We start from the raw sequence: 113,313 nt of genomic DNA, 5'->3' as shown, positions 1-113,313 counted from the left end.
CACGTTGTCAAAACAGTTCTCTTTTGCGGTGTCCCGCAAGTATCAAGAGAATTGTTTTACCCTTCTTTTCAGAAGTGTTTTACATCCAAAATTGCATAGGAAATCTGCTGCAAAAGAAGGTGTAAAACACTTCTGAAAAGAAGAGCGATCAGGTCTCAAGAGAATTCTTTTACATCAAAATGACGCCAAAATTTCTCGTTGGGATCGTTTCCACACGTAAACTGATTTTCAAGATCACCAGAATTACTTACAGCGATAAACCTCACGGAAATGTGGAGTATGTTTTTATTGCAGAAAAAGCGAGTTATCAGTTCTGATTTGATTTAGATTCAGTTTAGGATAAACGATTTCCAGACCTTCATTGATTGGTTTACATCGCCTCGTAATTGTTTGATGGATTAGGATTCGGATTTGAGGATTCGTTTTACCCACCACTAGAACGAAGCTGCAGCGCGCCAAGCATCAACAAGCTTCAAAAACCTTGGTCGTGGCTGTACCTACGCCTCAACTGAGAATTACGAAACAGTCTTTGTCGTACAGAGTTATCTGTCTTCAAAAGACCTCTCGTTTGAGGGGTCTGGTGCTTAAATTGGCCAAGCCACTAAAAAGTTATTAACAAATTAGCTACTTCGGCCATTATTCCTGACCAAGGGTCATTGAAGCATTGTCAAAAGTAACCTTGGAGCAACGCTTGAGCTTGAAGGTTGAAATATTTCAGATAGTTTCAGTTTGAAAGAGGTCATGCCGACCCCTTAATGGACAATAGACCAACAAGGCCGTTACGCCAAGAAGAAAAAATGGTAAAAGAGTAAATGAGGCCCCGGCCGCCATGTTTTCGATCGTGGCTACACCTCTTGTGGACGTTTAAACTGAATGTATGCAATTGGTGATACATTAATTCGTTAAATTCAACCTACGAGTATTTGAACCGTAGTGTGTACCGTTAATTTCGGCTACGCAATCAACCTAGGGGTGCGGTATGAGGGGGGCCCACGGGCCCCCCTTATTTCTCAAAACTATAACAAACTCTCTTTTTCGGTAGACCTAGCGCAGTCCGCTCGCTGCGCTCGCTGCGGGCGCGCCGCCGTTTCCAAATCATTTCTGCGGCTTAACTCATTGTTTCATGCTGTCCATCATGTGTGGTATAGTTTAGTTACTAGTAACTTACAGTAACTTAACATGTAAAAGTATATTAACCCGCATTCAACCTCCACTGCGTGATTAGTTTAAACCGTTATGGTCTTTAAAGCGAACCGTTAGCGATCAAATATTTGAAAAGTATGCATGCGTCGCGCTTTGCATAGCTTCAGGCGCTTAATGTGAACCAGCAGGAAGAGGAGAATCTAGCCCGGGGCCTCATTTACTCTTTTACCGAAAAAATAAAATGTATCATTTTCTCTGCCTTGTTTATTCCACGATGGAAGTTTGCAATATTTCATTTTCCAACCAGGTTCGTCTATCAAAGCTTAATTTAAGCAATTAGCTTAGTCAAAGTAACCGTAGCTCGTTGACAGTTTTGTTCTAGTGGTAGGTAAACCGAATCCCCAAATCCGAGTCCCAGTCCAAGAAACAGTCGTAAAACGATGTGTAAACCAATGCCGGTCTGGAAATCATTTATCCTAATTGGAATCTCCATCAAATCACAACGATGTGAGCTTCACCGTTGCAAGTAGTTCCATTAGGCTGGTGTCATTGCTTTACCGCACGATGTTTTGTCGCACGAACGATGATAAGTGGTGTCATTGCTCGTCCGATTTGCGTCCGATGTTTTTGACAGTTCAAGGTAAACAAACAACTAAAAAAATCCGGTGTAAAATAAATAATAACAATAATAAACAAATTTTGCTGGTAAATTTGTTTGGAGTAGAAAGGTCACAGATTACGGTCTAGCCCATTTATTTTAATTAAATTTCTGCGTTCAATTTTTTTCAATTCTTTCTGCGTTATTTCCTTTTTATTCATCTTAAGTAAAAATCAGGTAAGTTTATAGTTGAGTATATACTAAAATTCAAAAGAGCTACTTAAATCTAGGTTGGATTTCATTTTGTTCATTATACACATTTGTTCACATACATTCCTTTAATTCCTTAATAAGTATTAACTTCTACCGGTTAAAATATCATAGTAAATTGTAAAACCATCTTTGCAACACCTTTTGTTCCAGTTTTCTGGTTATTCACATTTGTCGAAATTGGTTTTCTGCTCTTCTGACAGCTTTTCAATCTGGCCTATTTCCTCTGCTGCTTCGGAAGAGAAATAATTTAAATAAATTTAAAATATTTGTAGCATGGATTCGGATTCTGAGACAGAGCTTCTCCTTGGAACAAGCTTCTCTTTGCGCTATACGTTGCTAAAGAAACAGCGCAAAGACACTAACGAGATATGGAAACATCGAGAGCAAAACGGAGAATACTTCACTCTTTTTCCGAAGCTGTTGGAGCAAGAAGGCAAATTTTTTGAATATATGAGGATGTCCAAGGAAACATTCTTCTTCATATTGAAAAAGATAGAGCACCTCATCTTTAAGTTGCCAACACACACACCAGCCATTTTTCCAGAAGAACGACTGATGGTAACTCTCAGGTAATCAAGACCACTTCACTAAATTGATTTATTTGTACATACTTCCATGCTTTACTTTAAACTACTATGCTAATGCTAATAACTACACTATACTACGATTTATTAACCGCCACCCGTTAAACCATAGTTACCTACGAGAACGTTCAACCGTCCTACCCGTAATTTCTACATCTACATTCTACCCGACATCTACATGAAAACATATTTGGTGTGAAGTACAGAAAAACGAAATATCCCATACAAAATGTATGGACTACCCAGGTAGGCCTGTTGATCGATTATGGAGTAACAACCGAAAAATGCGAATATTTAAATTCCTTTGAAAACTAAAAGTTTCATGCCGATACGACAATCCATTAAAAAGTTATTTGAAAACAAAACTCCAAATCTACCCGGGTAGCCGGCTGAACGGGTGCACCCGTTAATAAGTTCATTTTATTTCATTTAACCATTCCAAAATATTGAATTTTTCTTACATACTACTATATTTACACTACTATGTTTATTACTACGAATATACTACTATACTACTAACTTACTATATTTACAACTATGAAACTATATTAGTTCGTTTTGCTTTTTTTCTCTTACAATTCTATTAGTAAATGATAAAATTTCCTCCCGTGCATCCATCTGATCTTCTTCACTTAAGCTATCCAGAAGAGGAACTAAACTTAACATGAAATAATAGTTAGCGCTCTTTTCTTGCTTATTTTTTATAATTTCGTGACGCTCTTTTTCAAGCGCCACAAGTTCTTCCAAAATTACAGCGTCACTCCTTTTTTTTTGTGTGGGGATGGTTTTATGCGGGGTTTTAATGGGTTGCGGCGCTTCCTCTTCAACTATTTCTTCAAGACTCTCGTCTAAGTACTCTATTGGATACTCTGTAGAAAAAACATAAGAAATATTTTAATTCTGAAAATACCAAAATCAAAGTAACTTGTATTAATACCTTCCACTACTTCTAAGTTTCCCGTTCTGGGCCGAGAAACGAGGTTGTCAGCTAAAAACCTCATTTGATCCTTATATTTATATCGGATCGATATTGATCCCGACCCAGATGGTTGATTTTCTTTCTCAAGATTACGTTTATATGCGTCTCGCATGTTGCGCCATTTATTCCGTGCGACGATCCCTGAAACAAAATAATTTTCTTTAAAATCACGTAATATTTTCGACTTAAATATTAAAAAGGTTTTAAATTAAATACTTAGGCTAACCTACTATGTTATTTGTTTCTATATCTTTATTTTTAGGTTCTTATCAACTGGAATAACTTTTAAGTCACTATCGTTCTCATTTTGTATGGCCCATAACACAATAAGCGCCATTGTATATGAAACTTGCGAAGCCATTTGGAACGTTTTAAACGAGGAATTTATGCCTTTTCCTACAATTTCCGCATTCAAAAAAATCGAAAAGGAATTCTTTGAGAAATGGAATTTCCCAAATTGCATTGGAGCCATTGACGGGAAACATGTTAGAATGAAAGCACCGGCAAGCTCCGGTAGTCAATATTTTAACTACAAAAAATTTCATTCTTTGCATCTGCAAGCTGTAGCAGATGCAAAATGTAAGTTCATTACGATTGATGTTGGCGAGTATGGAAGCCGTAGCGATAGTGGTGTTTTCAATTCATCAACATTGCTAAACCTGATTAGTTCAAACCGCCTGAACATCCCGGACCCAAAACCTCTTCCAGGTTTTTCACAAAACATGCCCCACGTGTTTCTGGGGGACCAGGGATACCCATTGAAAACATTTCTTCTTCGGCCCTATCCAGAGAGTGAAGATGCATCTAAAATACTATTCAACAGTTCTTTGAGTAGGGCAAGAAGGTGCGTAGAATGCGCATTCGGTTTGCTTGTGGCCAAATGGCGATGCCTGAAAACCGAGCTTCAAGTAACTCCGGAGCATGTGTCTTTAATAGTGAAGTCAGTTTGCTTATTACACAATATTTGTATTGATTTGAAAGATACAATCCCAAATCCGGAAATAGTAATAGCAAACTGCAACGCAAACTCTAATAGGGCAAACCATTCCTCGCGTCAGGCCGTAGAAATTAGGGATTTTTTTAAAAACTATTTTTCTGGTTAGATAATACAATGGTTAGGTAATGTAATGAATTCAAGATTTGATAAATGAATTATGTATAGTTTATAATTTGTAGATATAGCAGTAGAGTATTTCATTGTGTAGTTGTAATTTTTGTAAATATATTACCGTAGGTTTAGAATGAATTCATTTATACAAGTAGTCTTTACATACCTGACAGATCCCATCTTCCATATTTTGCCATTGATGTTTTTCTATCAGTTTCTTAAATTTTAATATTTTCTTTCAAATGCATCAAATTATTCATCAACCATTTATACCTTTTTTTACATATGTTATATTTTCACTTTCTGCATTCATATGAACTATGTATATACAACAAAGTTATTGTTTGGAAACCCTCTCCAAAACTAACCATCATCCCAACACCGGCCACCTTTATCTGCCACCGCACCATGTGAAATGCTTTCTTAAACGCTTTTAACATAGTTAACCAATATGAAACAACTAATGCCTTAATAAAAAATCAACCTGAATCGTCCTGGTTTAATATATCAAAAACTGTGTCCAGCTGCAGCCCCATCATCCCTACACCGACCTCCTTTATCTGCCACCAAGCGACCTGAAATACTGCATCTGCAACTGAAATGCTTTCTTAAACGCATTGAACATAATAACTTATAACAATATGAAATAACTAATGCTTCAATACAAAAAATAAACTGAATCGTCCTGGTTTAACATATAAAACAACTGTGTCCGGCTAGATCGACGGTACGGAGTAGCCTCGTTGTTGGGATCACGGTATTAGTGATGATCGAATAATACATACCATGCACTTTCAGCTCAGCTCCAATCGCGTTCCATGCTTTAGATGTCACGTATTTATTCTTATAATTAGAATCTTTGTTATCCCACAGATGCCGGCGCTCTTGCACCAATAAAATTAATTTTTCCTCATCAATGCGGACGTCCACCATGGTTGCTGCTTATTCGTTGTATACAAACAACTATTTTCTGTTGTGTGGTCGAGAAAAAAGCCGCAAATTCAAGTTTATACAACCAAGTTCAGTTTGACAGATAAAATCGCACGACAAAATCAAATGATTTTGATTTTATCGTACGATTAAATCGTGCGAAGCCTGCAGCTGTCAAATCCCATACATTTTCGTCCGACAAAACATCGTGCGGTAAAGCAATGACACCAGCCTTACACGGTAATCTAATTTGAATCGATTCAAATCTTTAGAATCCGTCAAGTTGGGATTCGAATCCTTGTAATCCGTGTAGGGATCGAGTCTTCGGATCTTCCGAATCCCGATTCTGCGATGAAAACATAGCTAATTTCTTTGAGGTGCCCCAAAAGGTTAAAAAGTATCAAATTCACCAGAATTTTCCGTTGTGTTATTATAACATGCTAAACGGCGAATGCAATCCTCACCATCTCTTCTGCGATGTCGAATCACTATGAAATTCCATCCTGGTAAGGGTGTTGTCCCATCAGTGTTGTTATTTCCCATCTTGCAGCACTTCATACAAAATGCTTTTCATCCTAGGGCCGGAAAACCGCCTACTGGCTTACATCTCGATGTAATGAAGGAGGACAAACTGATCCAAAAACTGATGATCGACGAAAAACGTTGCTATCTATTTGGACGCAATCCCCAGATGAATGATTTCTGCATAGACCATGCTTCCTGTTCGCGCGTCCATTCAGCATTTGTATATCACAAACATCTTCATATTGCTTATTTAGTTGATCTAGGCAGCAGTAAGTAGTTGGCAGCAAGCTGGGGATATCCAACTTCTACCCGAAGTGTTTCTGAGTGTTTTCGTCATATTACATTGTAGCACACGGAACATTCATTGGCTCTGTCCGACTAGAGGCCAACAAGCCAACCCAGCTACAGATCAACAGCCAGTTCAGTTTCGGCGCCTCGACACGCCACTACATTCTTCGTGAACGGCCAACTGTCGGGTCGCGAACCAACATTATGGAAGATATTCCTATGATGGACACCAGCGACGGTACATTTCTGGGACTTCCAGAAAGTCAAACCGAACTGGATGTAAGTAAAAGCCATTTTTTTCCGACCATGTACAATAACTAGCCATTGTTTTATCGTTTTAGAACCTTACTGAATATAACACAGCACACAACCGCCGTATTTCAATGTTAGGAATATCCGACGATACAAGCACTGGTGCTAGTGCAGGTGGCGGTGGTGGACCTGTCGGAAACAGCGGCAGCAACTACAAGAAAAACAAACGCAACAAGCGTAAAGGAGTTGCTTTTAATGAGGACGAAATAATCATAAATCCCGAGGACATTGATCCTTCAATCGGACGCTTCCGCAATCTTATTCAATCGACCATCGTTCCTGTGTCGGTACCAAAGCGTGCCAAAATGGAAGTACAAAACAGTATGGGCATCGTCACCTCGCCGTCCGGTGGTTTGAAAACGGCCGTCTTCCACCACATGACAGCGCACGGCCAGCACGGACAGTCGAATAGTCTTGTAGCGCAGAGTCTTTATCACGGTATCGATCCGGCGGATGGCGGTGGTGGTGGACATGGCTCGTCCACAGATGCTCGGCACTTCGGAAGCTTCGACATGGACACGACGCCAAGTGGTCTAACGACAAAGCTCGGAATATTGTTGCCCAACCCAGCGCCGGATGTAAATCCAACCCCGGTAGCTGTGCGAGACACACTAGCACCTGTTTTTGCCGTTCCGGGCTCATCAACTTCTGGCGCCGGCAAAAGTGGTACGTTGGTCTTTGCGCTCGTTTTATTTTACTTCAATCTTTAGAATTTTTCTCGATTTTCTATTTCTACAGTGAAAATAAGCGAGAAAGTGCCAGAAGCGCCGGACGAACCAAAAAAGAAAAAATACGCCAAGGAACAGTGGCCCGGACGGAAGCCGCTCGGACTGGGTAGCTTTTAAAATAAGTTTTAAACAATATTTGACGCTTTGAAATGAACTATCCTCAAGTCTCTACGTCCATCAACAAGGCGTGGCAGAAATAAATCAGTGTGTGCACAATGCAATGATAAACGTTGTGTGAGTATTAATTATTTCTCTTCATTCGACAATGAATCGTAAATCTTTTTTCAAAGCTGGACAGATAAATAATTTCAAAATAAATGGATTTATTTCCACAACTAAATATAATTGTCCGCAATAGCTATCGCCTACCCGATTGCTACCGCGGGGAAATACTTTTTATTCATTTTTGCTTTTGCTTTTTCACTAGAGTACAATCAAATATTTTTTTCACTTTTATCTACCGCCGTTCTACAATCTGTAGTCAAACATTTCGTGGAAAGTAAGTTCTATCGAACAGTCCTGTTAATGTGCATACTTTTCCAAATATCCTTTGCTGTCCTTTCCTACCACCCATAACATCATATCGGCCCTTCGGCGTTAGTTACCCCGAAAGGTTTCTTATGCTGTATCATTCCATGCTTTTAAAATATAAATATATATAATAATAGATACAAAGTTTTATAAATTTTCTCTTTCTAATTCATTCTTCAACCTGCTCGTCCTTCCGATTCCGTTCCTGTACCGATGCCATGAGCTAATTCTTTTCCTATTCGTTACTTTAAAGATGTAGACGATTACAATTGCATTTTAACGTACGAACCCCCTCCTTGCACATTATTAGTTATCATTGACCATTAAATTATCTATCAATAGAAACGCACTTAATGCCGCAGATTTGTCCACGCTAGACATACTTTAGAATACGTTCCTATGTATTAACTGTAGTGATTAAAACAAAAAACACTGAACGTCGTTTCCATCTGTCGGCTGCTTTTATAGTTCGCGTTCTAACATGTTTATGTGCACTTACAATCTATATAGTTTTGTTTTTCTTATACGTTTTCCTGTTTTGTTTACCACCTACCTGTTCTCTCGTTAGTTTCTTCCATTGCACCGTTTCTTTATAGTTTGCAACCATTGCAATAGAACAACAGATTCAGACTTTGTCCAGTCGGATTGAATAAACTCAAAAAGAATAAGGTTGATACCATCCCTCCTTTCTCTGGACACCAGTGGACACCGAAGTAGAGACGCGACGAGTGAATATTATGTATCGTTGCTTCGATTTCTTTTGCTAAATAAGTAATTGCCCTATATCTGATATCCGCGCTTAATAGTTTGTTTGCCATATGCTACAATATATGGAGAATTTCGTCATTAAACTGCTGGCCGGCTGGTTTTAAGTCAATCGGCCAAAATCCAGCCCCTGATTCGGGATACGCTTTGGCCGATTTCCGATGTTTCCGATGACACATAGAGACACACTGCCCCGCTCACTCTATTGCCACACGTCGCGCAAATTCATGTTACCGAATTGATTGCTTAGTTTGTCACTGGTCGCTGCTGGTTGCTGCTGCTGCGGGACGGGTTTGGAAAAGTTGGCAAAGGCAGCCGGTACACCAGTTACTCCGCCAAGCATCGCCGGCTGTTGCATACTAGCCATGGGCGGGAAACCCATCCCTAGCGGCGGTTGTTGCTGTTGCTGAGGGTTTTGTTGCTGCAGGAGAGGATTTGTCACGTACTGGGGTGGCATTCCGGCATACTGTGGTGGCACCATCCCGAGAGGTTGCGGAGGTTGCGATTGAGGATTGAACATGGGAGCATTGCTGTACATCATCGTATGCCCCGGAGGCACACCTGAAACGGCGCCTCCTGCCATCAGCGGGAATGCGACCGGCACTTGGCCAGCAGCACCGGTCGAAGCTCCATTCATTCCGGGGAACGTCTGGAATGCACCGAATGAATTGGCCGATGCCGGAACATTTGTAGCCGCAGGGAATGTGCTGCCAGCTTGTTGAAACCCACCGAATCCTCCACCTGCTGCGCCGAAACCGCCGCCTATAGCTGGTCCAACTGTAGCTGGGCCCGAACCATATAGTGCCATAATTTTATCTTTTGTCAACTTTCCACTCATATCCGCGCCTCCGCCGGAACCCGATTGATTGAAAAAGTCCGCTTCTGCCTTGGCAAGATCGTCCGTTTCCGTGTTTTTTCGCTCCAGCAAGTCCAGCCCGTTGTTCTGTTCCACGGTTGAAGCACTTGTTGCTTGTGGACCGTTTGGCATTTTACCACTGCTACTGCTGGTGCTACCCTCGCCAAGCGAAAGTCCCAGCAAATCAGCTCCGGCACTTGCGTTCGACCCTACTGTTGTCCCTGCACCACCGTTACTCGGGAGGTTTGGTGTGTGAGACGAAGTTCCATCCGAGGCGGGAATACTTATGCCGGAATTCCGGCTCGACTGCTTCGTGCTACTGGCCGGTGCCTTCAACTTTGGCACCGAGGCCGCACCAGCCGATGCCATCGACGAGCCCGTACCGCCCGACGAATGCGAACTCGAGGCGGTGTTCTTCTTCTCGGCAACGGCGCCGAGGGGAGATGACAGTGATAATCCCACGCCACCCGATACGCTACCAGCCGATGAACTGGACTTCTTTTTACGCTTCTGCCTTTCGATCTCCTCGTCGATCTCTCGATCCCAGTCCACTTTGGGCGGTGGCGGAGGAACCCATTCGCGCGCGAGATACTTTTTGTGCTCATACTTCGCCCGGATGAAGCTCTCGAGTGCGGAGTCAGTCTGCGGTCGACGAAACCCGTCCGGTATCATAGCCTCGTATACAGCGCGAGCTCTCGAATTACCCATCTGTTCTAGTGAGACCTACAAATGGAGCAAGGTTAAACAAATAGATAGTTAGGCATTAAAAAACAGCGTCCAATAACATATGGGTCGTTTTAACAAAAAAAATCCGACTTGGTTGAGTTTGCATGTAATTTTATGACTATGGTTTAATGGTATTTGGTTTCACAATTCCATGATACAATATGTAGCAACCATTTTCAACAAAAATCGATCGATCAAAACGAGATTTGGAAAAATTAATGTTCTTACTTAACGCGAAAAAAAAAACATTAGAAAATTAGTATGTTTCCAAACTACCCCCACCTTTCTCGTAGGGGGGGTAACGTAATTAATTAAACTATGCCGGCTTCGTATCACGACAGTATAGGTACGGCGCATGGGCACCTATTTCTCTATTTTTTTAAGGGTTTCCTTCGTTATCCTTCGACATTGACGATGATGTCACGTGTTTATACCCAAAATCGGCTCTCTCGCTCACTTTTTACGGTTCTTTTCCCTTCCGTTTGGTACGGCCGATTGACAAACTTTTGAGTACAAACCATTCCACTAATCGATCACTTACCACCTGCTCCGGAGTCCAGCTGTCCAAATTAACCGACTTCACCCGACTGATGTGTACGCCCAGATTACGGTGGATGCCGGCGCACCGGATGCACAGGAAAACGCCCAAATTCCAGGAAGCCCAGCGGGGCCCTTTGGCATCACAGTCGACGCAGTACTTGTTGTCATCGTCCCGCAGCATCTTGGTCAGCAGCATCTGACACTTTTCCTGTATCTGCTTCTGCCGCTCCGTCTCATTTTTCCTGCTCATTTTACTTCTGCCCGGTACTTCTCCTTCCCAACGTTTTTCTAACGCTTATTGTCACTAGGCCACAAGAAGCTTTAGCCGTTCGCTTTCAGTTCAGTGACGTCCGGCCTTTCCCGTTCTTATCTTCCGTTTCTTATCGTTGCGTATGAGTTCGCTCCGCTCGAGTCTGCCGTTGCGGTCAACCAACGGGCCACCGTTGATAGTAAAGAATGAAACAAAAAGAATGTCATTAGATAAATCATTACTGTACTGTTCGGAGAAAGCGCATCGAGGCGATTGATTCAATTAAAAACGACCACTTTTAAAGGCTAAGGGGCATTGGGTTTGATGAAGGTAAAAGTTAATTAATAATTCATTTTTCATTTTGCGCTATTCCCCAAATTCGCCATATCCCCCATGGCAATGCGGGCGTCTGCGTGTCACTGCACAATGTCCGCTATGGTTCTTCAGTTCGATTGAAAAAAAAAACGAATTAATTCGCACGCGTGGTGTTAATTTACTAAGATGAATGTTTGATAAGTCGTGATTTTATAACTTTTGTTTTTACTTCAGGCATTCCTTGGCTTAGGGTAGCAGTGCACGACAGTATTACAAGCAAGTTAGATACACATGCGAAAGCTAACGATTGTTATCGGAAATCGTTACAGAAACTAACTAACAAGTGCAGCGAATCCTAACATTGCTCACTCATTGCTTATTTAGGTTTGACGAATTTGTGTTCACGTCACATCAACGTACGTAATACTTTTGCCGTTTACACAATAAATGTAGCGCAATGTAGGAACACAAGACTTCTTGTTGAGCGATGCCACCGCGAACTAGTCGATCTTCAGAGAAACTTTTCGTTATTAACATACATGGAAAGATAAACTCAATTTCATTTGCTAGGCATAATCAATGGGGCAATGGTTTAATTAATTACTCATCAATTACACTGCGTATTTGGCTAACACCGAATGCATTTCCACTATACACTCGAGGGGCGGAACACTTATCCTGGTAGCGGTTTTGTTATCAAGCCATTGCCTACGTACCTCCGGTGATGAATGCCAACTATTTACCAACAAACGCCCACCCACAAGTAGGCAGAAAACGATCAGCACTATTGGGACAATTTCCTTTAAGAAATCGCCCTGCGAAACTTTGTTTGCTCAGCAGGTGGGTTAGATGAGTTTCCTTGCTGTTCGTTGTCCAAAAAGCGCTGCTAGCAATTCGCAAACTTTTCTTTTTGCTGGTTGACATGAACAAGTCATCGATGGCACAATTGTAGCGATGGGAATGTCATTTAAACGTCACATCTACAATCAAAAATAGCTGCTATTCTACACTTCGTAGCGAATTGAACATATCAATGAAGCCTGCGTTATAATTAATTACATTGAAAAAAATTAAGTAAGCTAACTTTTTGTTGTTTAACAAATGGTTTTGTTCAATCGTTCCTTAAACAAGAACTAGTTGGAACGCTGGGTAGTTCTTTTTAAGTAGAACCGGTTCGTGGACTACTCTGATGTCAAACCGGTTACCAAGCCTTTTTCGACAGCTGTCATATCAACCGGTCTGAAACGGTTTTGTGCGGCTCACAAAAACAAAGTTCCTTCGAGCGCCATGTGCTACCTCTTACCATCTCGCTCTAGCGAATAGCTACTTGGTAAGCATGGTTCTGTTCTTTCATTTTCTAACCTCCAAAAGTAGTCGAGTTGATTGTCAACTTACCCGGGATCTCGTGTGGTCGAAGTGAAACGCGTGGTCGTCGAGGATACAAGCACTTGCTGCGCTCTGCATTCATTTTACGGATATTTCCGAATTTTATCGTATATTGCATTTTAACTTGTAGTTTCTACTCATCATGGAAGTCGGTAAGTGTGTGGAAAAATACTAATGTTGGCGGAATTGTGTGGTTTCAACTTTTAATGGTGTCGAATCAATTGTAACATTCGTGTTATATTCCAGACTTTCCTGTATCGCCTATTAAGAAGGATAAAAAGAAGAAGAAGGTCAAGCAGGAACCGGGAGCGGAAGAGATTGCAAATTTGGGCGAACTGCAGCGTACTGGCGATTTTCAGCTCAAACCTTCGGAAGCGATCGCCCGCCTGGACACTTCCAAATGGCCTTTGTTGCTGAAGAACTTTGATCGGTTGAACGTGCGGACCAATCACTACACTCCTCTTCCGTTCGGAGCATCCCCGTTAAACCGGAAGATTAAGGATTATGTTACGGGCGGCTTCATCAATCTTGATAAACCATCGAATCCTAGCTCGCACGAGGTTGTAGCGTGGATTAAGAAGATTCTGAAGGTGGACAAAACGGGCCACTCTGGCACCCTCGATCCCAAGGTAACGGGATGCCTGATCGTATGCATCGATCGTGCCACTCGACTGGTAAAGAGTCAGCAAAGCGCTGGCAAGGAGTATGTGGCGGTTTTCAAGCTTCACTCGGGTGTGGAGAAGGTGGCGAAGGTCACCCAGGGTTTGGAGAAGCTCCGCGGCGCCTTGTTCCAGCGGCCGCCGCTGATTTCGGCTGTCAAGCGTCAGCTTCGTGTGCGAACCGTATACGACTCGAAACTGCTGGATTACGACGACAAGCGCAACATGGGAGTGTTTTGGGTGAGCTGCGAAGCTGGCTCCTACATCCGTACGATGTGCGTCCATCTCGGATTGGTGCTTGGTGTGGGCGGGCAGATGTTAGAGCTTCGCCGCGTCCGCTCCGGCATACAGTCGGAGAAGGATGGTATGGTCACGATGCATGACGTCCTTGACGCGCAGTATCTGTACGAAAACCATAAGGATGAGACGATGCTACGCCGTGTGGTTAAACCCTTGGAGGGGCTGCTCGTTGGCCACAAGCGCATCATGATGAAGGACAGTTCGGTGAATGCCGTGTGCTATGGGGCAAAGATTTTACTGCCCGGCGTGCTACGCTATGAGGATGGTATCGAGCTCGATCAAGAGATCGTGATCGTAACCACCAAGGGTGAAGCTATTGCACTGGCGATCGCTCTCATGACCACGGCCACGATGGCTGGTTGCGATCATGGAGTCGTAGCCAAAATCAAGCGCGTCATCATGGAGCGCGACACTTACCCACGCAAGTGGGGTCTTGGGCCAAAGGCTTCGATGAAGAAGCAGTTGATTGCTGCCGGCAAGCTCGACAAATATGGTAAGCCGAACGAAAACACCCCGAAAGATTGGTTAACTAGCTACACGGACTTCAACCGTGGTGCGGCCAACGGAAATGGAGCTGCCTCCGAGGATGTTGGTGGTGGTAAGCGGAAGCTAAGTGTTGGCGAGACAACGATGGACACTTCTGCAGCCGTGGAAGCCGGTAATGGAGAAGAGCAAAAAAAGAAGAAAAAGAAGAAGGACAAGAAGGACTACGAAGCTGGCGCTGAGACGATGGATCAGTCGGTACCAGCGGAAGAGGGCGAAGCAGGAGCAGCGGATGAATCGAAAAAGGAGAAGAAAAAGAAGAAGAAAGTCGCTGAGTAGAGCGAGAATTAATCATTTTTGGGTGATTATACTTTTTGCCGAGTGCGAACAGATACTATCAATCATATGATTTATTTGATAGAGTACAGTGGTAACTATTGCATTACATGAATCAACCAATAACTCCTAAACCAGCGCAGTCTACAATTTCAAGTTCAGTTTAGATATAATCGATGATTCGTACTTTGTTGAAGTGTACAAACAATCTTTCCGGAACCGATTATGAGCAGTCAGGAGTCATTCAAGTTCATTAGAACTAATTAGAAATGAAGTAAGTGCGACCAGCTTCACAATTTCTTCCTTCTTTTATAATATGAAGATTAATGTTCAGATGTAACATTTACATTTTTAAGTTTCCTTTGCCTGTTACTTCAGGCAGGAACTTATGTTTAATTTCGAACTTTTATCAGGCATGATAATGAATTGCTATTTTAGTGTTAACAAATAAAAGATGAACTTTATGTAAGTACCAAAAAACAAATAGACGTGTTTTAATGATTGAAGTCCTATTTCAAATGTTTTGATTAGTTGGCTACTTTTCCCATGTTCGTACATGACGACTATCTGAACAAACAAAAGACAAAATCTTATACACTCCTAATGTAGAAGAAGACTCCTTTATTGTATTGAGCGATCTTGATCTTAACACTTTCTTGACGGGCATGTACGGGCTAGCTTGGCTTGATGGAGCCGAGGCTGATCGCGGTGATTGCAGCATGTTTTCTGCAGAAAGCACCCGTTTACAATGTTTTAAGAAACTGTATCCAAAACCGTTTATTACCGAGTCCTCACCTGACTCAACTCTCCTTCCTTATTTTGGGAAGGGTTTGAAGTGGTTGTCTGAACCAACTAACATGATCTGTTCAATCAATACTTTATTGTTTCTGGTGCATTCTCATTAGAGAAGTTACTTTAGTCATTCTAATTCTATGAGTTGCATGAGCTAAAATAGCTGGGATTCTCATAAAGTAACCTGATAGGGTATTTTTCTGGACAATGATATTGAATTTCATCCTTATGCAAAAAGCGAGGAAATATGTCTATGCTAACGGCATTTTTAAATATTACCCAAGATCGTTTCTACTAAGCTATAAGTTAGGCCACATCAAGTAACCTCATTATGCACATGTCATTGGAAATCCGAAAAATAAAACCGGTTTTAACGGTTATTGTGGGATACATTGGAAATAAACACTCGCAGAAACAAACTTGCATGGTAAAGTATTCATGTAAAAGTCAGAAAACATGGTTAAAACGTGACTTGCCGTGCATATTGCTTTCTCCATCGGTCTATTGTTGTTTTAAACGAAAGGCAAAAACTGTTCGCAAATGTCCAGCGGGTTCAGAGTTCCTTTGTTCGATGGGTAGGTGCGCACTTCCTGCGTACAGCTCCTTCCCTGAATAGAATAGCGAACCTTCTTGCATTTGATTCCACAAGTAAAACACAAATATCATTGCTAACGTCGTCGAGAAACGAAAATCTTTCTATTAGTAGAATTTCTATGTAAAATGATTGTTATTGTTTCTACGTCTCAGTTTTGGAACTGGGTGTGTCATTCCAGTACCAGGAACGGTGCGAACCTAGTTTCGCGACGAAGTGTCAGGTCCGAACGCGACGTTTAGTTCGTTAAGAGCAGCGGTCGTGGAAGGACGTTCACGCACGGCGTTGCTGAGTGTTTTTCTCTTGATGGGCTGGTCGTTCGCAACGTACAGCAGCGTTTTGTTGATTTTGGTTTATGTCAAACCATCAGTGTGAGAGAGAAAGAGAGAGGGCAAGCAGCTAAATTGTGACAGCTCGCTTTTTATGTACGGGCATTTTGAAGTGAAAAAAAGTTCATCATTTAGACATTACTAAACTGCGAAGTTAAAGAAGAACACTGTGAAAAAAACGAATAAACAACAAACGGTTCTAAGCCATCTATCCACAACACAAAGGATTTGAGTCCTGTTTAACGGAAGGAGTAGTGTGTTTTGGAAAGTTTTCTTCAACAGTGTACGTTGTGTGTATCGAAAAAGGTTAGTGATTAAGTTATACCAGAGAATTGTAGATCATGCAAATATTGACGGTATTAGTTTAGTGACACTGCAGTACGAACAACGGAAGAAAATGTTATTCCGGTTTCGTTACTTAAACAGTTGAAAAGCATGTGAATTTACTGCACTAGTACCCTCCCTTTCGGTCAACCTGGCGAGGGGGGGAACATCTTTAATTCTGATACTCTCCTTCTCTTTCCCTCTCTCGCTCTGTTTGTCGTGTTGAAAATGAGCGGCATCTGTTTCGCATTGGTGTATCAAACAAGCGAGAAGGAATGAGCGAGATGCAAAAATGAGTGCAAACTATTTTCGGTAGTGATGGGAGTTGGTGAAATGGTAGAACGGGAAAGCAGGCGAGAAAGATAGAGATAGAAAGAGCGTATCGCGTGAGAAGGGTGCATATTAGCGATGAGCGGGTCGACCTGAACCAATCGGGTCGGAGCCATCCGTAAACGATCCGGAGCGGTTCGGGTCGTAGTGGCAATTCCAATGAGTCCGGATCGACCCGTCCCTGGAACACGAACGTGGAGCTCATACAAATCATAGCAAATTCTTGCCAAATCCGCATACAAATAGTTTAAGAGATTTGCTTCCGAAAGCTGTATCAAAATCAGTAAAACTGAAAAAGAAAACCCCTGTTGGAATCCTCTCTATCTGTTCTTCCTTCTACACTCTCATGTCTCGAGCTGCCACAGCGGGTCTCGAACCGCGCCTCTGCTAATCCCAGTCTCCCCCTCTTGATTGAGAATGGCGCGCTAAAGGTATATATATGTCTTGTAGTACGCGTTTGTAGGACGGGTGCTTGTCGCTATTCCCCCCAGCGTATTGTAGGTTGCTTTGCCGCCGCAGAGCTGCTTAACCGAAGCGGGGCATTTAAGCATCTCGGTTGTCGCGGCAGCAGAAGGGGCGCGATGGGGAAAAATTTATGGCGGTGGTGGGAGTATAACATTTTTGCGTTGGTGTACAAGAGACAAGGCTATTATCATCTCGAACTAGCATATGCTTCGCTGCACCTACCAGTCGACCCGGAATCGCTTCTTCTAGGGACGAACTCGATTCCGGGTCGATCCGTGAAAAGAATCGTAAGACTCATCACTAGTGCATATATTGAATATTCTTTTTTGTGACTAAAACACCTCATCCCCCCTGTAGGCGGGGGGTTGTGCATTTAGGATGCGGCTTGCAGATTTATATCGTACGCGGCAATGTGACACGTTCCTCATCACCAAGGTGGACTTACTTGATTTCGTACCTCCGTCGTTTGTATGATTTTGTTCCGCTTTTGGCAATACATTTTCATTGCGCGCATCTTCTACGGAAAGGTTAGAGTTAGTCTCATGCTAAAAGCATAAAACCAGAGGTTCCAAAACAGAGATGGAACCTACGTTTGCACTGGCGCAGGACAGAGATGGGGCACAATTGGTGGTAAAAAAATCTGGACACATTTGGTGGAAAAAAGTGGAACCAGTCAACAGAGAGTGTACAGCATTCAGCGAGCCACATGAAAGGGGGAACAGCAGTCCACTTGCATAGTGCCGTTTCTTTTCCACGTTTTATTCCTTCGATCACTCTGGCGTGCGGACTTGTTTTGATAGCAATACATAAACGGTGGAGCATTAGCTGGCAATGCTTTATTTAGCATCCGGTTTTTTCGAATCGTCTTGCCAAATTTTGTGCAGATGGAAAAATGGGCTTGTTTGCGCATTGCGTGGCGTATTTTGCTTACCCTTGTAGTGTGCACATCATGCATCAACGGACACTTTTCCGTTACAACTGGAAATTTGAAAACGCATTCGCATTGTTTATGGATTTCTTGTGAGGACTCTTTTAAATTAACCTCTTGGGCCTGGTAGGCCCTTGCAACGTTCGACGTAAAACGTGCATTCGGTGCATCTATAAATAATGAATGTCAACGCTGAGTACAATGCGTGTGCATCAATATTCTCGATATCGACGTGGAGGGGCTAATCCCTCCTGAATCGCTTAAGCGCTTTTGGTAGGCATTAGCAGGATGATTTCTGCAATGGGTTCGAATCAAATATAATCTTTGTTAGTCTTTTCAAGGAACGAAATTATCCACAAGATTAAGTGTGGAGGGTGCCAATTGGATTTAGTGATCCTTGTATTTTCATTTTAAATAAGCTGATCGTCGGGTATAGTTGATATTTGAACATCAACGAATTAGATCACGTCTATAATAGCTCACGTGGATGACAAATGAATCTTTCTAAAATAACATGGTATTGCTTTGGGTTTTTGCAGATCAATCGTTCGGTTCGTCGATAAATTTGTCCCCCAGCCAGGACTACGATGGAAGGGCTTACAGTGGCTTCGGCGGATGACGATTCCGCTGCGGATGGTGGCGGTGGGGGAGGCGCAGCAGGGAGCGATGTAAGCAACGAAGAAACCCGAAGATGCAATGCCCATCGAGCTGCCAGACCACCCATAGGCTGTGGAGGACCCAAAACTAGCAACACGTTGACGACGGGAATGGCGGGAACAATGATGGTCGGTTGTGGTGGCGGTGGTGGAGGCGGAGGAGGAGTTCACAACCGGAAGAAAAAGCAACAACAACGACAGCAGCAGCAGCTACTGTTGTTGCATCAACACCAACAGCAGCAACAACTACAGCTGCATGGAGGAGGTAAAAAGCAGAAGAAGCAACAGAAGTGGAAAGCTAACAAGTACCGCGGGGGAAGGGGAGGCGGCCTAGATCGGAAAGCCGGTACGGCGAGAGGACGAAATGAGGATATGCCTTCGAACAATGGTATCTTGGCCAGTGAAGATGATCCAGGAGTAGCTGGCGTTGTTGGTGGAACGTTACCGGCCTCTGGTGATACCCAAAATCAACCGCAATCTGAGCAACCCGGATCTTTTCATCAACTTCATCAGGGCGTCGGCAAGAGCAATGCACAATCTACTCTGCAGTCGAGCAGCATAGCGCAACAGGGGTCCCACCCACACCAACAAACATCTTCCGTCGGTTCCCAACAGCAGCAAGGTCATGGCGGTCCACAGCCGCTAGCTGCCGTACAATCACAGAAGGGCAAACATTCAAAGCAGCAGAACCTCAGCCCGATGGGCCTGCGGAACAAGCGGCTCCAGTCCGTGTCGAAGTTTTTTCTCCCCGATAAGCGCCCGCGCAAAGACTGCATCGTACCACCGACAAAGTTCCTGCTCGGTGGCAACATCTCCGATCCGCTCAATCTCAACAGCCTCCAGAACGAGTCCGAGAATGCCGTCACACCGAAATCGTCCCCCATACCGACACCGCCGCACTATAAGGCGAAGATCGAGGTGATCATTCCGCCGAACATTAACGATCCGCTGCATTTGCTCGATCCGGTCGATTCGGTTGAGTACGAGATGCAACTGTGTTCACCAATGAAACGGAAGCAGCGACCGCGCAACAAACGTAAGCGCAAATCACGTACCGCTACGGACAGACATTTGGACGGACCGCCTCTGCTGGCAGCGGATCAGCTTCCTCCACCAACGGGCGCGGTGGTGGAAGGCAGGGAGGGTGTAGGGCAGGGACTGGAAGAGGCGGCCACCGCAGAAGAGGCGTCATTCACTGGCATCGGACAGAAGTTTGGCGAGTCCACTAGTGGTGATTCACGAAATCCGCTGGCGACGGATGGATTTCCCTTTCCGGACACGGGTGCCTCGCATCATCATCATCATCATCATCAATATCTAGCCCAGCAGCACCAGCAGAGTGGTCTTCTAGTTCAGCAAAGTAATTACACTGCTGGTCCTGGCGCTGGAGGATCTTCTTTAGCAGGGTTTGGCAGTAGTGTGCACGTTGGTGCCAGTGGAAGCACTGCGACCGGAAACGTCACACAACCGGACCAGCTGGATCGCGAGCGGGAAAAAGCGATGCGAAACCTCAAGCTCGATCTCGAAAGTGCTGGTGGGCGGAAGCGGCGCACCAGCGAGAGTACAAACAGCACCAAGAACAAGCTCCGGCGAATGGACTCGATGGACAAGATCGTGAGTCCCGTGATTCCACAGCCGGGCGGTTGGAAACGGGCGCACTGGCCAGCGAACGCAGGTGGTAGCGGAGCGGCAGGCAGTGCCGGTCGCAATCGGACACGCACCTTTTCCACTGCCTCGAACACCGAAGAGCAACATGGCGACGGGGAGGGGGGTACTGCAAACGATGCTCCACAAATTGTTCTAGACACAAATCGTCATCAATCGGTCGAAAGGTCAAACTCACTTTCGGCTAGTGGTGGGGCGGTTGGTGTTGGGCTGCCAACGGATGTTGCACGGGGCCCAGAAGAGTTGGCAACTCAGCAGGTTAAACCGGCAGGCTCGACTGATGAAGAGCACCAAGGGGGAGGGGAGCGTACCGGTGGCACGGTCAGTATCATTCCTCGTCCGCTGACGGCTCTTGCAGCCTCGAGTAGATATCACTATGGAAACTACGATCGTTACTATGGCTACCATAGCTTGAACGAGTTTATAGACGTGCGGTTGAAGGTGTTTTTGCGCAACCCGTACCTGTTTCGCGATAAGGATATCCTGGATATTGGCTGCAACGTTGGCCTGATGACAATCGCAGTAGCAAAGATGCTGCACACGAAAACAATCACCGGCATCGACGTGGATGGCAAGTTGATTGCGAAAGCACGTAAAAATCTGGCCAACTACGTGCGGCTACCGAAGAAGACCATGTCTGCAATGGCCGGACGGAGAGCGATATCAACAGCAAGTGCCACCGTCACCTCCGATAGGCAGCAAAAGCACGAGCACGAACTAAAGGATGAAGATCTACCGACACCAAACATTAGTGCGGCCACGGCACCGTTAGCGACACCCATGCACGTACCGGAACTACCAGCAGGAGACAGGATAGAGAGTTGCACTGACGACGGAGCAACAGGTGGTACCGATGAGATGCTTGAAGGGCTGATCAAGTCTTCCGATTCTGTATCGGTTGCGACCGATCCTGACGAAAGCGTTGCAAATGTTGCGAAAATCGAAACGGAGCAACCGGCTACTACCACCTTGGGGGAAGCGGCTGGGCAGGACGAACCACAGCTATTAGCCGAAGATCCGGAGCAAGCTAAACAGTTTGAGTTAAAGCATTCCGCTTTGGTGCAGCGCTTAAGGCAGAAACGTCACCGGAAGCAGTTCGGTGGGAAACATCAGAAGAAGAATCAACATCACCACCAGCATCACTTACGCCACGGTAGTAGCGCTAACCAAGCGACCGCCGGTGGCCGGGGGAAAACAGAATACGCACACTACTTTCCCATCTCGTTTCCGCTTACGATGGGAAATCTGAGCGGAAAGGAATATCAGATGGACATCGGAAGGCCGGAAAATAAATTCCCCCATAATGTTCGGTTTAAAACGGTAAGAGAATGGTACCCACGGCTTAACTTTCAACACATAAACGCGAATGAATTATGGATGTTTTTAAAGAAAATGCTTGTAGGACGTTTATGAGTTTGAAGACAGAAAGTCGTTCAATGGTTTTATGTAATAACGGCTTCAATTTCTTATCAAATGCAATCAACAGATGAACTACGTTGTCAAAGATGAGTCGTTCATCAACAACGACACCCAACAGTACGATCTGATACTGTGCCTTTCCGTGACCAAATGGATTCACCTCAACTACGGGGATGCGGGTCTCAAAATAGCTTTCAAAAGGATGTTTAACCATCTCCGGCCAGGTGGTAAACTCATCCTGGAAGCCCAAAACTGGGCCAGTTATAAGAAGAAGAAAAAACTAACGGTATGTCACCTCGGCGTGTTGGTTACAACATTTTAGATTTTATCGTTAACTATCTGCTTCCGCTCTATTCGCAGGAAACTATTTTCGAAAACTATAAGAACATTGAGTTCTTTCCTAATCGCTTCCACGATTACTTGCTCAGTCCCGAGGTTGGATTTAGTCACAGCTATCCGCTGGGGATACCGCGCCATTTAAGCAAAGGTTTTCGAAGGCCTATACAGGTAAGGGAACGAAACCTAAGCAGAGCAAATAAAGAGAATTAGTCTAATGAAATTATGTTTCCTACCCACAGCTTTACATAAAAGGTGATTTCACGCCGTCCCAGGCAAAATGGAGTGATACGTATCATCCGGGAACACCGTACGAAAACCATCGCGGTATTTACACGGACATTGTGACCGCTTCGCAAACGGCTGGCAACTGCATTTGGGGTGCAATGACCCCGTACGCACCGAGTTACAGCTATCGGCAGCCATCAACCCCCTCACACGTTGGCGGTAGTGGTGGAAGTGGTGGTGGTGGTGGTGGCGGCGGCGGTAGTGGCAGTGGTGGTGGTAGTGGGGGATTCGCCTGTACCTCTCCGTACTACAATCCGCGTCAAACGGACAGCTATCTGCCGAGTTACGATAATATTGGCAACAATCATCGCCCGGGAAGCTACTGCTTCGCGTCGCCACTCTACTACTCGACCACCTGGTCGCCTCCTTCGGAGATGATGGCAACGAGTGGTGGTGGCGGTGGATCGTATCGCCGGTCCGCTTCAAACACGCCCAACTCGGCCAGTATCAGAAGCACGGATAACGATGAACATTATTATGCCGGTGCGGCAGGAGGTGGTGGCAGCCAGCGACGTCATCACGTGTATCCACCGATCGATGTGTTTTCGCCAATGCTCGGGCACGAGCATATGCGGTCCTCGGGCAGTTTCCGCAATGGTGGTGGAGGTGCTATGACCGATTCAGACTCGGAACCCTCGTCGAATTCGGCTTCGCAAACTCCCACACGGCAGCAGCAGTTCCTGACGGACGATCAATCTAATTCGCCAAGTGGCCATTCTCAGCCTGATAAGTAAAATGTATGCCGCCGCGAGGATACATTTGCCCCTGTGATCGTTTTTTTTTTAAAACAAACTATCAAATCAGCCACATTCGAAGAAAATGAGTGCTCTGAAAACAGTAAAACAGGAGGACTTTTGTAGATTCAGGGACGAGACGTAGTCACACAAGCACAAAACACCATGGTATTTGTGCGTGCCAACGTGATAAAGATTTCAGACGACAGTGTTTCTTTAAGATTCAACAACGGAACCAAAAACAAAAGAAAAGAGAAGCGAACTTTACATCTTTATCTCGTATTTGCAACTTTGCACCAACTGACTAAAGCACAATTCTTTACTACAAATAATATGCATAGTGTCGCTTTCGAAAGTGGCAATGTTTGGCTAAGTGTTTCCAAGTTGAGTGATTGATCGAAGGTATTTTACTTATTTGTTTTTGTTAGTTTCCTTCTCCGGCCAGTTGCGAATGACGGGTGGGGCTAGGATAAGGCTTTCTCTAATTTTAATCGTTCTTTTCTGCGTAACACTAACAGCGATTTACAGGTGGACAGTTAGTACACCTGTGAGTTGACAACTGTAAATTGAAGGTTGTTTATTCGATCGTAATTTGTAATATACACAAATTAACCTGCGGTAGTCGGCGATGATAATAAATACTGTAATTTAACATTCGCACGATCTTGTGTTTAAGCTAAATTTATCCGAAAGTTTGCTGAGTGAAAGTATTATCGGGCGTCACCGCTTCAAGGAACCATCAATGTTAATTAGTTCGGTGTGGTATCAAAAGAACGGATTTCGTAGAAAATAACATTTGAACAATTCTCGCGGAAGCACGTTTACTAGCTTCGTAAACGTATAGTATGCCAACAGAGAGTCAACATGTATTAACTTGAATTAACTTGAATAGACCATTCGTTTGAGGGGCCATTAGTGGAAATCGGTTAAGAAACTAACAATTCTTATAACTTGAGTTATTTTTTAAGCGGAATTCAAATCAAGGTTGCTTTACCTTTTCGCCCGAAGGGCGAACCCATTCCCACACATGTGTTTTTCTTAAAAACAAGAAATGATGGTAACATTTTAGGTGGGACAAACTTGCGTGTATTGAAAGCCCTTTCATTTAAGGTTAAAAGAATCAAACGTTGTTAATAAATTGGCAACATTTTAACTAATTTAGTAATCGAGGTTTATGTACCTTGTTCATTCTCAAAAACTAGACAAGATGGAAAGACCTTTTGTTACACAAAGTTGCGTGCCTTGAAAAGACTTTGCATTTGGGGGGTATTTTGCCAACATAGATCCAGGTAATAAAAAGTTATTAACAAATTAACTATTTCGGCAGTATTTCAAGTTATGGCCAAGGTTTTCGAAGCATGTTGATACTTGGCGCGCTGTAGCTTCATTCTAGTGGTGGGTAAATCGAATCCCCGAATCCTAATCCTAACCCATCAAACAATTGTGAGACCCCCATCAATTCACAACCGATAACTCACTTTCTCCGAAATAAAAACATGCCATATACGTGACTAATTCGATTCACCTCGTGTCTGGAGCGAGTCCCAAAGAAATCAAATCTTTTTTAAGTCCCAATCTAATCAAATCTTTAGAATCCGTCAAATGGGATTCGAATCTTTTTGGAATCCGTCTAGGGATCGTATCTTCGAATCTTCCGAATCCCAATTTTGCCAACACTACCCAGTGGGTTGGAGTCGCTTCATTTTTTAGAGAGGTCCTGGACGCTCGTTGCTGCAAACTAGTCCCTTCGGTCGTGCTGATATGGTGTGTCCTGTTTCCGAATCCTGGCTGCCAGAGTTTCAGTGTTCGGTGCGCTGAATATGTGTGCATGTATGCCTGTGCGTAGCTAAACCAGTAAACCAATAGTTGGCAATGCAGTTAGCAGCAGCGTATTGTGCGTTGAGCCCACTTCGTCGTGTGTTGTACCGCCACAGAGCAAAGTGCTCTGTGGTGCAGGACGGGCGTGTACAAGTACAAAGACCGAGCGGAGACAGCATCGTTGAGCAGGAAAAGAAAAAAATCCCCGAGAACCCTTGATGGTGGCAACCACGGTGCTTCGACCAACTTTTGCGACGGGTGTAGGAGCATTGCTGTTGTCGCCCCACAATTTGTGCATTGTGTAGCCCTTTCGCGTACGGCACGGATTTTTCTGATTCCAAAGTTTCATTTTTTGTAGCTGTCACGCCAAAACACCCACACATACAAGACACACACACACACACACTCGATTGCATACATACACAAACACACATACACACCCACAGACACGCACACACAAACGCTGAGAGAAATGTTGGTTTAAGGAAGAAAAAAGGGTGGTGGTGAGTGTTGTTGTTGCTTTATTGTTATTTTGTGTGTCTTCCTTTGCAGAAGGTCCTGGCGTGTGGTTTTTTTTCCCATCGTTACAATGTGATGCAAAGGATGCACAGTGGTAGTGTTCATTGCAATCCGTGAAGCAACAAAAAGTACTTCCATTTTGCGTAGTGAAACCCCCGTGAAAAAAACGTAATCGGGTTGAGGTCAGGCCCCGCTCGAAACCCGTGAAAGTTTCATTTGTTGTGCGTCCGTGCTTGGAACGTCTATGCATCACTGCTGGAAGGATCACTGTTGGACCAGCATGAAGTAGGAGGCCATGCAAAAAGTGTTCCCTTGGATCGGCGCAGGAAGCAGCCCTAGCAGTGTGTCGTTTGTGTGTGTGTGTAACTGTTTGGCTGTGTGTAGGGGTCTGTGCATAGAGGTGCGATTGGGGGGTTGTCCGTGCGATAACGCGTGAGGGTTTAATTAAACAGCATACCCAGGAGGTGCCCAGGGGCAACGAGGAAGGGCCATACATTAGTGTTAAGTGATATCAACAGAAGTGCTAGCATCGGTGCCCTTCTTTTGTTAATCGTGAAGGTGTTTCGGTGACAGTTGGATTACGCCACCCCCGGGGATAGAGCGAAGGAAGGAAGGTTGGGACCGTGCGTGAGGATCTTCCCGTGCATGTGCTGCTGAACCCCGTCCCCCTGGACCTGCTGTTGTTCCGAAACGCAACTGAATGTAACGCTCCCCATGTACGTCTTCGTCCCGGAAACGGAAAACCGCAGCAGGAAACCTGTGTTGCCTGCTTGCAGGATCGCATCTCAGACGGCAACGATCGCCCCAAACGGTGGATATTGGTGCGGTGTGGGTGTGTGTGGTGAGGGAGGGCCACCACCGAGGAGTGGGGCAGCAGTGTGAAGCAAACGGAAGCTGCTAACGCAAAGTGACAACTTGCGCAGCTACATCCTCCAGCATCGTTGCCGCCGCCGCCGCCGTCGCCGCCGCCACTGTCGTCGTCGTCGTCGTCGTCGATCGTCGTCGCTCGGTTTGGAGCCCATGTGCAGTTACAAAAATGGTGAAAACAGTGTTGAGACCGCAAAATATTAGTATATTCGAGATTTCTAACCATGACCGAGGCATATGAAGAGTAAGTGTCTGTCGCCCAACGCCCCCAACCACCTGCTTTCGGCAGGCCATAAGCATACTTTAGTAGATACAACCTTCTAGCCCTTTTGCCAAATGATTGTTTTCTCTAGTTTCCATGGTAGATATAGACGTCCATTTTCCCCAAGCCGTGGTGAACAACGAAACTGAAAGTTTGTTGGTTCCCAGTGGTAACTGCCCATCGTTTTAATTTTTCTGTTTTTGGAAACTTCTACTTAATGTCATCGTTGTTACCCTCTCTGTTACATCCTTTTAGCTCGCTCTCTTGTTATCCTGAAACGCCTGGCGTTTTATCGCACTCCGAAAGCGGAGTGTTTATCTCTTCCTCGATCTACACTCCCACATTCTCTCCCTGTTTGCCATTCGCTTCCTTTCTCTCTCACTCTCTCTCTCGTCGTGTTGCACAAAAGTGGGATATCCTTTTTTGAGACTCACCGAAAATAAAGAAATATGGTCACCAACATCCATCCACCCATACAGAGAGCTGTAGCTTATCTGAGGTGAAGCAATAGCATAGAAACAATGGCATATGAACGTTACTAGATGGATGAATTATTGCAGCTAAAACAGCTTAGTACAAACACATTAGAAAAACGTGCTACATCTTTACTGAAATACAAAGCGATAAATCATTGTAAGAACGGTGTATTTCCGACCACCATTTACCAGCCCCACCTAGTCCCTCACGAAGGGTTGCATGTTTGCTGTACATTTAACCGAACAGAGTGAGAATGTGCACAGAAGGTGGCCTTAACTAGTGAGGATCGATTACTTCTCGGGGCTTACGAAATGAATGGAAAGTCAAGCATCAACGGGCAAAAGTGGAACAAAGTAGTCCTTGATTCCATTGAGCAACGGAAAAGGACTACCTACCACTACCACCACCATCATCACCGCGGCCCAACGACAGATCAATGGAACCAATGGTGGTGTATGTGTTTCTCAGCCTTCTAGCCGGGTTGGCCACCAACACACACTAACCACTAGATTCAAGAGCTACCCAGAGCATGATGTTGTTGGCAACTACAACATAGCGCCACCATCAATGCGAGCTCCACAATCGAGGAATCCTTGCTGTGCATGTCTGATAGGGGAGACAGAGAGACCAGGAGCGAACGGTAGCGACGAGAGACCAGGAGCGAAAGAGAACTTGGAAAACTAAAGGGCCATTTTCCGAGAGAACGGAAAAATCATTCATCGTTTCGTGCATTGGGTGCCGTGTTTATTCACGGTGCGTGATTCACAAACAGCGATATATTTATTGGTTCCCTTGGTGTGCTTCAACGGGGATGTGGGATTGTTTGTGCGTGTATGTGGGTGCACGCGCGCGCGCGCCCGTCGGACGCAACTCGGAACGTCGGACGCCCTAAAACACCTGACCCCGTGTGTTGTCACAATGATGCTCGACCATCATGCTTGGTATGCATGTTTTATAACGTTCCTAGGAGATCATCAAAACCCTTTTCAGCATAAAATATGTCCTCTAGCATTGTTTACAATCGTTGCTAATATTATAATCACCATTGGAAGTTAGTGGGAGCGTGTTGTACAAGCGTGTACAAGAATCCTATATTGTGTTACGTACAGAAGAGCAGATGAATTTTATACTGAAATTTACTGTAAAACAGCGTTCTAAATTCCTAAGAAAAAACCTGACCCAGTTTCAGACTTTCAGTTTTCCCACCAATCAAGGTGGCTGGAAAATGTATGCGTTGAAGTGGGTTGATCAGTTTCTGGAAAGTTTTCACGACACGATCAGTTAAGGGAAAACTAGGCGCAGAGTCACCATGCGTTTCACCTGAGTTCATAAGGACCTTATGGTGGTGGTGTGGGAGGGACCAAAAGTCCTTACTAGCAATCCCTGACCCTGAGAGCAACAGAAGCAGGAGCAAAAGAGCGAAAGAGACGGTTCGCACTGTGGTGATCCGTCCGGCGGACGAAAATGTATGCTCGCGGACGATGTGAATTTCTCTAGCATTTCTCTGGCTTTCCGAGCGAGCAACCAACATAACGATGCCACACCATCGCGCTGGCAGAACCAGATCTGGGTGGAAGTGTGCGTGACTTGATTCGTTTTTTTATGAATGAGCGCAAACGGCCGCAAATTGTCGCTGGATTTCATTGAGTAAAATATACAACGGTTGTCGGTGGGTCCTTTGACTGGTCGTTTCTTGCTCAACCTGCTGCTGTAATTGTTCGCCATCAATATCGCCATCATCAGCATCACCGTTATGATCATTATTATCGTGTCGATCATGAGGTTCTGGTTTTCAGAGATCCCGTTTATCAAATTGAAATCAATCTAACATATTTTCTAATGGCATGCCGAATCTTGCCATTTTATTGGTTTTTTTTATTAAATACTAGATCGAATAAATCTGGCGAATTTCCGAGTATATGACCTCGCACAATTCTTCCTATCGATACATTTTCATGGGTTTTACTTGCTTTAAATTTGGTTTTATAATATCTGCTCAACGACACCATGGATGGATGAAACTCCTCGTGTCTGTTTGTGAAAAATGTTGTTGTACATGCGCTACGCATGCCAAAAGGAATAAAAGGAAGAAGCGAAATGGAGATAGTTTCAAGGATACACGAAGCTGCACGAATCCATCGCCATAATTCGCACGAATGCGCCCACCTCAACATGTGAGACCGAAACTGGGTGCAGTTTGGTGAATAAGAATGACGAAACGAAGAGAAAAAAAAGATCCCTCCTCAGTCCGTTCCGTGGCGTGAATCCTTTCAATGGCAGGACAAATACAGCACACCTCACCGCGTCGCGCCGTGCCACGCCGCGCTCAGCACCGTACGTGTCATTCACTTGATCCCGCGAAGGGTTTTCCCCGGAGACGGGATGATGGCACACCTGCAGAGCGCGGGGACGACGAAGTTCAGTCATTGAGAGAAAATGCTGGCCTCCCATGTTCGCCTCTCTGCGCTAGGCTCCTCGTGTACACCGACACGTTCGCGTGGGCCAGTGGGCACGGAGTAAAGAATGAAAAGCACTGAACTGAACTGGTCGCCAGCCGCCCGCCACGAAACTAGGCCAACAGGAGTCGGAGGAGGCTTTTTCCGCGACCAACAGTGTCATGGCGGCGGCCCACAGAGCAGTGTTTAGGAAGCGGGCAGAGGCAACGCTTTACTGTTGCTAGTCGTCGCCGTGCTGCAGCTTGCTCCATGTGCTCCTACATGTGCATCATGTACATCATCATTATTATCATTACCATCGTCATGATCAGTGCCGTGGGAATAATCAATGGACAATGTTTCTGAACTATTATTTGTTTTTGTTAATTTTAAGAATTTTTCGCGTTTCCACATCCAGATTAGGAGTTGTGGCTCGTCTCAATGAATCTTCAGAGTTTCGAATCTCTAGACATTCACGATTTTCTGACATTCCATAAATCTTTATGATTCGGCAAAGTCACATGAATCTCCAGGTCTGGCGTATCGATCTGGCGAGAACAAAGAATCAGCAAAAAGTCATGGCCAACTCGTTCAATCAGTTAGATTAATTAATTTAATGCAATGCGTTCAGATTCTATATATCTGAACTTGTCTTAGCCATTTGTTACTGAGATCCTTTTTCCAAAAATGTTAAAAACTGATATCGCGTCGTTGATTTCGACATTCGATGTTTTCTTTCACTTTTTTACTTCGTTCTTTCTTTTCGTTAGACTTTATGAACTGTACAGTTTCAATTTCTATTTTTTTGAAAACTTCTCAATTGCATGTTGGTACGTTTGCTGTCTTTTCGTATGTTTCAATGTGAAAGGTTATGTCTTGTACGATTCATGTGTTTTAAACGGGGGACAAAACAATGCAATTTTTATTGACGATTCCTGAGGGCCGACGATTTTCGTTGCTGATCTTATCCAATCGCCATCAAGTCATCGCCTCACGCGGTTTGACGTCAATTGGTGTTATTGATACGGAGGGGAAGATATTTTAATCGCTTCCTTTTTACTTTCGTTAAAGTAAAGTACCTCCTCACACAGGGAGCAGAGGATGAAAATGGGATTGGGATCGGTCATAAAGTTAAATACCAAGCTTAAATATAGTTGGCAAATGTGCTTGATCTTGATTGCAAGGACGCGCGCGGGCGTGATTCATTGGCGCGCTAAGAAGAAGGGACGCCCAGGGAAGGGATACGAAGGGAATGGTTTTCCCTTTCCCGCCCTGATGTGCAAGCTTTCTTCCGTAGTCCGACCAAGTCCCGCGTCTGCGTGTGCCTGACTGCGGTCACTGGATTGTCTTTGGCGGGGCAGGATCGTGTTTAAACGATCCCCAGACGCACGTCTATGCGCGCACGTGGCCTTACGCGGCGGATGACGCCGAGCGGACGCAAATGTCAGTCGGGCTCGTACACCCTCGCCGCCAGAACTCGTGAACCAACCATTCGCGATGCGATGAGAATGAGCTCAGGAAATGGTGATCATTAATAATATCTCGCGAACGCGCGTCGCCCGGATCTTGCCTCTTTCGGTTCCCACTTGACCATCGGACACTGAATCGGATGTAGTAGGCGACGTGGATGTGTGTGTGAAAAATCATGCTCTCTTACGGTGCGGCCCTTTGCTGACCCAACTCATCGCCTTCTACCCACTGCGGTCAGAGACCGATCTTTGCGATCTTTTATGAATGAACGCGTTCGTCGTCGTGGGCATGGAGTACCGGTCGAAACACCGGACATGATGATGGCTAAAGGCAGCTCCGTCACGATCACTTGCTGACGTGTAGCGAAGTGTGACCGTGTACATCTCCTCGCTGTCGTCGGAATCCCTGCAACGTCTTCCCGCTTGGCGCCGTCACGTTCGACGTTGGCGAAAAGAAAAGGCCACTGAATGGACGGTTTGTTCCATATGTGTATGGTATTACATGCAGTTGATAAAAATCAAATTACTTTTATATTTTCATGCTTGAACTTGAACATTGGCCAGCATTTTTTCTTTATATTTTTCGTAACAAATAGTACGAGAATCTTACAGAGTTTTACATCTCACCTAGCAACCCCGGCAGTGTACGTAAAACATCAAACAATGCTAGCCTACTGCTAGATCCTAGAAAGCGACGAATTGTCTATTTACCCGTACACTGCCGGGGTTGCTAGGTGAGATATAAAACGCTGTGTTGACGTGCGTTGTTTGATGTTCGAATACTCCTTTTTGGGGCCGGAAGTTACGACATTCATCTGTGGTTCCCTTTCCACAAGGTCGTAGTATTCTATCCTTTCTATTTCTCTGTTCTGTATGGGAAGCTTGAAGAACATGGTAGGTTCTCTCAATGTGTGATTTTGTTTCTGCAAGTTTTACCAGTATCTTTCCTCCCGGTATAAAGATTTGCTGGTTTCAGCTATCATCCTGGCCGTCCATTCTATAATATAAAACACATGGAAAGATGATGATCCAACACACCCTCCGGTTCGGTGGCCAACAGCCGTTCGCCAAGCCGTTTTCGTTTGTTTTCCTTCGAATCGATTCACGACATGGGATGGTTCTCCTCCTCCTCCTTCCGCTTCTAGGGAGGGACACGGTGGACAGTTAGGTTTTCGTGAATGTAAGTGAATGTTTATGGGGATGGTTTGGGGGGCAATCCGCGAAGGAAACCGATGGAAACCCCCCGCGAGCATGTCATCTCCCCAGAAGAGAGAAAAACCCAGAGCGCGAGTGCGCATACCCACATACACATACACACACACACACACACACACACACACACACACATAAAGAGAGAGAAAGGAACCACGGAGCACGGAAGCACGCATATCAATGAAAATTAGAGAAAAAGAATGAATGGGATTATTTTCGGAATGTTTTTGCGCGATGCGTCGTGCGCGCTCGAAAATGTGTCCCTTCTCTCCCATCGCGTCTGTACTGTTTTTCACAGTGGTTTTCCCTTCTGGCCTTCGCTTCGCGCACCAGAAGGAAGAAGGCCACCGTCAACGGGAAGGGCAGGGAGGGGAGGAGGTTAGTTGGCCGTTTGGATGATGATGTTGATGACGCTGACGATGATGGTAATTTCACTGTCCTTTGGGGCAATGGACAGAGCACGGAAGCGCACATTCGAGCCAGAGCCAGAGACGGACGGGTGGCCACGTTGAACAAGGACGACCAATGAAGGTTGAAGGGGGAAGAAGAGCGGATTTCAAGGCACGGTGGGGAGGAATCGCTGTTGGTCCGAGAGCATAAGTGCATTCGGGAAATGTGACCTCAGGGTAGGAGGGTAAACATTTAACTGAAAGGATGTTTATTTCTCATTAGTTGGTAATGGTTGTTGAGGGGGAGTCCGGGATAGGAGACGCGCAACCTGTGAACCCTTTCATTGATGACGATGGAACGTCATCGGAAGCAAATGTGATGCAAGCACCACCGTTTAAGAATACGTTGCAAATGCAACAGGGAATTACTGAGGGAATAAAATATTTCTTATGTATCAAACATTCAATGTTGTTAGATTCATTCAATGATAGTTTTTGGACCTGTTACTGCAAATGGACTAACCGTTTCCATGCGTCTTTTCCCATTTTATTTCACAGTGATTTCTTAGTTAGAGTACGCGCACAAGTGATGGCCAGAGATGAAAGCACGGAAGGTTGGTTACCACTGCAAGGCGGTGGCCTGGCGAACGTTTCCATCCGCAAACGCGCCCGACTGCCACCGGACGGTGGCGGTCACGAGTACATCATCTACGGACAAAGAATATCTGACCAAACCGTAAGTACCCCTGCTTCCCCCATCGCATCGTTAACCCGTTTTTCCAGAACTTTTCGATGAACTAATGAATGTTTCCCTTCTTTTTTTTTTTTGCTCCACCGGAACCCCACACGGTTTCCACTGGCTGTTTGTCTAATTTTAGGTTATACTAAGTTGTGTTATAAATAGAGACTTGCAGTACTTCAAAGTCATGCCTACCTTCCACCACTGGCGCGCTGGAAAGCAACGGAACGGGCTCACCTTTCAGACGGCCGCCGATGCGAGGGCTTTCGACAAGGGAATCATCCGTGCCTACGATGACCTCATTGATGGTGAGCATTATGAGACTGCGTGACAACGACGACGACATACGACATCCTATTCCCACCAATCATCGGCAGCGAAACGAGACAAACAAAACAACAGGATACCGAACAGGGAGGACGAAGCAGCCGTATTGGGAGACCCTTCTCTAGGCTCATAGCCTGGTTGATTTTGTCCTCACCTGTGCCTTCATCAAGGGGACAGTGGGGGGAAATAGGAATGGGAACTTTGGGAGTACGAGAATGCAAAACTAGCGAATCGATGGTTTCCTTTCGGCGCCAGCCAAATCCTGATTTCAACTCTCGATAATTTCGCAATGCTGCCTCAGAATGTCCAATAACATTTTAAACATCAAGGTTCATGTGTCCTTTTTGTTTGGCTCACCTTGTCTTTCTCTCTTTCTTTCACATCCTTGCGTTGGATACGTGCGCAATTTAAATACCTTATCGAACCCCCGACGGAAATGTTTTATCATCGCCACCGATTATGCTTCCAATCTGCTTTACACTATGTCGATGACACTAATCATGACACTGATCGCACCTGGTAAGTTCACGAGGAATTATTGCTGCCTAAAATGGAGCGTCCTATTTTCTGTTTGTATCGTTGCCCTTTCAATATGTGTTTGCTTCAGTTTTTTGCTGGGTTTAATGTAGAGTTTGTTTCGTTTGTCCGTTGTTCCAAAATATTGCATAGTTGGCCCTGTCCTTTGCCCTTGTGTACTAAATTTAGTTTTAATTATATGCTTAAATGTTTAATTACAAATATATAACACTCCGGCCCACCATACCACACAGCAAGATGTAAAACGTGTTCGCTTTACTGACTCGCTTCTGGCCGGAGCATAAAGTGGATTAAATACCTGGTACCATAATTGGCCTCCCCGGAGTCGCACTGGGTCCCTTTCGGTAACGGTCAACTGGAGATTTAACCATTCCTTCAGGGGTCAGTCCGGAAAGAAACTCTAGGGGAAACGGTCCTGCATAACCACGCAACTGTCACGCAAATTAAACTGTGTCCCGGTGACGTTAATTTTGGGAAGACTATCCCCCTTAGCTCACGTTACGTAAGATTGAGTAGGAAACCTTCGTATTTTCCCCCTCCCAGGATCCTCTTGGCCAAAACACATTTCGTCTGCCCTTGGAAGGCTTCCTCCCGGGTTTTCCACCAACCCCCATCCTCTCCGGTAGACTCGTACCAGGCTACCTACAAGGAATGTCCTACGTGAAATAAGACTTTCCAACATGTTATGTTCTGTATGAGTAAACTTTAAGTTGACATTGAGTAATAGTTTATAGTTATTCGTTTTCTTTCGTTCGTTCATGTACTTTGCTTATCGTGTCCAAAAATGGGGTTACCAAAGTCAATCTTATTAATGCTTCACTTGTTTGCTTCCGTTATCTAAACGTTTGTAGGTATGGATGATACAACGACACCAAATGTTACTACTACTTTTCCTACTACGGCTGTTTCCGCCACTGCCTACACCATGTATCATCCCATCGATGCGATGTCCTCTTTACGCTTGCTTACTCCCGATGGTGCCGGGGATCATGCAAACCACGACGACGACGATGACGACGAAACAGTTGGTGAAGACGACGTGTTCATGGTAGGTGTTGTAACCAACAATCCTTCCCCATGGGGGGAAAGGAATGGCTAACCGATCGCGATACTCTCGGGAGGGTAGGACACGCATTGGCTTTGCCTTCCGTAGACCCGATGCGGGCTAGCCTAGCGGTGCCATTCCGCTTTAGTCGGCGATACTGAACGGAAGCAGGTGTTGCTGCTTTAGCAAAGCCCGTAAAAAAGGCTAAAGTCAGTCCGGTCGTACCAGTTAGGGCGAACGAGAGTAGAGCATATAATCCACTGTACCATCGGTTCATTTTAACTTACACTATTTCTGTTTGGTCCGGTTTCTACACTTTCTCGCCCGGCCGCATCAACATCCTCCAACCAGACGCTGGACTTACCGATTGAACCTTCGGAATCACGATCCAACTCGGAAGGCAGTGGAAGTCATCGTAAGTCACCCAGTTTTGCCCAATGAACCCCCTTCGGGGCCAATGGTCCCAACGTATTGGGTGCACATCAGTGCACCTTTCAATCACATGTGGTTATGATTAAACTGATGTTGTGTCTCTTTGTCCCCCTTTTTAGATAGCGTCGATAAACAATCACAGCAGCAGCAATCCAGTATTCAATACATATCGGGCGATAAACCATCACCGTTGATCAGCAGCAGTAAGCCTGGTGATGAAAAAGTGACTCCTCTAGTACCTGGTGATAACTATTCGTACGTTCAGATTACCGACGTGAGTATCCAGTTGGTTCCTACACCGGAACTTTATAGGTGGTTTATTCCGTCTATCGCTTGTTTTCAAGTTGCTTTTACAAAAAAAACCAACGACAGATAGAGACAGGCCAGATTAAAAGACAGCTACATACATACCAAATGTATAGGATATATTTGAGATCATCTAGTGTGCGCCGCGTTTAGTAGAGTGCAAGTTCTAAGATGCAGTAGAGTAAGCAAGCACTCCAATGTAGATGAATAGAGGTAGGCTGGGAACTAGAACGTATGTAAACTCTACATATCTCAAACGTGTACGATGGGTTCCTCGGAAAGTTTGCTGTACTCACTAGCCTGCTATCGATTGTAATATCTATATACAGAAGCTTTTCAGAGTCTTGCTATGTATTATAGTTAGGAATATGGAAATTATCTAATCGTCGCGATTTGTATAAAGGTCAGTGAACATGGCCTTCTCAGGGTAGCGTATTGCCGTAGTGTTTCGTTGGTTTATGGACAAAAGAGGTAGAAGCAATAGGTCACGCTTAATTTGCCATTCGACTGAGAAAAGGCGTTCGCTCTATAATTCGTTTTTCTCTTTTTCTTCGTGCATGCATACGTCCTTCTACCCTCGAAACAAATAACAAACAAAACACGATTTGTTGATTGAAAATGATGTTGAATGGTTGACACAATCGACCGTTAATTGCGGCATGCGCTGTGCTGCTCCGCACCGCACCGTGCCATCATCCGCAACCTCAAAACTTCCTTCCGTTGACATGCACAATGTTGGTCCGCCGTGCAGCCGTGCGACATCAAGCTAAAGTATAATTTCTATCACTTGAAGGTGCACGACTATAACTATCCGGTCATCGAAGAACCACCGATCAGCGGATCACTCATCGGTGGGCGGCGCGACTCGACTTCCAGTCTCAAGAAACGGAACGCCCTGGACGCTGCGGCTAGTATTGGAGCCACCTCTGTACCGCCGATCATGAAGGAAGGGACGCTAATCAAAACACGGCTTCGGTGCAGGTAATGTTTGATACACACTACTTGAGTTAAGTACTTTGAAACTACGACAAACCAACGTTTATTTTTCTCTGCATTTCACAGATACTGTCAGGAGTTCTACAACGACGAGTGGAACCACAAAGGTTCGTGCGATTACGCACCGGACTGCTTCCGGACGGCGATCGAAAATGTATCCGGGATGCCGTGTGCCCGCTGTATGCTTTATCATTGCATGAAGGACTCGGAGGGCGAAACTGCAGCTCATCCGTGCCTTTGCACCGGAGAATCGGGGTGCACGAAGCGGTGAGACATTTACGCGAAACTGTGGACCGTACCACAGTTCTCACACGGATACCTTTTTTTGTGTTTTCCCAGGTGGATCGGTTTGGCATTGCTTTCCCTGCTGGTGCCATGCCTTTGGTGCTACCCGCCGTTACGCGCTTGCCACTGGATCGGTGTCTCGTGTCGGTTGTGCGGAGGCAAGCACAAACCGCAAATTTGACATCCAATCAAGATCATCAACCTAACAAGTATTAACCGGCTGGATTGGTAGGTTTTTTTTTTTGAGGTCAAATGCCGAAAATTTCATGTTAATGTCCATTTGCTCCGTGCTCGTTATAGATAGCCGCCGCAGTGCAGCTCTTCACCGTAAATAAACCATTACGCCACAAGGGAGAGACAGTAGCAGCAGCAACAGAAATAACAACACAAGAAAAAAAAAGGCATTTACTGATGCAAAATTTCCAAAAATGTCCATCATACTTCGGCACACACAAACACCCAGGAGTAGCATTTGCAGTTTGATAAAACAAATCACCACCTTCTCCGTGGTGGTCACTCGTATCGTAGTGGTGATAATGACATGAATCTTGAAGCTTAAGCCTCCCACAACCCACTTGTTGTCGAGTTTTTCTCTCCCCCATTCCAATTGTGGTGCGAAAAGTGCTGAACCGACGATAGGACGACAGCAGTCAAAGATAACCAGAGTACACAAATGAATAGCAAAGAAACACAAGAAATCTCGGAAAAGGATAAATTATAGGTATTCGCGCGAAATGCAGGATTAAGACGGACGGGGACATGAAGTGAAGCAGAAGACAACACCAATCCTAAAAAAAAGTGTGTCGTAGCCCGGCACCCGCTAATTAACCAAAGTTTAAACGAGCGCCATCGCTGCGCCATGCAAGTCTACCGATGTCGTGTGCGGTACACGCGGGGGCTATAGAAGGGGGAGACGATGATGTTCGTCGGAAGGCCATGTTTGCGGAACCAAGGAGATCAAAATGAACGAAGATGTCATGCATAGTTCGGACGCGTTGCCTAATTGTTTCCCAGTAGGTTTAAGCGAGTGGATTAACGAGTGAGAAAGAAAATTTTGATGACAAAGTACGGATGGAAGTGGATGGAATGAAAGAGAAACGAAACTCCGATACAAGGAGGAAATACATTTACAAATGAAAATGGAAATGGAAAAGCAAACAATAGCAGAACGAAACCCACATTTTGTTGGGTAAAAGAAGAGCTGTGTTTCCCTTCTTACAGACAGCCGCATGCCTGCAAACGTTCCGGAGCAGCAGTAAAAGCTAAAAGTCGAGTGAAGCTAATAAAAATCCGCAAGGAAATACAAATAAAACTGAAAACAAGTAGAAAACAAGATATAGCGTGGAATGCGCTGACTACCAGTGTCCATGTTTCGTAATATCATTATAAAAGGACAAATGTGGTTGGGTATTTCCTGCACCGCTGACACCCCTCCAGCATCGATTGTTGCCAGAAGCACAGCAGATGAAAGTAAAAATACAAAGAAAAAGAAATTCAACTCTCAATACATAACTTCATAAACCACTTTGCTACAGAAAAACTACTTAGAATGACAATGAAACTTGGTAGAAAATAGCGCCGCGCGATAATGATCCGCAATTTATAGTGGCTAACGTGTGCGAAAAAATTACACCCCCTTTCTAGAACGAGAAATGATGTGTGGATTAAAATGGTCGTCGTGTTGTTTGTGAGGCAGGATTATGGTTGAGAAAATACGAGAAAGTGGTTCTCCTAGAGCAGAAAAAAACACCCTAATCACACACGAATCAACGAAGATGAAAATAGCCATTAATCCATTTGCAGGTAATTTCGGGACATAAGTTGTGGATCGGCTTGGAGAGCACTGTTGGCTGTAATAAACATAGAATTTCTCCCTGGTATGTATGCACAGTCATAAAATTTATGATTGTCGTGGCTTTAAGATGAGAACAGCGAATGAAGGGCGCGGTTTGGGTGCGTGTAAGCGATAAAAGGATCGAAATGAAATCTCTCGTAATTTAGATTACTTTAAGGCCATCTCTGTTTCATCCGGTGAGACGTTTCGCTTTGGCACCAATCCTTAACTTAAACGTTCGTAAAACTATGATTTCATTCCTGGTGCCCATTGGACCTTTAGAACAGCGCTGCGGTATGGAATTAATCAAAGAAAGAGAACTAGCAAACAAATACTGGAAAGTGTGTCATGTGAAGAAAAGAAAAGAATACAATTATGTGATTGTTTTGTTTGTTTTTTACTTAGTACTATAAGGAGAAAGAGTGCGGCTAGTAGCGACGAATAAGTTGTACGCAAAGTACACGGGTTTTCTATAATACAATTAGGTTTTTTCTTTCTTTTCGAAAACCGATGGCGTCGGATTCGGGAACAAGAGCAGAGATGTATAACTGGTTGTTATCCAAAAACCCACATCGATATCGGTGCGGTTATTACTGTTTTATTATATATATATATGTATAAAAATAGTGTACAACATGTATCAATTTCTACGCCAATAGGAACGCCAAAAGTTCTGGTGGCAACCAGAGATAGATGTTGTTGAAAATATCTTCGTTTCTGTTATGACGCGGATATGTAATTCCGCTTATACGTTACACTGAGTCGCTCCTACTGAAAGATCTACATGTTATTTCGTTAATGAAAAGCGATATTAGGGGTTCCGCCGACACTCGAACCGGCGACTGCCGATGGGTTCGTCATCCCTCCGGTTAGTGTCGATTGAAAAATAAAATTAATGAAACCAACGGGAAAGCAACACAGCATTTCCGCGGATCTGATCTGATTGCCATTCGGGAGTGTTCGTATGTTTTATTGCGAGCTGGAAAACTCTTAAGCTACAGTAAGAGATGTTCCAGAGAGGAACTAGTTTGTTTTTTAGAATTACGAAACCAAAAAACCAACCATGGCTTATTTTTAAATGGAAAGCAGCTCAAATGCTTGAATTTCTTCTTTGATGGAATCAAAATAAGCACGTGTTAGTTTTTTCATATTCCGTTTCCGTTGTGCTTGTGGTACGGTTGCGCAGGGGGCAAGACTTGGTTCTATTATACCTTACATTGTACATCACGCACTATCCCAGCCATAGTGTATGGACAAGCATATAAGATGCAGGTAAACGGTAGGCAATTCTTAGAGAAACTTGCTATTTGGAAGAGGAAACAACGCTGGCAAAGGATCTGGTCGGACTGTTGTAAGGGCTCAATAATGGTCCGATTGATCCTTTGAAATGGATTGAATACTGAATGCATAACTCGGTCCTGTGCTCGCCATCGCTATTATATCATGAATCAAACCAAGGACAAGGTAAAACCAACCGAAATGGTGACAGGAAGTCGGTATGATTGTGTTATCGTTTAGATATATATTATATATATACATATATGAATATATATAATATTACTAAGAATAATTATACTCATACACACGTACACCCCGTAATCTGGGTACAAAAGGTAAAATGAATCATACACAGCATAAAACACCGGCGTCAAGAGGAAGATGACCGAGATGAAAAAATAACCGTTGAAACCCAGATGAAATAGACGGAACAGGAACAACCAATATGTAATGCACAAAAAGTGCAAAAAAACGTTGGTTGGAGGCTGAGCTGGACGGCAATGGACGCATAAAGTATGTATTCTAATTCAAATATTCATGTTGTACTGTTGTCGAGAAATGTCGCAAAACTTTCCGTAAAAAAGAGGTATTAGAGTCTAATGTGAGTGCATAGTCGCTGAAAGATATAATAAATTAAATGAAAATCATTATTTTTCCAACAAATTTGTGTCGATCGCTCACTGAATAGTGAAGATGAAAACCAAAAAAAAAAACATGTTTCGATGGTACGTTGAACCAGGTTAGAACGTTTAGAATAGAATCGCGGGAAAGTGCGACTAAAGTACCATCGAATTATAAATGCTGTATACTTCATTAGTCATGCAGCTACTTAATCATCTACGAAAAAAAAACAAAAACAAAGAAGCTTATTACCTAGCATAGAACGAATGGAAATGTAATGAAATCTTAAACATTATTCACTCGGACGGTGGCAGCCGACGAAGAGTTCGTTGTGCGAATAGAGATGAATTGGAATGAGAGGATTTTTTTCAATTGATTTCTTTCTCTACAATGAATATGCCACTCGTAAATCGATCGGAATGATCGCAACGGATAAAAGTAAACGTCGTATTCAGCGAGAAGGATAAGCTAGCAGCGCTACCGTATTCAGCGAAAAGGATAAGCTAGCAGAAATAAATGGAGTGGTGTGTAAGACCGACAGCGAGATAGAGAGAATGGACCGTGGATAAGTGAATAAAAGAAAATGAAGAGATATTTGTAAAAAGCAAATATTTATAATTCTAATAAACTAAAGAAAAATGAAAATAAGGACATATGAAATGAATTACTATAAATTGCTTGTCTATACTGTTCTCAGTCTTGATATTGATTGAACTCATGCGATTTAGCACCGGTGCATTCATTATTTATTGATCTTCCTCTTTTTTTCTTCAGTGGGCTCAGATTTGATATACGTAATAGTATCGTTAAGATCAAATCTAATTTTCCTTTTTTTACCATGCGGCGTTTCATTACTAACTGACTTCTCAGCATCAACCAAATCAGATGTCTCTAACGTAACACCGTTTCTGGTTTGCTCCTTTCTGGAGTTGGACTCCTTTTTAGATTTATTCTTCTGTTTTTTGCTGGCTGATGGTTCTTCATCCAGATTTCCAAACATATCATCAAAGAGGGACTGAATGAGTTCGTCCTTATCAGGCTCTGGCGAACGATGGTCTCCATTTTTCGGTGCATCATCTTCAACAACAGTTGAGTTGTTGGTCTCCTCCGACTCATTTTGCTTTCTTTTGCTCTTTTTCGACTTTTTCTCAGAACCTTCAATTTTCACCTTAGTCGTATCGTAGGGCAGATGACCTTCCTCAATCATAGGATCTTGTTCAACGTGTCCGTTTTCTGCAGAGCTGCTGGTGTCACAGTTTACCGCATCCTTGGTCCGTTTGGATTTTTTAGGTTTTCCTTCTTGTTTCACCTCAATCATTCCGTTGTGCAGATCGCCCTTATCGGTCGTATTATCTGGTTCGGAATCTTCATTGGCATCATCACTTGCCGTTGATGGCTCCTCCTTGATACGTACAGCTGGGGCCGATACGGTATGAACGAGCTCTCCGTCGATGATGGGAATTTCACTCTTCATGTCACACGCATTGATTATGAAAGAAATTTCGCTTCCTTTAATTATTGTACCATGCTTTTTGGAATACCCGTTCAATTTTACAGTAACGTTGAACACCTGGTAAATCATGGCACTAACGAACTCTTTCGAGACGTAGTTCACCGTACCACGCAGCGTTGAGCCTATCCGGGGCTGGAACACGAAGTAATCGATGGTCGCCCGCACATGTAGGAACGGACTATCCGTGCGAAATGCGGACAGTGTATTCTCGACGCGGATCTTTGCATATCCGAGCACGATACCATGCACCTTCGAATGGTACCGGCCAACTTTGTCCATCACGCAGCGCCGCACACCTTTCACGATGTGCTCGCAGTCACGTGGCCGTAAGCTGAGGATTTCATTCGATTGCACCTCAGTCACACACGATACACCATCGTTTGCAGACTGTTTCAGCTCGTCAGCAGAGAATTTTGTTACTTTTGCGATGGTTGTTCTATGCATGGTTCTCGGTTTACTGCTGGTCCGAAAGCGTGGTTTTATTTATGTTTTCTTGCGGCTGACAGCTCTTTAAACTTCAAAACTGGCAGCAATAGAAACGTCAATTGAAATATTTCATTCTGTGAAATTATACACAACATGACAGCGTGACAAACTATTTGTAAACAAACCCTTTTTGTTTAGTGCAGTAAATTGCCCGAAAACTGAACTTGGAGGAATAAGTGCCCCACAAAACATGGAGAAAATAAACCTCAACCTTTCTACTCGTCCTAAAGCGAGTATTTTAGATAAGCCATTAAGTCGTGGTAAAGGTGAAGTTTCATTGAGTTGTTACGCCCTTCTGTTTTCCGAGCTTGTGCAGTATGCGCAGAGCCGTGCCAGTACAATTCCGGATTTACAAAACAAGTAAGTTTTCGCTATGACTCAAATATTTTCAACATACGGCACTAATCGGACCTACATGTTTCTGCTAGACTGCACGATATGGGCAAGGATGTAGGAAGTCGTATTATTGATCTATATTTCGTCCGTGAGCGAAACTCGAAGCGGGAAACGAAGCTGATTAATATGCTGTTGTTTATCAAAACCACCCTCTGGAAGGTATGCAAAGACACAAGACGCACTATCAGATTGAACATTGTATCAACCTCTCCTTCGCATTTTAGACTTTATTCGGCAAGGAAGCTGATAAACTGGAGCATGCCACCGACGATGAATGTACGTACTACATCATAGAAAAAGAACCATTGGTCAATAAGTTTATTAGTGTTCCCAAGGATAAGGGGTCTCTAAACTGTGGTACATTTGTCGCTGGCATTGTACAAGGTGTACTATCCAATTGTGGTTTTGTAAGTATAGATCGTTTATCCTGCGGAAACTATTTCAACTATGATACATTTGTTGTCTATTAATCTTTTTATCTTAGACTTGCAACGTCACTGCTCATTGGCATAAAGGAACTACATACATGGTCAAGTTCGAGGAGCATGTTATTAGCAGAGATAAACAATTAGAAGAAAAATGAACATCGATAATGTTGCCGAAGCAGGATATTAACGATATTTACTTGATACCTATAAACAGTTTCCTTTTCCTAGTATATCATTTGAAATATAAGTTAGATGGAGTTATATGATAAGAAAATTGATACACCGTATTGTTTCCATTTCATTCAGTTTCCATTCATTCAAGACACATGTAAATGTGCAACATTCAGCTAAAATTGTTAATCAACTTTAGGTAAAGTTGGGAGCATTCTTCTACTTAAATGTTTCTTCAAGTAAATTGTAAAACTTTTTCACGTTTTTATTTATACATACGCTTAATACACGCTGATCTGCCTACTTTACGCGTAGATTTGAAACCGACATAAACTCCTTATCCCTCCCTTTATCCAATTCGCCTGACCCTTCGTCTCAAAGAAGCAACGAATCCTTCTGATCCTGTTCTTTGCTTACCTCCTTTATCGTTTTTCGTTTTCCCTTCGGTTATGCTTTTGTCATTGTTCCTAAGGAAAAAGGGACAGAGATGCAGAGGGCTCAAACCAGCTGATTTGTACCTAACAAATATATAAACGTTTCTTTATCCTTTACGAGCCGTATAATGCGGTCCGGACTGGTTTTTGCGCGGAGTCTTGAAGAAATCAGCACCTATGCTTCCAGTAGTCGTCTTATGTGATTGAAACCCAGCCGTTATTTATGTTACCCACTTCCGTACGGCACACGGCAGGAAACAGAGGGAACGATGTAAGATAAGATCGTAGTCGGGATTTCCCTCCAAATTCAACCGCCAGCTGCCTTTGTCACTATTGTATTTTTGTATTTTTTATTATTTTGGCTCGACAACATTTTAAACTTAATTTTTGCTGATTGCGTATCCCCTCAGACTTTATTATGTTCGTTTGATAAAAAATTATAAGAAAAAGTCTATAAGGCGACCAGAATCAATAAACAGACATCACACAACAGACCATTTCAACACCTACATTCGTGAAAATGTTTTACTTAACTGTTTCGAGTCATAATTTGTGGCTCTGCATGCTGTTTTAAAATCAAAACGGTTTTTGGATTCGCGCCGAAAGTAATCTTAAAATAATAATAATACTAAGAAGAGAAAACGTCCCCTCGCAAAAAGGTTAAAAACTTTAAAGGGGGAGATTTCTTAGCACACGCGCCAAGAAAAAGGTGTCGTCGGGATTCTTTTCTTTCGTATCAAAAAGCCCTTTGCCGATCTTGTTGTATACAACCAGTTATCCTTCCTGGGCCCATACCTGTGTGTTGTATATAATGGATCGTGCCTGAAAAGAAGTGTAGTGGTAGTCGTGAGCACAGCATAATGCTCGTTCAGGACCCCTGCGAATAATGTTGCCCTAACGGACGCCTTGCCATTCGGAACGGAACCGTTGTCAAGAACGCAGTGCTGCGCAGCAGTGTTTATTAGGGACGAGCTTAACGTTAACGGTTAGGGGAAGAAGTCCGCGCGCGGATGAAAGAAACTAAAAATTTTATAAAATCATATCAATGAGTGAAAACTTCCAAAGAAATTTTTTAATCTGTTCCACAGTTAGTTACTTCACAAACATTAACAAATGAAACGGAAAGGGTTGTACTCATACAATATATTTAAAATCCTCGGAAATCGATAGTGTGTTGCACGTTCAGAAATTATTCTATTCGCTAGTGGTCTTAAATCGAAATAGTTGGTCGAACAATGAAAGTGATCGTAGCAGATCGGATAATTAAGATTCCTTCGAACTGAACACCAAATGAAAACCAACCGATCGTCGCCTAAATCTGTGCAAAAGTTAATCGTGGCATAATTTTCTCGCTGTTAAGTTTGCTCCCCATTGGAAGTTTTGTTGTTTAACAAAAACTATCCCCAAACGTTGGATTTGTGAATGTTTTTAAGTTTTGCTTTTGTTCGTTAAAACGGTTTCTTCTGTTGAATTGCGTTTCGCCTCTTTTATTTTTACCTTAATCTGTCCCAAAAATCTATATAAATGTTGAAGATGTCGTTTTCAAAGGCGAAGTTGAAGAGATTTAACGATGTGCCAGGTAAGTCTACTCTATTTGGATAAAAGTTCCTTTCGTGATCGCTATAAGGGAAACAGTAAAAGTACGCACCAGCATTTAGTTATTTTCCTCCCAATCATACTGCCTATAGGGGTTGAATCGTACCGATATTTCCTGCGCGTCACGCTTGCTGGTTGTGTGAGAAAAAGAGTATGCGTCCCCTTGGTAACGGACCTTTCGATGAGGATCTTTTTCCCCCTCATCATAGCGTAAACGCAACAGCTCCGGTTGATTACGTCCGCTTTGCTTTTCTAGATGGTGCAATTGTCCTTTCTAAGGCGGCTAGAGTTCAGCTGCATGAGCGTGAGAACGTCGGCAGAACGATTTTCCCGCCGAAATCGCTCGCAGAAACACATTGTAATGCTAATGCGCACAGGAATGCTACGTGTTTGAATAACACCCTGGGCTGGGAAGCAAGTTGGATGCTTCGATATTACGTAATTTCAAAATTAAGGAGAATTAACAATTTTTCAAAATTATTTTTTTAAAAAGCAGATGGGGAAAATTTCGAGCAACGTGGGATTAAATGACCACTGATTAAAACAAAAGGAAATCCTTGCAGGTGCTCATTGCTTCTAATTTATTCCTCCATGCGTGTCGCGTGGCATTTGTACACGCGTCGCGTTGCCGCTTGCATTTTTGAAGCACGCGATATGTGTTGACCGCTGTAGGCTTATCTGCCTAAGATCTCGTCCTTCGCTTCTAGAGCAACCGAAATAGCCCCAAACAACAAGAAAAAACCGTTAAAAAAGAAAGCAACCGATCGAGTCACGTGCACACGATCGTTGAACATAATTATAAGTGCTGCCATAGACAGCGTACTTCCGGCAGGCGTTCATTTGAAAAACATATAGCTTTTTTTTAAAGATGATTCGGTTGGAACTATTTTTCGAGCTTTCGGGTCATTTTTTCTTTGCGCCAAGAATGGATTCGGGCGTCACGCTAAGGTTCCTTCGAGCGTATGATTAATGGTTCGTCTGGAGAACTGGTGTTTTTGTATAAACTGCACAGGAAAGGAGTGTCACATTTTGTTGAACCCGTAAGCACCATGTGGAACCCCTAGCATTATTTGGGTGTGAGACGTGAAGAATCGCTTCATTCTTGTCGTCTTAAATAGCTGACTGTCGTATCCATTTTTAATTGGTCTATGGTACGTCTTTCCTAAGGAATCAGGAAAGCGATGAACAGAAGAAACAAAAAAAAACAAAAGAAAGAAGTACCATCGGGTACACAACTTTCTGGAGGAAATATTATAAACCTTTACTTTGCCGCCAGTTGTTTTATTATGGGGAGCGGGCAGTTGGCCCGCCGCACCCGGTACACAGTGGGAAGTCATAAACTGAAGTGTCGAAAAGTGGCACGGCTTGCACTGAAGCGTGTCCTTGTAACATCTGCCCAAACATCGGGTAGCACCCGGCCTGAAGATAACGCCAACGTCGTCGTGAGGACGACCAAGGCAAAGGCATACACAATACAGGGGTCACCCAAGGAGTTGGAAGGGTCGCAAGACATGGCACGTGCCCGCACGCACACAGCGGGAATTCGACGAAAAGACGACACTGCACTGAACAATTGCATTTGGTAACACATTTTTCCATCTTTTTCGTTTGTCTCCTCAGCAGCCGTTTCTTCTCCTTCGGCGTTCGCGGAACCGAAAGAGAAAGATGTGCCTAAGAAATTGAAAAAGGAAGATAAAATCAAGGTCGGTGGAAGTATGGACGCTGAGTCGATTAAAACGACCCGAAGTGCCCTAAGTCTGTTCCGGACACCTTCGTTGCCTCGTCGGCTCAAATTTAAGCACATCTCCGACCTGACACCCAAAAAAGCGTCCGGTAAGGAGGAAAAAGCCAATCGCCTTGCCGCAGAGGACCCGCTGAAGCCGTCCGGTGCGTCTGGTGAGAAGAGCATGGAAAGTGGCATCAGCAAGCTGCCCCCGATCGTACAACTGTACAACAAGATCGACGTCAATAAGGAGGCACTCGGAAAGGCACGCGAAGAAAACGAGGAGCTGAAGGGTAAGATTCGGGAGCTGCGTGCCGAGCAGTATCGGGCGGAAGTGGAGCGGCTGAACCTGCTGGCCGAAAAGGACCACCAGATCGAGCTGCTGGAGCGCGAGCTGACGAGCATCACGAAGGCGGATGAGCTGTTGCAGAACATTGCGGAGGGATGTCTGGAGAAGGTGAAGGAGTACGAGCGGGAAATTCAAGGACTGCATCAGAGCTACGAGAAGCAACTGTGCGAGATGCACGATGCCAAGGTGGAGCTGGAGATCCGGTACGATGAGCTGCTGGAGTCGCACCGGCTGCTCCGGGAGGACCACGATGTCATGGAAGGGGAGAATCTCTTCCTGAACGAGGAAACGGGCGCACTTCGCGAAATTCTCGAAGCAACGGATATGGAACTGCAACGCAAGGGCGACGAGGTGCAGGCGATGCAGGACAGTTTGGATGAGTTGATTGTAGAGGGGCGTGAGCTGAAGGAACAGGTGCGATACCTCAAAGCCCAGGCCGAGGAGGACATGATGCGATACGTCGAGGAAGGTCGAAACACGATCCGTGAGATCGATCAGCTGAAGCAGGACAATGCCCGGCTGCTGGCGTCCCTGTCCGAGCGTGACGCCATCGTTGCGGGTATGCAGGAGGAACTGAACGAGCGCCAGTTCGAGATGGACGATTTGCGTGCCGACATCCGGAACGAGTTCAGTCAGGAGTTGGCTGCAACGGTCAAGAAGTACGAGCAGCAGATTGCCACCATAACCGAGCTGAACGAGATGAAGATCCGCGAGTGTGAATCGATCTTTGTGCTGGAGAAGTCGAAGCTAATCAAGGAACACTCCGACCGGATAAAGCAGCTGGAGAAGGACCAGCTGCGTGAAATCGAGCGAATCGGTGAGCAGGCGGAGGAGAAGATTCGCATCGCGGACATCCAGAACGAGGAGCGCGTAAAGGCGCTGGAACTATCGATCCAGGGATCAATCTCGGCGGCGCTCGCTAGCGAGAAGCAACACTGGCAGAAGGAGTTGGACAAGTGTCAGAAAATTGCCGAAACGGAAATCATGCAGTGCGAGTTTGAGAAGCGTGACTTGCGCACCCTCTGGGAGGCTTCCAACGAGGTAATCAAGGACAACGAGTGCAAGATAGCGGAGCTGGAGCGCCGCCTGCAGCTGGAATTGCAGGTACCGGGTGGAAAATCTCGTGACGAGCTAGAGGCGGAGCTGCGTGAGTTGGCATTGGAATGTTCCCGGGTGAAAACGGAGAAGTACAACTACCAGCTGACGCTCAACAACACGCGTTCCACCGTGAACATCTTGATGGAGCGACTGAAAAAATCGGACAGCGATGTAGAGCTGCTAAAGGCCGAACTGGAGCAGGTCCTGCGCAACAAGACCGAAATGGAGACGGATAACAACAAGCTGCGCGAGGAGATCACCGAGTACCAGCGGGTTCTTGGAGCGCTGCGTGCCTCCTCCAGCCTGCTCGAGAAGGAGATGCGCGAGAAAGAGGTTGTGTTCGAAAAGTTGATGAATTCCGAGGAGGACGCCATCCTGACGGTTTCCCAGATCGGAAAGCTGTTCAGCGATCGGATGGAAGCCGGCATGGGACGCTACTTAGAGATGTACGAGGACCTCAAGAAGAAGCACGACGCCAGGGAAGCGTACATTCAGGACCTGAAGGCACTGCTGGATGAGTTTGCAAACGGCATCGAGCTGGCGCGGATCGAGTTGGACACGAAGGACAAGAAAATTTTCGATCTAGAGAATGAAAACAAAAATATCAAGCTCGAAAACATGACGTTCCGGTTTAAATGTGAACAGTTTGAGAAGTACAATAACCAGAACGAAAATCAAAATCCACAGCCCCCGTCCGAGGTTCAGTCGGAAGATGACGAGCGGCTGGTGCCCAATTTCTTGATTGAAAATATCATCAACCAGCTCGAACAGGAAGGTGTATGCGCAAACGTTACCGATAATTCTGCCCTGGAAACTATCCATGAATTGATGGTCGACGGAAATGGGATTCTGCCAGTCGATCCGAGCTGCAAATCGGTTATGAATGATAAGGTATGATCATTACAGGATACTCTGTTTCATGTGATTAGTGAGACTTTTTACTAATATTTCATCGTTCTTCTTTTTCTGTTCTTACTATAGATTAAGCAGCCTCAGCAGACGCTATGCATAGCTGAAGACATTGGAAAAGAAAACCAAAATAACCGCCAAAATGTGAAAAATGTCGAATCCAGCAAGGACCAACAGCAACTTAAAGCAGTACGTTTTAAATTTCGTTTCTCTGTTCCTTTATGTCCAACTCCAACTTTAATCTACTGATTTCTTTACCAACAGAAAATTGCCAAGCTACAAGAGTTGAACAGAAAGCAGGAGAGCACGATTATCAACTTGCAGCAGCAACTTTCTTCGTTCGACTCTCCACAGAAGTTGAATACTTCGTCCAAGTTTCTATCAGCTACCGCCAGCCCAAAGACACCGAAAAAGATGATCGTCTCGCCGTTCCCGGGCAAGGAAAATCGGTCGCCGGCCCAGGTCGGTGTGTACAGTCCACGGACGAACGTACTACGGGCACGAAACAACTGATTGTGATCGAATCACCGTCCGGTGGCTGCTTTTTGACGATACCGATGTTTAAATGTCGCGATTCATCAAGAAGTGTGTAATCCCGCAAAGTATTTATTCATCCATTTGGGAAGCAATGTGCATTATTCCCGAAGAAATTATACTCATAGTGAATATGAGGAATAAACCAGAAAATTTATTAGAATATTGCGACTTTAATATATAAGCTGGGCGAAAGAAATTATACACGTGGTTATTTTCATTCTGCAAAAAAATCGTTTTCATGATTCGAATCAATACGTTATTGGTCTCTGACTAGTCAACACAACGTGTTAAGCGCTTTAGCTACGTTGCTATTATTCGACGTCAAGTATTCATTTATGGATCGCTGCATCAGTTTCACATTTAAATCCTTATTCTTCTTCTTCTTCTTGGCGTAACGACCTCTTGGTCATGCCTGCCCGTTAAGGGCTTACGAGACTTGTTTCCCTGTTGCACGTGGGTAGTCAGTCCTCTCGTGCAGGGGGGGTCCGGTCTCGGTTGGGATTCGAACCCACGCCGTCGAGGTGGTGAGCCCCGGCGCTCATGGGCCGATTTTCTAACCGGCGCTACCGCTCGGCTGTCGCGGACCCCAATATATAATAAATCCTTATTATTCTTTTCAAATTTGAAACGATAAAGTGAACTCGAATCTTAAATCAATCGTCACGGAATTGTTTTAAGATGTATTTAAAAATATATAACGGTCGGAAACCGCCAAATGTTTGAAATCTTTCAAATATCTACAACGTACCCGGTCTCTGTATCCTCTTGAAGAGAGCTCGCTGTAAGGAAAAACCCTAAAGTATTCAACATTATGTAAAGATAATTTTGTTGATCAAGTTAATAAACTAAACCTAATGTTTAAAACGTCAATTATAGCCCAAAGAATAAAGATAAGAAGAGGTTTATAAAATTTTAAATAAATTACGTTACCTACTTTATCAAGTTCTTGGTGTCGTAGAAAGCGACGCACATGTTGGCAATTGTCAAAAAGGTAAACAAAAGCCAAATTAACCCGGCATATTTACGCTGTATCTACGTTGCGTTAACGTTTCAAAGGTTTACAGAAAATTGTACGTCCTGTTTCGTGATGGAATTACTTTCCGATCAGGGACTTCGATTAGACGGACGCCGAGCTAACGAACTACGCCATATACAGTGTAAGTTAGGTGTGTTTAGTCAACCAGATGGCAGTGCGTACATTGAACAAGGCAACACGAAAGTACTGGCCGCCGTCTATGGTCCACATCAAGCTTCGTCCAAGAAAGGCAGCCACGAAGAAGTGACCGTGAACTGCCAGTACAGTATGGCAACATTCTCTACCGGAGAAAGAAAGAAGAGGCCACGGGGTGATAGGAAATCACAAGAAATGACCATCCATTTGAAGCAAGCCCTGAGCGCATCTATCAAGACGGAACTATACCCACGATCGCAGATCGATGTTTACATCGAGGTGCTGCAGGCGGACGGAGGAAACTACTGTGCTTCGGTGAATGCGGCCACACTAGCCCTAATTGATGCCGGCATTTGTCTCAAGGAATACGTCTGCGCTTGCACCGCTTCGCTAGCGAATGGAAACGTTCCTTTAATGGATGTTTCACATCTGGAGGAAACAAGTGGAGGTCCCACACTCACCGTTGCATCCCTCCCAAGTAGCGGTAAAATTGCATTCATGGAAATGTCCCAACGGTTTCATCTCGACCATTTACCGAAAGTTTTAGAAACGGCACTTAGCGGTTGCCGCGAGATACAGAATGTTATAGATCGAGCTGTTCGAGAGCACGTAACGCAACTGGGTCAAGCTGGAGGATGGGGAAGCGTCAATAAATAGCCGGTTTTCTTTGAATCAGTAAAATAAGTATATTTATGTAACAGACTACTTCCGAATACAGCTAACCGCATATTAAGATTCTCGCTGAATTATATCCATAAGTTGTTTACGTCTTTGCGCACGCCGGAGCTTTTCAATCATTGAATCTAGTTCTTCGCCACCTTCAAGAAAACCTTTCAAATTGTGAACGGTACCTCCCTCTACCCGATGGTCGGTAATGCGGTCCTGGTTAAAGTTGTACGTGCGGATCTTTTCGTTGCGTAAACTTTGTCCAACTTGTGACTTCTTAAGCGCCTGAGTGCTGCTAAACCTGGCCTCAAGTTCGAGCTGCGTTAGTTTAGCAACCAGCTTTTGTTTAGCGATTTCACGATTTTTCACCTGCGATCGTTCGGTTTGGCACTCTACCGCAATACCTGTTGGTAGGTGCACGATACGAACTGCACTGTCCGTAGTGTTAACATGTTGGCCGCCTGCACCACTGGCGCGCTTTGTTTCAATCTTAAGGTCCTTCTCCTTAAGGTCAACCTCGAAGTCATCCGGCCGCGGAATGACGGATACCGTCACGGTGCTGGTATGTATTCGTCCCGATTTTTCTGTTGCCGGAATTCGTTGCACTCGATGGACGCCACCTTCGTACTTCAAGTAACGGTAAGCTTCCGGGCTACTGATAATAGTTGTCGCATGGCGCGTTCCACCAATATCTGTATCCTCGCAATCCAGCATTTCGACATCCCAGCCTTTGTAGTCAACGTAGCCACAGTACATATCGAACAATTCTCTAGCAAATAGCATCGCCTCCTGACCGCCGACACCCGCCGTTACTTCCATGATCAGCGATCCATAGTCTTCCTCGTCGTCCATTGAAAGTATGCCGTTCATGATTTCGCTATCCAACCTCACCAGGATACTACCATATGCCTCACGTTCCTCTTTGAGCAGCTGTTGCATATCATCATCCTTATCTTCCTTCAGCTCTTTGAGAGAGGTTAAATTTTCCACAATGATTTTGCGCTGCTCGAACATTTCCACAACGTTTGATAACAGTAGCATTCGTTGAATACTCTGCTTCGTACGCTGCTCCTGTACCTTCAGCGAATAATATTCAAGTCGAAGGCGTTCCAAATACTTTTGTATTCTATCGTCAGAAATATTGAGCGCATCATTGTTGGCCTGCGAAGTAAAGCAACTTCTTCTACCAGCTATGAGCATCCACGGGTTATTGCCGGTTGTTCGCAATTCCTTCCGAAGAGATTGGAAATAACGGCTGGTATTTACTACGCGCAACATATTTCTGAAGATCATTTTTACATCAGACACTTCTTTTGAACAAATATGCACAATTTAAACTCGATGATTGCGAAAATGGGTGAATTACCGGCGCTATGATTGAATGTTTACTTCGCCAGCTGATTTTGACAATGCGATGTTGGTTGCCGAACTGCCAAGCAAAACAAAGATACCTTACTTTAGTGATCATTTACAAACATCTAATTCTGTGAACAGTGCGATCGTGTGCGATTAAAAACGCTTCGATTAAATGGCCCTAGATTAACTTCTGCAAACATGGAATTAGCCATTTGTCGCCTTTGTCTCCAGGCAGATAGCAATGCTGTGGAGCTTTCCAGCACGAAAAACAATTCAAACAGCTGTATGTTAATTCAACGATACATTGAATTCGAGGTAACAAGTTTTCTGTCCGAATTACAGTCGTAACAATTGGATAACAATTGCTGTTCTTGTTTCACAGATACTCTCCGACGCTCTTTTACTTGATATCATGCTATGCGAAGACTGCCAAAACGTACTTGAATCTTGGCACAAATTTCAAAAAGCGTGCATCGAAAATGATAAAAAATTTCGTGAATTATTTTCTAATGTTTTGAGTAGTGCTAGTATCAAAGCAGAACCACCCATCGGTGATCAACACGCACCCGGATCCCTAAATGGTAATGAAGCTGCAATCTCGGTAGAAGTCTCCGAAGCGGATGATGACCAGGCTAGTGTGGAATTGGAGGATGTTAAATTTGAACATCCTGCGCAGGATAGTGTGGTGATCGAAACCAAGCCAAAAAAACAATCTCGTCAACCAAAGATTCATAGGAAGAACAAGCAGGACATGCGTGCCGGAGTTTGCACTGTTTGTGGCGAAGTTAGGAAAAATATGTACGAACACATGAAAACGCATAGTACTAATCGCCCCTACACTTGCCCTTATTGCCCGCTGGCTTTTCGAAACGCATCAAACTGCAAAAGTCACGTCAATATACACACCAGGGAGAAATTGTACCAATGCAACATATGCGACAAAGAGTTCGCATTGCGGAATGGCCTAAAACAGCATTTGGCGACGCACACAAGAAATCAAGTTTTTCTTTGCCATTGTGGAAAGTCTTTCTATCAAAGAACGGCGTACGCTCGGCATGCACGGAAACATGTAGAGAAACCGGCGATTAAGTGCAGCGAGTGTAAAATGTTATTCTTTTCAAAGTAAGTCTCACCATTGTAGAAATTGTTTTCTCCAATTTTAGAAAAAAATCTTATCTGTATTCGCTTATCAACTTCCAGTGCGGAGCTACGATATCATTTCCAGAAACATACCGGAGCAGTATTTAATTGCGGGGTTTGTGGACGAGGTTTTTACAGAAAATCGAATCTTAAGAAGCACACAGCAATACACGATCGCAAGCACAATCAAACCCAGGAGACAACATCTAGCAATTGAATGTTATAGTCTGCCCAAACGGATGGAGCAGTTCAATCCTGAGATAATTGATGATATTGTTGTATGATTTCTTACTTAAGTAGTTTGTTCATTTGGAGGACTGTTGAGGATTTCAAAAAGCGTTGACAAATTACTATTGTAACTGCAAAAAGCGCACAAAAGTGTGAAGCCGACTTTGACGCTTTCCGAATGTAGTCGAATTTTACAATGCACATATTGGTGGGCATGCAGTAATAGTTCACGGCAGAAAAAATCAATTTAACGAAATAAAATGAAATTCTGGCGGGGTTCGCGACAGCCAAGCGGTTACGCCGGTTTTAGAAAATCGGCCCACAAGCGTTTTTTTTAGGAATACCGCGCATTGACAGAAGCTTATGAAACTTTCTAATCTATCTAGACTCTGGTCATGCATTTTGACAAATTGTCTCGAGAAAACAGAGCAGCCCCTGTTTGTAAACAGATGTCGATAGTAAACAGAACACTGCCATATTTGCGGTGCTAAGGATTGTGTACGGATATATGGCCTTAGCAGCCGGTCCTTTAACATTAATAGAGGTCTATGTCACCAGATTAGCTTGCGAACGCCCAGGAAGCTGGATTCAATAGCCCTACTGGTGTAAATCCTCGACGAAGAAGAAGAAGAAGAAGAAGATTGTGTACGATATTTGCAGAAATAAATTAGTGCTGCTGAATATTGAGAGGCTGACATTGTAGAAACATGAAAGGTAAAACGAATCAACAAAGTGTGCCAGAGTCGGGTTTGGGTGATGTTGAAAATAGCGAACTGATTGAACACGAAAACGAGAGTAGTGGCCTAGAAGACAACAGTGAAGATGAAGGTTCTGGTAATCGTTTCATTGATTACAAAAGAAAATATAAGGATTTAAAGCGAAAAGTTAAAGTTCTTGTTTATGTAAGTATTCCCGTGGTGCGATTGCTTCCAAACTTTGCTTCTATAGATATTCCTCTTGTATTCTTAGGAAAATGTTTACTTTCAAAACAATCTGCAGAGCAGTCAGCGGCGCCTGCTTAAAGTAACGCGAGACTGCTCATTTCTTCTCGATCGCTTGCTGGTTTACGAACGGCCAGAGCTTTCGTCATCCGATAACGACCTGACCGATTCTTCGGATGATTCATCTAAACTAGAACCAACTTCAAAACGGCGTAAAACCGAATCAACCTCAACGCAAGGTGGTGCGCCAGTGAAAATTCCTGGTGCTCAAATTAGAAGAAGCAAAAAAGGAGCTAAGAAACAACAGGCGCCACTTCCCCAAGAAAGGCAACATCCTAACGCTTCCTATCGCTCACATCTGCCAGGAAGTTCGTTAATAAAACCGACAAATCTGCAGATATCGTCTGCTGCTAGCACAGGTCAGCTCAGATCCGCACAGTGCTACACCACGTCGCAAGAAAGTTCTCTTACGAAAGAAGAAATAGAGAGACACCTGGAGTCGCGTCAAAAACTGCCCGAGGTAGTTCCAGAGGGTGAACTACCAACAGACATGTTCAACAATAGTCCCGCGAGCGATTCCAACGACCATATGGATGATACATCGCCTAGCAATCTTGCGGAAGATTGCCTCTCCGTGTACAGCCAATAAATAAAATGTTTCGAGGCGACATCTAAAAATTCTATTTTTATTTTTCATGGCTTTCATGCTCTATCCGTTTATTATCAGCAGTTAAACTCTACGATTCGAATATGTCCTAGAAATAGAAGAAAAATTATACGTAATTTATTGACTTCGATCCAACTTTTAAACGCTTGAGGCATCTATCAGTTGATCGGAATGATCTTTTTTATAGTGAATAGATAAGAGGCTTTTGTAACTATAGGATTTTTCACACATGGTGCACTTAAATCGAACTCCGTCGTGCGTTGTCTGATGGATTTTTCTAGCATATGAACTCTTGAAACGCTTGGGACACCGCTCACATGCATAAGGTTTATCGGAAGAATGCACACGCTGGTGCTTTTTCAAATCGACTCTGAAATCCAAGAGGAATATTACTAATCAAGACATGGTGGATTGGTCTAAATAGTTTACCTTGCTTTGAATTTCATGCCACAAGTCAAACAAGCAAATTCTCTTACTCTCTTGTGCCATGTATTCACATGCGAATTGTACGTCGAATAGTATTTAAATTGCTTATTGCAGATCTCGCATTCATACGTTTTGCCAATTCCATGACGCGACATCTAAAAGTAAAGAAAAGGAAAATTCTTTCAATGTTTGCTGCTAAAAATATATTATGCGATAAACATATAAAAACGTACCATGTGAGATAAGTAAGTGTTCTTATGGGTAAATCCAATAGCACATACTTCGCAATTAATTATTATTTTCTTTTCATGCACCGTATCTATGTGCCTTTTCAAATTGGTTTCATTGCTCATTTTAACTGGGCATTGTGGACAACTGTACCTTTTCTCCTTGTCATGATTTCTAGAATGTGCAGTTAAATTCACAATAAATTTGCCACATACACCACACAATTGTGGTTTGTGTCTGAATATTTTCTTCTTTTTCGTTGGAACATTTGCTACAGTGGCATTTGTTTCACTTTCTCTTCCATCGATTGGTTTTGGGATTTCTTCTGTGTTTTTGTTATCTTCATCTTCATCTGAGATCGTTACCAATTCGTCAATTTCTCCCTTGATCAATACAGTTTCGATCGAGTTCTTTGGATCTTCCAAGAATTCAATGGACTGTTCGGAACTGTTGTCTTCCATTAGGTTCCATTTGTTTTCGCTACTAAACAGCTCTTTGAAGAAGATGTCGTATTTCAAGCAATTGGTTCGGAAAGTCACTGAGTTTTTCACAACTGCGGTACATTGATCACAAATTGCAGACAACCGTTTTGCCTCTGGCGAAAGCTGGAAAACGGTAATGGTTTAGAAAGTGTACTGCAGAAGTAGGAAATCACCAACTTACTTGAATGCCAGTAAAATGTTCTACATCCTGGATAGTGAACGAAGCCTTTGCTAATTTCGATAAGGGCGTCAAATTATCCAGGTTCAAACAAAACCTACAGATTTCGACAGGTTTTCGTGTTCCAGCGGCCATGATGGGGTATTGTTACGATTGTTTGGAATTTAGCTAAACAATAACAACATAACAGACAGTCTATTACATTGGGTACCTTTAAACGGGAATTTGCGTTCGCCATGTTATTTACCCACGCTTATGTCGCAACGAGTACCTTACTGTCAAAAATCGTTTACAGCAAGTGGCTCGGTACTAGATTACCAATCACTGACCAATTTCAACCCATTTAATTCGAAAAATTGGTCCGAAAGTTAAGTTGGGGAATATTATGCTATCGTTTGCTTGCGTGTGTCCTGGACAAGATGTCCTATGTTATGTAGAAATGGTCAACTGTCTAGAAGATTTTATTGTTATAATTTAACATTTGTATCTGGGTGGACACTTTTATAGTGAGATGCGAGCAGGTTTTTGTATCCAAATGATTTATCACACATTGTGCAAGGAAATCGAATTCCACTGTGGGTCAACCGATGAATATTTCTGCCATAAGCACTCCTGAAGCGCTTTGGACATAAGTCACAAGGATATGGTCGGTCAGTGGTATGCACAAGCTGATGTGTTTGAAGAGTTTTTCTGGGAATTAAAAGGAAATTTTTAATGTGGATCACTGAGGTTAAGGGTATCGAAATCTTACTTCAAATAAAATATCCGGTTACAAATTTTACACGGTAACTCTTTGGGTTTATCAACGCCATGTTTTATCATTACATGACTTCTGTAGCTTGATGGGTACTTGAAAGTTTTTGCGCAGATCTTGCACTCGTATGTTTGGCCGATTCCGTGGTGCGCGGTCTATACAAAAGAAGAAGAATGTTTCTTTTAAAAGTCCACTTAAATAATCATTCCATCAATACTTGCCTTGTGTACTTTTAAAATGTTTATATGTGTAAATCCTTTTCCACACAGTTCGCATCGTACGACTATTTTCTTTTCATGCACCGTTTCTATGTGCCTTTTCAAATTTGTTTCATTATTCATTTTGATTGGACATTGCGGACAACTGTACCTTTTCTCCTTGTTATGGTTTCTTATATGTCCGTAAAGATTGATCACTAGTCGGCCACATAAGACACACAGCTTCTTTTCATGTCTCATGCTTTTCTTTCGCTTAGCTGGATCCTTTACTTCCGTAGTTTTTGTTTCCAATTCTTCTCTATCAATCAAATCTGAACTTTCATCATCTTCAGAAAACCATACTTCATGATTCGATGTTGGTAAAACGGGTTCGGTTTCGTAGTTTCCGCCTTCCAGCGATTCACTTTCGTCCAGAACATAATTGTCCGAATCTTCTATGGATAGTTTCAAATTATCGTTTCGAATGTGAAAGAGTTTTTTGAAAACATTGTCGTTGTTCAAGCAGGTAGCACGGAAAGCCACTGAGTTTTGCATAACTGTAATGCATTGATCACATATTGCAGAAAGCAATTGTTCCTCTGGCGAAATCTGAAAACCAATAGTTGAATGAAAAACTGCATACCATGCAATGGAATTAGACCAACTTACCTGAAGGCCAGTGTAGTGTTCTATATCCTGTATAGTGAACGAGGCGTTTTCTAATTTACATAAAGGAGTCAGATTGTTCAGACCCAAGCAAAGCCTACAGATATCGAAATCATCTTGCGTTTCAAAGGCCATGGTGATCAGTCCAAGAATATTGTTTTCCTACTACCTTTGCGTGCTGAAAGAAATGTCAAATCCCGGCTCTGATCACCAAGAACACGCGATATTAGGTAAGTTAAGTGATTTTTTCTTAATTTTACTGTAATACGGTGGGGTTTTAGTTTTCATTTGAACTGAACACATATTCAGAAAAACATCTAGAAATATTAAAATTTAAGTTTTAATACACAATACCTTACTGTGTCAAACTTAAAATCACTTTAATTTTCTTCTTGTAACAACCTACTTTTTAGCTCCTTTGAGAATCAATTCTGTCGTCTGGCATCTTGTTATCGGTCCTTGGGTAGTCTGTTGTTGGCAAACAAATAAGAATTTGTTTATAATATTTAGAGAAAAACATTGAAAAGTAAACACAAAACATGGCTCCCTATTGTAGATTATGTGGAGATACGAATAGAAAGCTTTCAAGTGTAGCTATACATGCGCTATATTCCACAGAAAAAGAAGCGTCTTTTTCACTCGTCCAAATCATTCAGGATTATTTGGCCATAACCGTACGTTGTTTGCATTACTGTGATATCGTTCGTAGATGTATTGTTTTTAAAATTTGTTCTTTTTTAGATTGATGAACCCCCCATCGGGGCACTAATATGCATAGATTGTTTGAAGACTATCAGAGAATGGCACTTTTTTCGGGAAAAATGTTTAGAAAACGAGCGTCTTTGCCTGAAGCGTGAGATAAAATATGAAGTATTGTTCACGTCCGATGTCCCCGGCATTGCTCAGAATACTGTGTGCACTACATTGAATGTAATTCCGCAGCAGCAAACCAATCTCGATGAAATACCCATCATTGAATGTAAGGATACAGAGGAAAAGGAGGATTACAACTCTGAATCTGCAGCTACAGAGATAGAAACAAGGCCATTAGCTAAGAAGGAATGTTTTACAAACAAACGTTCTGATTCGAGAAATTCAAACAGGAAGAGTGGAAAGAAAATTTCTTCTCGCCAGCGCATTGCTGCTGAATCTACCCATGGATTGGAGATTAAGAAGAGACAAGGACGTTCAAAGTTACGCAACAATAAAAGTGATGGGCAGACGAGTAATCCGATAAGTCCGAAGAGTGAAAAGCAACGGATTGTGCCCAAAATTTGTGCGGTTTGCGGTATGGCACGCACCGATATGGCAGCTCACATGCGGTGGCACAACAACGAACGACCGTACCAGTGCCCGCACTGTCCAAGAGCTTTTAGTAATTGCTCAAATCTAAAAAATCACATAAACTTACACACTCGTGAGAAAATGTACAAATGTGACCTTTGCGATAAAGAATTTCCTAGCTCGACGGCGAGAGGGAAACATCGGGAAACGCATGCAACAATCAATGCACATCAATGTGCCATTTGCGGAAAAACATTCAAGTACACAGCATCATGGGCAAGGCATAAAATTATTCATACAGCAGAGCCAAAAGTTAAATGCACGTTTTGCGAAATGGTGTTTCTAACAAAGTAAGTATCAAATTCTGGACCAATCAATTCCAATTTCAATTTCCACTTGAATGTTTTTATCTTCTTCGTTTCAGGACCAGGCTTAGGAAACATTTGCTCGTTCATACAGACTCGAAGCCATTCGTTTGCGGAATATGCAATCGCCCTTTCAATAGAAAAGACAATCTCAAAGTTCACATGAAAACGCACCTTAAAACTAGTGGATCGAACACAAAGAAAGACCAGCAGGAAAACAGTCTTGTGGAAGTAGGAAGTAAAGAATGCAGTAATGCAGACACAAAGGAGCAATTTATATCTAATTCGCCGTCCATCAAGAGATAAGCTAGAGACTACTAGCTTGAAGCTGTTCGATGTGAATAAGAATGGTTTATTCGATAATTGCTCTTTTCTAGTATAGCGATCATCTACGGAGCTTGTGATAATGTAGGTGCGCCAAATATAATGCTTATCTTTGAGCAGGATAAGAATAATGCTGATATTCAGCTAAAAAATTATGTGCGGTATTCTTGTAAAACTCTAGTACTGCTTTTTAATTTGTTATGATGATTTAAATATACATTTATCAATATGCTTTTACGCTATCCTTTGATCTTCTAGGTTGATCCTACAGAAGAGGTACGATCTCTGTACATCGGGCCAGTCTCATAGGACTTTACGAGCTGGGTCGGCCAGAATATTTTACAGATCTGTTCAGTTTCAGATTGTATTTTCAGTTTAATTTTTCAAAAGCACACTTGGTGTGCACATCAATCGGTACTGGTCGAATTTATGCAATTCCAAGGTTACTAAATATAAGCTGTGTCTGGTAGGAATGTCATTCGATTTGTTTACTAACAAACTTCCTTGCAACGATGGTTCTACCATCTCGTAAAGGAAAAACGAAAGCATTTTAATCACTGCTTCAGTGTTGCATCGAATAAAAAAAGGCATGCAATGGAGGCAAATAGTGAGAATAAGAAACAAATCTTAGTGAAGCTTGAAATAGAACCTGTGGAAGAGTTACGTGTGGAAAAGAAATTGGATAGTGTCTTATTTCTACGGAAGGTGCAGTTCCTCGACGACAAGGATAATGAAATACATTCTACGGACGATGGAATTTTATTCGAACCTACTGATGAAGCGTGGTACAGTGATCTGCTACCAAAGAAAAGTGGCAGATTCCAAGCACAAAGAAAATATACATTTTGTGACTTGTGCAACAAATTTGTACGCACTATAACCGAGCATCGGCGAATGCACTTGAATATACGATCACAGCAATGTCCTTATTGCCAGAAGTCGTTTGTGCATCGCTCAAATTTCCTCATGCACCTTAACATTCACACCCGGGAACGGGTTTACAAATGTACCGTGTGCAACAGTGAGTTTAATAGTCCTCAAGGTTTGAATCAACACCTCGAAACACACATGGTCGCAAAACACGAGTGCCCTCAGTGTGGCCATCGGTTCGGTCGCAAGTCATACCTTCGCATCCACCAGCAAAGAGTACATGAGCCTAAAATAAAGTACAAGTGCCTCGTTTGTGATAAACAATTTCCCAACGTGTAAGATGCCTTTAGCAAAAGCGTCGTGTTTTGTTGAAATAACTCACTTTATATTCTACTTACAGCGAACAGATGGATAAACATATGATAGTACACAACAATCAAACTTTGTTTCCGTGCGAAGTCTGCCGACGACCTTATAAAGCGAAAAAAAATCTTCTCCGGCACATGCGAATGGCACATCCAGAATGTGAAAATACCTAGTAGAAAAACATACTTTTTATACATACGTTTTACGAGAATTTGAGCTCAATCAATGAACTTTGTGCAGTATGTTTTATATGAACTGAAAGCAATTTGCTAAATTAGGAAATACAATTGAAATGAGAATACAATCTCTTGTTATATTTAATGTATATTTATTGACATTTAGCACAGCACATTCAGCCAAAAATTATGAATGGACACGGTTCATCACTATTGTTATAAATGTATCAAAATTGTGTAGTATACCCAAATGCGTTCCAAAACTAATATGAATCTAACTGCTACCACGACACACCAATAGAAGCGCAACGAGAACTCTCCATCTTATATTCTGTTTTTACAAGCCCATTTCTGTGCTGTGAAGGGCTCTTTGTTCATCATGATTATTTATTCAATACTAAAGATACTTCAATATTACTTCAAAACACATTTGACTGAATGCCCTATGACACGGATACTGAACATCGATCCTGAGTGCTTGGTATGTGTTTTGCTAGTGGATGTTGCAGGGACTGAGGTAACTGCTTGATGTTCAAAAGCTGAATGCCTTCAATTTATTTTTTTTTGTTTTTAGTGCATTTAAACGAAACTTAGGCTTTTCTTGCTCATTAAGCATCTTAATTTTGCATCAGCATGTAGCGTTCGAATGCCAAGTGTAAGTAAAATAAACGTAACACCCTCGTGATAAGTAAACCTGCAAATGTAGATATACGTACCTACATTTGTTTCAATACTCATTAAATATATCCATCTTTTTAGATTCCTCCTTTCTGATTTTGTCCCTTTTTTTGTTGTCTGCCCTAGGCAAATAGTAGATCTTTGCTATAATCATCATAAGTCAACACCATTCTCAACTCCAACAATCCTTGTACAACAATATGTATACTCCTTAAATCTGCAAAGAGAAACGAGAAGCAGTTTTAATTAAATTATCTATACAGATGCTATACGCGTGATCAATGGACAGAATGTTGGCTAACAAACAACCGTCATGCGATAAACGGCCCACAACACCTGCGGATAACAGAGATTACTACTTCTTTCCGGTGACATGAAAATTGAATTTTCTGCGCCATCTGTCCCATCTGGGTTCCGGTTTTAAATAGGCAGAAGAGCACCTGCGTTAGGGTGGCAAACACTCGTACAACATTGATAAAAGTATATGAATCATTTGTTTGTATGTCGCAAAAGGCTGGTTTTCAGTCACCAACTTCTCAACCGATTGCATTCAAAACTGTTGATCATTCGGTACCTTACACATTTTGTTAGAAAGATAACATACCGTTCACATTCCCGAAAGCATCGAAGAACTCATCAAGATAATAAACACTAATTCAATAGTGGTATTTTTCCTAGGCATTAGCATGTGTTGAAATTTCTGTCACATATTCACCCAAGTAAATGCCAATCGTCTAGCCATTAATGAGTTCATAATTGAAATAAGGTTCACCAAAAGAAAAAAATGTAAAAATCTGAAATGTGCCACATGACGTGAGACACTACATTTGGAACGAATAATTCGTTAAACGTGAGCCTAAGGCAGGGCCGCACTCTAAATTATGAGTCATTTCGCCACGGTGCGAAATGTTTACTTTAGAACACACGCATACACGTTAGGTTGACCATTGCAGCTGTCCCTCGGTACTGATAAGGGTTGGGATTTGAGTGTTATCTGAACAGTGAAGAAACTCGTTTATGGTCCGGCGCATTGTCTGGCATGGGAATTATACTGGTCGAATCCACTACTGGCGGTATGATCAAGGGCATGATAACGGCTGATATCAAGCGCCATATACTGACTGTACGGTCAATCACAGTTAGATAATTGAGTTGTCGATGTGATTGATAGAATAATGGAATTGGTTCACAGCTTACCTGCTTATAATATCAGCTTTACGAGTCCAAGCCACGCGCCTTACGCTTAATCCTAGCGTAGGGTCCTATGGTGGGGTCGGTGATAAAATCATATAGTACGCGTGTCCAGGATGTATGCTGCGGGATGTTGTCGTAAAACTCTGGCGCGATGCGCTTCACTTCGGGTAATAATCGCCCGGGGACGGCCGGGAAATCGTGATGCTCGTTGTGATATCCCACGTTAAAGGTGATCCAGTTCAGTGGACCATAGTAGGAGTATGTTTCGAAGCCTTTGGCAAACATGTAGTGCTCGGAAATGAAATGCCCGGCAACGGGATGCAGTCCCATCGCTAGTAGCGACCCGACGATCAGATAAACCATCACTTTCCAGCCAAAGTAGTACACAACTATCGTGTTGAACACCAGCTGGATGACACCGTTGACCAGCTCCAATTTCTGAGGTGGCTTAGGATTCACGACGAGCGGACGAAAGATGTAAAACATCGGCTGCAAGAACACCCAGAAGAATTTGCCAAGCGTTGTGCAGAACAGCTTCGCTTCCAAGTATGTGGGAAGATCCGTGTCGATCACTTCGTCGCCCTGATAACGGTGGTGCTCCAGATGGTACTTTTTGAACGATACCGACATCGGTAACCCGATCGGAAGGTTACAAAAGAAGCCAAACAATCGATTCGCCATCGGTCGCGCGTGTCCAAACGCCAGATTGTGTGCTATCTCGTGGCATGCTAACATAAGCGAATGATTGATCACTCCACCCAAGCAGTAGGCCAGGAGAAAAATAATTTTCCACGATTGGTCTTTCACGACGAACAGCATAGCGAATTGTGTCAGGACCATTGCGCTCGCTACCCACTTGAACTGGGGATCGTAACCGAACAGCTTTTTGATCTGCGGGTACTTTTCTAGAATCATTTTACGCCGGCTTGCGTGCGGCTCCTCCGTGTACGTCCACTCGAAGTCCGTCCTGGAGACATGCTGGCCCATTCTGTATGGTGTAACCGATTTCACTCACAAATCCACAGCCGATCAAATCTTCGTTAATCCTGTCCGAGAAGAGAAATTTCACAATGGTGCATCCACCCTTTTCGGCGAATTAATTTCACTATCTCCAAAAGCAGCGATGACAGCAGAGACGTCGGTCACCGGGTTGCTACTCACCAGCTGAGAAGAAAGCAGGAAAACAACACCCTCGCCGCTGCTCAGCTGCAATGCGAATGTCACGTTCGACGAAATACAGTAGGTCCCCGCAGTACGCTAATGTTTGGGACCGAACACCATCGCGTATATCGAGTTTTAGCCTCTGCCATATCGTTTATACCTCATATTGAAGAGTTTACACTCAGAGGGAACCGCTTATTTAACATATTTGCTATCCTAATCACTAATAAGTGTTCCATTTTTTCTATTGTCTCATTATATCTCTGTTAAAAAGTGTCATGTGTCAAAAAAAGCTCAATCAACGCTATAAGCTGTCAGTTGTAAAAAATCGCGTAATTGCGAATTCGCGTATCTCGAGTATAGCGTACTGTGGGGACCTACTGTATTCCGTTTTCAAACAAGGTTACCAAAGCTTCAACCACCGCTCGGTGTTGTTGACATAACTGACATTGCGTCCAAATGGTCCGCGAGTCGTGGCATTTGTATCAAAATATCAAAACATCAAGTTACGTGCATTTCGTAGCTCCAAACCGATCGAAACACAGAAGTTTGGATCATTTTGATGCGAACCCAACCTAAGTTCAAGGTATGGTATTATCGTTTTCAGCCCTCCGTTTTCTTGGGGTATTTTTAAGTAAGTTTGATTTAGTACTAGATCAATTTTCGGCGACGCACTAAATGGACATCAATCTCAACATCCTAGCCCGACGAGTTGTCGGCATAAAACTTTTTTCTGTACCGCTGTTGTTTTGCTAGGTAGGGACATGAATTGATTATTAACAAAATTGCAGTTACCCACTAGCACGCAATCACTAGCAAGAAGTAGTAATGCAAGTTTCATAAGTAATTCAGTATTCCTGGTTAATTTGGTTTCATCACCAAACAATTCTATTTGCAGTTCATAGCGGTATCGAAGGCTGCAACGTTGTGTTCCGTCCATCCCGAGCACCATGAGTAAATCGATCGAAAATGAGGAAATCGTACAGGCCATTTTGATAGCCGATTCATACAATGACAATTTTCTCCCATTTACGAGCGCGTCGCCGTTGGCGCTGCTGCCGATTGTAAATGTGCCACTGATCGAGTACACCCTCGAAGTGCTGAATCGGCATGGCGTGGAGGAGGTGATCATATTTTGCAGCAACCACAGCAATGAAGTGAAACGATTCATCCATCAACGACAGGCGGAAAAGTGCACCTGGTCGATGAACATGACGATCACGATCATCAGCTCGGAGTCGTGCCGGTGCTTGGGAGAGGCACTCCGCGATCTTGAAGCGCGCCACATCATCCGGGGTAATTTTATTCTGCTTGGGGTGGACAGTGTCACCAACGCTAACCTGACAACGCTGCTCGAGGAGCACAAGCGTCTGTTAAAGATGGATCGAGGTGCGGCGATGACGGTCGTATACAAGGATACCGTGCAGCGGTTGCGCACCGGCAACGAGGTGATGATCGTGATGGATACCTCGACGCGCCGATTGCTTCACCATCAGCGGTTAACGCAGCAGCAGCAGCAAAAAGAGCGTAATTTCGAGCTTCCGCTGGAACTGTTCGTGTCGAACCGGAACGTTACGGTGTACCATGGGTTGCTCGATCCACAGATCGCAATCTGTAGCCATGCCGCATTGCCCCTGTTCGCGGATAACTTTGACTTCCTGACGCGCGATGATTTTGTGAACGGAGTTTTGATTAACGAGGAAATTCTCAACAGCCGCATCTACGTGGCTAAGCTGGGCCGGGAGGAGTACGCGCAGCGCGTGTGCAACTGGCAGACGTACCATATGGTTTCGCTGGACATCATGAACCGCTGGGTGTATCCGCTTGTGCCGGACATGGCCATTAGTCAGGTGTGCCCGTACTATAAGTACTATCGCAACAACATCTATCGCCATCGAAACGTGCACTTGAGCCGGTCTTGCGAACTGGACGGTGATCTGGCGGTTGCCGAGAACAGTAAAATCGAGGAGGACACCTTCATTCGCCAGTCCGTGATCGGGCGTGGCTGCAAGATTGGGCGCAAGTGTCGTATTCGGAACAGTTTCCTCTTCGACGGCGCTATCGTTGGTGACAATTGTGTGCTCGACCATTGCATCATCGCCAGTGGTGCCTCGGTGGGCACCGGATGTCATATCAGTGACGGAGCGGTGCTCGGGGAGCGTGTAGAGTTACCGAGTGGAATGACGGTTAAGAAGGTTCTGGTGCAAGCGGACAAACCAGACGACGAGTGGGGAGAGGGGTCGCAAAAGCTGGCCGAGCGAGCGTACACCGTACCAGAGGAACAGCCAGACGAATCCGACGACTCGGACGATGACGTAGAGGTGCGAGAATTGTTTAATCAGCCAGCTTTGGTTGCTCCGTTGCGTTCGATTTACTCCCCGTCCATCTACCAGCTGTCGGACGATGAAGGGGCCAGTGGTGTGCCCAGCCCGGTGCAAGAGGATTCTAGCATCTTTCTTTCGGAGGTGGTGGAATCACTCAAGCGCGGTCTAGCTGAGCAGACCAATGCCGAGTATCTAATATTGGAGATCAACTCGTCGCGCTATGCGTACAACATGTCGCTCGGTGAGGTGAATTTTTACGTGGTGAAAGCAATCTTGCAGATTCTGGTCGTTCAGGAGGGTGTGGCGACGAACACAGTCGGCATGCTGCGCAAGCTGCTCGCATATTTCGGCATCGTCTTCAAGAACTACATCCGCGACAAGGACGCTATGCTCGACTGCTTGAAGGCGTTCGAGGAGATGTCCCAGTCGTACGAAATTATTCGTGCAAAACTCGTACAACTGATGCACTTTCTTTACGAGGGCGATCTGGTAAGCGAGGAGGTTATCATCCGCTGGTACGATGGAGTCGAGGATGAATCGCTCAGAAGCGCATTCGCTAAATTTGTGGAATGGCTTAATGAGTCTAGTGACGATGAGGACGACGACGAGGATTAGGGTGGAGTACATATGTGACTGACGCAATATGAACCTTGAAAAAGTTAATAAAAATCCCATCGTTGTCGTAAAACTTTCGTATTCGTAGTTCTTTAAATTTATTGCATAATTCCGTTATCCTATCGTTTCGAATGTAGCAGCGTGACCAGTGCTGCCAGGAATACTCAATAAAGATGGGCCGGAAATGACAGTTTTGACAACGAATGGATTACAAATAAATAATCGTTTTCCCAACAATGCAACGCAATGTGTCGCTAAAACTAAAATAGAACCATGCATGTTGCATTATTTAATTATTATTTCATAGTTTGCTTCTATACGGTAGGCGTTTTTGTGGCAACGTATCTGTTAAACGTGTTGTACAATGTGTCCAGCTTTAGCAACCGCCATGTGTTGCCAAGCAAATCAATGTATGATTATATCATCGTTGGTTCTGGAACAGCCGGATCGGTGATCGCCTCCCACATTCCTGCAACCAATGTACTGGTCCTGGAGGCCGGTTCTATGAGGAACATGTTCATGGATGTTCCGCTGTTTATGCCTCTTATCCAAGGATCGGAGTATGATTGGCAGTATGAAACGGAATCACAGGTCGAGTCCTGCTGGGCAATGCAGGAAAACAAAAGTTTCTGGCCAATGGGTAAGTTAAACGCAATATGTTAACACTGATCGACTAAGGCATGTTTTTCTTTTTAGGAAAAGTTGTTGGTGGAACACACATGCTTAATAATATGGTGCACTATATAGCTGGGCCGAAAGATTTTGCTACCTGGTTCGAAGAACCCTATGATTTAGAACGTTTTATGCAATTCTTTGAACAAACTTCTTGGTCCAAAGCACATTCCGTCGAAGCAGGAGGGTTCCATACCAAACTTGGAGAAGTTTTCATGAATTCCGCCCGAGAAATGGGTTTTAATCAACATGCATTTTTCCAGCCGTTACTAACGACAAACAATGGAAGACGTTGGTCTACGAGCCACAGCTATGAGGTACTTCACAGACCCGGTCATGAGCTTGTGACAAACTGTTTGGTGGAGAAAGTTATCGTCCATGATGGCGTTGCGAAGGGCTTGCGTGCCTCGAAGGCCGGCCAAACTATCGACGTGTATGCAAGAAAAGGAGTAATTCTAACGGCTGGTACGGTGGGGTCCGCCAAAATACTACTGCACAGTGGGATCGGCCCGAAATCTGAGTTAGAAACGCATGGGATTGAATCGGTTGCAGATCTCCCGCTCGTAGGGAAAAACTTGCAAGACCACATAGGCACAGGGTCAGAGTTAATGCTTTCCGGGTCAACGTTAAACTTATCGCCACTCAACTTAATACATCCGCAAAACTTATGGCGCTATTTTTCGCAAAATCCACATCACTCATCACTTGCTTTCGGTGGCTGTGAAGCAGTGGGTTTCATTTCTCTTGGGAGTAACTACAGCAGTGATCTTCAATTTATGGTACTACCGGCAGGCATTAGTTCCGACGGAGGTGTTCACTTGCGAAAGCTGGTCAATTTTCGGGAGAGTGTGTGGAAAGATTATTTTGAGCCATTGTTAAGAGCTGGCCAGTCGATGGTCACCGTTTTGCCTATTTTACTGCACCCAGAAAGCACAGGAGAAATAATCCTGCGAAGTGCAGACGTGTGGGATGCACCAATTATTAATCCCAAATACTTAACCGCCAGGAAAGATGTAGATGTTTTACTTAAAGGTATTCGTATATTGCAACAACTAACCGAACAGCAATCGGCACGTGAGATGAAGCTGGAATTTAACCCAAAACCATTTCCCGGTTGTACGAACTATCGCTACGACAGCGATGACTATTGGGAATGCTATATCCGTTCCGTTACCCACACAATCTATCATCCGGTGGGAACATGCCGAATGGGCAGTAGCAGTGAAGGTTCGGTTGTTTCTTCAACTAATCTGCAAGTTCACGGCATACAAAATTTGTATGTTGCGGATGCGTCGGTTATGGTGAATGCTCCCAGCGGTAATCCTAATTCGGTGGTGATGGCCATAGCAGACTATTTTGTACAGTCTAATTTTAAAAACATGGAACACTAATTCATAACAGATACATGCTGCTTGTTGCAACATAGTAAATGTTCTCATAAACAGATAATAGAGGAAATAAATATTTTGCATTCCATACATATAAAGCTTTGTCAGCGCGATTTATTTCCAATGGATAAGTTTATAGATTCCATGAATGAATTTTGTTAAGCTTAAAAAGCAGCAACGTCTTGAGAGCATTCTTTCTTTTTATGAACGATGACATGTCTTAGCCGTTTTACTGAGTTGGAGCGAGCCCCAACAGAGTAAAACGTACTTCAGTGGGATCAACCTCGATGAATTTCTTGCAAACTTGCACTGCGTCTTTCAATAGCGTTTCCGGCGACGTGCTGCCGTGCTCAACCGGGAAATTCTTCCTTCCATCTAGCTCGTATAACTTTCCATCAACATGCACAAATGCCACGAAATGATGATAAACCGCGTCGTTGATATCTGGCGTTGCGGTTTGCCCCTCCTGTGCGTTTGACTCGTGCTTTTCCATAAATTCCTTGCTATTGTTCAGGAGTTTCCCGCGCTCTTCGGGAGTAAGATTTTTGGCATCGTCGAAGTATTTCTTAAGGACACTGCCATCTTCAACCTCGATGTCTGGGTTGTTCAGTATGGCGTGGATCAGGGCAATGGTTCCGCACGCGTTGTGAATGTACTGACGGGTGAAGAAAAGTTTCTCAGGATGTACGATATTTTTACTCTTCAATTCTTCGTCTTCCTTTGCCCGTCTTTCCTCATGCTGCAATGATGGAAACAATTTTACAAGTTCATGCAAAGAAAACACATTCATGCATCATCATCTTACCGCCTTCGAGCAAGGGAACAGGAAAATGAGCGATTTCAGTGGCTTAGGCACCATATCTAACAGCTCGTCGTCCATTCCATATATATCGACGATGCTCCAAAGCGGAGACACGCCTAGGTCAGTCATGTACTTGGACAATACCTAAGAAGAAAATATTCATAATATTCATGCTCCCTTCTATTAGTTACACAGAACATTGTACTTACATCTGGGTTGGACTCCAATGGTAGCCAGCAATCCATCTTTGCGACTAGTTTCCTTTGAGGTAAATGGCAAAATAAGTTCAAATGCTGGTTGCAAAATCACACTAGTGTGGTGATTCACTCTAATCCAATTTTCCCACTATGCAATCCAATTTACCGAATTGCAAGCCGGCAACTGCAAGGAACAAAACAAGTATGTAGATATGGTCAAGGTAAGTACAATAAATCGCGTTGATGTCATTAGAAAAATTATGGAAATTTTTGACAATCGCTTACGAACAATTTTCATGTTTTCGGTATGCTAGTTGATATTTTAAATCGTGAGGAACGTATTAACAAAGTTAAATCCATTCAATTAAATCAATATGTTATGTGTAACAGAACATGTATGTGGAAGTTCAATTTACCAGGGACACTGCATTTTGAAAGACGCTAAAAATAGTTAGTGCGTTGCTAGAGGATGGAGAACATGCTCCAACGGACGAATACATCAGTACATCGACAGAACACGCTAGACTTTTCCTAAACGGTCTAGTGGGATATAACATAGTAAATTGCGTGCCTGGCAAATTTTGAGAATCATCAAATGTTTGTTATTCAAAGATTGTGCCGAGAGGATGTCAATTGCAGGAAATTGTTTTTCAGCTGCTCGAAACTATATTTATCTTGGTTGACTACCAATTTGAGTACCCGGTTGACAGAAATTGACATTGTTGCTGGTACTATGTAGTTCCAGCAAGAGTCCCAGCAATCTGCCATGGAAAAACTTGCTGGTACTACATGACAGCTGCAAAAAATTTGAATTTTTGTCAACCGGGTAGTTATTTTTCAAACTGCACGTTTTCTAAAATTTTACTACAGATTATTCCCCCACGCCTCCCCAACTGAATAATGAAGAATAGTATAAGCTTGCTTATTAATTTCACTGATTTATTCCAAGAGACTTGTAGATAGCCAATTCAACAAACCCATGAAGCAAAGATGTAATGAAAGAGTGCACGAGTGAATGAAATTCCCAAAACGTTCGTATTCGCCGAAATAATGGAAGCAACCAAGGGGAAATGGTCTCACTGCCTAATCTATCCGAACAATTCAACCCCACATCTTTATCATAGTCGTAGATAACGTGTGGTTCAATAATCACTCAGCGTGGGTTTGAATGCCGTCCGAGCATTCGTTATCTATTGGGACTCTTTTTTTTCTTATCAGGTGTGAATTATTTATTACAAAACGGTAAAGATGTTACGTGCATTCACATGAGTTGCTTTTTGATTGTACTAGCCTATCTTTTCTTCTGATCCACGTCGTGCTTCCATGAATCATGTACCAGGTTGATCGTTTCCATAGGTTTCGCTTTCGGTTTATCGAGACTCTTCCGTTTAATTCTAGCATATGGTCCCACTGCAGGATCGGTGATGAAGTCATATAGAACCCGCGTCCAGGAAGTGTGTTGCGGCATAGTTTCGTAATATTCAGGGGCTATTTTCTTCAATTCGGGCAACCGGCTACCAGGGATGGCCGGAAAGTCATGATGCTCGTTATGATATCCAACGTTGAATGTGATCCAGTTGAGCGGTCCATAGTAGGAATACGTTTCAAACCCTTTCGCAAACATATAATGCTCAGCGATAAAATGACCGGCAACGGGATGTAATCCCATGGCCAGTACGGAACCGATGAGCAGGTACGCCATCATCCGCCATCCGAAAACAAGCACAACTAGCGTATTGAACGTAAGCTGGACAACGGTATTGATGATTTCCAGCTTCGTCACAGGCAGTGGGTTCACAAAAAGTGGGCGCAATCCGTAGAAAAAGGGCTGCAGACACACCCAGATAAACTTGCCGAACGTGGTGCAGAAGAGTTTGGCCTCCAATACGGTCGGTACGTCCGGATCGAGGTCGTCATCGGCCAGATGGCGGTGGTGCAGGTTGTGGTATTTTTTAAATGAAACCGACATTGGTACACCAATGGGAAGATTGCACCACATTCCAAAGTACCGGTTGGCTAGGGGACGCGCATACCCAAAAGCCATGTTGTGGGAAATTTCGTGGTTAGCAAGCATCAGCGAATGATTGATAACGCCACCGAAACAGTAAGCCACCAATACGATCATTGGCCAGGACTGGTTTTGCATCACATACAGCATGAAGATTTGCGTCAACACCATCGCGGATACCACGTACTTAAATTGTGGATCTGGTCCGAATAGCTTTTTTATCTGCGGATACTTTTTCACCATTTCCTGCCGGCGACGGGTGTGCGGCTGATCATCGTACACCCACTCAAAGTCCGTTCGAGAAACACGCTGCCCCATTGTGGTACCTGGATCGTGTGCGGTTCACAAGAGGATTTAAAATACGGATACTTAAATGGAGGCCTCCAGATCGATGATGCGATCGCACCATTAGCTGAACTAGCACTAACCACTAAAGGCACATCAAATCGGTTGATAGATATAAGCTAGCTTTCCATTTCGATAACGGTTATTTGGTAGTGTGGCTTATCTTTGAACGTATCTGTGTTTGCGTTCGATAAAAAATATCCCTTTCTGATACTGATAAGAGTTTCTGAACAAAAAAAAAGGAAACAAAATCTACATTCAATTTTCCTCCTAATGCAGATTGCGATCACTAACATATTTTCAATTTCAAACAGTTATTTGTTCAGTATCTACGGTTTGCGCCGGTTCTACAGAAGAATGTTGTTTTTTACAGTGATTTCTGAGTAAATTTTTGTACTTGTACGATTTAGTGCATAACGTGCAGGAGTATCGAATACCACTGTGTGTAAGCTGGTGCGTATTTCTGGAATAACGAGTTTTGAATCGTTTCGAACATTCGTCACAGCCAAAGGGTTTCGATGCAGAATGTACTTTGCGATGTGTTTTTAGACTGATTCTAAAATAAAATTGAGACAAACTTTATCAAAATTAAAAGGCCAAATCTACTACGGAAATGAAATGAGGATAGACGTACCTATCTTTGAATAACTTTCCACAAACTCGGCATTTGTAGTCCAGCTTAACATGATGAAGTCGGTTGAAGTGATCCTTATAGTTTGAGGGATGTTTGAATGATTTGAGACATATTTTACATTCATAAGTTTTGCCGATTCCGTGCTGCGATTGCTGAAAGTTAACAATGAAGTGAATTGTGAATATTTCTTCTAATCTCTCTTTTGAACTGCTCGTACCATGTGCGATATGTACGAATTGGATGAAGTAAATCCTTTGTCGCATAGCTCGCAAGTTTTGAGAACCTTCTTTGCATGTACCGCTTGAACGTGTCTAAACAGATTGGAGCGATCAGCCATTTTAGCATTGCAAAGTGAGCAAGAGAGTAGTTTTTCTTTGCTATGAATTCGAATGTGATTTTTTAAATCGTAAACCATGGCTCCACAAACACCACACAGCTTTTTGCTTTTGCCTAACACATTACTCGATTTCTTTTCCTTGGAAGGTTTGCTTAGGTTCTTTGGTTTGCTTTTCCGAACTGCTTCAATAGAGCCGCGGGTTTCGGCAGCTTTTGATGGTGATACAAGTTCATCGATTGCTGCAAGGTTTGGTTCGACCAAACTCCACTCGTCAACACTGCCAAATGATTGTTGGTCAAAATCACCCTCATCATTTGAGAGATACTCTACAGTGTTGTTAATGACTTGGTCATCTGGTACAAGAATTTCTATCTCCAGCGTAGCAACTTTAGCATGATCACTGTCGTCTGTAGAATTGGATTCCTCGACGTTATGCCTATCGTTAGATTCAGAAAACAGCTGGTTGAAAAGAATATTACTCTTCAAGCACAGGAAACGGAAGGACACTGATGTTGCTAAACTGTGGGAACAAGTTTCACAAATCGCATAAATGCATGTTTCCTCCTCCGGGATCTGTAAAACAAGCAAGTAACATTAATTGCGGCTGTATGTTAAAAGTGTGCTACTAACCTACCCGAACGCCAGTACAGTATTCTATATCTCCTATGGTGAATTTCGTATCGATCAGCTTTTCTAAAGAAACCAAAAAATTCACATCTTGGCACAAACAAAACCTACAAATGTTTGAAATTTCTAGTGAAACGGCAGTCATGATAAAATGATGTTGTTTTTGAGATTCCAAAATACAAAAACCTAGCGTTGTTGAATGTCAAATACTGCCAGCAAACGGTAAAAAGAAGAAGAAAGAACAAAGCAAAGAGACTGACAGCATATAGGAACCAATTTAAAAAATTCGTTTATTGCAGTAAAGCATAACGAGAAAAGTTACCATGACGATATGTTCAATCTAGTATTCTTCTGTCTTCATTAAACACATCCATATATCAGTTAAACATACTATTTAAAAGATTCTATTCCAGGTTGCTTTATTGAAATTGAACTCATTTTACATTCATTTCCAAAATCGCAAAGTCTACATGCAAATCGAGCCCATGCGTTAGTTAACTCGTGAATTCCAGTGCTTTGAACATGTTTTACATGGACAAGGTTAATTTAAAAAAAAGCGTTACTGCAAGTCGTGCACGTGTACTCTTTATGAGTAACATGCCATACACTCAAGTGGTGCCTATACGTTCGCTGATTAAACGGAGATTTTCTAACGACCCGATTAAACTTAAACAAATGCGAATTAAGTAAAAGCAACATCTAGGGAAACTAATCTCAAACGTCTAAGAAAGCCGTTAGGAGAACATCGGCCATTATTATGAAGCTGACTTAGGATCTACGTTTGTGAACTTTATTTAATACACATAATCAAAACTTACACATTTTGGCTAAGATTATTTTGTTCCGCAGTAATTTTTACATTATGATGATCTTTTCTGTAGTGCATGGTTAGTAGAGTTTTATACCGATATGATCGTTTGCAGAGATCGCAGGAAAATCGAATTCCTGTGTGCGTTAATTCATGTGTTTTTCTCGCATAAGGACTTTTAAAACGCTTTGGACAAGTTTTGCATGCGTAAGGTTGCTCATCAGAATGCACCCGTTGGTGAATGTTTAGTTTTGATCTGAAAATATAAAAGACATAATTTGTACTGAGCACTCGCACCATAGCTTCAACTGAACGTACTTTTGATTGAAAGTTATGTTACAAATTGTGCATGTATAATCTTTTTGGACTGTGTGCCATCTGATGATGTGTCTTTTATAATAGGCTCTCTGCTGGAATGTCATTGAGCATTCCTTACATTCGTATGTTTTACCTATACCATGTTCAGTCATCTGGGAAAAGAAAATAAAACATATTAGTAGTGCTTATGCACTAATAGCTGCATATAATTCATACGTACCATGTGAGTCTTGAAGGTATGTGGATGAATAAACCCTTTTCCGCATAGTTCACAAGTTTTACTTATTTTCTTTTCATGCACTAACGTGATGTGCTTTTTCATATTCCATGAGCTAGTCATTTTTTTAGGACAATAGATACAGTCATAAAGTTTTGCTTTCGTATGTTGCTCATTGTTATGATAACTGATGTGGGCTACGAACTTGCCACAAATAGAACATAGATGTCTTTTTTTGGAACCCGCTCTTTTCGTACGCAACTTGTTTGATATTTTTGTTCGATTTAGATTTTTCAATTTCGTTTTTTCGGTACATCTTTGAACTGTTGAGCTATCCATAATTTGGTCAGTGTATTCGGGGTTTTTCCCACTTGATGGCCATTCATCAATAAGTGAGTCTTCTATTTTAAATTGATCTTCACTTGAAATATGTAAAGATTCGTCTTTTACATCGGCACCTACACTTTCGACGAGTATAGAAAAGAGCTGCTTGAATATCACATCATTATTGGTACATGTTCTGCGGAAGGAAGTCGAGTTTTCCAACGTTTTGCAGCAATTTTCACACATTGCGAACGATAGCTGTTTCTCATCGGAGATCTACAAAACAAACCCAATGATGTAGTTTCACCAAGGCAAAGGTTTCTGAGGCAATGCAGCTTACCTGAATGCCAGTGAAGTGTTCTACATCTTCGATGGTGAAAAGGGAAGCGGTAGCTTTCGAAATAGGTATTAATCCATCTTGAGACAGACAAAACCGGCAAATATTGGAAATTTCACTCACTGATTCCCCCATGGTATTTAGAAAGTATAATTGTTTACCAACATAAAGGCCCTGAAGTATGAAACGACCAAAGGGTATAGGAAAATTGAAGGTTCGTTACATGTCCAGTGATGCGATTCAAGCGTTTTTCAGTATATTTCTTTAAAGATTTTAACCAATTATTTGAGAATACTGAGTATCGGGTGTTCCACAATTTTTAAATATACGTATTTGGTAATCTTCATCTCAAAGAAAACATGTTTTCTCATATGTCCCCTATTGAACGTTCGTCACACGGTCAGTTTGTGATCTAAGCGTTTTTTCATCACGTGCCCTATAGATGCTTCCGCGTATAAAATTAACGTGAAATGTTTAATCAAAAATTCAAATAACTATAAATGTGCCATAGTTGGCACAGATTCCTTTATTTTAACAAATTTTGCAAATTTTAATCATTTCCGTTTTGGCTTTGGAAAGTAAATTGGATGGTGAATGAGTGGCTATTTCGTATTAAGTAAAGTTAAAGAACTGAAAATCAAAATTAACTATAAAAGAATGCCGATTATCGGGGGTCATCGATACTTGTCGATTGGGGAATAATCAAACCTTCAAATTTATATATTGCACAATATACGGTAATAATTTGGTCACAATATCACGTCAAATTTGGTAAAACAATTTTTTTTTATTTGTGTAGAATTCACGTTTATGAGCTTTATTCCATTCAAAACAATAACTTCACCTATCGTCACCATGATTGCTGCTTTCTGAAGGTATCGCGCCATTATGATCCTTTTTATAGTGCATATTAAGAAGACCTTTATACCTGTACGATTTATCACAGAGTTCACATGAAAATCGAATTCCAGTGTGCGTTAATTCGTGTGCTCTCCTAGCACTAGTACTTTTAAAACGCTTCGGGCAGGTTCTGCATACGTAAGGCTGCTCGTTGGAATGCACGCGTTGATGGCCATTGAGTGTTACTCTGCAACAAAGAAGGTATTACTTATATTGTACATATAATGATGCTTGGAAGAAGTACTTACTTTAGATTGAAAGTCATGTTGCAAATATTACAAGCATAATTTTTTAATGGCTTGTGCCATCTGTTGACATGTCTTCTATAAGAAACTACCTGTTGGAACGTTTTCGAGCATTCCTTGCATTCGTATGTTTTACCAATACTATGTTCTGCCATCTGAAAAAGCAAAATGAAACACAATAGTGACAATGATTCGTAACAGTTAGTTAATTTTTTTTACATACCATGTGAGACAAGTATGTTGCTCTGTGGACAAACCCCTTTCCACATACTTCACAAGTTTTAGTTATTTTCTTTTCATGCACTAACGCTATGTGCTTTTTCATGTTTCCAGAGCTTGTCATTTTTATAGGGCAATATGGACAATCATAAAGTTTTTCTTTTGTATGTTGTTCTCGATAGTGACTAAAGATGTTGGTCACAAATTTTCCACAAAAAGTACAGAGGTTCTTTTCATGTACTCTTCTTCTTCCTCTTTTTCTCTTCTGAATTTTATCGTTCTCACCGAATGCTGAAATCTTTGTTGGATTTAGCTCTGGCGACTTGGTGCGTTTATCGCCAGATATTTCCTTTTTCACTGTTCCTTTCGAATGTTGAGCGTACTTTTCGTTTGTTGGACATGCCATCATTCCGTTTGAATCTTCTGATTCATTCGTGCTTGATGACAATTCATCAATAAGAGATTCTTCTATTTTAATTTGAACTTCACTTCCAACTGTTAAACGTTCATCTTTTTCTTCGCCTAACACACTCTCAAAGGATATAGAAGAGAGCTGTTTGAATATCACATCGTTATTAATGCAGGTACTGCGAAAAGTAACCGAGTTTTCCAACGTTTTGCAGCAATTTTCACACATTGCGAACGATAGCTGTTCTTCATCGGCGATCTGCAAAACAAAACCAATGCTGTAGTTTCGCAAAGCATTTCGTCGAGTTGAAAGAACTTACCTGAATGCCAGTGAAGTGTTCCATATCTTGAATGGTGAAAAGGGAAGTGGTAGCTTTCGAAATAGGTATTAATCCATCTTGAGACAAACAAAACCGGCAAATATTAGCGATTTCACCCATTGATTCCGCCATAACCATAGCAGGATGGTATAATTGTTTACCAACACTTTCTTCAAAACGTCAAATCGCCTAGCGGGTAGTAGAATATTGGAGGTGCAACAAAGTGCCGTGATTTAAGCGTTTATTCATCCTCCGACCCATGCTTCGGTTCGGCGTTGTTTCCTTATGTCCAATGCATTCCAATTGGATGATTGTGAAGAAAAAAGATTGTGGTTTCAACATACATAATTATTTCACGTCGAAAAGTTTGAATGAAAATTATTTAATGCTTCTTAAGAACCAGGTTTTCATTGTGCTGTACCTTCTGTAGCTGATGAGGTTATACGTTTGATGATTTTTATTTCATCCATATTAGCAGAATTTTACATATTTTCAGTATGATTGTTTTGTTCTGATGGTAGCTCATCGTCATGATCTTTTCTGTAGTGCATGGCTAATAGACTTTTGTATCGATAGGATCGTTTACATAATTCACAGGAAAATCTTATTCCTGTATGAACTATTTCGTGAGTTCTTCTCGCACAAGAACTTTTAAATCGCTTTGGACAGGATCTGCATGCGAAAGGTTGCTCGTCTGAATGCACACGTTGATGGTTTTTCAGAGACTTGCTTGATTGTTCAGAGAAATTGAAGAGAATTAGGTGTTTACAAGTATCAACATAATTTCCTAGTTAAAGAACACTTACCTTGATGGCAATATCTTCTTGCATATATTGCATGTGTATTCTTTTGCTGGTCTGTGCCATTTATTCATATGCCTATTATGGTTGGCAAACTGGTTGAATGTTATCATGCATATCTTACATTCGTATGTTTTACCAATTCCATGTTGTGCCATCTAGGAAGATAAAAAAGGTGTCGTAAAATCCCTCATTAAATTTAATATTTCATTACAATTTCAATTTTTTTACGTACGATATGAGCCTTGTACGTATTATGGTGAACGAATCCTTCCCCACAAGTTTCGCAGGTTTTAATAATCTTCTTGTCGTGCACTGTGGCTACGTGTCTTAGCAAATTCGAGCGATTTATCATTTTTACAGAACAATGTGGGCAATCATAATACACCTTTTTCGAATGTCGTGCATTATCGTGGTTAACTATGTCTATAACTAATTTTCCACATATGGGACAAAGTATTTTAGGCCGGGTTCTCTTCACCGTCTTCCTGTTTTTGCTACTGCACATTGCAACCATTGTTGTATTTGGATCTTGTGAATTTGCCCTGTTATTATACGATATGTTCTTCTGCATTGTTCGTTCAGTGTCTTCGTTATCATTCGCACTTGATGAACAGTCATCAATGATGGATTTTTCTGTATCGATTTGATCATCGCTTTCAAATGATATAGACTGATCTTTCATATCCATGATGGATTCCGGTACATCGTCTACCACACTCTCGACGAGTATTGAAAAGAGCTGTTTGAATATAATATCATTTTTGATACAGGCACTGCGGAAAGCAACTGAGTTTTCCAATATTTTGCAGCAGCTTTCACACATCACGAACGATAGCTGTTCCACATCGTTGATCTGCAAAACAAAACCAATGCTGTAGTCTTGCAAAGCATTTCGGCGAGTTGAAAGAACTTACCTGAATGCCAGTGAAGTGTTCCACATCTTGGATGGTGAAAAGTGAAGCGGTAGGCTTCGAAATAGGTATTAATTCATGTTGAGACAAACAAAACCGGCAAATATTGGCGATTTCACCCATTGATTCTGCCATGGTTAGTGGAAACACAATTGTTTACTAACATCTATCTTTTGTCAAACAGCCAAGGGTAGTAGGATATTGAAGGTGCGTTGTTGCAAAGTGCAATGATTTTAAGCGTTTTTTTATGGTGTGTCGAATGGTTCGGATCGACGATGTCTACCAATTTCATTGAATTTAAATTGGATGGATGTTGAAAAACACGGTTTTGGTTTCTGCATACCTGATTATTTCACGTCGAAAAGCTTGGAGGAAAATTATTTAAAGGTTCTCGAGAACCGGATTTTCATTGTGCTGTACATTCTGAAGCCATACGGTATACGTATGATGATTTTTATTGCATGCAGATTAGCAGAATTTTACACATTTTCAGTATGATTGTTTTGTTCTGATGGTAGCTCATCGTCATGATCTTTTCTGTAGTGCATGGCTAATAAACTTTTGTACTTATAGGATCGTTGACATAGTTCGCAGGAAAATCTTATTCCAGTGTGAGCCAATTCGTGCGTTCTTCGCGCATAAGAACTTTTAAACCGCTTTGGACAGGATCTGCATGCGAAAGGTTGCTCGTCTGAATGCACACGTTGGTGGATTCTCAAAGATTGGCTTTGTTGTTTTCCACATTAAATAGAATAAGGAATTAAATAGAATGCTTATTAGTACCAACATAATTTGCTGCTTAAAGTCATAAGCTCTCATAGAGAAAACTTACCTTGATTTAAAAACCATGCTACAAACTTTGCATGTGTGCTCCTTTTCTGGCCTGTGCCATTTATTCATATGCCTGTTATGGCTGGCAAACTGGTTGAACGTTATCATGCATACCTTACATTCGTATGTTTTACCAATTCCATGTTGTGCCATCTGGGAAGATGAAAAGTGTTATAAATACTTCAATAAAATTTCTTGAAGAATTTTTACGTACGATATGAGACTTGTACGTGGAATGGTGAACAAATCCTTCACCACATGTATCACAGATTCTAATAATCTTCTTTTCGTGTACTGTTTCTATGTGTCTTTTCATATTGGAGTGATTTACCATTTTTAGAGGACAATGTGGACAGTTATAATACACCTTTTTCGTATGTTTTTCATTATCATGAGTAATGATGTTTGTAACTAATTTCCCACATATGGAACATAGTACTTTAGTGTAGTGTCGCTTCACCGCCTTCCTTTTTTTTCTACTGCACATTGCAGCCATTGTTGTATTTGGATCTTGTGAATTTGTCCTGTTATTATACGATATGTTCTTCTGCATTGTTCGTTCAGTGTCTTCGTTATCATTCGCACTTGATGAACAGTCATCAATGATGGATTTTTCTGTATCGATTTGATCATCGCTTTCAAATGATATAGACTCATCTTTCATATCCATGATAGATTCTGGTACATCGTCTACCATACTCTCGACGAGTATTGAAAAGAGCTGTTTGAATATAATATCATTTTTGATACAGGCACTGCGGAAAGCAACTGAGTTTTCCAATATTTTGCAGCAGCTTTCACACATCACGAACGATAGCTGTTCCACATTGTTGATCTGCAAAACAAAACCAATGCTGTAGTATTGCAAAGCATTTCGTCGAGTTGAAAGAACTTACCTGAATGCCAGTGAAGTGTTCCACATCTTGAATGGTGAAAAGTGAAGCGGTAGGCTTCGAAATAGGTATTAATTCATGCTGAGACAAACAAAACCGGCAAATATTGGCGATTTCACCCATTGATTCTGCCATGGTTAGTGGAAACACAATTGTTTACCAACATCATCTATCTTTTGTCAAACAGCCAAGGGTAGTAGAATATTGAAGGTGCGTTGTTGCAAAGTGCAATGATTTTAAGCGTTTTTTTTTTGTGGCGTGTCGAATGGTTCGGATCGACGATGTCTACCAATTTCATTGAATTTAAATTGGATAGTTGTTGAAAAAAATGGTTTTGATTTCAGCATACATAATTATTTCACGTCGAAAAGCTTGGAGGAAAATTATTTAAAGGTTCTTGAGAACCGGATTTTCATAGTGCTGTACATTCTGAAGCCATACGATATACGTATGATGATTTTTATTTCATCCCTATTAGCAGAATTTTACACATTTTCAGTATGATTGTTATGCTCTGATGGTAGCTCATCGTCATGATCTTTTCTGTAGTGCATGGCTAATAATTTTTTGTACCGATAGGATCGTTGACAAAGTTCGCAGGAAAATCTTATTCCAGTGTGAGCCAATTCGTGCGCGTTTCTCGCGCAAGAACTTTTAAACCGCTTTGGGCAGGATCTGCATGCGAAAGGTTGCTCGTCTGAATGCACACGTTGGTGGATTCTCAAAGATTGGCTTTGTTGTTTTCCGCATTAAATAGAAAAAGGAATTAAATAGAATGCTTATTAGTACCAACATAATTTGCTGCTTAAAGTCATAAGCTCTCATAGAGAAAACTTACCTTGATTTAAAAACCATGCTACAAACTTTGCATGTGTGCTCCTTTTCTGGCCTGTGCCATTTATTCATATGCCTGTTATGGCTGGCAAACTGGTTGAACGTTATCATGCATACCTTACATTCGTATGTTTTACCAATTCCATGTTGTGCCATCTAGGAAGATAAAAAGTGTTATAAATACTTCATTAAATTTTCTTGATGATTTTTTACGTACGGTATGAGACTTGTACGTATTATGGTGAACGAATCCTTCTCCGCATGTTTCGCAGATTTTAATAATCTTCTTTTCGTGTACTGTTTCTATGTGTCTTTTCATATTGGAATGATTTACCATTTTTAGAGGACAATGTGGGCAGTTATGATACACCTTTTTCGTATGTTTTTCATTATCATGAGTAATGATGTTTTTAACGAATTTCCCACATATGGGACATAGTGCTTTAGGGCTGGTTCTCTTCGCCATCTTCCTCTTTTTTCTACTGCACTTTGCAACCATTGCTGTATTTGGATCTTGCAAATTTGCCCTGTTATTATACGATATGTTCCTCTGCATTGTTCGTTCAGTGTCTTCGTGATCATTCGCACTTGATGAACAGTCATCAATGATGGATTTTTCTGTATCGATTTGATCATCGCTTTCAAATGAGATAGACTCATCTTTCATATCCATGATGGATTCCGGTACATCGTCTGCCACACTCTCGACGAGTATTGAAAAGAGTTGTTTGAATATAATATCATTTTTGATACAAGCACTGCGGAAAGCAACTGAGTTTTCCAATATTTTGCAGCAGCTTTCACACATCACGAACGATAGCTGTTCCACATTGTTGATCTGCAAAACAAAACCAATGCTGTAGTATTGCAAAGCATTTCGTCGAGTTGAAAGAACTTACCTGAATGCCAGTGAAGTGTTCCATATCTTGAATGGTGAAAAGGGAAGTGGTAGCTTTCGAAATAGGTATTAATCCATCTTGAGACAAACAAAACCGGCAAATATTAGCGATTTCACCCATTGATTCCGCCATGGTTAGGGGGAAACACAATTGTTTACTAACATCTTTCTTTTGTCAAACAGCCAAGGGGAGTAGAATATTGAAGGTGCGATGGATGGGAAACCATTGCGTTTCAAGCGTTTCTTCGTCATGCTTTGATGATTTTCGAAAAATTGAGTCGATATTAATTGTAATCTCAATACATACAATACACTGTCTTAAACCAGTTATAAAATAGCTGTTTTAAATTATAATTTACATTATACGCTCGGTGGGGGCTGAAATTTTGAATTTTCAACTTAGCAATTGAATTGATTTACTTATTCGTTAACTATAGAATGTACAACATTATTTCCAGTTCCTGACGGTCTATACTGCATTTATTTGCCTTAACACATTTTATCTTAACTGTTCACCGGTGCGGAAACACAGCATCATGATGCTTTCTATTGTGTAGAGACAATTGACTTTTATAACGGTAGGATTTATCGCATAATTCACATGAAAATCGAATTCCAGTGTGCGTCAATTCGTGCGTTTGTTTTGCATAAGAACTTTTAAAACGCTTGAAGCAGATATTGCAGCCGTAAGGTTGCTCTTTGGAATGCACGCGTTGATGAATGTTGAGCCTTTTCCTGTGGAAGGAAAAAAATGTCACATGGATGAAGTAAACATTGTAGGTTTATCATACTTTCGATGAAACACCATATTGCAAATTTTACACGTGTACTCTATCGCAGGCGTGTGACACCTATTGACATGCTTGTTGTATGCGGCAGGCTGCTTGAACGTTTTTTCACATAACTTGCATTCGTATGTTTTGCCAATACCATGTGCTGACATCTTCAAAAGAAAACAAAACAATCAGTACTTTCTTTTAAACATTAACTGTTTTACGTTTTTGCTTACCATGTGAGAAGAAAAGGTGGATAAGTGTACAAACCCACCACCGCATAGGTCACACGTTTTCGTTATTTTCTTTTCATGTACCGTCGCTATGTGTCTTCTCATGTTCGTTCTATTCGTCATTTTCATCGGACATTGCGGACAGTCATAGATTTTTTCTTTAGAGTGCTGCTCGTTATCATGCAGGTAGATATTACTCACTAATTTGCCACATGTAACACAAAGTATCTTTCTACGCTGCTGCTTTGCATTCTGTTTCGTATCAGTGAACGATTCGCTATGGTTTTGATCAGCTGTAAAGTCTTCGTTCGTTGTTTCCTGTTCTATTTCATCTTGCGAATACTGTTTAGTATGCATGTTATGTGAACCAGTGATCGTTCGCTCGACTAATGCGGGATCATTTGCTCTACATAGGTTGTATCTAGTCAATGTTTTTTCTGTTTTCATTCGGCTAACACCTTCGAAGTTCAATAACTCATCTTGTGGGTGTACCGTATGCGCTGGAACATCGTCTTTCACAATATCCTCGGGAATGGAAAACAACTGTCTGAACACCATATCCTGGGCTAAGCAACTGGTGCGGAACTTAACTGAGTTCTCCAACGTTTTTCGGCAGCTCTCGCATATTACGAACAACGGTAGGTTCATATTATTAATCTGTAAAACCAAACCAATGTCAATGACCAAATGGTTTTTCGTAGAACATAGAGCTTACCTGAATACCAGTAAACAGTTCTATATCTTGGATAGTAAGTCGGGGAGCTGTTGCTTTCGAAACTGGAATCAAACCGTGTTTGGCCAAACAAAATCGGCAAATACTGGAAATGTTGCGAGTTGTATTCGGCATTGTGGTGAATTGGGCATTTGTGGCATTGTTTACCGATAGGTAAACCTGCTCCGGAATTCCTCAATGACATTTTAACGAAAGAAGCTTAAGGTCCTGACACACGTTCGAACGTTATTCGATAAGCGTATTTTAGGAATAACAGAAACATAAGCGCACGTTCTGGTTTGAAATGTATATTTATCGTTTTTTTTATTTTTATGTACTGCACATGATTTTTGAAATTTAATCCATGTTTAATGGAATACTGTTTGGGTCGGGTTTAATCCCGACATTTGAAACAACTTTATTCGTCTTCACCATCATCATAAATATCTGAAGATTTCGCTCCGTTGTGCTCCTTTCTATAGTGCATATTAAGAAGACTTTTGTACCGATACGACTTATCACATAGCTCACATGAAAATCGAATTCCTGTGTGGGTTAACTCGTGCGTTCTTCTAGCATACGAACTTTTAAAACGCTTCGTACACTTACTACAGGCGTAAGGTTGAACGTCAGAATGCACACGTTGATGGACTACGTAGTTTCTTCTGGAAAAAATATCTCATATTATTCTAGAATCATTAAAAAGAAATAGAAATGTTACTTACCTGTTATTGAATATCATATTACATTTTGTACACAAAAATTCTTTGGGAGGCTTGTGGCATTTGTTTACATGAGTTCTGTACTGAGCTTCCAGTTTATATGTCGTTGAACATATTGTGCAATCGTAAGTTCTACCAATTCCGTGCACTGACATCTTGAAAATAAAAAAAAATATCCCGCCCCCATGAATTAATAACTGAATGCCAAGCTTAAGATCCCCAAAGCTTACCATGTGTCGTACGAACATTTTTTGGTGTATAAATCCTTGACGGCATTCTTCACAAAATTTAACAATTCTTTTTAGGTGCACGGCATCTATGTGCCTTTTCATATTCTCTCTATGAGTCATTTTCACGTTACAATGTGGGCAAGCATATTGCTTTTCCTTCGCATGCAGGGCAACGTGCGGCAGCATATTGATTATCAATTTTCCACAAATAGGGCACAGTTTTTTCTTATTAGAAAATGTTTGTATCAGGTGCGTTTTTGTTGCATAAGATTGTAGTTTATCGGGTTTGTTTTGGCTTCCTGAATTTCTGCTGATTTGACCATTTTTAACTTCTGCATTGGTTTCATCTGTGTCTCCAAGAGCACTTGTATTCGATTCAAAAGCTTGAATTACATTTTGATTTTGAAGATTTGACCCTGAACTCATTTGGTCTGTGTCTCCAAGATCGCTCGCAATCGATTCAATATCGATTCGTGTAGCGTCTGTATCAACCTGTTCCCGAATTTCAATCATTGTACAATCCAACTTTGTATTTGCATAGTCGGTAATAGTATTCGACTCGTCTTTCACGCTCTCGATGAGCACTGAGAAAAGTTCTTTGAATAGTAAATCATTATTCAAACAATTGATGCGAAATGTGACTGAATTTTCCAAGATTTTTTGGCAACTCTCGCACATCGCAAAAGCTAATAATTCATCGGCTGTGATCTGCAATACAAAACAATGTCACATAATAACCAAGAACTTTTATCATCAGAACGAACTTACCTGGATGCCAGTAAAGTGTTCTATATCACGAACAGTAAAGATTGAATCAATTGCTTTAGATATAGGAAGTAAATCATCCTGGCAGAGACAAAACCTACAAATATTGGAAATTTCACGCGTGGTGGACGCCATCGGTAGGCTGTACAGATTGTTTATAAACAATTTGCTAGAACTGATGTTGATGTCAAGATCCACAGATGGTTAGATCTGAAGGTGCAGATACACGGTCGCTACAAAAATAAAGTTGCAGGTAGCATCTCTAAACTAGAGTAAATTAATTGAGGGTATTTTAATTGGGAGCGCGGAAACGATACGAACTGTCAGATTTCTCGTCGCGGTCCCATACAAAAGGTAAACAACACCTTTGAAAAAAGCGAAAAAATGGCTAGCCGCGTCGTTTCGTTTCCGCGCATCGTCTCGACACGTAGGTGGCGTCGTTTTGGATCGTCGAGACGGCCAGCCATTTTTTCGCTTTTTTCAAAGTGTTGTTTACCTTTTGTATGGGGCAGTGTCGAGAAGTGTATCGTTTCCGCGCTCCCAATTGTAATACCCTCAAATGTTTTAACAAATCAATATTAACTTCTTCTTCTTGGCGTAACGACCGTCTTTGTTCTTACAAGATTTTTTCCCTTTGTGTACGTGGATAGTCAGTCCTCTCGTACAGGGTCCGTAGAGGGTCCGGTCTCGGTTGGGATTCGAACCCACGCCGTCGAGGTGGAGAGCCCCAGCGCTCATTATTAACTTACCTGTTTTAAATTGTTTAATATTAATATAACAACATCCTTTGTTTAAGTTCATCAGTGTTCTATGAGTCACAGAAGCTAATTTGTAAAGCAAACTAATATCCTTATGGCAAATTGGGTTTTTAAAGTTAAGAACGATTTAGTAACGATTTGATGAAAATGATTTTATTCGTGAACTGTTACCGGCATTGGATTAAAGCGAGAGGTGTCTAATAAAAAAACTCGTTAACATCGCTAACGTAGCGATTTTAAACTCGTTCTAGGCTTTTCAAAGAAAAAACTATTAGTAAAATAAATTGCAAAAGATTTAGTTTCTATGTTTGAATCCTTACTTTTTCCTTATTTCATTAGGCTAATTTTATTAATTGTCTTTAGAACTCGACACTGACTCGAACTCGGCTATATTCGAGTCATTGTTCATTTTTGAAGGTATCATGCCTTCGTGATCCTTTCTATAGTGCATGTTTAGAAGACATTTATATCGATATGACTTTGTACAAAGTTCACAGCTGAATCGAAAACCAGAGTGCGCTATCTCATGATTTTTTTTTGCAGTACCACTCTTGAAACGTTTCGGACAAATGCTGCAAGCGAAAGGATGTTCATCGGAATGCACCTTTTGGTGGTTGGTTAGTTGTGTTCTGCAAAAAAAAAACGTACCCTTATTAGTTATTGCGCTAAGTAAAACAGATACATACAGTAGTAGTACGTAGGTCATTTGAAGTTAACGATGAAGAACTAACCTTAGCTTGAATGTACTGCTACAAGTTGTGCATTTGAACTCTTTTTGATTTAGATGCCAACTTCTCATATGCTGCTTACAGGATGATAGTAGACTGAATGATTTTGAGCATATCTGGCACTTGTATCTTTCGCCAGTTCCATGAATTGATGTCTGTAAAATAGAGAAATTAGTCACTTTCAATTGTTTTACGAGAATGTTCGATTTAGTTTGTACATACCATGTGACTCAAGTAGCTGTTTTTATTGCAAAAACCTCTGCCGCATTGTTCGCATGTTTTAATAATTTTTTTCTTGTGGACCTCATTTATGTGCCTTGATAAATTACCTTTAAGTGCCATTGCTAACGGACAGTGAGGACACGAATATTTCTTTACCTTGTCATGTATGCTGGAAATGTGAAGACCTACGTTAGTTACCATTTTGCCACAAATAGGGCAAAGTTGTTTTATATGCCGCTTGTATTCCCATTCCGAATCATCATCCGATTGTGAGAAGTTTGTTTTTTGACTGGTGTTTGCTGATATAAGGTTTCTTGAAGGAAACTGTGAAATATTATCATCAGTTAACTGAACTGTTATTAGGCTGGTTTCATGAGGTTCAATCATCGGTCCTTCTTCTACAACTTCATCTCCATATGTAACGTCCCAAGTATAATCTTTTACTTGTAACACACTCTCGACGAGTACCGAAAAGAGCTCTCGGAATTCATGATCATTTTTCAGACAACTTGCTCGGAATCTAGCTGCTTTTTTTATTGCTCCGCAACACGTTTCGCACGTGGCGAATGATCGCTGTTCCTCCTCGGTGATCTGTAAAACAAAACATTCTGTTCAAGTTCATTAGATCCTAGAGATTGCTAAAATGAGGAAAGTCCACCTGTATGCCGGTGAAGTATTCGATTTCCTCGATAGTCAATAGTGAAGAAGCCACATTTGAAACGGGAAGTAAATCGTTCTCGCACAAACAGAACCGACAAATATTAGAAATCTCACGCGTGGTGTTCTCCATTCTCCAATCTTGGAACTGTTGTTTGTTTATAAACATTCATCGTCATTGGCGTTAATGTCAAACAATCAGACGTGACTTGAGCTGACAGCAGAGGATTTCGCGCTCAAAGCCAGCATTTAAATGCCATGTTGGTAATTGCATGGCGTCTCCCAAGTAAATCAGTTGTTAAAACTTATCTTAATTCAAGAACAACGTGCCTTTATGATAAGTCGTAACTTATTTTTCATAATCGTTTTCACAATTGGATAAAAGCACTATTCGAAGCAATTTAACAAAGTAGAGCCCGCTCAGATTGATTCGCTAAAAACGATTTTTGTTGTTTTAAATGGTTTTTTTTAAAATATATCTGAACTTCTCAATGCTCTTAGCATTACGTTCTAGTCCATGCATCAGTATTATTTGATATGCAAGCTTGACGTTATAAAACCGTTTTATAACCGAGGTTATGCGAAATTCCGCCAACACCTCTTCCTTCGCTTTCCTGCTAATGTACATATAATTTCCATACGCCATAGATTTGTGATAGAAAATCGATCCGTGTCCGATAATATATTGTTTATCATATCAATTGCGTAATGTGCAAAACATTTATTTTACCTGTATATTGAAGATACATAGTTTTCTGTAGTTTACATGAAATACGCAGATCGGAAATAAACTAGATTTATGTTCGATTATTGTCGCTATCAACAGATGGTTCAGCTCCATGATCGTACCGGTAATGCCTATTAAGAAGATTTTTATACTTATATGATCGTTGGCATAGAGTGCATGAAAATCGGATTCCGGTGTGGGTTATTTCATGCGTTCTTTTCGCTTCCTTACTCTTGAAACGTTTTGGACATATTCTGCATGCATAAGGTTGATCGTTGGAATGCACGCTTTGATGTATTTTGAGTCTTTGGCTAAAAGGTAATAGATAATTGTTTAATCTTCAGCTATGCACGTTCATTAATGTTTTTTTTACTGTCCTTACCTCCCATTGAAAACCTTGTCGCATATCGTGCACTTGTGTTCCTTTCTAGTTTTATGCCATTTGTTCATGTGATGTCTGTATCTGTCTACTTGCTTGAATGTTTTCGAACAAATCTTACATTCGTACGTTCCGCCGATGCCATGCTTGATTGTCTGAAAGAGTTATTAGTAGTGTTATCCATATTATTAGTAGAGACAAGATTCGCTCCGAAAGATTCTTTCCGTTTCCACTACTAACCATGTGACGTACGAAAGTAGACATGTGAATGAATCCTTCACCGCATAATTCGCAAGATTTAGCTATTTTCTTTTCATGCACAGCCTCTATATGCTTTTTCATATTCGTTCCATTTGACATTTTTAACGGACAGTGTGGGCAGCTATACCTCCTTTCCTTGTTATGATGTATCATGTGGTTTGGTAGGTTTGTAACAAGTTTGCCACAGGTATAACAAACTGTTTTTTCTTTTTCAATTTTATGTTCGGTAGAAGTGTTTGGTTTTTCGTCAGCCTTGCCCTTGGCTTTCGCACTCGCAAGTCCTTTCGTTATTGGCCTTGCTACGGGAGCTGAGTGCACATCTTCAGCGTCACTGGCACTAGAATAACTGGCATCAAATGATGGTCCTTCTGCCCCAATTTGATCATCGCTTTCAAAGTTCGAGGAGTCATCTTGTATTTGTGTCGAATCTTCATTTTCCTCTTCCTTTATACTCTCTATTACCACAGAAAACAACTGTTTAAATACCACATCATTGTTGAGGCAGATGTTTCGGAAAGCAACCGAGTTTTCTAACACTTTGCAGCAGTTTTTGCAAATGGCAAAAGATAGCTGTTCTTCATCGGTGATCTGCAAAACAAAACAACGTTACACCCACGAAAAAGGGAAAACATTTGAGCTCACCTGTATCCCAGTGAAGTTTTCTATGTCTTGAACTGTTACCATTGAAGCAACAGCTTGCGTGATAGGAATTAAATCATCATGAAGCAAGCAAAACCGGCAGATATCCAAAATTTTACAAACTGCGTTCGCCATGGTGTGCCGTTTTCACCATGGAGGATTTGTTTACAAACAAGGTACCAGAAATGTCACCGATAAGTTGATTGAATTGTTTGTGCTTAGGGTGTGGTTATACGATCGTGAATATGCTCGGCTAGAGAATACTTTGATGTATGTAATGTAAATGCTTTGATAACTAAAAATGCGCACTGATCTGTATTTAATGAATGATTTTTATCGTGAAGCAATATCCTGTGATGATGGAATTAATATGGTATTTGGAACAGCTAATCGTGTTGAAATCGGCAACCTTAAAAGGTGGGAGAAAATCAAATACATATTGATTCGACAAAAATGAAAATGTTGGGAAAGCACAAATGATTGATGAATTGATTTTTATTTTATTATTTTTTCTAATAATTTTATGTGTCGCTATCATCTTAGTTATTTTCTGCGGGTGGTGTACCTTCATGATGTTTTCTGTAGTGCATAGTAAGTAAGGTTTTGTACCGATACGATTTTTCACAAAGGCTGCATGAAAATCGTATGCCGCTGTGTGTAAGTTCATGGTTTTTTCTAGCTTCCCGTTTTTTGAAACGTTTTGGACACAAGCTGCATCCATAAGGTTTCTCGTCTGAATGTACCGATTGATGATCTCGTAGATTATCTCTAAATGAGGAAAAAAGGAAACAGACAGATCATCATTAATCATTCTTGAATGTCGGAAAGGAAATAAGCGAACAAATCTTACTTTGATTTAAAAACCAGGGAGCACTTCGTACATGGAAACTCTTCGTTACCGTGCACGCTTCTGTAATGTTGAGTATAGTGAGAGGACCGATAGTAGGTTTTCGAACAAATCTGACACTCGTACTTTTTGCCAATACCGTGTTTCGATATCTGCGAACAAAAATGATGTGTGGTTTGTAATATAATCAAAACAAGATCGGCGAAGGAGATCCCTCCACCGGCCTTGTTTGTTAACATTAAACTAAATTATTTACCATGTGACTACTGTAGGTGTTGCGATGAATAAAGTCCGTACCACATATTTCACAGGATTTGAAGATTTTCTTTTCATGAAATGTTTGTACATGGAGCTTCCGATAATGTGTCATTGAAAATTGTTTCGGGCAATAGGGGCATGAATATTTTTTCTCTTTGGTATGTGTAAAACTATGAGTTTTGTAAGAAAATACCAGTCTTCCACATATATTGCAGAGTTCTCTGGGCTTGTTCAATTTGTTTTCTGCAGATTGTTCACTCTTTTCAACGAAGTTGTCTTGTTCTTTATAAATTTCTTCACTGGAATATGCATCATCGCTTTCAACTAGATTCGAAGAGGAAGGTTCATCTATAGCTTCCGAATGCGGTTCTTGACTGTTCATATCATCTTCGATTAGATTTGTTTCAACGGAATCGTGGTGCGAATAAGTCGTGAACAATGTTTGATCTGCTCCAATCGATATGGGATCGCCTTTAAATCTCTCGATATGTGCCGTAAAGAGCAGTTTGAACGTGGATTCATTTTGTAACGCCGTGGTTCGTAAAGCGACGAATTTTTCCAAAACTTGGCAGCATTTGTCGCAGATTGGAGCGTATAATTGCTCGTCGTCTGTAAGCTAAAGTAACAACATATCACGTAAAATGATATTACTGCAGTAGAGGACTGGATAACATACCTCAATACCAGTGTAATAGACTACATCTTGGATTGATGACTCGTTATTCCAAGCTTTTACTAAAGGAATGAGATCGTGGTCACTTAAACAAAATCGACAATTGCCGAACAATACAACCATTTCGTTCGCCATATCGTGCACAATGTATTTATTTACTTACAAATGCAATCGATTCGAATGTTTTCTACTGACAGTTTATTGACATTGTAAATTGTAGACGATCAAGGATAGGTGATAAAGTAGGTTAAAATGTATAAAAAATAACCTTATAGATACCTTGGTGTACATATTTGATAGACGTTGGTAAAATGTTAACTCAATAGATGACCGTCGAATCCATGAGCAAGCAATCGCATAATTATTATTCTAAAATAAAATGAACCACGAGGTTTTGCTTGATGAATTTGAATTTTCACTACTTTTACTCAACATAGTTATCACATCTAAATGTCAAAGCTCTTGGCGACAGTAGCCTCACAATCGTCACTCATCTTGGCTGGGATGAAGGAGACACCCGGTTTGGTTCTTGAAAATCACTTTTTTGACATTAACAAAGTTGAACGGTTGTTTGGGGTGCGAAGAACAAGCGACGTAAGCTGTACGCGCGGTGGGTAACAGGAGCGTCACCGACTGGTGGAGTGCTTGGTTAAACTTTCTTTTTGTTTCACTTTACATGGCTGCCCGCTGTTTCTTTACAACGCCATTGCAATGTCCAACGGAGAAGATTGCACCAGTGGCGAAGTGACCGCATCTCTTGGCCTCCAGCGCAAGAATCAGAAGTTGGTGTGAACAATACTCTTCCGGATTGGCGTAAAGTGTTGCAGTCTCAAAACAGTTGTGAAAAGCAAGTCCTACGAGCTGAGTAGAACCTGTACAGGGATATTTGGTTGTTTGCTGCTGTAGCACAATTTCCTTGCATCACGGAGTGTTCGAGTTTGCTGCTACGCGAGGGAAAAGTGTCCACTTGAACCGCGGCCTTGTAGTTACAGTTGAGAAGGTAAGACCGTGGCTGACGAAACGGTTGACCTGCCCGAAGACGCTGGCGAAATACGGGAAGAGACGGATCAAGGGGAAAGTGAATCGCTCATCGCAGCCGAGAAAACACCATCGGTGCCGGAGAGTTCAACATCAGGAATAGTAGAAGGTACATCACCGAGTCGGGCGAAGGAACCGTCGAAGGATATTGGAACAATAAACTACCCAGCTGATTTACGAAACGACGACAGTACTATCAGTCGTAACGAAACAACTAAGCCTGCGTTAGGTTCAACGACACAAAAGCCACCGAAGCAGCACTCCGTATTGGAGTCAACTGTCGAAAAGGAGGAGAAAGAGATCAATTGTCATACCGGTGTCGATAGGTTGCGCCATCGCAATTCGAATAGAGAGTCGTCTGAACACAAGAAGCATACAGTACAGCCGCAAACTGAGGTTCAGGTAAGCTTAAATCCTTTAAGACCGCCATCGTTGACTGGCGAATGACTTTCCGTCATTGATTCACAATTTGTATCATGTCGTACAGGCAATGCCATCGGCAGTTAGTGGCGGCGGAGGTCACGGAGGTGGAGGTGGTGGTGGCGGAGGAAACATGAACCCACAAACAAACGAAGAGTGTGGCATTCGGGATGTATGGCGACATAATCTGGACGAAGAGTTCCGCACAATACGCCACGTAGTGCAGAAGTATCATTACGTCGCGATGGACACTGAGTTCCCGGGCGTGGTCGCCCGTCCGGTCGGCGATTTCCGGTCTCCGGCGGACTACCAGTACCAGTGTTTGCGGTGTAACGTGGATCTGCTGCGCATTATCCAACTCGGGCTAACCTTCATGGACGACGACGGGCGCACGCCGGCCGGCTTTTCGACATGGCAGTTCAACTTCAAGTTCAATCTCAGCGAGGATATGTACGCACAGGACTCGATTGACTTGCTACTCAACTCGGGTATACAGTTCAAGAAGCACGAGGAGGACGGCATCGATCCGTTGGACTTCGCCGAGCTGCTGATCACGTCGGGTATCGTGCTGATGGATAACATCAAGTGGCTTAGCTTCCACTCGGGATACGATTTTGCCTACCTGCTGAAGCTGCTCACCGACCAGAACCTGCCGGTGGAGGAGGGCGACTTTTTCGAGCTGCTGCGAATCTACTTCCCAACCATCTATGACGTGAAGTATCTAATGAAGTCGTGCAAAAACCTGAAGGGCGGTCTGCAGGAGGTCGCCGACCAGCTGGAATTGCGACGCGTCGGTCCGCAGCATCAGGCCGGCTCGGACTCGCTGCTTACGGGAATGGCTTTCTTCAAAATGCGTGAGGTACATACGAAGGGATGTTATGCAACTGGTACAATCGACGACTGCTCGCGGGCTCTCGATGGTCAGCAGCCGCACTCGCTGGGCAGCCCGAATCAGAGCCGCAACAGCAGCGGTATCGGCAGCTTCGAGTGTCACTGTGCCGAGCGTATCGAGCGGTCATTGCTTCAGGCATTGAACCACATCGATACCCGCCTGAAGCGACACGGGAAACCGGAGGAGTAGCATATTCTTGCCTCATGTCATTACATACATTACTGCCAGATGAATTTGCACATCGTGACGGCATCGCGTACTGGCAGTCCATTCATTTAGCTGTCTTTTCCACAAGAAAAACCGATACTCTACCAAAGGAGAGAGGGTCGTTTAAAAATGTGATATATCTATACAATTAGTACAAAACCGTAGTGGAAACGCGTAATTCCGAGGGATTTTACACCTATTTAAAATAACGTTTTGCGCAATTATTCCATCGTAGATTTATTTGAATTTTGGAACGGTAGAATAGAATTATTATCAGCTGAAAAGCGAAGAAGCATATGCAAACAGTGTTTTTCCTGCCTCACCCTAAATCCATCTACTGACCAAAGAACGATACACGCATCGAATGTTCGTGAAAACAACACGAGTGACAACTGTCGAGATTATCGGAGCCGTCTCTAATTACTTGATCGCGTTCATTCTGATTCTGATTTTTCTCTTTCTTTCTTGTGCCCCATCACCGTGTGCCGCGCTCGGTTGTACGCCCTAGATGTTCTTTGAGGATAATATCGATAATGCGAAATATTCTGGTCACCTGTACGGTCTCGGCACGCCGTTCGTTGCGAACGGTAACAGCACGAACACGGGTAGCAGTGGCGGAGGTGGTGGCAGCGGGGGTACCGGTGGTGGCAACAGTGCAACTGGCGGCAGTGGCGTAGGCGGCGGCTCCTCCGGTGCCGGTACGGGCAACACCAGCAGCAACACGACCACGGGTAGCAGCGCGAATAACAGCAACAGTACGAATTTACATTCTCTCCTCACTTAACGATCACGTTTCGCAACCAATTCCATGGGAAGCGTGTGCGATTTTGTGGTTGCCCTTTGCTCTTTCCATCTTTCCATCGAATGGGTTTGTGAACTTGAGGTTTAGATCACACTATTTCTTGCAGGTAAACCGGAACGATAAACGACATGATGGATGGATAGAAGGACGGATGGACGGACCGGATGAATGGGACCCGGAAGGCGATACGCGTATAAACGGCGGCGTACACTGTACCCCCTTTTTCTCGTTTGCGTGGTGGCAGCAGTTGGATGTCTGAGTTGGTGTGGTGGCAGTCCCTGGGATATGCCTTCATCAAGAAACCATCTACACCGCATCACCGGCTGGTTGTATTCGGGAATACAGAATGTACAGAGTGTTTTCCGTCGTGTCGTTGGTTTGAAGATGGGAAACCATTGCAGCTGGTGAGCTGGTGGTTTCGCGGCGGTGTGGGAGAAAGTAGAATTAGGTTTAAAGCGTTTATTTCAATGACTCGTGAAAAGTGATGTGACGTGTGAGGGGCGAAAAATATAAAATAAAATTGTCAACAATTAGTCGAAACATGGTTGTATAACAAAGAGAAATAATTTTGTTTTATATCCCAAACATTTTTGCATGATACCACAGTTATGTTGATATCATCGTAAATATTTTGCTAGTCGGGTATAGCTTTACCGTACCATACACCTTTACCATATAATAGTCATGCTAGATTGTTATTATTCCACGTAGGCATTCCCGAGGATCCACGCGAGTGGGAGATACAAGTAAGCCCTATCGACGGTACCTCGTGTATTTGTAATGCACTTTCAGTTGTGCATAACGGAACTCGACAACTAACCATTTCGCTAATGGCTTTCCTGTGTCGATCAGTAACTTCGTTTTGAGCTGAAACATTTCACTCTAAATTGAATTTTTATCACTTTGTATCTATTTGTCATCCGTTTCCAAAAGCTGATAATTTCAACATCCTGGTTGTATGGTTGGTTTAAATAGTCTCCTTAACCTTACTTTGTTCCTGTAAAACCCTTCTAGTGTCCCTTCTCCAACTTCCGACTGTAATTAAATTTGGTTGCTGCTCCTACTAGCATATTAAAAGTTAAAGAGAAAACGATAGTGTTTAGAAGGATGATATGGTCGTGGTTGAAACGAAAGAAACACTTTCCAGGGAAGGAAAACAGTTGGATGAATGGATTGATGAGTGAGCCATTCTCTAGAGAATGGTTTTTAAAGACGATGACGACCATACCATTTGGAACGTAAATTATTTGGGACATTGTTCTACCGTGTGTTGCCATTTAACTCCCTACCGAACACCAGGCGTCTCCATTATTTTTTGTTCTTTGGGAAATAGTTGTTGGGAAATAGCAGTGAAAGCTCTGAAAATTCTCTGTCCATATTGTTTACCAGAAGTAGCACAACTTCCCATAGCTGGTTCGATCGGACCATGAAATTGGAAATCGGTGCTACCAGACCCCTGTCTCTATTAACTAACTTTCGGTCACTATATAGTATATCTTCGATTGAATATTGATGGTCACTTCTTAATGCCCTTCGATTGGTCATTTGTCAAATAATGTTCATGTGATCGTTTGAAGAACGCATTGTAAGCGAAGGCTTAAATCCACCTTCGAGGTGAAAAGTTGTGCAAATATTTGCGTAACTTGTTCAGCAGCCAAATCATTCCTGCGCCACTTGTGGTTTTTCTTTCCCACACGAATGGAGCAGGGTGCCGAACGGAAAACTTTTCTCTTTAATCTTCAATCCCGGTGGAGCTCTTACGGTACTCCACAAGCGGCACCGCATATTGGCTGCTTTGGTGGGCTTTTTAGTCTTCCGCCAAGAACGGTGGGGAGAGGGAGGCTCGCAGTGAAAGGTGACTCCCCCGTTGTCTTGGCGTCGGAAAGGTTCTAGCTCTTTTTCAATTTCCGGTCCCAGTCGTTTCCTTCGGCAGGGCGTGAGGTGTCAAATCGTGACATACATTGCGTGAGTTGCCAAGTTCGGTTACAAGAAACATCCGCCTTTCTCTGCCCAACCCCTGCGTTGGGAGGGTCTGGGTTGCCCTTAGTGGCGGCATTAGATATTCCGCTCGTCAATCGAACAGGAAGCAATTATAGCGGGAGTAGTGTAGAGACATGGCTCGGTGTCGGCCAACTTTGGGATGGGTGCAATAATGTTGATAAAGCAACGGGAAGGATCAATCACACTCAAATTTGTGGCTTCGCGGCGTCAATTCCTCGCCATGCCGAGGGTTATGTTTAAAGCTGATGGGACTATGCTTTGGGAGAACATTTTTCCTACTTCCACATTAAAGTTCCCACTCGTTTATGTGAGGTGTAACATAAGAACAACGCACCGAGGAGAATCTTCATTTTTCAATATTTATGATCACACTGCGTGATAACGGTGCCGCAGTGCGGTGATTGATTGCTGATTTCGAGATTCATCGACCTTCGCCTGGTGGTGTTGGATTCGACTCAAGTGATTAATTTTAAGCATCTGAAGCCCGTTTTCCCGCATGGCAGTTTGGCGTTCGAGTTTCGGTGGAAGATGGTGGTGTTAGGTGCGAAGTTGGGTTACTTCTTTGGCGATGATTGGCAATGCATGGCTTGTTGTCTATTTTTAGAAATAACATTGAAAAAAGTTTAAAATTGGATGTACAATCGAGTACTAATTGGTTGTCATGTAGTGTAAGAATGATTAGCATGTTTCTATCAATGATAATTGATGGATGAGTTATAAATTTTCTGTATCGATTTCATGTACAATTTTCTGCTATACTCTTGTAATACCCGGCATTTGTCCAAAAAAGTAAAGGGGAGCTGAAGGAAACATCGAATTTCCTTTTCGCAAGCTTTTGATGTTTAAAAATACGAGTCACCAGAAACATTCAGCACAGAATCTTTTATGTGTGTTAAAATAGATTCGACCAGATCTTTCGTTGTCAAACAAAATTGTCGTTTTTTTGTTGAATGAACTTTCCAACCCTGTTTGACGCATTTCATGCCATAAGAAAAAAGATCGTTTAAGTTGGAAGGAGATGAATCGCATTCAAAGGCAAAGTTTCCGCATATGTTGACGAAGCGAATAAATGATTAAAATTCATCCTGTGCACGAATCATGCCGGCAGAACAGATGTGCTCCAGAGGTGAAACAGGCGGAAAAGTAAATTTTCTTCCACCTCTTATTTCCTTGCTTCTTCAATCTGGTGTGTTGTTGTTTGGCGGCGGTTGTTGAAGATTTTATTGGAGATTGGATTTTGATTGAAACAGACAGTGCTGATGTTAGAGTGCTTTAAAGCTGAAGAAACCCAAGCTGCAACAAGGGAGATAAAAGCGGGAAGTTTGGCAAAATATGGGAGATGAGTAAAATTAAAAAAAAAAAAAGTAAAATGGCACATTCAGCATAAAAAGTGTGCTCATGGTTCGTTCGAAGACGTTTGAGCATGGAATAGGTCAAAGGTGAAATGCCATTATTAATTTATGGTTTAGTTATACAGTAGGAGGGGCTAAAATAAATCAGTAGATTTTTATCTTTTAGTAGAACTGGACCGTAGAGTTTTGAATATGGCTATATGATAAACCAAACAATTTTCAATGTATCAGGCTTTAATTTTCCGTTGCTTCCAATTTAATTTAGTTGCCCTTTCAATTGAGTAGTTATTTAAATTTTTTTCTAATTAATTATCTTGAAAGTGTAGTTTCATATGAGTTCTTTCATTATTTAAAACAGTTTCTGATTCGACGGTAACATGATTTAGTTAATCATGAACAATGAAATTAAATTCGCCAGACTATGTGTTCATGCCGAGTACACATTTGTGTAGCTTTCTTGGATTCGTGTTTCGATGCAGTCGCCAGTGCCTTTGTTGCACCTGCATCGATAGGACGCCAATGGGCACAGTTTTATCGTTCGTGTGCGTGTTTCGTTGCCGCCAAAAAGCGACTGGAAACGGAAGCAATCCGCAATCAATAGAGTTGTGGTGCAATCGAACCGGGTCCATGGGCGATGCTAACGGCAATAAATGGTACGCAATTTGTCTTCATTAGTTCGTTAGCGGAGTGCCGGAAGGAATGCAGCATGGGAAGCTGGAGCCACCCGTCGGCCTCCAAAGGTGTGTGCAATGGAAAAGTTTCCATTCGATGCCTCAGGGCGACCGACGTCGTGCGATTCCGGTTCGTGAAGCTGTTTTCCGGGTTGCCACAGCCAACACAATGCTCACGAAAAACTGGTGCCAAACTGGTCGTTATTTGATTTGTTTGTCGGGTGAAGTAGATCTGATCAGATTAACAGCTCAAATTCAGTTTTCCCAGCAAGACAGACAGATAGCGTCTGGAGTTCCGATTGCTAATGGCGGTGGTTTTTTGTTTGCAATGATAGTTTTACCACTTTGATTGGTAACCATTTAATTTATCTACTCAAAAAGAGACAAATTTTGAATAAAACTTTGTGGCACTCCTGAACAATGTCGTTTCCCGACGTTGTGAACACAATCTTTATTATAGCCAAGCCCGATGGACAAACACGTTGTTTCGCTTAGTGAAGCGAAACCGCATTGCATGAAGGGAAGGTCGTGAAGACACACAAAGGCTGACCGCGAAAGTTATGCAACAACCTTGGGCATTGTAATTGCCAGTGAAAACAACGACAGTGACTTTCTCCCGACCTGACGAAGCCATACAGGCAGTCAGTGCGGAAGTAAGGCATAGACATACCTTCCGCTAGACGTACCAAGCACTGGATGCGTGGTATCTATTTCAGATCGATGACTAAGGTCCTTGAAAAATCATGAATCGATGAACGATGATGAACAACACGTTTGTTACATTGAATTCTGCACATGCTTGATATTTTAAAATCTCTCACAAGGTTATTAATATTATAGTTATGAAGAATTCCATCTGAGAACGTGAAGTGATTTGTTTTCATTATCAAAATTTAATACACTTTAAAAATCTACTTTACTCAACTACAACAAACCGTCTTGCGCCTAACAACTAATTAAATTCTTCGAATTTCAGAGATTGAGGAGTTTTTCCTATTGGGTGAATGCTAAGAAGAAACGCAAATCGGCGCACCTTGCCGTGTATTTCAATAGCGAATGTAAAGCTTGTAATCCTCCTACAAACCCCCCCCCCCCCCCCCTTTCTGGTGTCTCCTTTAAACAGAATTCCCGTGTAAAACCGTAAGATATTTGCCAAGCAAATCGGATCTCTAGTGGTGTTTCTTCCGAGAACGTTGGATTTGAAATCGTCCTGGTGCCATTATCGCAAGTGTCATAAGCAGGGGAATAATTTGCCACACACCAGCGGGGGATGGCGCAAAATGCCCATAAATCTATAATCCCCCCACCCCTCCTGGACTGCTGTGGAATCCACCGGCGATGGGATGGGATGAGCAGGGTTGTTTGAAAGAAATTGTAGACTGTATCCTGGGCCAACGATTACGGTCCAACGTGGAGTGCTCGAGTTGATTCAAATTATTCCAACCGGTGCACACACGATCAACGGGCGCCGTGTTCTTTGAGTCGGAGGTTGGAGTTTAGCGAACCGGTTGTAATGTGCTGCCTGCCGGGAAAATGGTTCGTAACCTTTTTCGCTGTGAACGGAATCGAACACACGCGAAGATGCAGGTGCTGCTCGGCGGAACTTGGATCGCTAATTTATTCGTTTCATAATGTGCGGTTGATGAACTTTGGCGTTGCGGTACCACCTGTTACCATGAAGGAGGAACGCTACCTGAAGTTTTCCCGGTGCGTCATACATGCTTCGAGGGAAAGTGTTCTTGTAAGCAATAGCAGTTTTCACAATTTATTTTCAAAAGCATATAACACAAAAGAAGATGATTAAATCTTTTTATTGCTAATCTCGAAATATTGAATCTAAAACATCGAATTTTTGTTATTTGAACAGTTTTCAATTGTGGTTACCGTGAATGACATAAACATAGTGGGAAGCTATCGTCATCGGGGTAGCAGATGAGCTGCTGAAAAATCGATAGTTGTATCGATTTTCTTTCGGTTTTTGTGTGGTCTATGTACTACCATTGATAATTGAATTAGGATATGAAGTATCGTCGGCAACAGACGCTCCCAGTGTTCCGATGACATACAAAACGAACCAGGAAAGAGTTCAATGTTACTGGTTGCAAGTCGGTTAGGTAGGTTTGAGGTTAGGAGTGGATGATGACGGTGAAAACGGGAAGAGTCCTGTAATGGTTGATTTTGAAATATCCCGAAAACGTTTTTCTGGACTCAACGATGAATTGGTCGATTCTCATTCGGTGTTTTCTATTCTCTAGTTCAGACTTTGGTACTTTGTAAGGGGTAGTAGCAGCTCCCTGAACACGTGAGCGAGTGTTGACTTACTAGTCGCATAGGACATTGAAGGACGCGCCCAACAGTTTGCTCGTGATCCGTTGGGATTTTCGGTGTGAAGGTTACCGGATGGGATCATCATAGTTCCAGACAATTTGTCGCCGTAGAGTGGATAGTTGGTTTAAGGGTAGTCCATCCATATTTACAGTACACTAGAACTGGTCACGGTTTACCTAATTATACAATCAAATCGTACTGTGACAAAACCAGGTGGTTTAGGAAGCTGTTCTTATCGGATTCTCGCTATGCCACAGCTCAGCTGTCGACTGACCGGTAACATCAGTCTCAACGTTCCATCCTTCCATTGTGCACTTGTCATGTCATGTTTTGATTAGGGACTCTCAAATCATTCTCACGTTGGTTTGAGAGTCTTCGATCAGCTATGTTTTACATCATGTCAGATGACTATGCCGTGCGTTGTTTTAAACTGAATTGGGCTCTTGGCATTCAACAGGCGTCAACATAATGGAATTTTACTGTTTTCTTCAACATCTGTTCATATCATATTTTCAACAATTAATCATGTTGAATGGCATTGACAAAATATTGTTATTCTGAGTAATTTGTATTCAAAAAGTAAAGCCAATCAAAGAAACTCTACGATTTACCCCAGCGCAAAAGCTCTGTATAAAGAATATTTTAAACCGCTTTTAACTTCGCACTTGTAATGTTATCGTTTCATCTTAACTGGCCGGAAGTAAATAATCGAGGTACGGTTGAAACTTTTCCACTTCTTATCCGCTTTAAAGTTTTCCTTAGTTTCCTTCACTATAGCGACCGTTTTCGGGGGGTGAAAGAAAAAGAAGTTCTTATCGCGTCCCGGAGGAAGCATGTTTGATGGTATCGCAGTGCCCGGAATATAGCACAACTTTTCTTGCTTCGCGTTCCACGGTTGATGCGGCGAACCTTGGTGTGGACTCCTTGCCGTGGCGAAATGGGCAATGAGAAACAATAGACGAAACGATAACGTGACAAATTGAGATAACTTCTAAAGTGGACTTTTACTAGCAAGGACCGGTGCAGACTCTAGGGGCGGCGAGATCCGTGGGAAGTAACAGTAAACATCGATGTGTTACGCTTCCCGGTTCGTGTTTGACCTCGTCGAGCTCCTTAGGGATGAAGCAAAAGTTCAGATCAACACAAATCCCGAGGATGACGGGGGACGCACTAATGTTGCCGGCGGCTGAGCGAGTTCTGCTTTCCTGCACGGTTGGGATGTGAACCATGATTAGTGACAAAGATTCGCAAGGTCACGGTGAGATGGAAATCCATCCGATCCATCGATTTTCAGACCTTTAGAGTGTCTTTCCCTCCCACCAGACTCCAGGGAAGAAGTGTGCTTGCCTCTTAATCGCTTGACGTTGACAAATGCTCCATGAACTCCCCCGGAACGGTCTGCATCTCGATGCTTTCCTTCGCTCGGGGCGCACACTACAATTTCTACGCACTCACGTGAAGTAGTTCACTTTGGATGCGTGTGCCTTTTTTTCGTTTTCTGTTTTACTCCTACAATGCGGGCTCATTCAATGGGTAGAAAATTAATCGTCCCATGTTTTCTTTATCTCGCCGCCAACCTTTTGTTTGTTCCTTCTTTCTCCGCCACGTCCTTGACGGATGATAAATTAGATGGTTTGCGGGGCGCGTTGGGCCCGCAGGGATAACCAGCCAGATCCTCTACCGATTGATCCCCCGATATGTATGATGGAAAGCAACGAGAAAACCGTTCTCATTCTCTCAGTCATCGGTTGTTCTTCCTTTGTATTATATTATTGGATTTTTTTTTCGACAAACTTTTAATAACAACTCTTTGTTCCAGCTTGCTTATTGTTATAAGGCAATCAACATTAATGAAGAGTTTATTAGTTTATCGGTGTGAACTATTGTTTTTGTTCAACTAATGATTAATATACTTCCATTATCGCACTATATTTTATTGCACATTTTTTGTTAATTTGTGGAAAATCGGATTCCATTGTATTGGTATTGATACAATAAAGTATAGCAATCTACTTTTGAGGAGATTTTTGAAACTTGAATTAAGGAATGCAACGATGCACTGAAATATTTTTATTCGTTTTTTTTTGAATTATCATTTATAATACTAGAGGACACTTGTTTCTAGGATGTGTCTTTTCAAGGACGTTGGATTTCAAGAAGCAAACTGGTGTTTACAAATGTTTATTTAAATATTTTTTATCTTTTTATTTTGAATCAACCATCTTTCTATATTCAATCAGTCTCCATCCTATTTAATGTTATACAGTTTTGGGAAATGTATAAAGCTTTAGTATAAATACTGTTTTGGGCAGATAACATGCTATAAAGGAAGCTTCGAGTTATTGCAATTCTCCTAAAATAATCTAAAATACTTTTAACAGTAGCGTGCGGGGACAAGCAACCGCTTTACGTGGTTGTAGAGTAAAACAGGCTGTTTGCAGAAAAGCTCGATGTCGGCCCTCGGATTAACCACCTCAAAGCTGTCATTTTACCCTTTAAACATCATATTTGTGTGTTTGCAAGGCAAACCTGAAGATCGTGTGGCGCCAAAAAGGACCTCTTTGTAGGTGGTGTTTGCAATGCGTACCCCCTTTTGTGTGTGTGTGTGTGGTGGAGTAGTGCGCACCTTCAAAGCTGTCGGGCATCATTACAAAGTAGAGTTTTAGCAATTTCCTTCCTCCGCCGAATGGCTGAGACGGCGAGTGTAAACGAAGGTTTGGTTAAGTAAACAATTTATCTTCCATCCCCAGCGGCGACGACAACACGATGGAAACGGATGGAAAAGGCGTCGAAATGACGAACAAACTCGACGAGTGTGAGTGCAAACATGTGACGGAGCACGCGGCTACGTGGGGTTCCGGTGGAAAGTTGGTGAAAATAAAGTAGTTTCGCAAGCATAAGGACAAAGGTGGCTCATGAATACATAGAGTATCCTTCCGGTACATGAAGAAGAGGGGCTGATCATCGCTCGCAAGGGAAGGTGTAACTGGAAACGCGTGCACGCACACGTGTTGTTGGCGTGCAGCGAAAGGAAATTAAACCTTTAAACCGGTGGTTTCGACGCCAATTATAAGAAAAAGACTCTCGAAGGGCATTATTTGAATCGATAAAAAATAATTCGAAGAACATAAATATCCCACCAGTACCGTAATGTGAAATGACACAATTGAATTTCTACCCCTGGTAAAAGCAACTTTTAATTAATTTTATATCCGAAAGGGCCGTACTTTGTGTTTATGAAACTTTTGCAAAAGTGACTCAATCAATGTTCGGTTCTTTCCGGCATAAACCCTTCCTCAGCATCAATCAAGTGCTGATAGAACCGAGTCTATTTTTCAACTTTCCAAGCGTTAAAAACCAACCCAATCAAGCACGACGAAAGTTGTCTACTTCCCTTAGTTGAAGTAGTTCCCGTACCGGTGACAATCTGTCATTCGCCCTCACCATGGAAGTAGAAAGTTTTACGAAGCACAGCCAACCGTGAGTTCATTCCTGTGGTTGGCATCGGTAGTGAACGAATTTTCCACACTTCCTTGGCGATCGTCGAGGTAACAAACGTTTGTTGAATAAGACACTTTGCTTAGGTTTCTTCCGTTGCGAGATGTTTTTCAGTTTGAACTGCTCTCTTTCTCACTTGCTCGTAACGTGCAACGTTCTTACGATGCTGTGGAAACACGGTGAACTGTCTGAAGGATTCTTTCCCGGAGCAGATACCGATTTCGCTCTCGACGTTTTCGCGAATCACTCGCTTCTAGAACACAACGGGGTTGGTTCGAGGGTTTGCTGGTTGGTTGCGTCGGCGCGTCCCATATGATATTTGTTTTGACTGTACCGTTGACCGCCTTGTGCGAGGCCCGAGTCGGTTCGGTGTTCGTGTCGGTCGTGAGTCGGTCGACGTCATCAGTTCCGTTCCGCCGGGAGACTCCCGGAAGACGGCACCGTGCAAACGGCGATGAGTTTTTCAAAACCGTGCCGTCAGTCAGCATCGGGCGGTCGTTGCGAGCGCGTGCAGCGTTTTGGTTCAGATCCCAACGTTCATCTATCGGGACCGCGAGAGAGCGACCACTCGCCGTCGTTGCATCGCGTTGCCGTCGACGTTGTTGCTGTGAGATCCGGTCAGTTGGCGACCAGAGTGTTCCGTGTTCGGGTGCGTTTTTTCCGGTGGATCCTCGTATGAATTATAGAGTGAAGGGTTTTTGATGAAGCGTTCGACGTTCTGACCGCGGCACGCAAGGGCCGACGTAGTGTAAGGATAAAGTCACGAACGTACAACTATGATGAACAAACATTATGTCGGTAGTTTGTTGAAATTCAATTCGATACGGCCGAGTAGTGGTGGTGAATAAATTGAATTTTTCCAAACGTGATCGGTGAAAGTTACCTTCGTCGAATGAGTCACACTCGTTCGGTTCTGCATCAGTGTCTGACTTTCTTATTACGTTGCAGTGCATGTCGAATGTGCAATTTGAACTTTACAACTTCAACCCCTCTCTCTTTCGGTTCGTGCTTTTGAGAATGATTTTCATTTTTAATTTAATGTTTTTTTTCCACGGTATCGTTTTTAAATTGCCACGACAAACAACATACTCCACACAAGTAAAAGGTGAAACTATTGTTTATGGCGAGCAAAAGAGTTATTCCAACGGTGATCTCCATGAAGCACTTTGTGGTCAGCTTTGCGGTTATGTGCTGCGGTTCGAACAGAGGATGAAATGATGGATGGTGAAAGTTGGTCGAGATTATTACTAAAATACATGTTGAAAGAAATGTTATCTTCACAGTGAAGAGGTAAGTCGATTGGATGTTCTCTATATTCGAGTATGTTTGTTTTCTTTCTGTTCGACAAATTGATGAAAAAGTGTTACAATAATTGCCGTTATAAAGTGTGGAACATTCCAATTAAAAGTACAACTTTATTTTAGTTGTTTCTTCATTTTCAATTTTAATAAATACTATCGCATAGAAAAAGAAGTTAAAGAAAATGTGGATTATTTACCTATCAGATCATCAAACTAGCCCCTAGCGTGGATTCAATCTCCATCTTGCTTACAATTTTAATACCACTCCGATAAGAATACGCCTTCGGCTTACATTCTGTTTCACTGGGGCGAGTGATATAATCTTCCCTTGTGTTGTTTGTCAATACGAGACGATGCTAAACGAAGCAAGAGACCAGATTCGCACTAGCGCCATCACGATTCCCGTCACGTGCAGAAATGACACTTTCGTTCCGTCGTGTCTCCTCTATGGTGGATGGTGTTACTGTTTCGTTACGAAAGGAGGAGGGCCGCTTAGGAGATACGTTGCCTTTATCCTCTCGCCAGGGATTAGGAAGCAATTATTTGCCCTATCTTCTTGATGCATGGCCGCAATCCCCGAGACCTAACGCAGACGGAAGGTTTCTTACTACTGAGTGCCTTTCGGGTTCTTCTCCCATGACAAAATTCTGATTAAGCTAAATCCCTAGAATTGGGGCCAAATCTACCAACCGAAACTTCAACCCGCACCTGTTCCCACCGAAAGGTCGATAAATTTCGAAATATTTACCATCGCTCGGTTAGGCCGGGAAGGTAAATGGCGGACTTTCCATCGCCCACCTACAGGAACGCTATGTTTTTCCTTCTACGCGATCACCGCATCGTCGGCTATTTCCAGAAAAATGCCGGATGAAATGTAGCACTCGTTTATGCTCGCGGCATTTGTTACTCTTGTTCGCTGCCATTTTTCCTTTACACACTGTGTTAAAACTCTTTTTTTTTAAATGGAAAGTGGTTAACAAACGAAAATAAATATCGTCGTGTTTCTCATCGTCGGGGGGATAAATTTTTCGTTCGATTTTACTTCAGCTCACCTCGTCGATAAATTGTAGATCAACCGTGCGAGGAACGGAATCGGATTTCTTAAGTGTTTGTTTATTTAACATTCCTTTTTTTCCCTGCGCACCGGAAGTACGCGGCCCCGCCAAGGTGTGGTTTCGGGAATGGTGCAAAATGAAATGTTGAGGAAGAAAAACGGGAAAACCTATGTAGGGTAAATAGATCGGAGTGGTTTTTCTTTCATCAACCCAAGTGCAGTCACTTTACTTGAGGCTGGGTGGTCTGTAAATATTTTCCAGAGAATATCGGTCAGGTAAACTCCCGCCTTTGGATGGAAGTGGTTTTCATTTCATCAACTTGTAAAAATATCAACCCAGGAGATGGTTTCAATGATTATTTATCGATTCGGCTAGTCCCGTTGGCTAACTGTTTGAATTATCGTTCAACAGCGAAACGTTTCGATCTTTGGCACAACGGGGTCGATGACCACTCTTTTCTTCCTTAATCCATCTTTTCTCTCGGCCTAGAATGTGTCACCTAATTGTCTCCGCTGTCTGGGTCGGCTCGACAAATTGGTTGTTGGCCCAAATAAAAGTTCTCCTCAGTTTTGCATGTTGGCTTTAGGAACTTAGTTCCAAAGTGGATTTTCTGATTGTGCCAATAAAATTCGAACCAACGGCGAGTTGATGCAAGAGAATCTGGGTTTTCGAGCGCAGAGACAGATAAATCATTTTAAGATTGGCTCATTTTGAGAAAGTTGGCCATGTGAAATTGGTATAGGTGGGTGAACTGTGTTTGTATTCAAAATTTGATACCTAAATGGTCTTGAAATGTTAAATGAATATAAAATTTGACTGTTGAGTACAATTTCTGTTCCGAACGGGATAACAATTGACTAGTTTTCAATATATTTTTAGCTTCTATGAAAAGGGTCGAGTTGATAAAACGTCACTCTTTTCAAAGAAAAATAATTGTACCTGGCTCCGTTAACCCGATAGCTCCAAACGAGAGCACATCATCAATCTTTCAGCAACGCTTCGGAGCGTTCGAAATTGTTGTCACGTGTCAGCGTGCTCATTTGAATGCATCCGATGACAGTTCCTATTTCAACTTTTGGCACCGTGTCGCAACGAAAAAAAAGGGAACAAACGCCGCATTTTTCACTAAATGACCGCTTCCCACGTGCTGTTGCTTAATGCCCGGTTCCACAAATAGTGCGTTCGGAATGTCAACGCGGGATCGAAATTAGGGGTTGTTTGGAATGAATTGGATTGGATTCGTTTACGCGCGCACTACCTTATTGCACCACTCAACCGGCTGCCGCCAAACAACAACGAAACATATGGAAAAGCAGTCCCGGGAGGGTCGGAGGGCGTCGGTCCGTTTGGTTTATTGATTCAATTAAGTGTCAGTTTAAATCAATTTGCTGCAGCCAGCTTGTTAGTGGCCGTTTGTTGATGTGATTCTATTCCGGGGTGTTTGTTTAGCTGTCGCGTGTTTGGATCATTCTGCGTAGAGTTGTTTTGATAGCGCTCTAATTCCCTTTTTACACGCAAACTAATGGAAAACAAATTTCAGATAACAATTATTTTGTTGGTTCGTTTACTTTCCAAAGCTATGAGTCATCAAATTGAAAGATAATGTTTGTTCCGTTTACGATACGGGTTCATTATTTGTAGTCAAACATAAATTTCACAGTCACAGTTTATTTAATCACAGTGACTAAGTCGTTCGATAAGCATATTTGATGAATCAGTTTATTTATGTTATGACGTATCCGTAACAGTTTTATTTATCTATGATTTCTTTATGTCTTATTTTTTTGTTATGATTCTCTCTTCTCTTAGCTTAAAGCGACCTTTTTGGGGAAAAACGCTCTGCAGCATTTGAAGCACTTTCGCGTTGGAATTTCTTATTTCCACCCTGTAATAATAGCAATGTAATGGTGAAAATGGTGAAATGCTGCTCATTGCATTTCGAAAATTTGCTCACTTCTATTTACGCTCCCGGAACGCGTCGCGATGCAATGACTTTCGTTGGCGCCCGCGGTAAAAGTGAAACATTTGAACAAACAGCTTCACGTCGTAATTCGATTTTGCCGGAATGCACTTTGCCATCGTTTTCCTTCCGTTTGCAATCCCGTCGGGTACTGCATTCTGGTGCTTTCAAGTGACGACAGTTTGCAGCACACTAGAACCCATCGGTGGCGAGTGGCAACTAGAGTCAGCATCCGCTGTTTCTCTTTCCAATCACTCCTCGCAACGGCAACTCTGAAATGGAACTCAAAAGGAGCGAAGGGAAAAAAACATCCACGCTAGGAAAAGGGAAAAAATTCATAACATTCACGCGAGAAGCGTAAAGTAGGTCCCCTAGAGGGCCCCGACGGAGTGGGTGAGAAACAAATCGTTTAACAGTTTGATCGTGAAAATCCGGTTACGGTCCGACAATAAACAATCCGTCGTTGGCGCGCAGCGGCTGTAAAGTAAATGTAAAGTGAGTTTGGAACGA

General features: G+C 42.5%; 33 protein-coding genes across 39 annotated transcripts; 14 read left to right on the top strand and 19 right to left on the bottom strand.

The window, feature by feature from the left end:
• The first annotated feature begins 5,962 nt into the window (after window positions 1-5,962).
• On the top strand, window positions 5,963-7,715 carry LOC131271714 (nuclear inhibitor of protein phosphatase 1). Its single transcript, XM_058273225.1, has 5 exons — window positions 5,963-6,121; window positions 6,195-6,409; window positions 6,490-6,707; window positions 6,770-7,406; window positions 7,479-7,715. The coding sequence occupies exons 1-5, from the start codon at window positions 6,093-6,095 to the stop codon at window positions 7,583-7,585; spliced, it is 1,206 nt and encodes a 401-aa protein (XP_058129208.1). The 5' UTR covers window positions 5,963-6,092; the 3' UTR covers window positions 7,586-7,715.
• A 54-nt stretch (window positions 7,716-7,769) lies between these two features.
• On the bottom strand, window positions 7,770-12,344 carry LOC131271710 (stromal membrane-associated protein 1). 2 transcript variants are annotated; one of them, XM_058273220.1, is made up of 3 exons: window positions 12,168-12,344; window positions 10,888-11,299; window positions 7,770-10,343 (listed from the first exon to the last, which is right to left on the bottom strand). In XM_058273220.1, exons 2-3 carry the CDS (start codon window positions 11,134-11,136, stop codon window positions 8,967-8,969), a joined length of 1,626 nt encoding a protein of 541 aa, XP_058129203.1. In that variant the 5' UTR covers window positions 11,137-11,299; window positions 12,168-12,344; the 3' UTR covers window positions 7,770-8,966. The 2 variants fall into 2 exon arrangements, with proteins under 2 accessions (XP_058129203.1, XP_058129204.1); XM_058273221.1 differs by lacking the exon at window positions 12,168-12,344 and adding an exon at window positions 12,056-12,131.
• Window positions 12,345-12,848: 504 nt separating this feature from the next.
• On the top strand, window positions 12,849-15,024 carry LOC131271711 (H/ACA ribonucleoprotein complex subunit 4). The gene is made up of 2 exons (XM_058273222.1): window positions 12,849-12,989; window positions 13,084-15,024. Exons 1-2 carry the CDS (start codon window positions 12,980-12,982, stop codon window positions 14,616-14,618), a joined length of 1,545 nt encoding a protein of 514 aa, XP_058129205.1. The 5' UTR covers window positions 12,849-12,979; the 3' UTR covers window positions 14,619-15,024.
• A 1,241-nt stretch (window positions 15,025-16,265) lies between these two features.
• Window positions 16,266-24,133, top strand: LOC131271708 (7SK snRNA methylphosphate capping enzyme bin3). Its single transcript, XM_058273217.1, has 5 exons — window positions 16,266-16,634; window positions 18,915-22,016; window positions 22,183-22,401; window positions 22,476-22,622; window positions 22,694-24,133. Exons 2-5 carry the CDS (start codon window positions 18,963-18,965, stop codon window positions 23,471-23,473), a joined length of 4,200 nt encoding a protein of 1,399 aa, XP_058129200.1. The 5' UTR covers window positions 16,266-16,634; window positions 18,915-18,962; the 3' UTR covers window positions 23,474-24,133.
• A 1,096-nt stretch (window positions 24,134-25,229) lies between these two features.
• On the top strand, window positions 25,230-41,620 carry LOC131271715 (sprouty-related, EVH1 domain-containing protein 2). Of its 2 annotated transcripts, XM_058273226.1 has the most exons (12): window positions 25,254-25,367; window positions 26,263-26,921; window positions 33,480-33,657; window positions 33,800-33,968; window positions 35,376-35,396; window positions 35,511-35,572; window positions 35,921-35,984; window positions 36,121-36,275; window positions 37,059-37,288; window positions 37,370-37,570; window positions 37,643-37,816; window positions 37,889-41,620. In XM_058273226.1, exons 2-11 carry the CDS (start codon window positions 26,902-26,904, stop codon window positions 37,767-37,769), a joined length of 1,227 nt encoding a protein of 408 aa, XP_058129209.1. In that variant the 5' UTR covers window positions 25,254-25,367; window positions 26,263-26,901; the 3' UTR covers window positions 37,770-37,816; window positions 37,889-41,620. The 2 variants fall into 2 exon arrangements, with proteins under 2 accessions (XP_058129211.1, XP_058129209.1); XM_058273228.1 differs by lacking the exon at window positions 35,376-35,396 and having other exon boundaries at window positions 25,230-25,311; window positions 35,550-35,572; window positions 37,101-37,288.
• A 365-nt stretch (window positions 41,621-41,985) lies between these two features.
• Window positions 41,986-43,310, bottom strand: LOC131271713 (probable DNA-directed RNA polymerase I subunit RPA43). Its single transcript, XM_058273224.1, has one exon. It carries the CDS (start codon window positions 43,276-43,278, stop codon window positions 42,064-42,066), a length of 1,215 nt encoding a protein of 404 aa, XP_058129207.1. The 5' UTR covers window positions 43,279-43,310; the 3' UTR covers window positions 41,986-42,063.
• Window positions 43,311-43,451: 141 nt separating this feature from the next.
• LOC131271718 (trafficking protein particle complex subunit 5) lies at window positions 43,452-44,412 on the top strand. The gene is made up of 4 exons (XM_058273230.1): window positions 43,452-43,680; window positions 43,749-43,875; window positions 43,941-44,123; window positions 44,201-44,412. The coding sequence occupies exons 1-4, from the start codon at window positions 43,511-43,513 to the stop codon at window positions 44,297-44,299; spliced, it is 579 nt and encodes a 192-aa protein (XP_058129213.1). The 5' UTR covers window positions 43,452-43,510; the 3' UTR covers window positions 44,300-44,412.
• A 1,861-nt stretch (window positions 44,413-46,273) lies between these two features.
• LOC131271709 (putative leucine-rich repeat-containing protein DDB_G0290503) lies at window positions 46,274-50,937 on the top strand. Its single transcript, XM_058273218.1, has 4 exons — window positions 46,274-46,328; window positions 47,969-50,406; window positions 50,497-50,613; window positions 50,689-50,937. The coding sequence occupies exons 1-4, from the start codon at window positions 46,274-46,276 to the stop codon at window positions 50,935-50,937; spliced, it is 2,859 nt and encodes a 952-aa protein (XP_058129201.1).
• A 1,042-nt stretch (window positions 50,938-51,979) lies between these two features.
• LOC131271717 (exosome complex component RRP41) lies at window positions 51,980-52,864 on the top strand. Its single transcript, XM_058273229.1, has one exon. It carries the CDS (start codon window positions 52,049-52,051, stop codon window positions 52,787-52,789), a length of 741 nt encoding a protein of 246 aa, XP_058129212.1. The 5' UTR covers window positions 51,980-52,048; the 3' UTR covers window positions 52,790-52,864.
• Window positions 52,801-54,180, bottom strand: LOC131271712 (peptide chain release factor 1-like, mitochondrial). Its single transcript, XM_058273223.1, has one exon. It carries the CDS (start codon window positions 54,089-54,091, stop codon window positions 52,862-52,864), a length of 1,230 nt encoding a protein of 409 aa, XP_058129206.1. The 5' UTR covers window positions 54,092-54,180; the 3' UTR covers window positions 52,801-52,861.
• A 67-nt stretch (window positions 54,181-54,247) lies between these two features.
• On the top strand, window positions 54,248-55,519 carry LOC131271702 (zinc finger protein 90-like). Its single transcript, XM_058273212.1, has 3 exons — window positions 54,248-54,469; window positions 54,537-55,276; window positions 55,355-55,519. The coding sequence occupies exons 1-3, from the start codon at window positions 54,353-54,355 to the stop codon at window positions 55,509-55,511; spliced, it is 1,014 nt and encodes a 337-aa protein (XP_058129195.1). The 5' UTR covers window positions 54,248-54,352; the 3' UTR covers window positions 55,512-55,519.
• Window positions 55,520-55,912: 393 nt separating this feature from the next.
• LOC131271704 (uncharacterized) lies at window positions 55,913-57,156 on the top strand. The gene is made up of 3 exons (XM_058273214.1): window positions 55,913-56,006; window positions 56,154-56,424; window positions 56,492-57,156. Exons 2-3 carry the CDS (start codon window positions 56,230-56,232, stop codon window positions 57,110-57,112), a joined length of 816 nt encoding a protein of 271 aa, XP_058129197.1. The 5' UTR covers window positions 55,913-56,006; window positions 56,154-56,229; the 3' UTR covers window positions 57,113-57,156.
• LOC131271699 (zinc finger protein 62 homolog) lies at window positions 57,131-58,716 on the bottom strand. Its single transcript, XM_058273209.1, has 4 exons — window positions 58,448-58,716; window positions 57,790-58,389; window positions 57,560-57,711; window positions 57,131-57,500 (listed from the first exon to the last, which is right to left on the bottom strand). The coding sequence occupies exons 1-4, from the start codon at window positions 58,577-58,579 to the stop codon at window positions 57,269-57,271; spliced, it is 1,116 nt and encodes a 371-aa protein (XP_058129192.1). The 5' UTR covers window positions 58,580-58,716; the 3' UTR covers window positions 57,131-57,268.
• A 46-nt stretch (window positions 58,717-58,762) lies between these two features.
• LOC131271700 (zinc finger protein 626-like) lies at window positions 58,763-60,221 on the bottom strand. The gene is made up of 4 exons (XM_058273210.1): window positions 60,065-60,221; window positions 59,420-60,004; window positions 59,196-59,353; window positions 58,763-59,134 (listed from the first exon to the last, which is right to left on the bottom strand). The coding sequence occupies exons 1-4, from the start codon at window positions 60,194-60,196 to the stop codon at window positions 58,912-58,914; spliced, it is 1,098 nt and encodes a 365-aa protein (XP_058129193.1). The 5' UTR covers window positions 60,197-60,221; the 3' UTR covers window positions 58,763-58,911.
• A 351-nt stretch (window positions 60,222-60,572) lies between these two features.
• LOC131271697 (zinc finger protein 567-like) lies at window positions 60,573-62,489 on the top strand. The gene is made up of 3 exons (XM_058273206.1): window positions 60,573-60,735; window positions 60,803-61,695; window positions 61,770-62,489. The coding sequence occupies exons 1-3, from the start codon at window positions 60,601-60,603 to the stop codon at window positions 62,014-62,016; spliced, it is 1,275 nt and encodes a 424-aa protein (XP_058129189.1). The 5' UTR covers window positions 60,573-60,600; the 3' UTR covers window positions 62,017-62,489.
• Window positions 62,490-62,573: 84 nt separating this feature from the next.
• Window positions 62,574-63,893, top strand: LOC131271705 (gastrula zinc finger protein XlCGF7.1-like). The gene is made up of 2 exons (XM_058273215.1): window positions 62,574-63,239; window positions 63,305-63,893. Exons 1-2 carry the CDS (start codon window positions 62,629-62,631, stop codon window positions 63,441-63,443), a joined length of 750 nt encoding a protein of 249 aa, XP_058129198.1. The 5' UTR covers window positions 62,574-62,628; the 3' UTR covers window positions 63,444-63,893.
• A 139-nt stretch (window positions 63,894-64,032) lies between these two features.
• Window positions 64,033-66,527, bottom strand: LOC131271703 (sphingolipid delta(4)-desaturase DES1). The gene is made up of 3 exons (XM_058273213.1): window positions 66,480-66,527; window positions 65,322-66,364; window positions 64,033-64,341 (listed from the first exon to the last, which is right to left on the bottom strand). The coding sequence occupies exon 2, from the start codon at window positions 66,303-66,305 to the stop codon at window positions 65,340-65,342; it is 966 nt and encodes a 321-aa protein (XP_058129196.1). The 5' UTR covers window positions 66,306-66,364; window positions 66,480-66,527; the 3' UTR covers window positions 64,033-64,341; window positions 65,322-65,339.
• Window positions 66,528-66,949: 422 nt separating this feature from the next.
• On the top strand, window positions 66,950-69,493 carry LOC131271694 (uncharacterized). The gene is made up of 2 exons (XM_058273204.1): window positions 66,950-67,065; window positions 67,378-69,493. The coding sequence occupies exon 2, from the start codon at window positions 67,430-67,432 to the stop codon at window positions 69,416-69,418; it is 1,989 nt and encodes a 662-aa protein (XP_058129187.1). The 5' UTR covers window positions 66,950-67,065; window positions 67,378-67,429; the 3' UTR covers window positions 69,419-69,493.
• Window positions 69,494-69,655: 162 nt separating this feature from the next.
• On the top strand, window positions 69,656-71,561 carry LOC131271696 (glucose dehydrogenase [FAD, quinone]-like). The gene is made up of 2 exons (XM_058273205.1): window positions 69,656-70,058; window positions 70,115-71,561. Exons 1-2 carry the CDS (start codon window positions 69,692-69,694, stop codon window positions 71,479-71,481), a joined length of 1,734 nt encoding a protein of 577 aa, XP_058129188.1. The 5' UTR covers window positions 69,656-69,691; the 3' UTR covers window positions 71,482-71,561.
• Window positions 71,562-71,570: 9 nt separating this feature from the next.
• Window positions 71,571-72,661, bottom strand: LOC131271707 (ubiquitin carboxyl-terminal hydrolase). The gene is made up of 3 exons (XM_058273216.1): window positions 72,490-72,661; window positions 72,284-72,424; window positions 71,571-72,217 (listed from the first exon to the last, which is right to left on the bottom strand). The coding sequence occupies exons 1-3, from the start codon at window positions 72,523-72,525 to the stop codon at window positions 71,708-71,710; spliced, it is 687 nt and encodes a 228-aa protein (XP_058129199.1). The 5' UTR covers window positions 72,526-72,661; the 3' UTR covers window positions 71,571-71,707.
• Window positions 72,662-73,625: 964 nt separating this feature from the next.
• On the bottom strand, window positions 73,626-74,825 carry LOC131271701 (sphingolipid delta(4)-desaturase DES1-like). Its single transcript, XM_058273211.1, has one exon. The coding sequence runs from the start codon at window positions 74,801-74,803 to the stop codon at window positions 73,769-73,771; it is 1,035 nt and encodes a 344-aa protein (XP_058129194.1). The 5' UTR covers window positions 74,804-74,825; the 3' UTR covers window positions 73,626-73,768.
• A 306-nt stretch (window positions 74,826-75,131) lies between these two features.
• LOC131269781 (zinc finger protein-like) lies at window positions 75,132-76,573 on the bottom strand. The gene is made up of 4 exons (XM_058272300.1): window positions 76,436-76,573; window positions 75,682-76,374; window positions 75,465-75,616; window positions 75,132-75,386 (listed from the first exon to the last, which is right to left on the bottom strand). The coding sequence occupies exons 1-4, from the start codon at window positions 76,571-76,573 to the stop codon at window positions 75,137-75,139; spliced, it is 1,233 nt and encodes a 410-aa protein (XP_058128283.1). The 3' UTR covers window positions 75,132-75,136.
• Window positions 76,574-76,898: 325 nt separating this feature from the next.
• On the bottom strand, window positions 76,899-78,573 carry LOC131271698 (zinc finger protein 14-like). The gene is made up of 4 exons (XM_058273207.1): window positions 78,436-78,573; window positions 77,775-78,371; window positions 77,555-77,706; window positions 76,899-77,492 (listed from the first exon to the last, which is right to left on the bottom strand). The coding sequence occupies exons 1-4, from the start codon at window positions 78,565-78,567 to the stop codon at window positions 77,243-77,245; spliced, it is 1,131 nt and encodes a 376-aa protein (XP_058129190.1). The 5' UTR covers window positions 78,568-78,573; the 3' UTR covers window positions 76,899-77,242.
• A 650-nt stretch (window positions 78,574-79,223) lies between these two features.
• Window positions 79,224-80,690, bottom strand: LOC131260921 (zinc finger protein 14-like). The gene is made up of 4 exons (XM_058262781.1): window positions 80,525-80,690; window positions 79,801-80,463; window positions 79,581-79,732; window positions 79,224-79,519 (listed from the first exon to the last, which is right to left on the bottom strand). Exons 1-4 carry the CDS (start codon window positions 80,660-80,662, stop codon window positions 79,273-79,275), a joined length of 1,200 nt encoding a protein of 399 aa, XP_058118764.1. The 5' UTR covers window positions 80,663-80,690; the 3' UTR covers window positions 79,224-79,272.
• A 160-nt stretch (window positions 80,691-80,850) lies between these two features.
• LOC131260924 (zinc finger protein 54-like) lies at window positions 80,851-82,407 on the bottom strand. Its single transcript, XM_058262785.1, has 4 exons — window positions 82,242-82,407; window positions 81,560-82,180; window positions 81,331-81,482; window positions 80,851-81,253 (listed from the first exon to the last, which is right to left on the bottom strand). Exons 1-4 carry the CDS (start codon window positions 82,371-82,373, stop codon window positions 81,007-81,009), a joined length of 1,152 nt encoding a protein of 383 aa, XP_058118768.1. The 5' UTR covers window positions 82,374-82,407; the 3' UTR covers window positions 80,851-81,006.
• Window positions 82,408-82,656: 249 nt separating this feature from the next.
• On the bottom strand, window positions 82,657-84,120 carry LOC131260923 (zinc finger protein 596-like). Of its 2 annotated transcripts, none has more exons than XM_058262783.1 (4): window positions 83,966-84,120; window positions 83,284-83,904; window positions 83,071-83,222; window positions 82,657-82,964 (listed from the first exon to the last, which is right to left on the bottom strand). In XM_058262783.1, the coding sequence occupies exons 1-4, from the start codon at window positions 84,095-84,097 to the stop codon at window positions 82,718-82,720; spliced, it is 1,152 nt and encodes a 383-aa protein (XP_058118766.1). In that variant the 5' UTR covers window positions 84,098-84,120; the 3' UTR covers window positions 82,657-82,717. The 2 variants fall into 2 exon arrangements, with proteins under 2 accessions (XP_058118766.1, XP_058118767.1); XM_058262784.1 differs by having other exon boundaries at window positions 83,401-83,904.
• Window positions 84,121-84,397: 277 nt separating this feature from the next.
• On the bottom strand, window positions 84,398-85,833 carry LOC131260922 (zinc finger protein 709-like). The gene is made up of 4 exons (XM_058262782.1): window positions 85,696-85,833; window positions 85,014-85,634; window positions 84,801-84,952; window positions 84,398-84,694 (listed from the first exon to the last, which is right to left on the bottom strand). Exons 1-4 carry the CDS (start codon window positions 85,825-85,827, stop codon window positions 84,448-84,450), a joined length of 1,152 nt encoding a protein of 383 aa, XP_058118765.1. The 5' UTR covers window positions 85,828-85,833; the 3' UTR covers window positions 84,398-84,447.
• A 326-nt stretch (window positions 85,834-86,159) lies between these two features.
• LOC131260925 (zinc finger protein 25-like) lies at window positions 86,160-87,540 on the bottom strand. Its single transcript, XM_058262786.1, has 4 exons — window positions 87,416-87,540; window positions 86,704-87,357; window positions 86,486-86,637; window positions 86,160-86,429 (listed from the first exon to the last, which is right to left on the bottom strand). The coding sequence occupies exons 2-4, from the start codon at window positions 87,346-87,348 to the stop codon at window positions 86,207-86,209; spliced, it is 1,020 nt and encodes a 339-aa protein (XP_058118769.1). The 5' UTR covers window positions 87,349-87,357; window positions 87,416-87,540; the 3' UTR covers window positions 86,160-86,206.
• A 177-nt stretch (window positions 87,541-87,717) lies between these two features.
• On the bottom strand, window positions 87,718-89,269 carry LOC131260920 (myoneurin-like). Of its 2 annotated transcripts, none has more exons than XM_058262778.1 (4): window positions 89,133-89,269; window positions 88,365-89,072; window positions 88,138-88,289; window positions 87,718-88,077 (listed from the first exon to the last, which is right to left on the bottom strand). In XM_058262778.1, exons 1-4 carry the CDS (start codon window positions 89,262-89,264, stop codon window positions 87,831-87,833), a joined length of 1,239 nt encoding a protein of 412 aa, XP_058118761.1. In that variant the 5' UTR covers window positions 89,265-89,269; the 3' UTR covers window positions 87,718-87,830. The 2 variants fall into 2 exon arrangements, with proteins under 2 accessions (XP_058118761.1, XP_058118763.1); XM_058262780.1 differs by having other exon boundaries at window positions 87,718-88,074.
• Window positions 89,270-90,026: 757 nt separating this feature from the next.
• Window positions 90,027-91,637, bottom strand: LOC131258539 (zinc finger protein 227-like). Of its 2 annotated transcripts, XM_058259875.1 has the most exons (5): window positions 91,496-91,637; window positions 91,282-91,428; window positions 90,838-91,006; window positions 90,619-90,770; window positions 90,027-90,516 (listed from the first exon to the last, which is right to left on the bottom strand). In XM_058259875.1, the coding sequence occupies exons 2-5, from the start codon at window positions 91,332-91,334 to the stop codon at window positions 90,237-90,239; spliced, it is 654 nt and encodes a 217-aa protein (XP_058115858.1). In that variant the 5' UTR covers window positions 91,335-91,428; window positions 91,496-91,637; the 3' UTR covers window positions 90,027-90,236. The 2 variants fall into 2 exon arrangements, with proteins under 2 accessions (XP_058115858.1, XP_058115857.1); XM_058259874.1 differs by having other exon boundaries at window positions 90,838-91,428; window positions 91,496-91,631.
• A 553-nt stretch (window positions 91,638-92,190) lies between these two features.
• On the bottom strand, window positions 92,191-93,641 carry LOC131258473 (zinc finger protein 596-like). Its single transcript, XM_058259798.1, has 4 exons — window positions 93,504-93,641; window positions 92,841-93,449; window positions 92,604-92,755; window positions 92,191-92,532 (listed from the first exon to the last, which is right to left on the bottom strand). Exons 1-4 carry the CDS (start codon window positions 93,633-93,635, stop codon window positions 92,292-92,294), a joined length of 1,134 nt encoding a protein of 377 aa, XP_058115781.1. The 5' UTR covers window positions 93,636-93,641; the 3' UTR covers window positions 92,191-92,291.
• A 352-nt stretch (window positions 93,642-93,993) lies between these two features.
• Window positions 93,994-95,426, bottom strand: LOC131258783 (oocyte zinc finger protein XlCOF14-like). Its single transcript, XM_058260161.1, has 3 exons — window positions 95,282-95,426; window positions 94,351-94,499; window positions 93,994-94,268 (listed from the first exon to the last, which is right to left on the bottom strand). The coding sequence occupies exons 1-3, from the start codon at window positions 95,411-95,413 to the stop codon at window positions 94,040-94,042; spliced, it is 510 nt and encodes a 169-aa protein (XP_058116144.1). The 5' UTR covers window positions 95,414-95,426; the 3' UTR covers window positions 93,994-94,039.
• Window positions 95,427-95,787: 361 nt separating this feature from the next.
• On the top strand, window positions 95,788-99,187 carry LOC131261132 (CCR4-NOT transcription complex subunit 7). 2 transcript variants are annotated; one of them, XM_058263054.1, is made up of 5 exons: window positions 95,788-95,888; window positions 96,006-96,718; window positions 96,804-97,595; window positions 98,344-98,590; window positions 98,744-99,187. In XM_058263054.1, the coding sequence occupies exons 3-5, from the start codon at window positions 96,807-96,809 to the stop codon at window positions 98,758-98,760; spliced, it is 1,053 nt and encodes a 350-aa protein (XP_058119037.1). In that variant the 5' UTR covers window positions 95,788-95,888; window positions 96,006-96,718; window positions 96,804-96,806; the 3' UTR covers window positions 98,761-99,187. The 2 variants fall into 2 exon arrangements, with proteins under 2 accessions (XP_058119037.1, XP_058119038.1); XM_058263055.1 differs by lacking the exon at window positions 95,788-95,888 and having other exon boundaries at window positions 95,899-96,718.
• Window positions 99,188-113,313: the final 14,126 nt, after the last annotated feature.

Source organism: Anopheles coustani, chromosome 3 (assembly GCF_943734705.1).
Source record: "Anopheles coustani chromosome 3, idAnoCousDA_361_x.2, whole genome shotgun sequence".
In the NCBI taxonomy this organism is placed as follows: domain Eukaryota; kingdom Metazoa; phylum Arthropoda; class Insecta; order Diptera; family Culicidae; genus Anopheles; species Anopheles coustani.
This window is presented reverse-complemented; position numbering and strand designations above follow the sequence as displayed.

Bases quoted from the DNA above. Each gene is read 5' to 3' on its own strand.
- LOC131271699 (XM_058273209.1), bottom strand. From the start codon at position 58,579: ATGGCCGCTGGAACACGAAAACCTGTCGAAATCTGTAGGTTTTGTTTG. The intron at 57,712-57,789 runs GTACGTTTTTAT...CTTTACTTTTAG, and splicing joins ACACTTACTTATCTCACATG to ATGTCGCGTCATGGAATTGG. The intron at 57,501-57,559 runs GTAAACTATTTA...CTTGGATTTCAG, and splicing joins GGCATGAAATTCAAAGCAAG to AGTCGATTTGAAAAAGCACC.
- LOC131271704 (XM_058273214.1), top strand. From the start codon at position 56,230: ATGAAAGGTAAAACGAATCAACAAAGTGTGCCAGAGTCGGGTTTGGGT. The intron at 56,425-56,491 runs GTAAGTATTCCC...TTGTATTCTTAG, and splicing joins AAGTTAAAGTTCTTGTTTAT to GAAAATGTTTACTTTCAAAA.
- LOC131271712 (XM_058273223.1), bottom strand. From the start codon at position 54,091: ATGATCTTCAGAAATATGTTGCGCGTAGTAAATACCAGCCGTTATTTC.
- LOC131271715 (XM_058273226.1), top strand. From the start codon at position 26,902: ATGACCGAGGCATATGAAGA. The intron at 33,969-35,375 runs GTGAGCATTATG...AAACGTTTGTAG, and splicing joins CTACGATGACCTCATTGATG to GTATGGATGATACAACGACA. The intron at 35,985-36,120 runs GTAAGTCACCCA...CCCCCTTTTTAG, and splicing joins GGAAGGCAGTGGAAGTCATC to ATAGCGTCGATAAACAATCA.
- LOC131260921 (XM_058262781.1), bottom strand. From the start codon at position 80,662: ATGGTTATGGCGGAATCAATGGGTGAAATCGCTAATATTTGCCGGTTT. The intron at 80,464-80,524 runs GTAAGTTCTTTC...TTTGTTTTGCAG, and splicing joins AACACTTCACTGGCATTCAG to ATCGCCGATGAAGAACAGCT. The intron at 79,733-79,800 runs GTATGTAAAAAA...TTGCTTTTTCAG, and splicing joins CAACATACTTGTCTCACATG to ATGGCAGAACATAGTATTGG.
- LOC131271700 (XM_058273210.1), bottom strand. From the start codon at position 60,196: ATGGCCTTTGAAACGCAAGATGATTTCGATATCTGTAGGCTTTGCTTG. The intron at 60,005-60,064 runs GTAAGTTGGTCT...ATTGGTTTTCAG, and splicing joins AACACTACACTGGCCTTCAG to ATTTCGCCAGAGGAACAATT. The intron at 59,354-59,419 runs GCAAGTATTGAT...TCTTTTGTATAG, and splicing joins ACATTTTAAAAGTACACAAG to ACCGCGCACCACGGAATCGG.
- LOC131271694 (XM_058273204.1), top strand. From the start codon at position 67,430: ATGAGTAAATCGATCGAAAATGAGGAAATCGTACAGGCCATTTTGATA.
- LOC131260924 (XM_058262785.1), bottom strand. From the start codon at position 82,373: ATGGCAGAATCAATGGGTGAAATCGCCAATATTTGCCGGTTTTGTTTG. The intron at 82,181-82,241 runs GTAAGTTCTTTC...TTTGTTTTGCAG, and splicing joins AACACTTCACTGGCATTCAG to ATCAACGATGTGGAACAGCT. The intron at 81,483-81,559 runs GTACGTAAAAAA...TTATCTTCCTAG, and splicing joins ATACGTACAAGGCTCATATC to ATGGCACAACATGGAATTGG.
- LOC131271697 (XM_058273206.1), top strand. From the start codon at position 60,601: ATGGCTCCCTATTGTAGATTATGTGGAGATACGAATAGAAAGCTTTCA. The intron at 60,736-60,802 runs GTACGTTGTTTG...GTTCTTTTTTAG, and splicing joins AGGATTATTTGGCCATAACC to ATTGATGAACCCCCCATCGG. The intron at 61,696-61,769 runs GTAAGTATCAAA...TCTTCGTTTCAG, and splicing joins GAAATGGTGTTTCTAACAAA to GACCAGGCTTAGGAAACATT.
- LOC131271714 (XM_058273225.1), top strand. From the start codon at position 6,093: ATGTCGAATCACTATGAAATTCCATCCTG. The intron at 6,410-6,489 runs GTAAGTAGTTGG...ATTACATTGTAG, and splicing joins TTTAGTTGATCTAGGCAGCA to CACACGGAACATTCATTGGC. The intron at 6,708-6,769 runs GTAAGTAAAAGC...TTATCGTTTTAG, and splicing joins AAAGTCAAACCGAACTGGAT to AACCTTACTGAATATAACAC.
- LOC131271713 (XM_058273224.1), bottom strand. From the start codon at position 43,278: ATGCATAGAACAACCATCGCAAAAGTAACAAAATTCTCTGCTGACGAG.
- LOC131258473 (XM_058259798.1), bottom strand. From the start codon at position 93,635: ATGGCGAACGCAGTTTGTAAAATTTTGGATATCTGCCGGTTTTGCTTG. The intron at 93,450-93,503 runs GTGAGCTCAAAT...TTTGTTTTGCAG, and splicing joins AAAACTTCACTGGGATACAG to ATCACCGATGAAGAACAGCT. The intron at 92,756-92,840 runs GTTAGTAGTGGA...TAACTCTTTCAG, and splicing joins CTACTTTCGTACGTCACATG to ACAATCAAGCATGGCATCGG.
- LOC131258539 (XM_058259874.1), bottom strand. From the start codon at position 91,627: ATGGAGAACACCACGCGTGAGATTTCTAATATTTGTCGGTTCTGTTTG. The intron at 91,429-91,495 runs GTGGACTTTCCT...TTTGTTTTACAG, and splicing joins AATACTTCACCGGCATACAG to ATCACCGAGGAGGAACAGCG. The intron at 90,517-90,618 runs GTTAGTTCTTCA...TTTTTTTTGCAG, and splicing joins AGCAGTACATTCAAGCTAAG to AACACAACTAACCAACCACC.
- LOC131271708 (XM_058273217.1), top strand. From the start codon at position 18,963: ATGGAAGGGCTTACAGTGGCTTCGGCGGATGACGATTCCGCTGCGGAT. The intron at 22,402-22,475 runs GTATGTCACCTC...CTCTATTCGCAG, and splicing joins AGAAGAAGAAAAAACTAACG to GAAACTATTTTCGAAAACTA. The intron at 22,623-22,693 runs GTAAGGGAACGA...TCCTACCCACAG, and splicing joins GTTTTCGAAGGCCTATACAG to CTTTACATAAAAGGTGATTT.
- LOC131271710 (XM_058273220.1), bottom strand. From the start codon at position 11,136: ATGAGCAGGAAAAATGAGACGGAGCGGCAGAAGCAGATACAGGAAAAG. The intron at 10,344-10,887 runs GTAAGTGATCGA...CTCCATTTGTAG, and splicing joins GCTGGACTCCGGAGCAGGTG to GTCTCACTAGAACAGATGGG.
- LOC131271709 (XM_058273218.1), top strand. From the start codon at position 46,274: ATGTTGAAGATGTCGTTTTCAAAGGCGAAGTTGAAGAGATTTAACGAT. The intron at 46,329-47,968 runs GTAAGTCTACTC...TCTCCTCAGCAG, and splicing joins GAGATTTAACGATGTGCCAG to CCGTTTCTTCTCCTTCGGCG. The intron at 50,614-50,688 runs GTACGTTTTAAA...CTTTACCAACAG, and splicing joins ACCAACAGCAACTTAAAGCA to AAAATTGCCAAGCTACAAGA.
- LOC131260925 (XM_058262786.1), bottom strand. From the start codon at position 87,348: ATGAACCTACCGTTGTTCGTAATATGCGAGAGCTGCCGAAAAACGTTG. The intron at 86,638-86,703 runs GTAAGCAAAAAC...TTTCTTTTGAAG, and splicing joins CCACCTTTTCTTCTCACATG to ATGTCAGCACATGGTATTGG. The intron at 86,430-86,485 runs GTATGATAAACC...TTCCTTCCACAG, and splicing joins AATATGGTGTTTCATCGAAA to GAAAAGGCTCAACATTCATC.
- LOC131271698 (XM_058273207.1), bottom strand. From the start codon at position 78,567: ATGGGGGAATCAGTGAGTGAAATTTCCAATATTTGCCGGTTTTGTCTG. The intron at 77,707-77,774 runs GTACGTATGAAT...TTCTTTTCCCAG, and splicing joins ATACCTTCAAGACTCACATG to ATGACTGAACATGGTATAGG. The intron at 77,493-77,554 runs GTACGTTCAGTT...TTATATTTTCAG, and splicing joins AACATAACTTTCAATCAAAA to ATCAAAACTAAACATTCACC.
- LOC131271707 (XM_058273216.1), bottom strand. From the start codon at position 72,525: ATGGATTGCTGGCTACCATTGGAGTCCAACCCAGAT. The intron at 72,425-72,489 runs GTAAGTACAATG...TTTTCTTCTTAG, and splicing joins CATTGGAGTCCAACCCAGAT to GTATTGTCCAAGTACATGAC. The intron at 72,218-72,283 runs GTAAGATGATGA...CCATCATTGCAG, and splicing joins TGTTCCCTTGCTCGAAGGCG to CATGAGGAAAGACGGGCAAA.
- LOC131271703 (XM_058273213.1), bottom strand. From the start codon at position 66,305: ATGGGCCAGCATGTCTCCAGGACGGACTTCGAGTGGACGTACACGGAG.
- LOC131271718 (XM_058273230.1), top strand. From the start codon at position 43,511: ATGGAGAAAATAAACCTCAACCTTTCTACTCGTCCTAAAGCGAGTATT. The intron at 43,876-43,940 runs GTATGCAAAGAC...TTCGCATTTTAG, and splicing joins TCAAAACCACCCTCTGGAAG to ACTTTATTCGGCAAGGAAGC. The intron at 44,124-44,200 runs GTAAGTATAGAT...TTTTTATCTTAG, and splicing joins TACTATCCAATTGTGGTTTT to ACTTGCAACGTCACTGCTCA.
- LOC131260920 (XM_058262778.1), bottom strand. From the start codon at position 89,264: ATGGCGTCCACCACGCGTGAAATTTCCAATATTTGTAGGTTTTGTCTC. The intron at 88,290-88,364 runs GTAAGCTTTGGG...TTTATTTTCAAG, and splicing joins AAATGTTCGTACGACACATG to ATGTCAGTGCACGGAATTGG. The intron at 88,078-88,137 runs GTAAGTAACATT...TATTTTTTCCAG, and splicing joins AATATGATATTCAATAACAG to AAGAAACTACGTAGTCCATC.
- LOC131271696 (XM_058273205.1), top strand. From the start codon at position 69,692: ATGCATGTTGCATTATTTAATTATTATTTCATAGTTTGCTTCTATACG. The intron at 70,059-70,114 runs GTAAGTTAAACG...TTTTCTTTTTAG, and splicing joins CAAAAGTTTCTGGCCAATGG to GAAAAGTTGTTGGTGGAACA.
- LOC131258783 (XM_058260161.1), bottom strand. From the start codon at position 95,413: ATGGCGAACGAAATGGTTGTATTGTTCGGCAATTGTCGATTTTGTTTA. The intron at 94,500-95,281 runs GTATGTTATCCA...TTTTGTTCGCAG, and splicing joins TCTATTACACTGGTATTGAG to ATATCGAAACACGGTATTGG. The intron at 94,269-94,350 runs GTAAGATTTGTT...TTCCTCATTTAG, and splicing joins TCCCTGGTTTTTAAATCAAA to AGATAATCTACGAGATCATC.
- LOC131271701 (XM_058273211.1), bottom strand. From the start codon at position 74,803: ATGGGGCAGCGTGTTTCTCGAACGGACTTTGAGTGGGTGTACGATGAT.
- LOC131271702 (XM_058273212.1), top strand. From the start codon at position 54,353: ATGGAATTAGCCATTTGTCGCCTTTGTCTCCAGGCAGATAGCAATGCT. The intron at 54,470-54,536 runs GTAACAAGTTTT...CTTGTTTCACAG, and splicing joins AACGATACATTGAATTCGAG to ATACTCTCCGACGCTCTTTT. The intron at 55,277-55,354 runs GTAAGTCTCACC...ATCAACTTCCAG, and splicing joins AAAATGTTATTCTTTTCAAA to TGCGGAGCTACGATATCATT.
- LOC131261132 (XM_058263054.1), top strand. From the start codon at position 96,807: ATGCCATCGGCAGTTAGTGGCGGCGGAGGTCACGGAGGTGGAGGTGGT. The intron at 97,596-98,343 runs GTACATACGAAG...TGTACGCCCTAG, and splicing joins CTTTCTTCAAAATGCGTGAG to ATGTTCTTTGAGGATAATAT.
- LOC131271705 (XM_058273215.1), top strand. From the start codon at position 62,629: ATGGAGGCAAATAGTGAGAATAAGAAACAAATCTTAGTGAAGCTTGAA. The intron at 63,240-63,304 runs GTAAGATGCCTT...TTCTACTTACAG, and splicing joins GATAAACAATTTCCCAACGT to CGAACAGATGGATAAACATA.
- LOC131269781 (XM_058272300.1), bottom strand. From the start codon at position 76,573: ATGACTGCCGTTTCACTAGAAATTTCAAACATTTGTAGGTTTTGTTTG. The intron at 75,617-75,681 runs GTACGAGCAGTT...GTTAACTTTCAG, and splicing joins ATTCGTACATATCGCACATG to CAATCGCAGCACGGAATCGG. The intron at 75,387-75,464 runs GTACGTCTATCC...ATTTTATTTTAG, and splicing joins GGAAAGTTATTCAAAGATAG to AATCAGTCTAAAAACACATC.
- LOC131271717 (XM_058273229.1), top strand. From the start codon at position 52,049: ATGGAATTACTTTCCGATCAGGGACTTCGATTAGACGGACGCCGAGCT.
- LOC131260922 (XM_058262782.1), bottom strand. From the start codon at position 85,827: ATGGCGGAATCAATGGGTGAAATCGCTAATATTTGCCGGTTTTGTTTG. The intron at 85,635-85,695 runs GTAAGTTCTTTC...TTTGTTTTGCAG, and splicing joins AACACTTCACTGGCATTCAG to ATCAACAATGTGGAACAGCT. The intron at 84,695-84,800 runs GTAAGTTTTCTC...AAAACAACAAAG, and splicing joins AGCATGGTTTTTAAATCAAG to CCAATCTTTGAGAATCCACC.
- LOC131260923 (XM_058262783.1), bottom strand. From the start codon at position 84,097: ATGGCAGAATCAATGGGTGAAATCGCCAATATTTGCCGGTTTTGTTTG. The intron at 83,905-83,965 runs GTAAGTTCTTTC...TTTGTTTTGCAG, and splicing joins AACACTTCACTGGCATTCAG to ATCAACAATGTGGAACAGCT. The intron at 83,223-83,283 runs GTACGTAAAAAT...TCATCTTCCCAG, and splicing joins CCACGTACAAGTCTCATATC to ATGGCACAACATGGAATTGG.